We start from the raw sequence: 144,179 nt of genomic DNA on the forward strand, positions 1-144,179 counted from the left end.
GTATTCATTGGCGATAACAATACACTTCCCTTTATTATAGCAAAATATTTGACAAGTACCCTAAAGGAAAAACTTGTGAAGTTGTTGTGATCACAAGACGATCATTGGATGGACTTTAGCCGACATCAAGGGCATTAGTCCCTCCATATGTATGCATCACATAGTACTGAAGGACAATGTGAAACCAACAAGGAAAATGCAAAAGATGTTGAATCCGCCTATGATGGAGCCAGTGAAAGCTGAGATTTTGAAACTATTCGATGCAAAAGTCATTTACCCCATCACAGACAGTAAATGGTGGCGCCTATCCATATGGTGCCCAAAAAGACCGGGATCATGTTGGTAAAGAACAAAAATGATGAACTCATTCCTACTCGCATCTCGAGTGGATGGAGAATGTGTGTTGATTATAGAAAGCTTAATCTCTCTACACGCAAAGATCATTTCCCAATACCATTTATGGACCAAATGCTTGAACGTCTGGTAGGTAAGTCTTTTTATTGCTTTCTTGATGGATATAGTGGATATAATTAGATTGTTATTAATCCTGAAGATCAAGAAAAGACTATATTTACATGTCCATTTAGTACATATGCATATAAGAGAATGCCCTTTGGTCTCTCTAATGCACCTGCAACTTTTCAAAGATGCATGATGAGTATTTTTTCTGACTATGTTGAAAGAATAATTGAGGTTTTCATATATGATTTCATGGTGTATGGTGATTCTTTTGATAAGTGTTTAGAAAATTTATCTTTGGTCTTGAAAAAATACATTGAACCTAGCCTTGTCTTGAACTATGAAAAGTGTTATTTTATGTAAAACAAGGAATAGTTCTTGGGCATGTTGTGTCTTCACGGGGATTAGAGGTTGATAAAGCTAAAATAGATGTTATTTCATCATTGTCTCACCCCTCATGCGTGAGAGAAGTTCGTTCTTTTCTAGGCCATGCAGGTTTCTATTGATGCTTTATTAAAGATTTCTTGAAGTTTACAGCACCCTTGTGCACACTATTAGCCAAAGAAGTGGATTTTGTGTTTGATTAAGCATGTAAGGATGCCCATGATGAGCTTAAGAGGCGTGTCACATCTGCCCCTATCATCCAACCACCAAACTGGGATGAGCCTTTCGAGATAATGTGTGATGCGAGTGACTATGCGGTAGGGATTATACTTGGGTAAAGAATTGATAAGAATTTGCATGTTATAGCCTATGCTTCCCGCATGTTGGACGAAGCACAATGCAATTACTATACAACTGAAGAGGAACTTTTTGCAGTGGTGTTTACTCTAGAAAAATTAAGGTCACATTTACTTGGTACAAAAGTCATTGCTTTTACTAACCATGCAGCTTTGAGGTATCTTTTGAAGAAAAAGAAGTCCAAACCAAGATTGATTAGGTAGATCTTGCTTTTACAAGAATTTGAACTTGAGATCAAAGACAAAAAAGGTGCCGAAAACCAAGTGGCTGATCACTTGAGCCAACTAAGGACCGAGGATATAGAAATCAAAACAATAAAAGATACATTCCCCAAGGAGTAGTTGTATGTATTACATTCCTCTACAAGACCATGGTATGCTGATTTGGTGAACTATTTAGTCACCAAAGAATTCCCTTCAGGTTTGTCTACATCTCAAAAAAACAACTTACGAGCTGATGCTAAATATTATTTTTGGGATACCCCCTATCTATGGAAATTTTGTGTGAATCAAGTAGATAGGAGATGTGTACCACAAGATGAATTTCATTCCATTCTCACGTTTTGTCATTCTCATTCTTGTAGTAGGCATTTTGGAGCAAAAAGAACGGCCCACAAGGTACTTGAAAGTGGTTTTTATTAGCCTTTTATTTTTAAAGATGCATATCATTTTTGCGAATCATGTGTAAAATGTCAAAGAACAAGTAATATCACTCATAAGAATCAAATGCCTTTAATGAATATTCTTGTAAGTGAAATTTTTTATGTTTGGGGTATTGATTTTATGGGTCCATTTCCTTCTTCTTTTAGCAATCTTTATATCCTTCTTGTTGTTGATTATGTGTCCAACTAGATTGAGGTAAAAGTCACACGAACTAATGATGCTATGGTTGTTTTAAATTTTGTCAGAACTCACATATTTGATAGGTTTGGAATCCCTAAAGCTATCATTAGTGATTGTGGCACTCATTTTTGTAATCGTTCAATAGAAGCTTTGTTACGCAAATATCATGTGACTCATCAGACTTCCACAACATACCATCCTCAAACGAATGGCCAAGCTGGAATTTCAAATTGAGAAATCAAATCCATTTTAAAGAAGACAGTACAACCTAACCGACGAGATTGGAGTCTATGACTTGGTGATGTATTTTGGGCTTATCGGACTGCTTACAAATCACCTATAGAAATGTCACCTTATAGGATGATTTACGGGAAAACATGTCATCTACCGGTGGAGCTTGAACACAAAGCTTTTTGGGCCATTAAAAAATGTAACATGGATTATGATGTTGCTGGGATTGCAAGAAAGTTGGAATTGCAAGAGTTGGAAGAGATTCAAAATGATGCTTATGAGAATGCAAGGATTTCATGTTGGAGACAAAGTTCTTCTTTATCATTCACGTTTGAAACTTTTTCCTGGAAAGTTGCGCTTTTGTTGGATTGGACCCTTTGTTGTTTCTAATGTTTTTTCTTATGGTGCACTTGAAATTACAAGTTTAGAAACAAACAAAATACTCAAGGTCAATAAGCATCGCTTGAAACCTTTCCATGAAGGTTGGACGACAGAAATCACCATTTCTATGGAGTTAGTTGAACCTACCTATGAAGCATGAGCATGCGATGTGTCGAGCCAATGACATAGGACAAAAGCACTTACTGGGAGGCAACCCAACACAAAAAGAAAAAAATCAGATTTGCTTTCTTTTTCCTTCATCTTTTATTTTTTTTGCATTCTACTTTATTTTTGTTATTCCCTTATATTCCTTTTCTTTTATTTCAACATTGAGGACAATGTTGTGTTTAAAGTGTGGGGGTATTGAGAGAATTTTGATTTTTTTTTGTTGCGTAAAAAAAAAACATTTATGTTTGATCTTTTTGAACTCCTATCGGTTTATGAGAATTAGAGTATTATGTATGAGAATTAATTGAGATAGATGAAGATATAAATCTAACGAATGACTGTGCAAGCAAGTTTTTATGTTTAATTGGTTTAGGGATTGACTTTGAAAATATGCCATGTTGACTTCATAGTGTTATACCAATGCAAGCTTTTGAGCCTTCAACATTATATTCTTTGATTGTGAATTCTTTCAATGATATGTATCTCTAGAACTTGCTTCATATCTTGTTGAGATTATATTCGCATTACATATATACATCAAAATGATAAAGGCATTAGGAATTTTAATCACTTGAGCCAAAAAGCCAACCTAAAGCATATTATCCTTAGTGAGCCCCTTTGAACTTGTTTATCTATTCTTTGATTTATCCATGTATAAGATTTAACTTTTTATATGTTTTCCTCTTTTCCCCTGGCCAAGGATTAGTAGAGCATATACACTACCAGAAATTTACTTAATACCAACGGAATTGCCTATGGAATAATTCTATTGGTAATTTGAGGTCGCCATTACCGACCAAATTTAATCTGTCGATAATTTCATTGGTAGATATCGACGACCAAATTTCATCGGTATCTACCGATGGAATTACGGATGGAATGTTGAGAATATAAAAAAAGGGTGGTTCGCTGACGTGGAGGTTATTGCGAGTTTTTTTACTGATGGAATCACCGAGGGATTCAAAACGTCAGCTCCATATGGTGACATGACCGATTCACCGATGAAAATTCCGACGGAATCACTAAGGGATTCAAAACGACAGCTCCATACGATGATGTGCCCTGTTTACCGTCAGACGAGCTGACGGAATTACAGATGGAATTGGTCCGTCAGTGAAGCCGTCGGAAAAGGTTAATATATCCCCCTCTCCTCCCCTATTTCTCCTTCTTCTTCCACATCTCAACTCTCCCCAACTACAAACAACTAGCGCCCCCCTCCAAAAAAAAAATCTCCCTCTTCTCAGCACAACAAGTCATATGTCTTGAAGTCTTCTCGTCACATCATCCGTGTTTTTATTACCGATGAATTTTTATCAATTTTTGTAAGTAATTCTATCTTTTTAAATTTTAACATTTAAATGTGAATTTTATTGTTTTTTTAGTATATGTATTTTGTTAGTAGATGTACATGTTTTATTGTTATTTCTGAAACAAACTTGTAGTATATGAATGTATAATTTTATACTTATTATGGTTTGTTTTAGATTTTGTAAGATTGTATTTGTTTGTAAATTGTTGAAACTTTATTGAATTACCGAATTACATGTGTTGTTTTGAAATAATTAACAGCTTGTTTAATAGGTCCATTTTAATTTTTATCATCAATGGTATTATGGAGTTGTAATTTCTGTAAATTGATATATATGTATTAATTTGTATGGACGTTGATAATTGATAATGGATATTTAATATTTATGAGAAGTTGTAATTGGTTTGTTGGATAATCTCGAGGTAAACCAATATTTTTGCAAATTTATTTACCTAACATAGTTAATTAATACATGTTGTCATCATAATTTTATAGAGGTTCAATAGAAGTCATGGATGATCGTTCATGGATGTATCGAGATTCACCCCAAGGATTGTGGAGGATGGATTATTGTAATGGGGTTCAGCATTTTATTAATTTCACAACATCTATTCCCAGAAATTTTATTGGAGGCGGTATTAGGTGTCCTTGCAGGAAGTGTCAAAATAAAAGGTATTTGCATCCAGATGTTGTAACGATGCATCTTCTACACAAAGGGTTTATGGAGAATTACCAGTGTTGGTATGCACACGGAGAAGTATTTGTTAGTAAGAGGAGAATGAGAGAAAGGGTGGTTGGGTCAATTTCTAGTGCTAGCAACGTGCATGAAGTGGCAAATGACAAGACTAATCCTTATAGGAATATTGTTATGGATTCAATGAGAATGAATCAAGGTAATATCAGTTAATGTCCAATTGTATAAGAAGAACCTAATGCAAATCCAGCTAGGTTTTTTGATTTGTTGAAAGATTCTGACGAACCATTATGGGATGACTACACGAACCATAGTAAATTATCAACCATAACACAGGTGTTCACCATAAAGTCAGACCACGGGTTGAGTGAGGCCGGGTATGACAAGATTATTGAATGGGCGAGAAGCATTTTACCTAAAGGGAACAGGCTGAAAGAGAACTTCTATGTTGCGAAGTCCATAATGAAACCCCTCGGTTTAGGATACCAGAAAATTGACATGTGCCTTAACTTCTGCATGTTATACTACCTTGAAAATGCTGAGATAATTGGGTGCATGACATGCGGGCATTCTTGTTACAAACCCAGAACTGGTAGTGGAAAGACTCTAGTGGCATATAAAAAACTTAGATACTTCCCAATCACATCTAGACTGCAGAGGTTATGCATGTCACTAAGGACTGCTGAGCACATGACATGGCACCAATCACATGATGCGGTTGATGGAGTGATGTGCATCCTTCTGATGGTGAAGCCTGGAAACACTTTAATAGTATGCATCCTCACTTTTTAGCTGAATCAAAGAACGTGATTCTTGCGTTGTGTACAGACGGATTCAACCCATTCGGGTCATTTGCTGCTCCTTATTCTTGTTGGCCGATTATACTGACAGTTTGTAACTTGCCACTAGGGATGTGTATGAGGCCGGAGTTCATGTTTTTATCTATGGGCATACCAGGTCCGAGCAGCCTGGTCCGGAATATAGATATTTGTCTTCGATCGTTGATTGATGAGTTGGCGCAGTTGTGGTCCTCCGGAGCTTTGACTTATGATATATCGAGGAAAAAAAATTTTCTTATGAGGGCGGCTTTGATGTGGACTATCAATGATTTTCCAGCTTATGGAATGCTTTCTGGTTGGAGCACGCATGGGAAACTAGCATGTCCATACTGCATGGAAAACAACAAGGCATTCACGCTAACAAACGGAGGTAAAGCTTCTTTTTTTTATTGTCACTGTCGTTTCTTGCCACATAATCACAGGTACAAAAAGAACAGAAAAGATTTCTTTGTTGGCAGAGTTGAAAAGGATGTTGCACCCCCGCGTCTTTCTGGTGAAGAATTGCATGATGTTGTATTAGAGTATGGTGACATTGTGTTTGGTCTCCAATCAGGTAAGCAGAAGTTCCCTAGTTTTGGTTTGACCCATAATTGGATCTTTTGGGAGCTTCCTTATTGGAAGACCAATCTTCTCCGCCATAACCTTGACGTCATGCACATTGAAAAGAACGTGTTTGAGGACATTTTCAACACCGTCATGGATGTGAAGGGGAAGAAAAAGGACAACATTAAGGCTAGATTAGATGTAGCTTTGTTCTATAATCGTAATAATATGGAGTTGGTTCGTTATGAGTCACGGGTCGCAAAACCAAGAGCAAGCTTCGTGTTAGAGAAAAACGCACAACTACTAGTCTACAAATGGCTTAAGAGTCTGTGTTTTCCGGATGGATATGCCTCAAACATATCATGGTTGGTTAATATGGAGTAATGCAGATTGTCTGGAATGAAGAGTCATGACTGCCACGTGTTTATGCAAACACTCACCGAGATCAGTCATTTCTTTAGAGATTTATGCTTTAGTAAGTTGAATGTTGATCAGTTTGAAACGAATATCGTTAAGACACTATGCAAACTTGAGATGATATTCCCTCCATCATTATTTAACTCAATGGAGCATCTGCCCATACATCTACCGTAAAAGGCAAAAGTTGGAGGACCGGACCAATATAGATGGATGTACCCATTCGAACGGTTAGATATTACAGTTGCAATGTAATTCATATATAAAAGTATTTTCTTTGTTATTCTTCATTGAAAATATTTGATTAATTCAATGCAAGTACTTGTTCAATCTCAAGAAAAAGGTTAAGAACAAGGCGCATGCTGAGGCTTCGATATGTGAGGCTATATTATTGAGGAGATCTCAACATTTATCTCGTATTATTTCGAACCTCATCTGAGAACAAGAATCAATCGCGTTCCACGGCATGATGATGGCAGTGAAGTATCTTCCAGTGGGAACTATTTCGAACCTCATCTGAGAATAAGAATCAATCGCGTTCCATGGCATGATGATGGCAATGAAGTATCTTCCAGTGGGAACTTGTCAATATTCTCCAATCTTGGACGACCCACACCTAAAAATGCTGTAAGAGGAAGATATTTTTCAGAAATAGAGTTCAAACAAGCACACAATTATGTTCTATTTCACTATGATGAGCTGAGACCTTTTATTCAGTAAGTGTATATATGTATAATACTAATTAAACTTTGTCAATAATATACTGTTAATTATATATTGTAATATAATACACTCATTACCACTTGCAGGGAACATCGATAATATTTACTATCAATAACTCACAGCTGACTGAATCCCAGATCTTTCAATTACAAGATGAACAATTTGCCATATGGTTTAGAACACATGTAAGCACTATCACAAACTCATTCTCACTTGCAAAATTATTGTATGATGCATGTCATTATGTAGATTAGAAGAGTTCGTCGAACTGCAATATCATATTGAGCAGAATAGAGTGTTTTTATTCAAATGCTATTGGTATGACATGACTGACAGAGAAATCAGAGTTCATCTGCACTATGGTCTGGTCGAAATCAACTCAAAAGCTAGACTCCACAACGTATACGATGTCTTTGTTTTCGCAAAGCAATATCAACAAGTTTATTACACATACACCCCTTCTTTTAGAAAGGATCGATCAATAGTGGATTGGTTGTCCATTTTCAAAACGAAACCCAGGGGTCGTGTCGAGCTTGTTCAGGATGAGAACGAAGACATAAGTGTGCGAGATGAAGTCTTTCAAGTTAGTGAGTTGGTTGAACCATATCGAGTTACTCCTTCGATTGACTTGGAAGAAAATTCAAATTTTCATGTTTTCGATGATAGTCTTGTTGATGTTGATGCAGAGTAGTTGAATGTTGTTCTGAGTTCTAGCGGATAAGCAAATGTCGATGAAGATGATGATATCCATATTGAAGATTGTGATGAAGGTGATGACTATTCAATTGACGACGAAGAAAAAGAAAATTTGGACTAACTATCAGAATGAAGCCCTGTGTAAATTTTTGTTTTCATGTAATATATATTATGGATGATATATTTTGTAATATGAAATATTTATTTTATAAGTTTATGTATTGTTTAAGCACTGTTGTTATTGTTTTATGCGATGGATAGTTTAGCAATCAAAATAATTACTTGAAATGCCACTATCACCGACGTCCATATCGACGGACAAACTTCCATCGATATTTCATAGAGAGTTGAAAAATAATTACTTGAAATGCCACTATCCCCGATGTCCATACCGACGGATTCCAGGACGTCGGTATGTTGTCATAGGGTCACTATTACCGATAACATCACCGACAGACTATGCGAATTCCAAAGAGCAGTGCATTAAATGCATCTCTGACCGCGACATGTTGTGGACGGATTTACCAACATACCGCGAAAAATATTGAGGGTAATTAAAAATGTTGGTGTGAAATTCAAAATTTACCGACGGATTTTCGAAGCTTCACCGACGGAAATAGAAAAAATATTATTAATATTTTTTTTATTTCTGTAGGTGAAGTCGTCGGTAAAACTGCCCTATAAATTCCAGCGACCGCCCCTTTAGTTCATTTTTTCATCTCCTCTGTTCTTAATTTCCCCTCTTCTTCGATTTTTTTCCTCTCATTTCCTTCAAGATTTTTGCAAAGGTTACTAGTTTTATTTTTGAATCTTCATCAAATTAAAAGGTATGTGTTTCCTCTGTTTCATTTTACTTTAAGGAATTTTTTTTATTTTAGCTATTTTTATTTTTGTTATGTTTTTTGTTTTGGTGTATTTTTATAATGTAGATAAAGTTTTGAAATAAACACATTATTAAGGTAAGCATATTTCATTCCTAAAGTCTATAGTTTTTTTTTTAATTTATTGAATATATTTTATTGTTGTATTGGCATAATTATTGAATAATTTGTTGAATTGTAATTGTTAATATTGAATTTACCTTAGAATTAGTAATTGAATATGTTGGAATAATTAGTAATTTTACTACATTATTGCTTGATTTGTGTTTAATTATTTCCATTGACTTTAATTGTTAGTCTATAGTTTTTTTAAAAAAAAATTATTCAATATATTTTATTGTTGTATTGGCATAATAATTGAATAATTTGTTGAATTGTAATTGTTAATGTTGAACTTACCCTAGAATAAGTAATTGAATATGTTGGAATAATTAGTAATTTTACTACATTATTGCATGATTTGTGTTTAATTATTTGCATTAATTTTAATTGTTAGTCTAGAGTTTTTTTTTAATTTATTGAATATTTTTTATTGTTTGTATTTATATAATGATGGAATAATTTGTTGAATTGTAATTGTTAATGTTGAATTTACCTTAGAATAAGTAATTGAATATGTTGGAATAATTAGTAATTTTACTACATTATTGCATGATTTGTGTTTAATTATTTGCATTAATTTTAATTGTTAGTTTAGAGTTTTTTTTTGGATTTATTGAATATTTTTTATTGTTTGTATTTATATAATGATTGAATATGTTGTTAATGTTGAATTTATTTTGTAATTAGTATGAATGTTATACATATAGATGTTAAGTTATATACAATATTAGTATAGATGGAGTCAATTGGTTGTGGCTTTTGTCAATATTTGCAGGTTTGTGGATTTGGGTAGTATCCAGTATAGGAGAGGTGCTATTGAATTTTTTTTAACATTCGAATTTAATTATATAATTATTTGTATACAATTGTGTAGATGCGTAGAATGAAAACCACAGCTCATCGCTCACGTATGGTCGCAACTAGTTCTTCTAGCAGCGAGGATGACGTATCCTTAGGTGCCTCTCAAGAAGAGGCACCTACGCCACCTGCGCCATCAACTGATGCTGCCTCTTCCAGCGCGGGTTCATAGCGCAGAGGTGGCGTGCCTTCGCAGTGGAATCATTTCACCCGCAAGTACGAGGCATAGTAGAAGGACGACCTTTCAATGTAAATTTGTTAAGGTTTTAGTTTATTTTTTTTTAATTATAACATAATTTATGAACAACTAATCAATATTTCATTAATTTAATTTATTTTCAGGTTTACAAACATTGAGGCCGCCCGAGTAATATCATCAACGTTTAAATCGTCAATGGAGATTCCATTATTATAATGGAGTCATGTATCCAGACATCCTAAATGGATACCTCAAATCGAGGCATGGTTTAACAAATTCGAGGTTGGTGTTAATTTCTAATTTCCAGCTTATTTCTAATAATTTATTAATATAATTGTAAATAAGTTATTATTTTTATTTATCTAATCATTTATACTCAGCACAAGTTCTCTTGGGACAGGGTGTATGACAAAGTTGTGAGGAGGGTGTGGGAAAATCCGCGGCAACTAGGTAACATCGAAAACAATACAAGATTTTTTTAGAAAAAAATTATGTTTCAACATCTAATTTCTCGCTAAGGAAGTAGGTTGTGTGATTTTTGGTATGAATCACAAAAAAGGCAAAAAAAAACCATGAGAGATAGGGGTCTCCAAGGTTAGAACAACGTGGCGGTTTGGAGGGATTTCAAATCGATATACATCCCATAAGATATATGGCCATGCTATCTTGAGCACGTGACGTCTGAGCGGTTCACACGATGCTCACAATCTGATGCTAGCAACCGGAATCGACCAATTCATGGCTCAGTGACAACACACACCGGCGGCTCTGTTCTGTTTACTACACATGCAAAATGGATAGTAAGATTAATTTAAATGAAATATATTGTTAAATTAATTTTTTGTTAGTTAATCTTTTTTCATTACAGGCTACGTCTCTTGGACGTGAGCCAAGCCCGATGGAGCTGTTTGTGGAGACGCACATGCGGAGTCAAGACCGCCAAAAGGGGGCGCAACAATTCGTTGACAACCGTGCTCAACACTTCGTGGTATTTTTGTTCAATCATTTTATTTAGTAAGTTATTATTTTTATTGAATTGAATATGATGATTACTTTTTTTTATTTTCAGGAGACCTATAATAGCCGGTTGAGGGAGAGATATGGGGACGATCCTTTGACCCATCCATAATTTGATCTGGATTTGTGGATGGAGGTTGGATCATTTGGTGGACCCGATAAAAATTGGGTGTACGAGCTCTCCAACACTACAACCAAGAACTTGCGGACGGCCCGTAGTGTTTCAACCATTAGGAGCTCCCAATCAGTATCGAGGACCCAATCTAAGGAGTTTGTGGCCTTACAGCAACACACGGCTCAACTCACCAAAAAATACAACCACCTATCAGTGGAGTATGCACAACTCAAAGCGGAGCATGCACAAAAAAAAGCGGATCATGAACAGCTTCGCAAAATGGTCATGAACATGGCATCACAGAATGGTGATATATGTGCGCCTCATCCTTTTTGGTCGTATAACCACCAGCCTCCTCCTCCTCCTCCTCCAGCTCCACCTTTATATTAATTTGTAATAAATATTATTTACCTTTAATAGTTCATTTAATATTTTTTTTAAACACATTCAGTTTGTAATGAATATTATTTAACTTTATTTTTTTTTGTTTTTGATGTTTAAAATTTTATTTGCATAATTGGTCTTTATTACCATTAATTTATATAATTTTATATTATATATTCTAAATAATTTTTTAAAAACGTATTTAAAAATAATCACAAAGGGTTTTACCGACGGAATATAACCGTCGGCATTTGACAGTAGTTGCCACAGTCATCGACGACTTTACAAACGGATATATTGGGTCGATATTTCACACTTGCCGACAACTTTATCGACGAACTTAATCCGTCAGTATTTGACAGTATTGCCACAATGACCGACGAATGTACAGACATATATCTTCGGTCGGTATTTCAAACACTCACCGACAACTTTACTGATGGTATGTATCTATCGATATGTCACACTATCACCGACGAGATAAATCCGTTAGTGTATTTAAACCGGGAAAAAAAATTTTGGCGCACAATTTTCATCTGTAAAACGATCGACAAATGTTTTTTTGTGTTGTCGACCGATATAGTGACGGATGATGGTATTACCGACAAACAGAAAGCCGACAGATGTATTCTATCGGTGAAGAAGTCGGTAAATAAATTACTGACGAACTCTTAATCACATACCGACAGAAATATTCCGTCGATAAAATTGTGAAATCTGGTAGTGATACTTGTGATATCTCATAGAATTATGGTTGGAAATTATGTGAAAAGAAAGAAGAAATGATGCTTAATGAAAAGATGGGAAAAGTTGCCAAAGGTAAAAAGAAAAAAAAAAGAAAAGAAAAGAAAAGAAAAAAGTGTTCCTTTATGTTCGTAAGATTTTATGTTGAAAGAGCTTGAAATCAAAAGAAGTTAAACATTGGTGATTAAAGATGGAAAATTTATGTGCTTTGATGAAATATCTTATTTGAAATATCACTTTTCAGAATGCTTTACTTTCTTTGGTTTGAACCTTTTCTTTTACTCTCTTTTACCTCACCTTAACCTTAGCCCCATTACAGCCAAAAAATAAGACCTTTTGATTCATGCATTGCTTGTAATATGTTAGTAATGGAGATGAGATTGAAGAGCAAACTTATGGTAGAACATATTCATTGATTGAATTTGAGAGATTTAAACACATAAGCCCTAAACATGTGAGTGTTGGAGTGTATGTCAATGAGAGGACCTATCACTTTGGTAGGGCATAGATTTCATTTAAATCCAGAAGATTAATTGAGTTTTGAAGTTTGCATGTAAATAAATTCATGAAAATTTATACTCTTTATCCTTCTTGATTGTATTCTTGCTTATAATGCATATATTCTTGGATATTGATGGGAAATTAGTCATGGTGATTTGATTTAATTTAATTTCAATTTGATGTTACCCATCCTTTCTCAAGGACAAATAAGAGCTAAGTGTAAGGGTATTTGATGTAACCATATTATTGGATAGTTTCACCCACATTTACCTAGTGTTTTGCCTATGTTTTATATATATAATGGCTTGATATTCTTTGTTTTTATGTTTTGGAGGCACTTTCAGATGAAAGATGCAAAAAGGAGTAAATTTGAGGAAATTGACAGATTTGACCTTCAGTAGATGTTTTGTGTAGACCGTGAGTTCTAGAGGTTGAAATAAAGTGATTCCAGTGGCATTAAAAAGCTAACATCTATACATTTCTGTAAATCTAAGGTAAGAAAATAAAATAAGGAAGAGCATGGAAATCACAACCTTCAAAATAAAATCTCGCAATCTGCTAGTATTGACCTTCGGTCATTCCAACTTGAATATCTTGAGCTAGTCCAATTGATGCAAACTCAATTTTTTTGGATCTCGGACTCAAAGACATATTAACGCTCCAAATTTCAGCAAAAAGCATTTTCATATGAGGGAGATATGATTTTTCAAAAATGACAACTGAATTCTGCCAGCAAACAAGTTTCGAGAAGAAACAAGTCCAAATTATGTTCAGAGGCATCTAAACTGACATCCAAGTTTTTATTTCAGCAATTTAGCTCCTCTAAGTCAAAGTGACATGACCAAAAGATTGATGTCTTCTTCCAAGTGCAGGCATATCGAAGAAATAAATAATTCGACAAGACCGGGATCAAACCATAGGGAGGTTAACTATATAAATTATAAATAATAATAATAATAATAATAATAAATTGAAGAGAGTTTTGAGATGTGATATTGATATTGATATAAAGATTAAACAATGATAAAAACAATTGTCAAGGTTTGAGGATCCACTAATGATATTTCAAACAAGTATAGTATAAACTCTTATTACTCAACTGGAAACCACACACAAAGGAGGTTCCAATCGGATTATAAATTGCTAACATGATTACATTAGTTATCTTATTCGAATAATGCCAATACTTGTAAATGTTGTCAGGTATTCATGATTATAACTTATGTTAACAACAAATCAAGTTACTTTCATAGCACAGGTGTCTGTTATACCATACGTTTGGGCTATGAAAGTGCCAAGTATTTGTTGTACCAAGGGTTATAAAATATAAATCTAGATTAACCATTTAACAAGCAAAGTATTAAGAGTGAATAAGATAACAAATACAAAACATGTTAGTATCAAACATTAAAGTTCATGTTGAGTTTACACTATACTTATTCTTACACCATTAGTGTAACCTTTTCACCTTGACATAATAAACTTAGCTAAACATAATGAAGAAGAGAAACATAAATAAACAAGATAAGAACATAAATAAGATATAAGTGAACTAAGTAAAGGAAAGGAAAGGAAATGAAAAGCATAAACAAGAGATTAATATAAACAAAACTTAAACATTACAAAAATATAAAGAGAGAAAGCAAAAGCATGATCTTGATTTGAAAACCAAGATGCCTAAATGCATGGCAAATGCCTCCTTTTATAGGCCAAAATTTGGAACTATTGATTTGATGACTAATTGTTGAGTGGGTGGCCACATCTTGACTTGGTGACAATCCTTATCTTCTTGTCTGAACAAAACGTCATTGCTAATGTAAGAATTTGAATAGACTTTCATGCAACTTCTAGGAAATTGTCTCAGCTTTCCAACAAAAAAAATTCGGTGCATTTGGACTTCTAGAACTCGAAAGATGGGCTGAACACTGAACAGTGTCTGGGCTGCAGGACAAATTTTGACTTCTCTGTTGTTGCTAAGATTTGGACTTCCAAACAACAGAATTGAGTCTTGCACTCCTCATAAATGTTTTAGGCCTATGTCTTAGCTTTCTAGACATATAAACCAAATTGAAATCCAAGATCTATAGCTCTAGATATGACCCAATGACTGAATAGTGTTCCAGTTTGGACTAAACCAACATCTCTTTCCTAAGCTTCACCCTCTCTTTGTCTTCTCAATTTTAGTAGTTGAACTCATCAATCAATCCTTTGATTTATGTGATAGGCCTGCATTTAAGATGAACATTTACCATAAATTAAAGGTATCTTATAGTATCAAACTTGTTATTATAAAACATGCTTTAATTAAGGAGTTATTGATACTTCAATGGCAAAATGATGATATAAAACCTTGATTAAAATGCACTTTTAAGTACTAATCACAAAGCTTGAAGATTTCATGGAAGGCTATTTCTTTTTTTTAGAAAAATAGTTATTAAAGTACTTAAATGTAAATTGTCTACTTAAAGGAGAACTATTTTGTAAAATAGAGACTAGGATTTCATAGGATATAAAAAGAATGAGAGAAGATAAGGGAGGCAACCAGCTAAGAAGAGAAAAACGCCCCCCTTCCTCTAAAAAACCTGAAATCATGCATCCCTCCTTTTTTTTATTAGGTGTTCAACAAGCATGCAAGGCTACACTCTTTTTCTTGGTTGTAAAGACACGAAAATGCATGAAAATAATTGTTTATGTGTTGGAAATGCAAACCGGAATTCGAGACAATGTTGTTAGCTAACTTGTGACCAAAATTTTTTTAACAGACATATTAGTTCATTTATATAATTTTTTTATTTTCACTCTTTGTTGACACTAAACATTTAACTAATATACATCCACTTAGACACTTTATTGTGTAAAATAAAAGAATATACTTATTTGAATAAAAATAAAGTTCAAATACCCAATTTTAAAAATCAGTTCAAACATTAAAAATCTTACTATTCCTTAGATTATCCCCATAGTGTAATAATAAAATCCAAAATGGGCGTCGTATTAGGGTCATTCGAGGGAGGCATTCATATCATTTCCCTTGAATTGAAGCGATTTTTGGTTCATGTCACCATGTGTAAATGTTCCATGCATCATGATCCACACTTTCAAGTTCACTAGAATATTCCCCACGCTTCACAATGGGTTTGATCAATTTTTTTAAAATATAAAAAAATTATTAAAGCATGAAATTTTTTTAATAGTATTATTAAACCTGATCAAGTGGGTTAATTTTCAAATCAGCAACAACATAGTTTTGGTTGTCGCTTTCTGAATCGGCAGTGACAGTTTTTGTTGCTGATTTTTGAATCGGCAACGACTTAGCTTCGTTGACGATTTCTGAGTCAACGGTGGCTATGTGCATTGACAAAGCCATGTGCTTTGTAAAACCCGACAAAAAAATTTAATGTTATACTGGCCTATTTTAAGGAAAATTGGTTGGGGAGGAATCAACCTATCCTAGAAGGGGATTATAGAGGATATAACCATTCGTAGGATACATCAATAAGGGGATAAAGACCAAGGATAATCGGCATCCAAACATCCCCTCTTATTTAAGAGGGGTATAAATACATGAGGGAAGAGAAGGTGACCCTTTCTCTTCCCCAAAACAAACCCTTGATTATTGTGTGAGGAGAGAGTTAGAAGAAAGGAGAGGAGACCATGAAAGGCAAATGAGCTGGAAGGGTGAATGCTGCAACAAAGAGGGAAGAGAAGAAAAACCGAAAGTAGAGAGGAAGAAGAAGAAGAACTATATAAGAAACCTGACTAGGACAACCCAAAATCGTGAGGTAAGGAAAGAACATCACCTTATTACTTACCTCTTGGAATTTCAGAATAGAAAAGAGAAGGAAACCACAAGGGTTTGGCTAGGGTTCTTACACTTATTACTTGAGAGGACTAGATAGAAAGATTAAGGAGAATGAGGGCTGGATGGAAGGACCTATTCCAGAAACATTGACAAAAAAGAAATGGATGAACATGATGAACAAAACTTAGACTAAGAGTCGACCAAGGGAAAAAATTGGACAAGGATGAAATGAAATGACCTTGTTTAACTCATGGAAACATGCATGAGTTGAGGTAAAAATTCATGTTCATGATAATGAATGGATTTAGCATGCATGAGTGAAGAGTTGTGTGAAAATAAAAAGGAAGAATGTGTAGAGTTATGATCTTGTTGAACCATTAGGATGATAACTGAGCTGAAATAGAATCTTTGTTAATGTTAATGCTTTGATTTTATTATGAGGTTAGTGAACTTGTATGAATATGGTTTAAGTGAATGAGAATGTGGTTACGACATGAATGTTGTGATTATCCTTGTGTTAATGACATAAATTATGCATATGTGGTGGATGAAGTTATGCAAAAATATGTTGAAATGATAGTAAATGTGCAGAATTGTGTTGTTGTTAAGCTTTAGGGGCATGTTGAAACTAAAGTGGAAATCACTCCATGTTAATGCCTTGATTTTTTGCGTAGGTAATGGATGAACTTGGTTAATTAGAAATCAAATGGTTAAATGTATGATCATGTCATGTTGTTGGGAATATGTTTATGTTAGACTTGATAAAATGCATGAGCAAGATTGAATAAAATGGGGCAACTATGTTTCGGCCATGAAGAGTAAAAGCATAATTGACTCAAAAGTCGCTGACGATTACTGAACCAGTAGCAACATGGATTGCATTGATGATTTGTGGGTCGGCAGGAACTCAGTTTTTATCAATGATTTCTATATCAATAGTGGGACGTGTGTGCTGATGAATTCTATGTTAGTAGTGAACCAGTTTTCGCTGCTGCATTGTATTGTCAACAGCGAATCAGTTTTCGATGCTGAATTGTGGTGCCAATAGCGAAACAATTTTTGCTACCAACTTGTGGTGCCAGCAATGAAACCTTTTTCATTGCCGGATGGTGGCGTCACTAGCGAGCTAGTAGATTTACGTATTTGAATTGGTCTGGTGACTAAAATGATTGCATAGTGTGATTGTGTAATATATGGAACACTAGAATGTGAACATGTGGATTCTTGAAATATGTATGGTGATGAGTCACGTGATTTCAAAATGCAGATGAGCTGATTTGTGACCATTGATGTGTTAGATGGTGCGACCGGGTAGGGACACCTTACATAAGGAACAAGTAGGTTGTTTCCACCTTTTTCTTATATAATGTTAATGTTCTGAAATGATTTACTTATGGATGATATATTATTGCATTGTGGTGAATGTTAAACTGACTATGAAATGTTGATCCAATTCTTGATGAATTTTGGAACGATGATGAAATGTTGATTGAATTCTTGATGAATGTTGAAACGACGATGAATGTTTGATTGAACTCTTGATGAATGTTGAAACGACTATGAAATGTTGCTTGAGCTGGTGATTAGCTTCACCTAACGGCATCCGAGATGGATGGTCGGGTTGTAACAATGATTAGCTTCAGCTAATGGCATCCTAGATGGATGGCCGGATCGCATTAATGATTAGCTTGGGCTAATTGCATCCTAGACGGATGCCCGGGTACATGATTAGCTTCGGCTAATGGCATCCTAGATGGATGACTGGGTTGTGTTAATAATTAGCTTTAGCTAACGGCATCCTAGATGGGTGATCGGATTGCGTAGATGATTAGCTTTGGCTAATGGTATTCTAGTTGGATGACCGAGTTAATTATGACGATTGACTTTGGCTAGTGGTATCCAAAGGAGATGATAGGTTCGATTTTATGATTAGGTCTTAAGTGTTATGTTGAATATTTTCCATTCAGCACTTTTGTAAGGACGTGTGATGAAAATTATAATGGAACACGGATGTGAATTTGCGAACATGTAAATACGATGTTATGAATATATTTATGTGATATTCTCTTTTATGAGGATGTTGTGTTGTGAAATCATATGAGGATTGAATGAAAGAATGTACTAGATGTGTAAAATTGTTGTTCGACACTTGTGTGTAAACTCACATTGATAACGAGACTAGAACATAAATGAAAATGTATGAGTATTTCAATATGATGTAATGTAAATGTATGAATATGAGAATATAATATTATAGGCATGTATATTGAGTAACCGTTTTATGGGAATGTTGATTTACAAAAACAAACTATATCCGTATGATGCCATGATAAGGAAGGGAACCTAATTACTATTTTATGGAATGCCATTATGAGAAGTATCGATAACTTAATGGAAAAAAAATTCCACCAATTTTGGCTTTGAAAAAATCGAGTCATTATAGTAGATGTCATAGCACAATATTCTGCTTCGGTTGAAGATTGAGAAACAATAGATTGTTTCTTGCTCTTCCAAGAAATAAGAGAATCACCTAGAAAGATACAAAAATCGGTAACAGACTTAAGTTCTGGGGGATCACTGTCATGATCAGCATCAAAGTATGCACGTAGCTGCAAGGAAGAGGTGGATGAGAGTAAAAGACTTTGAAAGACCGTACCATGAAGATGTCCCAAAATACGAAGAATAGTTGCCCAATGAACTATAGTAGGAGAAGCAATAAACTGACTAACAACATAAATAACATATGCAATATATGGATGAGTAATAATGAAATATACCAAGCTCACAACAATAGTATGGTATAAAGTAGGATCTGTCAAAGGTAGACCAACAAAAGAAGAATACCTTACGTTAATCTCAATGTGTAACAACCCCAATTTTTCTATTAGTTTATCCATTAATCTTCCCCCTATAAAGGGTAGATGGAGCAATGTTTTTTTTTTTTACTCGCCGAAATTTCTAATGAAATTTCGGCAGAGTCTCCTCTATACCGGGAGATCCCAAGTTCTCGTCAATGTACCCTGTACACATTTAGAATCACATCTCATCCACAATCACATCCATGCTTAGTACAATCAACTACATAATTCATTCCAGATTATGCTCAGGACCATATTCATTCCCAAACTCCATCTTACATCACACACACAAGTTAATAATTAAAATAGCCAAATTCGAGCACGAAGATTGCATATATATATATATATATATAACACAACACGGTTTAATATTCTAACATAGTCTAGTACATTCTAATATCCCAAGCATAGGTTGATACATTTAATATTTCAGAAACAAAATATTACGAATATAATATTCTATACAGGTTACATGTTTATTGCATGACAAAATTACACCACAAATCCCTAAGTTCTTAACTTATACAAAAAGGGATAAAAAAAACTAAAATCTATTCCTGACATGAATGGGAGGGACCTGCAAAAATATAAATTTTCCATGTAATTAAAAAAATGATTAAAATACAAGCAATTTACAGAAGAAAAATTAAACAGCATATCTATCTACTTAAATCATAAACCTCTTTTGATGGTTATATAAGAATTCTCTTTTTCTTTTTCTTTCTTTTTTTGTTTCTGCTGACTACTTCCCCCCCCCTCCACATCAGAAAGACTATTGCCAACACCATTGACCTCCATTAGTGTCTTTAGTTGCCTGTCCTGGAACAACTAATCAGTTTCATGAAAATGCCAACACGAACGTTAACTGTTTGTGTCATTAACTATTTTTAAAACTAAAATAGTTAATCATTGTTCCATATTACCTTGGGAGGTTCTTAGGTATGCTGATGTTAAAAATTCTTGACATCATTAGCTTTCACCCCGGAAAGCTAATCAAGTCTATAAATTTTGCCGATATCGATGTCACCCGCCAATATCATTAACTATTCTGAAACCGAATAGTTAATCAAGTTTATAAATTTTGCCAATATCGACGTCACCTGCCGATATCATTAACTATTCTGAAACCAAATAGTTAATCAAGTTTATATTTCTCCTTTCACGTACTGGTGATGCCGATGTTATCCAACTTGGTTAACATCATCAGCCTCTCATATCAGAGACAAACAAATCAAATTCAAGAAATAGTCATTACCAAAATTAGTTGTTACCCTAAAAGAACCCATAAATTAAATCTAGTCCTCCGTTTCATTTTATTTTTTTTCATCATTTAACCTTTCTTTTCCTCATCAATAAGCACCAATTTTTTATAGTTCAAAAGTTAGTTAAAATAATTATTAACTAGAGGAGATATAGGTACCAAGTACCTACCCGCTGTAGACGCTCGACTTGCGTTCCCCTGTGGTTGTTGTACTCCTCTTACGGTTCCTCCTAAAACTACAAACACCCATCATTATTCCATATTAGTCCACATATCACACGCAACAACAACAATGGAAATAATATTCATTTCTCTTTTACCAAATCTTTTCTTTCTCACTTACATTCCTCATTATTATCCTTTAACTTTTCATCTCATTAGTAGTCCAAGTGGACATCATAAATTCAATTTTGATTACAGTTTATTCTTTTTGAAGATCAAGACACACTTTATGAAGGGCAAGAAGATAAATTCTACCCTTAATATGGCTAAATTTCGCCATTTTATCAACTTGGCCGAATCTGCCAACAGGGGTGGCAGCTTGACCTCTCCTCAGTTTTTTACTTGTATCTGGAGTTCTAGGACTCCAAATTAGGCGGGGTAGATTCGTTGGAAAGCTAACACTTCTGGCTACAACTTCTATGGGGGACCCTCTTTGAATTCTGTAGTTTTTAGGTCCAAAATCCCCCCAGGAAACAGGGCAGCGAACCTGCCCTATTTTGCTAATGGAGAAAGTATCTTCAATTCATCTTAAATCCCTGCTTCTTCATCAGTCACAGCCATGCCTTCCCTTTATTCATGGCATTTCCATCTCATTTTATGTCCTCTTAAGGTCACTTGTACCAAATTAATTAATTAAGCACATCATAAGTTCTCATTCCCTCTCTGTAGTAACTAGCAGAGAACGTGCCCAAGGGAAAAGAGTTCCCTTCCTCTCTTTTATGCACTCATTTCTTCTTCTTCATTAAGGCACTTAGATTATTCTAATCCATTTAACCTCACTCATTTCTGCATTTTCCCAACATTTTATGTTAAAGAACCCTAATTCCCAATTCAAGAAAAGCATAAACTTCTAATCAAATTGAAGTTGATTTCATAGAAATTGGAATTAGAACTCCTTACTTGGATGGAAATCTAAACTTTACTTCACAAATTTTTAGAAGAATCTTAGCCTTCTTCTCCTTGTATGTAGTCAGCCACTCTTCCTTCTCTTTTCTTCACCAACTCTTCACTTTTCTTCTTGTTAATTCTTCCACCCGATGGTGTTCCTCCACTTAATAATTCCAAGGCTTATTTGGGTTTACTAATTCTAAGTGTTTACTCCTAGTTTTGATGAAGGAAAAATCTGAAATTCTCCTCCCCTCTTTATTCTTATTATTAGTCGGCTATGGATGAGAGAAGGGATGGGTATTTATAGTCCCATCTCTTGTTAATTCCCTTTTGGCCCCATCTTTCACTTTTTTTTATATATTTATTATAACAACATTTTGAATTATTATAAACACCCCCCTCTTTGTATACTTTATTCTCGGGCTTTACACAATAAGAGTATCTATAGTCTTTTTTTTAGTAAGTCTAGTCCACTTAAGAATATCTGCAACATATTTTGATTGAGAAAGAAGGTAACCTCTAGGTGAGTAAGCTACTTCAATACCCAAGAAATGTCGAAGATAACCTAAATCCTTCATTTCAAAGTTTAGCCAATTCTGTCGTTAAAATTGAAATACCATCAATGTCATCACCAGTAATAATCATATCTACGACTTGCATTAGTGCACTTAATAAAAAGGGCAGAATCATAACTACTGGAAACAAATCCAAGAGACAAGATCACAAAAGAAAACTTCTCAAACCAAGTATGAAGTGCTTGCTTGAGACCATATAACACTTTCTTGAGCTTAGAAACATACCCAAAGTCATGTGAAACACCAGGAGGGGAGCCATATAAATGTTTTCTTGAAGATCTCCATTCAAGAAGGCCCTTTTAACATCAAGTTGAGTGATATGCCACTGATAAACTGAAGCTATAATAATAAGAGTACGAATATTAATCATTTTTGCAAATGGGGAAAATGTCTTCTCATAATCCATACCATATTGTTGAGAGTATCATTTTGCAACTAACCTAGCTTTGTATCGCTCAATGGACTCATCAGAATTAGTCTTGATCTTAGACACCCAACGACAACCAACAACACTCTTACTAGAAGGTAGAGGAACCAAATCTCAAGAATCTATCTTATACAAAGTAGAAATTTTCTTATCTATAGTTTGCTATAAAAAAAGGATCAAGAATTGCCTTCTTATAGGAAGAGGGCTTAGAGAGACAATGAACAGAAGCTAATAAAGAAGTAAAGGATGAAGAATAATAAGAATAAGCAAATTCTAGTAGTTTTATGGATGTACAAATGCATACGAATTGATGTAAAGGTGGATCCACAATCTTAGATGAAGCTTGGGGGGTTGTAGATGAGAATGGAGTTTCAGGTGTGCTAGAGACTAAAGTGTCAGTACCTGCATCATGATTAGTACAAATTGGTCGAACATGGGAAAAGGTATCTAAGGTACTAGGAACATGAGATGATAAACTATTAGAATCCTTAGAAAAGGGATCTATATGAATAATACCAAGTCTAGTAAAGCTATGAGTAGTGGATGGAATAGAAAACAAAGGTATATGCTCGAGAAAGACAACATAAGGAGATATATAAAGTTTATTAGTTATTAGATCAAAACAATGATATCCCTTTTTACCTTCACCATAAATCAGAAAGACACAAATAGTAGATCGAGAGAACAACATACTGCATTCAACATGAGGACAAAGAACAAAACAAGTACAACCAAAAACTCTAAAGGAGGAATAATTAGGGATATACCTATATAACTTTTCAAAAGGAGAAAAACTTGAACTATGAGAAGATGAGATTGTATTAATCAAACTTATAGCAGTAAGGACAACTTCTCCCCAAAACTCACTAGGAACAAAAGCAAACAACAAGAGAGAATGAGCGGTTTCGACAATGTGCCTATGTTTTCTTTTAGTAACACCATTTTGCTTAGGAGTATCTCTGTACACGAAGTTTGGTGAATGGTTCCATCTAAGGCAAACAACTCACGGAATTTATTAGAGGTGTATTCCCCACCCAAATCACACCTAAACATTTGATAATAGTAGAATGTTGAGTTTTGACAAGAGCTCAAAATGCTATAACTATGATAGAAAAGGGCACTTCACAACGGATTGTTGGTTTAAAAAGGGTATAGAGAACACTGTAGAGTTATCAAAACCTCAAGGATGTGTTACAAACACCTCAGAAGATGGGGATGTAACGACTCGGATTTCTAAGCCCAACAATAGTAAATTTTTTTTTTTTATATATATATTTAATACACCTGGTGCCGGTAATCAAAGAACTTGAATCCTTACATCATCAAAATACAACCCATACAATCAACAGTTCATTCAAAAGCGAATCTTACACAAACACATAATATTAGTGTTGCATGATTTGAAATTCATATTAAAAATATATATACATGGACATGAGTTTGCATTCTTATACTACTAATAGCCATCACAAAATTTTAAACAAAAAGGGTCTAATAAAAGTTATACATTCAGTACATTGATCCCTACAAAATACATTGTGAGTTCGAATGCATCTACTTAATTCTTTGCAAAAGTAGGTTCCCATGTATCGGGTATCCTAGACATCTTGTTGGTGTGACGTCCCTGCAGCAGTACAAAACATTTAAGAGAAAACAAATACTTAATAATAATAATAATATTGGTAACTAACGGCCTAGCAATTAAATAAGCATTAACATTTATAATTTCTTCATGTATTTGATGTAACAATTAGTAGTACATATAGATACACAAGTTTTCAAATGCCATTCGCCGAAACTAGTCGTTTATTTGTCCCGGCTATCCATCCGGATTCCATAGCAATAGCTGCGTCACTGCCAATCCTAAAATCGGCAGCCGAAACTACATCGCTGCCGATCAAGGAATCGGCAGCGAAACTGGGTCGCTGCCGAATTCTGTTTCGGCAGCGAAGACTGCATCGCTGCCGATCCAAAATCGGCAGCGGAAACTGCGTCGCTGCCGATTTCTGTATCGGCAGCGGAAACTAGGTCGCTGCCGATTTCTGTATCGGCAGCGAATACTGCATCGCTGCCGATCCAGAATCGGCAGCGGAACTGCGTCGCTGCCGATCCACAATCGGCAGCGAAAACTAGGTCGCTGCCGATTTCTGTATCGGCAGCGAATACTGTGTCGCTGCCGATCCAGAATCGGCAGCGGAACTGCGTCGCTGCCGATCCACAATCGGCAGCGAAAACTAGGTCGCTGCCGATTTCTGTATCGGCAGCGAATACTGTCGCTGCCGATCCAGAATCGGCAGCGGAACTGCGTCGCTGCCGATCCACAATCGGCAGCGAAAACTAGGTCGCTGCCGATTTCTGTATCGGCAGCGAATACTGTGTCGCTGCCGATCCAAAATCGGCAGCGGAACTGCGTCGCTGCCGATCCACAATCGGCAGCGAAATCATCCCTTTTTAACCCGGCCATCCATTTGGATGCCATTAGCCGAAGCTAATCACTCTTTTGTCCCGGCCATCCGTTTGGATGCCATTAGCCGAAGCTAATCACTCTTTTGTCCCGGCCATCCGTTTGGATGCCATTAGCCGAAGCTAATCACTCTTTGTCCCGGCCATCCGTTTGGATGCCATTAGCCGAAGCTAATCACTCTTTTATCAACAATTAAGCGTTCGACAATTTAATATCGGTTCTAACAATATGGTAGTACTCAAGTTAAAATGTTCTAAGGATCAACGTATGAAAAAGAAAGGTGCAAGTCACCTACCTGTTCCACCTGTGGGTCGTTCCTGTCTTGATGATGGTCCAATCCCGACTGCACCACCTGAGACATCAATGGTCACAAATCAGCACAGTTGTATTTATTTTATTTTTGAATCACATTCATCATCACACTTATTTCAATAGTTCACATGTTCACATTAAAGTGTTCCCTATTTTACACCATCATATCATGAAATTGTTATTAGCATTTAAGTCATGCGGCAGCGAGAACTGGTTCGCTGCGGGCTGCCAGTTCGGCAGCGAGAACTGCACCGCTGTTGGCGCCACAGTTTCGCTGCACAACGCACAACTCGGCAGCGAATATCACTTCGCTGCAGGAGGTTCAGCTGCGGCAGCGAAACAGAATTTCGCTGCGCAACACACAACTCGGCAGCGAATATTAATTCGCTGCAGCAGGTTCAGTTCAGTTGCGGCAGCGAAACAGAATTTCGCTGCGCAACACACAACTCGGCAGCGAATATTAATTCGCTGCAGCAGGTTCAGTTGCGGCAGCGAAACAGAATTTCGCTGCGCAACACACAACTAGGCAGCGAATATTAATTCGCTGCAGCAGGTTCAGTTGCGGCAGCGAAACAGAATTTCGCTGCGCAACCCATAATCGGGAGCATCAATTTCAGCACAATCATCACAGTAGAACACCTTAATTCCAGCAACAAACATCACAGCAGAACACATTAATTCCAGCAACAACATCACATTAATTCCAGCAACAATCATCACAGCAGAACACATTAATTCCAGCAACAACATCACAGCAGAACACATTAATTCCAGCAACAATCATCACAGCAGAACACATTAATTCCCCCTAGTTAAAGCCGGCCCTCTACCATGATTTGTTAGATGTTCTGAAATTGACTTTATTTCACTTTTGTTTGCTTGTTCTCTTGGTTAATTTCAGCTTCCTTCACAGCTGGCTTAGGTCTTAGATCAATTCTTTTCTTAGGGTTTTTTTCTTCTTCTTTATTTTCGTTTTTTGATCTTACGGGGGAGAGGAAGAGAGTTTCATGACCCATACCTTCTGAATTTAACTAAGTTTGAGGAAGGTTTGACACTATTCAGCTGCTGGTTCTCCTTCTTCTTTTTTTTTTTTTCCGGCTCTCCTTTGCCTCTCCTCTATGCAGCTGCCCACTCCTCTCTCAAGCTCTCATCTCTCCCTCACAAGTTCACAAAGTAATCTCTACTGGTCTGATTTACGTTTCTGTTGTGAAAGGGGAAGGGAAGAACGGCATGCAGCTGCTGGATTTGGAAGGAGATGGGTCATTCTCTCTCCCCTCTTTGTATTTATACTACCCATCCAATGAAATGGGTTGTTTGGGGGTTGGTTTAGGTGTGTCCTTATCCTTGTTTGGTTTATCTAAAACTAGTTTTACCCCTCCCTCCCAGCTCTGCGTCACTGTTCATTGAGAAATCGGCAGCGAAAACTGTGTCGCTGCCGATTTCTGCATCGGCAGCCAAAACTGCGTCGCTGCCGATCCAGAATCGGCAGCGGAACTGCGTCGCTGCCGATTTCTGCATCAGCAGCGAAAACTACATCCATCATCATCCCTCTCTCTCTAAATATATATATATATATATATATATATTCCTTTGGGTGTTTACATTCTCCCCTCCTAAATATGAATTTCGTCCTCGAAATTTAAGAAGTTTTCACACTCCATACCTGGTAGATCAAATAAAGTGGGGTACTTTTTTCTCATCTCAGCCTCCCTCTCCCAAGTTTCCTCTTCTACTTGAGCATTTCGCCATAAGATTCTAACAATGGGGATCTTTTTGCTCCGCAACTCCTTCAATTCTTGATCTAGTATCCGTATGGGCCTCAATTCCAATGTTAAGTCTTCCTTGACCTCTACTGGGACCTGGGGTAGAACTCGGGCGGGGTCTACGTTAGCCTTCCTTAACAAGGAGACATGGAACACATCATGGACCCTGGCTAACTATGGGGGCAATTCCACCTTGTAGGCTACTGGTCCAACTCGTTGTAAGATTTTGAAGGGTCCAATGAATCGGGGAGTTAACTTCCCTTTCAATCCAAATCGTAACAAGTTCTTCCATGGGGCTACCTTCAAGAACACCTGGTCCCCCGTACTGAACTCGAGAGGTCTTCTCCTCACATCGGCATACTTCTTCTGTCTATCCTGTGCGGCTTTGATGCGATCCCTGATAATTCTCACTTTCTCCGTGGTGACTTGAACTAACTCTGCGCCATATAACTTCCGGTCCCCAATTTCTTCCCAACATAAAGGAGTTCTACACCTCCTACCATACAAGGCTTCATATGGGGCCATCCCTATTGTGGCTTGGTGACTATTGTTATAAGTGAACTCCACCAATGCCATGTGTTCCTCCCAGTTTCCTCCAAATGCTAGCACACATGCCCGTAATAGGTCTTCCAAGACTTGAATGACTCTTTCCGATTGGCCATCCGTTTGGGGGTGAAACACAGTGCTCATGTCCAATCTTGTTCCCAAGGCATGTTGTATGCTCGGCCAAAGTCGAGAGGTGAACCTAGGATCTCGATCCGATACAATGGACACCGGAATCCCATGAAGTCGTACCACCTCATTTATGTAGATCTTGGCAAGCTTGTCCACCGAGTCGGTCATCTTTACAGGCAAGAATAGTGCGGATTTCGTCAACCGATCTACAATGACCCATATCGCATCATTTCCTTTTCTCCCCTTGGGAAATCCTGACACGAAATCCATGGTGATCATCTCCCACTTCCATTCTGGAATTTGTAATGGCTGTAATGGTCCCGCAGGCCTTTGGTGTTCAACCTTGACTTGTTGACATATCCCACACTTTGACACATACTCAGCTATTTCCCTTTTCATATTAGGCCACCAATAGAGGTGTTTCAGGTCTCGGTACATTTTAGTGCTGCCAGGATGTATGGAGAATTTGGACTCATGTGCTTCTTGCAGAACCATACGTTTGACTGTTTCGTCATCAGGCACGTACAACCGTTGTCCCATCATCAAGGATCCATCCTCCGCTACTCGGAATTTCATTTCTACCCCGGCCTCCACATTCTTCCTAATCTTGTATCCCACCTTGTCATGGAATTGGGCATGTAGTATCTGTTCTCGATATGTTGGTCGCACCAATAATTGGGCTACTAACCCACCTCTTGCATCAATTCCCAAATCTGCACCCAACTCTTTTAATTCTGCCAATTGCCGCTCCTTTCCTACTGTTAAGCTTCCCAAGGAGGCTTTATTTTTGCGACTGAGGGCATCTGCCACCACATTTGCTTTCCCCGGGTGGTATTCTATGGTGCAATCATAATCCTTAATGAGCTCTATCCACCTTCTTTGTCGCATGTTCAACTCCTTTTGCGACATCAGATACTTCAGGCTCTTATGATCAGTAAAAATTTGGGTTCGAGACCCATACAAATAGTGTCTCCATATCCTCAAGGCAAATACTACAGCTGCCAACTCCAGGTCGTGCACCGGGTAGTTCACCTCATGAGTCTTTAGTTGCCTTGATGCATAGGCGATCACCTTCCCATGTTGCATCAGAACACACCCCAATCCCTTCCCCGAGGCATCACTATATACCACAAAACCCTCAGTCCCTGAGGGGAGAGTTAAGACTGGAGCAGTGGTGAGCCTCCTCTTCAATTCTTGGAAGCTAGCCTCACATTCTTCCAACCACACCCACTTCTTATCCTTCCTAGTTAGCTGGGTCAAAGGGGTTGCAATCAGGGAAAAACCTTCGATAAATCTCCGATAGTATCCTGCAAGTCCCAGGAAACTACGTATTTCAGTGACTGAAGTCGGTCTTTCCCATTTCAAGACTGCTTCAACTTTTTGAGGGTCGACAAAAACACCTTCAGCTGAAATGACATGTCCCAAAAACGTCACCCTTTTCAGCCAAAATTCACATTTACTCAATTTTGCATATAACTGGTGATCTCTCAAGGTTTGTAAGGTTTGTCTCAAGTGTTCTTCGTGTTCCTTGAAAGAATTCGAGTACACCAGTATATCATCAATGAATACCACCACAAACTTATCCAGGTATGGTTGGAAAACCCGATTCATCAAATCCATGAAGAGAGCTGGGGTGTTCGTCAACCCGAATGGTAACACCAAAAATTCATAGTGTCCGTAACGAGTTCTAAATGCGGTCTTTGCTACATCCGCTTCTTTAATCTTCATCTGATAGTACCCTGATCTCAGATCTATCTTCGAGAATGCCCTCGCTCCCTTTAATTGGTCGAACAAATCATCTATCCGAGGTAACAGATACTTGTTTTTCATTGTTATTTTGTTCAACTGTCGATAGTCAATACAAAGCCTATGGGTTCCATCTTTCTTTCTTACAAATAGGACCGGTGCTCCCCAAGGAGAATTAGTGGGTCGTATGAACCCCTTGTCTAATAATTCCTGTAATTGAGTCTTTAACTCGTTCAGTTCTGCTGGAGCCATCCGATACGGTTGTTGGGCTATGGGTGGGACTCCAGGAAAAGTGTCTATAGACACCTCTACCTCTCGCTCCGGGGGTAGTCCTGGTAGTTCTTCTGGAAACACATCTGGGAAATCCTTCACCACAAGAATATCCTTCAATCGTGGACCTTCATCATCAGAGTTTAAGATGTAAGCGAGGTATCCCATACATCCCTTTCTTAACAGTTTTTGGGCTGTTACCACCGATATTAGAGCATTCAGTTTGGGAAATCTCTCTCCTTCAAAAGTCATTTTCTCGCCCTTAGGTGTTTGGAAAGTAACAGTTTTAGCATAACAGTCTATTAGGGCCTTGTATTTACTCAACCAATCCATGCCTAGTATTATGTCAAAATCATGCAGCTCTAAGGGAATCAAGTCTACTTCTGTTTCATACCCGGATAAACTAACCCCCACATCCACATATACAATATTTGTTTCAACCATGTTTCCCATTGGAGTTCCAATTACAAACCCCTTCTCTACTATTTCTACTTCCTTTCTCAATTTAATGATACTTCTCTTAGCAATGAACGAGTGGGAGGCACCCGGATCAAACAATACATGCATATTAAAATCATTCAACAGTAGTGTACCTGCCACCACATCTGATGCAGCCCTGGCCTCCTCCTGTGTCAGGTGGAAGACCCTCCCTGGGGTCCGATCATTTTGTGCCCTCGGCTTCCCTCGACTGGAGTTTGCCCCTGATTGAGAAGATCTCACTGGCCTATTAACGGTGACTGACTGCTGGTGGCTCTGATTGGGCTGTCTATAGCTCTGTACTTGTCCGGTGTTCCTTTTGGGGCAATCCCTCTTGTAATGACCTTTCCCACCACAGTAATGACACCCTTGGCTAAGATACTGGCAGTTCCTCCACCTATGACCCTCTCCTCTGCACACAAAGCATCGCCCAGGGGAAACTGAGCAGTCCCCAGGGTGTTTTTGTCCACATTTTTCACAAAAAGGATAGTCAACTCCCCTGCGGTCACCGGTCCCAGTTGAAGAGTTTGCCCTCAAGTGAGACTGTCCCGCCATCATTCTCCCACTTGACTGTTGGTGAGGCGGTAATATCAAACTCCCCTTCTTTCCGTGCTGCTCAAACACTCCACTTTTTCCTTTCTTCGGGTGCGGTGGTCTGCCGCTGAAATAGTCCCCATCTCTCTTTTTGCTTATACTCTGATACCCCCCTTGGCTTTCTCCAATACATGCCTCCAGAGCTTGTGCAGCCTCAATCAACTCCCTCACCGATTTAAATCGCAAGGCGATCAATCCTTGTCTCAAATCCTGTCGTAAACCATCTCTCAACTTTTCAATCATATGTTCCTCTGTCGGCACATAATGTGGGGCGAACAATGAGAGGTCATGGAATCTCCTTTCGTACTCCAATACTGACATATCACCCTGTCTTAATGCCAAGAACTCTTGTTCTTTCACCTTGCGATGATACTTGGAATAAAACTGATTCTCAAACTCTGTCTTGAAATCACTCCAAGTTAGGGTCTCAGTCGCACGCCTCAGCTGAACTGTTTCCCACCATGTCATGGCCCTATCAGATAGTAACTGGGATGCACAATTTACCCTCAAACCCTCGGGTATGCTTATTTGAATCATTGTCTTTTCTACCTTCCTGATCCATCTTCCAGCTATCTCTGCATCTTGTTCCCCCATATACGGTTCACAGCCCATTTCCCTCATACTCTTGACTAGTCGCACCAGTGGTACCACATTATCCATGGTCATGCTGGTCGTAGGGGCTGCTGGTGGATTCTGCGTGGTAGGGGTTGTTTGTGCTGCTAAATTAGCCATGCCTTCCATCACTGCTTTAACTATTTGTACAAGGAGTCCTGCATCTACATATTGTGGGGGCACACCAGTTGGAACAATAGATGGCTGTGCTTCTGGTCTTTCTCGCTGCTCCATTGCGATTGAGGGTGTTCCCTCTGTCTGGTGAGGCCTCGGGCCTTCTCCTGCCATCGTATCTTCCCCCTGCAAGGTTTCGGGCGGTATTATCGGAGCATGAGATGCCGTATCATCTAGATCTTCGTCTTGCCAACCTTGGGCACCTCGGTTCATGCCCCTCCTTTCTAAGGAGGGCGGCTCAGTTTGTGTCCCTTGTCGGGTGCGTACCATCCTGAAATTCATCGCAACAACACATTTATTAATGATCCTCAGGATCCATACCAAGGGCTCTGATACCAACTGTAACGACTCGGATTTCTAAGCCCAACAATAGTAAATTTTTTTTATATATATATATTTAATACACCTGGTGCCGGTAATCAAAGAACTTGAATCCTTACATCATCAAAATACAACCCATACAATCAACAGTTCATTCAAAAGCGAATCTTACACAAACACATAATATTAGTGTTGCATGATTTGAAATTCATATTAAAAATATATATACATGGACATGAGTTTGCATTCTTATACTACTAATAGCCATCACAAAATTTTAAACAAAAAGGGTCTAATAAAAGTTATACATTCAGTACATTGATCCCTACAAAATACATTGTGAGTTCGAATGCATCTACTTAATTCTTTGCAAAAGTAGGTTCCCATGTATCGGGTATCCTAGACATCTTGTTGGTGTGACGTCCCTGCAGCAGTACAAAACATTTAAGAGAAAACAAATACTTAATAATAATAATAATATTGGTAACTAACGGCCTAGCAATTAAATAAGCATTAACATTTATAATTTCTTCATGTATTTGATGTAACAATTAGTAGTACATATAGATACACAAGTTTTCAAATGCCATTCGCCGAAACTAGTCGTTTATTTGTCCCGGCTATCCATCCGGATTCCATAGCAATAGCTGCGTCACTGCCAATCCTAAAATCGGCAGCCGAAACTACATCGCTGCCGATCAAGGAATCGGCAGCGAAACTGGGTCGCTGCCGAATTCTGTTTCGGCAGCGAAGACTGCATCGCTGCCGATCCAAAATCGGCAGCGGAAACTGCGTCGCTGCTGATTTCTGTATCGGCAGCGGAAACTAGGTCGCTGCCGATTTCTGTATCGGCAGCGAATACTGTGTCGCTGCCGATCCAGAATCGGCAGCGGAACTGCGTCGCTGCCGATCCACAATCGGCAGCGAAAACTAGGTCGCTGCCGATTTCTGTATCGGCAGCGAATATTGTGTCGCTGCCGATCCAGAATCGGCAGCGGAACTGCGTCGCTGCCGATCCACAATCGGCAGCGAAAACTAGGTCGCTGCCGATTTCTGTATCGGCAGCGAATACTGTGTCGCTGCCGATCCAGAATCGGCAGCGGAACTGCGTCGCTGCCGATCCACAATCGGCAGCGAAATCATCCCTTTTTAACCCGGCCATCCATTTGGATGCCATTAGCCGAAGCTAATCACTCTTTTGTCCCGGCCATCCGTTTGGATGCCATTAGCCGAAGCTAATCACTCTTTTGTCCCGGCCATCCGTTTGGATGCCATTAGCCGAAGCTAATCACTCTTTGTCCCGGCCATCCGTTTGGATGCCATTAGCCGAAGCTAATCACTCTTTTATCAACAATTAAGCGTTCGACAATTTAATATCGGTTCTAACAATATAGTAGTACTCAAGTTAAAATGTTCTAAGGATCAACGTATGAAAAAGAAAGGTGCAAGTCACCTACCTGTTCCACCTGTGGGTCGTTCCTGTCTTGATGATGGTCCAATCCCGACTGCACCACCTGAGACATCAATGGTCACAAATCAGCACAGTTGTATTTATTTTATTTTTGAATCACATTCATCATCACACTTATTTCAATAGTTCACATGTTCACATTAAAGTGTTCCCTATTTTACACCATCATATCATGAAATTGTTATTAGCATTTAAGTCATTCCTGCCTAGGAGGCTTATTGTAGGAATCGGCAGCGAGAACCGGTTCGCTGCGGGCTGCCCAATTCGGCAGCGAGAACTGGTTCGCTGCGGGCTGCCAGTTCGGCAGCGAGAACTGCACCGCTGTTGGCGCCACAGTTTCGCTGCACAACGCACAACTCGGCAGCGAATATCACTTCGCTGCAGGAGGTTCAGCTGCGGCAGCGAAACAGAATTTCGCTGCGCAACACACAACTCGGCAGCGAATATTAATTCGCTGCAGCAGGTTCAGTTGCGGCAGCGAAACAGAATTTCGCTGCGCAACACACAACTAGGCAGCGAATATTAATTCGCTGCAGCAGGTTCAGTTGCGGCAGCGAAACAGAATTTCGCTGCGCAACCCATAATCGGGAGCATCAATTTCAGCACAATCATCACAGTAGAACACCTTAATTCCAGCAACAAACATCACAGCAGAACACATTAATTCCAGCAACAACATCACATTAAATTCCAGCAACAATCATCACAGCAGAACACATTAATTCCAGCAACAATCATCACAGCAGAACACATTAATTCCAGCAACAACATCACAGCAGAACACATTAATTCCAGCAACAATCATCACAGCAGAACACATTAATTCCAGCAACAATCATCACAGCAGAACACATTAATTCCCCCTAGTTAAAGCCGGCCCTCTACCATGATTTGTTAGATGTTCTGAAATTGACTTTATTTCACTTTTGTTTGCTTGTTCTCTTGGTTAATTTCAGCTTCCTTCACAGCTGGCTTAGGTCTTAGATCAATTCTTTTCTTAGGGTTTTTTTCTTCTTCTTTATTTTTGTTTTTTGATCTTACGGGGGAGAGGAAGAGAGTTTCATGACCCATACCTTCTGAATTTAACTAAGTTTGAGGAAGGTTTGACACTATTCAGCTGCTGGTTCTCCTTCTTCTTTTTTTTTTTTTCCGGCTCTCCTTTGCCTCTCCTCTATGCAGCTGCCCACTCCTCTCTCAAGGTCTCATCTCTCCCTCACAAGTTCACAAAGTAATCTCTACTGGTCTGATTTACGTTTCTGTTGTGAAAGGGGAAGGGAAGAACGGCATGCAGCTGCTGGATTTGGAAGGAGATGGGTCATTCTCTCTCCCCTCTTTGTATTTATACTACCCATCCAATGAAATGGGTTGTTTGGGGGTTGGTTTAGGTGTGTCCTTATCCTTGTTTGGTTTATCTAAAACTAGTTTTACCCCTCCCTCCCAGCTCTGCGTCACTGTTCATTGAGAAATCGGCAGCGAAAACTGCATCGCTGCCGATTTCTGCATCGGCAGCAAAAACTGTGTCGCTGCCGATTTCTGCATCGGCAGCAAAAACTGTGTCGCTGCCGATCCAGAATCGGCAGCGGAACTGCGTCGCTGCCGATCCAGAATCGGCAGCGAAACTGCGTCGCTGCCGATTTCTGCATCAGCAGCGAAAACTACATCCATCATCATCCCTCTCTCTCTAAATATATATATATATATTTTCCTTTGGGTGTTTACAGGGGAGGTTTTATATTGTGAAGTAGCAATGGTCTCTACAGATAGAAAAGTGCTTACTGAGGTTTGGTTAATGGATTCAAGAGCAACATGGCATATAACTTCTAATCGAGATTGGTTTCATACATATGAACCCATCTTTAAAAGCTCAATGTTCAAGGGTAATGATCATGCTTTAGAGATTGTTGGCATTTGCACCATCAAATTGAAGATGTATGATGGCTTAATTCATACTATTTTAGAAGTGCGACATGTGAAAGGCTTATAGAAGAAAATTTTATCCGTGTGATAATTTGATATTCTTGGCTTTAAGATCTGAATAGACAATGGAATCATGAAAATTATCAAAAGAGCACTGGTTGTTTTAAAGGCAAGAAAGATAGCTGCAAACTTTTTTATGTCAATAAGAGAAACATATCATGAGGTAGAGGAGTCAATCGCATCAGCCAGTCCTTCAGAAGAGAAGACGATGATGTGGCATAAAAAACTAGGCCACATGTCAAAGAAAGGTTTGAAGGTAGAGGCGTCAATCGCATCAGCCAGTCCTTCAGAAGAGAAGACGATGATGTGGCATAAAAAACTAGGCCACATGTCAAAGAAAGGTTTGAAAATTCTCTCTAATAAAAAGTTACTCCATGGGCTTACAAAGGTTACTATACCCTTTTGTGAGCATTATGTTATAAGTAAACAACACAGGTTGAAGTTTGACACATCAACATCTAAGAGCAAATGCATCTTAGACTTGATTCATTCTGTGTTTGGCAAGCATTGATTGTATCCTTGGGAGGAGTAAGATACTTTGTATCATTTATAGACAACTTCTTTAGGAGATCTTGGGTGTATCCAATTAGAAGGAAGGCAGATGTGCTCGTAGTCTTCAAAACCTTCAAAGCGTGGGTAGAACTTGAATCTAAAAAGAAGATCAAGTGTTTGAGGATTGATAATAGAGAAGAATATACATGTGATGAATTTGATAACTTATGTCAACATGAAGGTATCAAAAGGCAGTTCACAATAATATACACTCCATAACAAAATGGAGTGGCAAAGCAAACGAACATAAATCTATTAAAAAGAACAAGAGCAATGTTGAAAGCTATAGGTCTAAGAAAGCCATTATGGGCAGAAGCAGTAAAAATCGCCTGTTATGTGATAAATCGATCTTCATCAACTGCAATTGAGCTGAAGACACTAATGGAGATGTGGACTAGGAAGGTAGCTGATTATTCTCGGTTGCATATAATTGGAAGTCCTGTGTACATGATGTATAATACTCAATAAGTTAGCAAACTAGATTCAAAATCCAGAAAATAGGTATTCTTGGGATATGCTGATGGAGTGAAGGGGTATCGTTTATGGGATCCCACTGCCCATAAGTTAGTCATCATTAGAGATGTTATATTTATAAAAGATAAAATGCAAATGGAAGAAAATAATAGCATTTTAAAGGAGACTACAGTAGTCCAGATGGTAAACACTCAGAATCATACTTCTTCTGAAACTACACTAGAGTATAGAGAACAAGAACAGATAGAGTCTGAAACCCCTAAAGTTCAACGGTCAACTCGTGAAAGAAGACCATCAACTTGACACTCAGAATATGTTACTAGGAGTAACATTGCATATTGTCTTCTAATAGAGGATGGAAAGCCATCAACTTTCTATAAGGCTATGAAAAGCACAAATGTATATATGTGGATGACAGCAATCTCAGAGGAGATTCAAACTCTACCTAAGAATAACACTTGGGATCTTGTTCCGCTACCACAAGGAAGGAAGGCCATTGGTAACAAATGGGTTTACAAGATAAAGCGTGATGGTAATGATCAAGTGGAGCGGTATCAGGCAAGATAAGTGGTGAAAGAATATGCTTAGAAAGAAGGAATAGACTTCAATGAAATATTTTCTTCCATGGTACGACTTACTACAATTAGATTAGTCTTAGCGATATGTGTTATATTTGATCTTCACTTAGAGCAGTTAAATGTGAAAATTTCATTTCTTCATGGAGAACTTGAAGAAGAAATTTATATGCTCCAACCACAAGGTTTTGCTGAAAATGGTAAGGAGAACTTGGTTCGCAGGTTGAACAAATCTCTATATGGTCTCAAACTGGCGTCAAGGTGTTGGTACAAGAGATTTGATTTGTAATATCCCATATCGGCAGGTGAGGGAGTGGTAGTTGACCTTATTAAGAGTGTTGATTGCCAACTTGTCATACATATTTTAGGGCGTCAGGCTCAGAAGTGAGCTCGCGTCACTAGGAACAAAACCATGAGGGCGTAAGGCCCAAAGCGAACAATATATGGCAGGCTGGGTTGGGCTGTTACATTTGGTATCAGATCCGACCTCACTGGTTGTCCAGTTGTGCCGACGGGGTCGTCGGGCTCCTTAAAGGGGGTGGATTGTAATATCACACATCGGCAGGTGAGGGGTGGTAGATGGCCTTACTAAGAGTGCTAGTTGCCAACTTGTCATACACGTTTTGGGGTGTCAGGCTCAGAAGTGAGCTCGTGTCACTAGGAACAAAATCGTGAGGGCGATAAGGCCCAAAGCGGACAATATATGGCAAGTTGGGTCGGGCTGTTACATGATTCCTTCATAATTAGTCTTGGGTACAATAGACTCAGTTCAAACCATTGTATGTATTACAAGAAGTTTGAAAAAGATGATGATATAATCATTCTATTGTTGTACGTGAATGACATGTTGGTAATAGGCCCCAACAAAGATCGAGTCCAAGAATTGAAGGCATAGTTGGCTAGGGAGTTTGATATGAAGGACTTGGGACCAACAAATAAGATTCTAGGGATGCAAATTGACCGAAACAGAAGTAAGAGGAAGATTTGGCTTTCTCAGAAGAATTATTTAAGGAAAGTTTTACGACGCTTCAACATGCAAGATTGTTAGTCAATTTCCACCCCATTTACTATTAACTTCAAATTATCCTCAAGTATGTCTCCTAGTAATGAAGCAGAGATGATGGAGATGTCTTAAGTACCGTATGCATCAGCAGTGGGAAGTTTAATGTTTGCCATGATAGGTACAAGACCAGACATTGCACAAGCAGCATGAGCAGTTAGTTGATAGACCAAATCTTGGTAGAGAGCATTGGAATACTATTAAGAGGATCTTGAGATACATCAAGGGTACCTCAGATACTGCATTATGTTATGGAGGATCAAATCTACTGTCAGAGGTTATGTTGATTCAAATTTTGCTGGTGACCTTGAGAAAAGAAAATCCACTACATGCTAAATGTTCAGCTGCACAAGCTTGTAAAAAAGCAATATGGATGAGGAAACTTATGGAGGAGCTCAAACATAAACAAGAGAAGATTCCTTTGTATTGTGATAGTCAGTGTGTCTTGCATATTGCAAGGAATTTAGTGTTTCATTCAAGAACAAAACACATAGATGTTCAGTATCACTTTGTTTGCAAAGTGATGAAAGATGGAAGTGTGGATTTTATGAAGATTCACACTAAGAAAAACCTAGCAGATGTTTTGACGAAACCAGTCAACACTGATAAGTACATATTGTGCAGATCCTCTTATGGCCTAGCAGAAACGTAAGTATATAAAGATGAAAAGTATACAAAGGAAAGAACAATCATAGATGATCAAGTGTGAAGACTTGATTAAATCATAAAAGTTTTCAAGTGGGAGAATGTAAAGCCAGCTGGACATTAATTGGTGCTGCCTAAGTCAACAATGTTAGGAACCAATTCGGTGCCACTTGCAACACCAATTAATGCCTCGTGTCTTTTGCAAGACAAAGGCATGGATGCTTGCCTATAAATAGATAGTGCATCTGTTGGTTAATTTCGCAAGTGCACGAATCGTAACAAGTAATAAAGTGATGAGCAGAGTATCGTCCCACGAGGATTTGTAAAAATTACTACTAATTACCAAAGTCTTTTAAATTATGATCTATTTGAGGAATCAAATGAGATAGTTTATGAAACAAAAATTAATGATAAAAAAAAACCAAATGATTAAATATTAATGAATTCAATTGTACTGGTTCTAGGATTTATGACTTACCGTAACTATGCCTATGTGAACTTTCTCGATTAAATTAATTACTCCTAATGTTGATAATTAGGTTTTCCTAATGTAAATATTAATCTCTCTCGAGCATCAATAAATTATTTCAACAAACAAATTTCATATACTCTACGAAAGTTCTAAACTTGTCGAAATTTATTAAGTACTGTAAAACCTGTAACAATTACAAAAGTTCCTAGGATATCTCTATCCTATAGATTTCTTAAGGTATTTCAAACAATAGCTAAAACAATTATCACTTCTCAGTTTCAAATTGAATTCTAAATCATGCAGATGTTGGCCAAACACACGCAAGCATTACACATAGAATGAAATACTCAACATCTTAATGTAATAATTCAATCGAAGAAATTGTTCACATATTCATAGTAAGGTTACATAAAAAATCCCAGAATGAAAGTCTATTCCATAGTTAGATTAAATAGAAACAAACTTCATACGATGAACATCACTCAAAAGCAGAGAATTTCAGTGGAAGAGATAGGTGTCCTCCTGGTCTTCAATATTTTTGCCTCTATTCTTTTTTTCCTGTTGGTGTCGCCTCCTCTGTTTTTCTTTCTATGTTGTAGGGTTTCTAAGTGTCTCCACTCTGTTTTTTAGACCCCGTTTCTCTTCTTTTATATTGTGGTTGTTCTACCCCTACAGTCATGAGGAAAGTTTCCTTTTCTGCATTGAATTGCTTCCTACCCAGACATTGCGGGCCAGATTTGAGGTAGGAAACGTGCGAATTCAAAGATCTCTATTTTTGGAGAAATTATAGAGAATCAAATTTTCTTTCTAGAGACACTAATCTTGAAATTTTTGGACCTCTGAGCGTTGAGATAAGGGCCATAAACCGAAACAGTCTTTGCAGTGCAGGAATTTCGGGCTGGTTCAATCCTTGTTTTTCAACTCGTTTTTTGTGCTTCGAAATAACAAAACTGAGTTATATGCCCTTCATATGTTTTGTAGACCTTCATCTCAACTATTTGAAAATGATGACAAACATCTGGAACTAAGTTGTATAGCTTCTTTTGCAGCACATAATGAATCACTGTTCAGTTTCACTACTGGGCTCTACCTGTTCAGTAACCTAATATCTGAAAACACATTAATTTCTCACAAGGTCAATAGTTCAAAAGGAGATTCAACATTCTAATTGTCTTGTGCAACATATCCAAAATATTTAAAAATCAAGGATGAATAGTGGAAAATATACATGCTAAAAATTCTCTTATCAAATACCCCCAAACTTGAATGTTTGCTTGTCCTTAAGCAAAAAGGAAACCATGAAAGCAGAGTGCTAAAAGCTCATGATAAGTTCAACTTTGACATTTAAAAGGCTCCATCGTGCAGCATTCACTTCTTAACTTAGCTCATAGACAATATTAGATAATGGAAAACTAAGCGTTCCTACTCTCTGTGTAGACCGTTGTACAAACTTCCAACTCATCCATGTGTTTCATGTATTTAGCATCCTTGAATCGTGCACAGTCATTCTGCCATTATTAATATTTCTTTTTTTTTTTAACAAGGTAGCCAACTTTAGGAGTAATAACACACTTTTATTTGTCTTTTGACAAGGGTTATTTTTTTAAATTTATCACTTGTCTTTTGACGCGAATACAAACATTTATGATGAATGCACCCGGTTACTTAACAGGTCATAAACTTAAAATGCTTTGCATACTCATATTTTAAGTTGTCGTTTGACATAAAAGTAAACATTTGTGATGAATACTCCTAGTTACTAAGCAACTCAAAACATTGGAGTAGATACACATCATATACTTATTCATTCACTTTCATACTCATTATCACTCCTTGTTTTGATATTTTTCTTAGAGGGTAATAACAAGAAAGAATAGCACACTTATCTCTTATGCATAACTACTCAATTCACATGATTGTGCTGGAAAAGTGTACTTCAATAATTCAACAGAAAATAGTCACGCTTAATCCAACATTATAAGATATTATCCGCTCTAAGCCAAGGAATATCATGGATACATCATGAAGCACCTAAAAATGTCAAAGTTGATCTTAAATGCATATCACTTTTCACCCTCTGTTTTTCTGGTTCTAGTGTGCAATGTCTTTCATAGTCAAAGCATGCAATGTCTCCCCCAAACTTAAATATCACATTATCCTTAATGGAAAAACAAAGAATAGAAAGGCTTACGAATACTTCCTTTTGACTATGTGTGTCGCACGTCGTGCGGCGTCGCGGCGAATATTATAGTTCCCAGTTTAAATCTAAAATGTAAATCTATTTGGCCAAATATGGGGAGACAAGAAATTCTTGTCGTTTATCGTTTGAAAATGGAATGGGAGTCACCACCTAGTATTTTGGTTACTAGGAACCCTAACTGGTCTTAGAGATCGGGTACGGGGACTGGTTGTGTAATGGGAAGATATTAGCACCCCAAATACGTCTTACCTAAGGTAAGCTGCATTGTTTGATTGTCTGATAAAAAGCTAAAGTGTTATCGTATTTCTAGTTGTTGGTCTGTCTATGGTTTAAGAAAAGTCCTCCTCAGTAAGGAGGTCCTTATCTTATCGGGTAAAAACCTAACCGTTCTAATGTCTATATGAAAAATATATTTTTAACATCAGGAATATGTGTTACGTATAAATTCGTAATCCAGATACTAAAAAAGAAGACAAAAAGATTTTTTTAGAATTTTTGAAATATTGGCCTAGTTCTCATGGCTCTAACAAACTTGTTGTTACAGCCAAAGTGCATACTAATACATATATTTTTTTTGAAATTTTTTTCTGGTATGAAAGTATGATGTGATGATTTTTTTTTTAATCTTTGGAGAGACTAGGCCGTATGCATGAAAACAAAACATTTTATATATATATATATTTTATATTTTTGATGTCTTGACGAAAATCGGGTATTTTAATACTGGATTTGTATCTTTACGGTATAAAAATACAAACCAATATTAAGCCATTTTGATGAAAAATATGCAGGAAAATCAACGATATTTTTTAGGATCTTTCAGATTTTTTTGAAAGCAAAACATTTTTTTTTACAATTTTTCGATGTTTTTGACGAAAACCGGGTATTTTAATACTGGATTTGTATCTTTACGGTATAAAAATACAAACCAATATTAAGCCATTTTGATAAAAATATGCAGAAAAATCAACAATATTTTCAAGGATTTTTCAGAATTTTTTTTTATTTTTTTCGATATATATCTATATATAAATAATATATATAACATTATAATAAATAATAAATAATGTTAGGTGGGCTGGGCTGGGCCGGCCCAACTAACTGGGCTGGACTCAGCCCCCAATAAGGGTTGGGCCGATCTCGGCCCAACATGGATTGGGCCAATCTCGGCCTAACAAAATCTTCTATTTTCGTCTGGGCCGGACCTGGCCCAGACAGCAGGGATGTGCCAGAATCAGTCTGGCCCACAAACACATGGCTGGGCCAGAACCAGTCTGGCCCAAAGAAAAAAAAACTACAATTCTGGGCCAGAATCAGCCTGGCCCAGCAACCTAACATCAGGGGGGGAATTATTTTCCCCCTCTCCTCCTGCATGCAGAACGCTATTTGCTCTGCATGCAGGGAAAAAAAAACATGAAAGCGCAGACAATTAGGGAGGGGGGAAGTTACCTGGCATGGAGGAGATGGTGCGTTGCTGGTCTGGCTGCTTCGCTGGCGGTGTTGCGGTGGAGGCCGGTGGCGGTGTTGTGGCTCACGGGCGGCGGCTCCAAACAGTAATGTTATTGCTTCAGGCGGTGGAAAAAAACGCTTATGTTCTTCCCTTCTCCTCCGTTCTCCTCCTCTTCTTTTGCTGCGTTTCCTTTCCCCTTTGGTTTGCTTTGTATCTTTACTGTTTTTTTCTTTCCCTTTTTTCTAAACCTCACAGTCCCTCTCCCGTTTGTGTCTTCCCTGGTTCTTTCCTTTTTGGTCCGTTTTCATCCCTCTCAGTTTGGGTTTACTGGTGGTTCCTTTCGGTTCCGGTTCTCCTTTCCTCTATTCACTTCCCCTTTTCTTTTTCTTTTTTGGTTCGTTCCTTTCTCTCTTTTCCTTTGTTATTTCTCTGCCTCTCTGTCTCCTCCTCCCTCTCCCGAGTGCTGGCGTTGTGGTGGAGTATTTATAAGGCAACAGGAGTGGGGGCTCTTTATTGCTGTGCATGGGGAGTAGGGCAGCGCCGGGTTGGCCGGCCAGTGAGCATGGCTGGCAAGGTGCGGCGCCCCTGACTTCTCATCATCAAGGCTTGGGGTTTCGAGACTTCTGCAGGGCACGCGGCTCGCAGGAATTAATGAAGAAAGAGGAAGAAAACTGTCTACCTTCCCCTGCTGCACGTCCGGGGGAAGGAGAAAGAAGAACAGTGTCGCTCAAAACGACACTATTCTGCCCCTTTTTTTTTAACATGAAACGGTGTTGTTTTATACAAAACGCGCCGTTTCATTTAAATGTGGCGCCAGCAAATGTTTTCCAAATCAGTCTTTAATTTATCCTTTGTTCTTTTAAGTCCTCACAATGTAATTTGGATTTTAAGAATTAATTCAATTGCATCCCTGCCAATTTCAATAGCCGCCCCTATAGTGGGCTGCCTTTTTTATTTTGGTCATTGGTCTCTAATTTATGCAATTTGACCCTCAATTGACCAATAAACTTCTAATTTCTTCAATTTGGCCCCTGATTGGGTTAATTACAGCCCCTTTATTTACGCGCCTTTTCTAATTTGGTCCTTGGTTTCAGATTTCCTCAATTAAGTCCGTAATTGGCCATTAAACTTCAATATGTATGCAATTAAGCCCTTGATTTGACCAAATCAACTCTTAAAAATTATAATTTGACCCTAGAACTTTAATTTCTTCCAATTAAAGCTCAAATTGACTTAAAAATCAATTTTTCTTGCAATCAAACCCTCTATAAATTCAATTAAACCTTCAATAAAATCCAATTAAGTCCATAAACCTCCAATTTTTGACTTTTCTCTTCAAATTAAATTTTCTTTTCCCACAAGGCTCTCATCATTCAAGTATATACTGTAAAAAATTTCAATCCTTGTATTTTGAACCTCCTTAATCATCTTTTCTGATCCTTTTCTAAGCGCTCCAACCTCCTATTATTTTTCTAATTTCTTCTGGCTATATATTTTTATTTTTATTTTTATTTTTGTGTGGGGACCCAAAAATGGGTTACGACAATGTGGGTGTGAGTTTGTTGTTGCTCTTGGTTATTTGCTTGTATGATCAATCCCTGCACAACTCAATGAAACAAATAAGGGGTTTTTTTTTAATGGGTTGCCTCCCAATCAGCGCTTAGTTATAGTCATTAGCTTGACTTTTCCATTTAGCTAAGATGAAGTGAGAGGGATATCATCCCTTTTTCCAATAGACTCTCCATTCCTGTAATGCTTCAGACGCTGCCCATTCACTGTGAATGTTCCCATTTCATCATGAGTGACCTCTACTGCTCCATAAGGAAATACCTTCACAACCGTAAATGGTCCTAACCACCGTGATTTGAGCTTACTAGGAAACAAGCGGAGTCGTGAATTGAAAAGTAATACCTGCTGACCAGGGACAAACTCCTTGCGTACAATGTGTTTGTCATGCCATGCCTTGGTTCTTTCCTTGTATATCTTGGCATTCTCATAGGACTCATTGCGAAATTCATCCATCTCATTAAGTTGTAAGATTCTTTTTTCACCTGCAACCTGCAGATCCATGTTCAGTTGTTTCATTGCCCAGTATGCCTTATGCTCTAATTCAATAGGAAGATGGCATGCTTTTCCAAAAACTAATCGATACGGAGACATTCCCAATGGTGTTTTGAATGCTGTGTGATATGCCCACAATGCATCATCTAGCTTTCGTGCCCAATCTTTTCGAGAATTACTTACCGTTTTCTCTAAGATTTGTTTCACCTCTCTATTTGATACCTCTGTTTGGCCATTTTTCTGAGGTTGATAAGCAAATGCTTGTTTGTGTCTGACTCTATACTTAGATAGCAGTGCTTCAAACTACTTGTTGCAAAAATTAGTTCCTTCATCACTGATGATGGCTCGAGGAGTACCAAATCTGGTAAAGATGTTCTTTCATAGAAAATTAAGTACCACCTTGCCATCATTTGTAGGCGTTGCAATTGCCTCGATCCACTTTGATACATAATCCACTGCTAAGAGAATGTATTTGTTGTTATATGATGAAGGAAAAGGTCTCATGAAATCGATGCCCCAAACATCAAATAATTCAACTTCTAGGATATTCTGCAGTGGCATTTCATTTCGTCGAGATATATTCCCAATATGCTGACATCTATCACAAGCAGTAACAAAAGCATGAGCATCTTTAAACATAGTGGGCCAATAAAAACCTGACTGCAGAACTTTGGCTGCAGTGCGTTGTGTTCCAAAGTGTCCCCTATATTCAAGTGTGTGGCTATGCTTCAATATGTTTGTCATTTCCTCTTCTGGAACACACCTCCTGATGACTTGATCTGCACAATGCCGATAGAGTATCAGCTCCTCCTAGAAGTAGTGTTTGACTTCATAAAAAAAATTCTTCTTTTGCTGGTAAGAAAACTCTGGCGGTATGATTTTACCGGCAAGAAAGTTGACATAATCTGCATACCAAGGAAATAATTTGTTAGTGGAAACTGCTAAGAGTCTTTCATCAGGAAAACATTCATTTATAACCATGAATTTAGGCTCCAGCTGTTGTGCCAATTCCAACCTTGAAAGATGATCTGCCACCACGTTCTCAGTCCCCTTTTTATCTTTAATTTCTACATCAAATTGTTGCAGTAACAGGATCCAACAGATGAGTCTAGGCTTGGCATCTTTCTTAGACACTAGGTGTCTAATTGCAACATGATCAGTATACACCAGCACTTTGTTTGCCATCAGGTAAGGCCGAAACTTATCAAATGCATAGACCACAGCAAACAACTCTTTCTCGGTTGTGGCGTAATTTAGCTGGGCATCGTTGAGTGTTTTGCTGGCATAATATATGGTCTGAAACACATTATTTTTTCACTGCCCCAATACTACTCCAATTGCATAATCACTTGCATCACACATCAGCTCAAATGATTTATCCCAATCCAGTGCAATTACAATAGGAGCTGTCACTAGCCTTTCTTTCAATAGCATAAAGGTTGTCTTGCATTCCTCATCAAACTAGAACTTTACGTCTTTTAGCAGCAAAATGCATAGTGGTTTGGATATTTTAGAGAAGTCTTTGATGAACCTCCTATAAAATCCCACATGACCCAGGAAACTCCTAACCCCTTTGACTGTAGTTGGTGGCAGAAGCTTGTCTATTGCCTCAATTTTAGCTATGTCTACCTTTATTCCTTTTTCTAAAATCTGGTGCCCCAACACTATACCTTCCTTTACCATGAAGTGACATTTTTCCTAGTTCCAAATCAAGTTTGTCTTTCTATAACGCTCCAAAACCAACGCCAACTTTGCAAGGCAATCATCAAAAAGAAGTTCCAAATATAGAAAAGTCATCCATAAAGACCTCAATGATCTGCTCCACCAAATCTGAAAAGATAGCCATCATGCACCTCTGAAAGGTAGTTGGTGCATTACACAACCCAAAAGGCATTCTTCTGAAAGCAAAAGTACCATAAAGGCAGGTGAAAGTGGTCTTCTCTTGGTCCTCAAGTGCAATGGCTATTTGGTTGTATCATGAATAACCATCTAAGAAACAGTAGTATTCATGCCTAACTAACCTGTCCAGCATCTGATCAATGAATGGTAGAGGGAAGTGATCTTTGCGTGTTGCCTTGTTGAGCTTTCGATAATCCATGCAAATCCTCCATCCAGTTACTGGTCTAGTAGGTATCAATTTGTTATCTGCATCCCTTACCACTGTCATTCCTCTGGCACAACTTGGATCGGACTTACCCATGAGCTGTCAGAGATTGGATAAATAACGCCAGCATCTAACCATTTCAGAACTTCTTTTCGGACTACCTCTTTCATAGTCGGGTTAAGCCTTCTCTGATGTTCTATTGTTGGCTTGACTTCATCCTCTAACAAAATTTTATGCATACAAATAGAGGGACTGATGCCTTTGATATCTGCCAATACCCACCCGAGAGCTGCCTTATGTTTTCTTAACACCCTCAACAACTTTTCTTCCCCTGTTTTGGATAGCTTTGTAGAGACTATCACAGGATAGGTGGAAGCTTCTCCAAGATATGCATACCGAAGGTGTTTTGGCAGAGGTTGCAATTCCAGAACTGGTGCTTGTTCATTGGTTGATTTTATTTTTGATGCTGGTTGTCCCAAATCTTCAAAGTATCTTCTACGGTTAGGTTCAAAAGAGTTCATCCATCATGTATATTCTACTATCTCAGCATCCCCTTCCCATACCTTATTTAAAAGACATGCTTCTAATGGGTCAGTTGGAAGCTTGACTTTGTCATTAATTAAGGATTCCACCACTTGAATGCTGAAACAACTCTCCCCCATATCTGGTTGTTTGATGGCTTTGAACACATTAAAAATCACCTCCTCTTCATTCACCCTTAACCGCAGCTCCCCTTTCTTCACATCAATTAACGCACCTCCAATGGCCAAGAATGGCCGACTAAGCAAGATAGGAATCTTATTATCCTCCTCCATATCCAGAATGATGAAGTCTACTGGAAAGATGAACTTGCCCATTTTCACCAGTACATCTTCAATTATTCCCCTTGGATGCTTCAATGACCTGTCAGCTAGCTACAGTGTTACTGTAGTTGGCTTTGCTTTACCTAAACCAAGCTTCTTAAAGATAGATAAAGGCATGAGATTAATACTTGCACCTAAATCACATAAAGCTTTTTCAAATATAGAATTTCCAATGGAACATGGTATAGTAAAACTCCTTGGATCCTTAAGTTTAGGAGGCAGTTTCTTCTGCAAAATGGCACTGCATTCCTCAGTAAGAGCAACAGTCTCATATTCCCCTAGCTTTCTTTTGTTTGAGAGGATGTCCTTCAAAAATTTCACATAGCTTGGCATTTGTCCAAGAGCATCTACAAAAGGAATGTTAATCTGCAATTTTTTAAACACATCAAGAAATTTAGAAAATTGCTTATCAAGTTTATTCTTCTTGAGACGTTGTGGAAATGGAATTCTCTGCATTATTTCTTGCGTTGGTTCTGGCAGAGGATCAAATTTTTTCATATTTTGAAGTGGTTTGGCCACTTGCTCCTCCTCTTCTCTTCCTACACCCTTATTTCCAATGGTTTGCTCCACTTCTTTTCCACTTCTTAAAGTTATGGCCTTGCATTGCTCCTTAGGATTAATTTTAGTTGTGCTTGGTAGATTTCCTTGTTGTCTACCCGTGAGCATGTTGGCTAACTAACCAACTTGAACCTCCAAATTTTGAATTGAAGCTGCTTGGTTCTGCATATTGGTATTTGTTTCAGTCATGAATTTGCTGGTGTTGTTTGCTAATTGTGTTATAGCTTCTTCAAGTTTTGATTTCTCTTTCATGTGCTCACTTGAAGATGGCATGACTGGATTCTTCATGACAGTTTGATTGTTCCATGAGAAATTAGGATGATTTCTCCAACCAAGATTATATGTTGCACTATAGGGGTTGTTCTGCCGACTATAGTTTGACATAAAATGAGCATGCTCTGCTTGAGAGAATGGGTTCCCAACCTGACACTCTTCACTTGTGTGATTTCCATGGCAAAAATCACACGTTGTATGGATGGCATTTGTTGACAGTTGAGTGGTTTTCAGTTGCTGAGTTAGTGAATGGACTTGAGCTGTTAATGTCGTGATTGCATCAATTTCGTGCACCCCAACAGTCTTCTTCTGTATACTTCTTTCATTTGGCCATTGGTAAATGTTCATCGCCATTTCTTCCAATAAGTTGTAAGCATCATCCTGTGACTTACTCATAAAAGCTCCTCCTGAAGCTGCATCAATTAGTGTTCTTGTGGAGGCATTCAATCCATTGTAAAAATTCTGCACCTGCATCCACTTCGATAGTCCATGGTGGGGCCATCGCCTGAGCAAATCCTTGTATCTCTCCCATGCCTCATACAATGGTTCACTCTCAAGTTGGGAGAAGTTAGATATCTCAACGCGTATTTTTGCTATCTTGGCTGGTGGAAAAAATTTAGCAAGGAATTTCTGAGCTAAATCTTCCCAGCTAATAACTGAATCTGCAGGCATGAAGTTTAACCAGTTCTTCGCTCTATCTCGTAGAGAAAATGGAAACAGTCTGAGACGAATGGCATCATCGGTAACGCCATTATACTTAACTGTGTCGCAAATTTCCAAGAAACTTGCAATATGGGCATTAGGATCATCACTTGGCAACCTATAAAACTGAATTGAGGTATGAATCATCTGCAGTATTGCTGGTTTGATCTCAAAATTATTGGCCTCAATCCTTGGTTTCCTGATAACAAAACGGATTCATGTCACCTGTGGGAGAGCAAAATCTCTCAATGCTCATGTGTCTTGCTCAAGATTTTCATTGTCTGCCATGATGCCTGAACTGTTTTGAGTCTCTCGCGTTTTCTTTCTTAATCCCCTTGTAGTTCTCTCGATCTCAGGATTATAAGGTAGCAACGATTTGTTTTGGTTGCTTCTCATACACTAGACAACACACCTAAAGAGTTGAAGACAAAAGGCAATCAAATTAGATCAAATTTAATTTATATTAATATTATTAGTAATTTTATCTAAAATCCCTGGCAACGGCACCAAAAACTTGTTGGTTAATTTCGCAAGTGCACGAATCGTAACAAGTAATAAAGTGATGAGTAGAGTATCGTCCCACGAGGATTTGTAAAAATTACTACTAATTACCAAAGTCTTTTATATTATGATCTATTTGAGGAATCGAATGAGATAGTTTATGAAACAAAAATTAATGATAAAAAAACAAACAACCAAATGATTAAATATTAATGAATTCAATTGTACTAGTTCTAGGATTTGTGACTTACCGTAACTATGCCTACGTGAACTTTCTCGATTAAATTAATTACTTCTAATATTGATAATCAGGTTTTCCTAATGTAAATATTAATCTCTCTCGAGCATCAATAAATTATTTCGACAAACAAATTTCATATACTCTATGAAAGTTCTGAACTTGTTGAAATTTATTAAGTACTGTAAAACCTGTAACAATTAAAAAAGTTCCTAGGATATCTCTATCCTATAGATTTCTTAAGGTATTTCAAACAATAGCTAAAACAATTATCACTTCTCAGTTTCAAATTGAATTCTAAATCATGCAGATGTTGGCCAAACACACGCAAGCATTACACATAGAATGAAATACTCAACATCTTAATGTAATAATTCAATCGAAGAAATTGTTCACATATTCATAGTAAGGTTACATCAAAAATCCCAGAATAAAAGTCTACTCCATAGTTAAATTAAAGAGAAACAAACTTGATACGATGAACATCACTCAAAAGCAGAGAATTTCAGTGGAAGAGATAGGTGTCCTCCCGGTCTTCAATATTTTTGCCTCTATTCTTTTTGTTCCTGTTGGTGTCGCCTCCTTTGTTTTTCTTCGCTATGTTGTAGGGTTTCTAAGTGTATCCACTCTATTTTTCAGACCCCATTTCTCTTCTTTTATAATGTGGTTGTTCTACCCCTGCAGTCATGAGGAAAGTTTCCTTTTCTGCATTGAATTCCTTCCTGCCCAGACATTGCGGGCCAGATTTGAGGTAGGAAAAGTGCGAATTCAAAGATCTCTATTTCTGGAGAAATTGTAGAGAATCAAATTTTCTTTCTAGCAACACTAATCTTGAAATTGTTGGACCTCTGAACGTTGAGATAAGGGCCATAAACCGAAACAGTCTTTGTAGTGCAGGAATTTCGGGCTGGTTCAATCCTCGTTTTTCAACTCGCTTTTTGTGCTTCGAAACAACAAAACTGAGTTATATGCCCCTCATATGTTTTGTAGACCTTCATCTCAGCTATTTGAAAATGGTGACAAACATCTGGAACTAAGTTGTATAGCTTCTTTTGCAGCACATAATGAATCACTGTTCAATTTCACTGCCGGGCTCTGCTTGTTCAGTAACCTAATATGTGAAAACACATTAATTTCCCACGAGGTCAATAGTTCAAAAAGAGATTCAACATTCTAATTGTCTTGTGCAACATATCCAAAATATTTAAAAATCATGCATGAATAATGGAAAATATACATGCTAAAAATTCTCTTATCAGCATCCAAGCCTGAAGATGTACACACAAGAGAGAAAGGAAGGAAAGTGATCCCACAAAGTTGTGATGTATTTGTGAGAGAGTAAAAGATGTGTTTTCTTCTATTAATAAAGAGATTCTCAATTGTTCTCCTATTAGTAAATAGAGGTTGTAATTCTCGTATTACTTAGTAAAATCCTTTTATACTTGCCTGTGGACGTAGCCAAATTTAGGTCAACTATGTAAATTCTTGTGTGACTTATTTCTTATTTTATCATGTTCCTTGCCTTTTGTCTTATCGAGTTTGCATATTAGTATACTAAAAATATTACAAATCACAAGAAGCTCAAACACCAGTAGATCAAAACCCTCCAACAACTCTCACAGTTGCATCCAAATCCTCGACTTCCATGACATTAGGAGTTACAATTCTATTACCAACTTTTACCTCGAAATCAACACTAGAGTGGTTAAACAAGATAAACCCAACATAAATAAAATGAATTTTTGAATCAGATTATAAAATGCTAAAATTAAAAGGACCAAAAGATAAGTCCATGGAGGATATGTGGACAAAAGTACATTTTCGCATGAATTCTAGAAAAGTCATGCTATTTTTTTATATTTGTTTTTTTCTTTTAATTGTGTCTTTATGCTATAAATTTAAACTTTATCTCATCAACTCGGCCTTGGATCAAGTTCGGACCTTTAATTGCCAAAAATATATAAATATAAGAGATCATCAACTCAAAAATATCACATGAAATAAATAAAAATTTGATAACTAAAAAAGTACCATTAAAATTTATGTGCTTTGTGAGGAGAAGCATAATGTCAAGCACCTTAGTAAAGCACCTTTAAAGAATTGGTTTTTATATATACAACCAGTAAAGATTGAAATTTAACAAGGCATGATTAAAATTTTAAAGAATTCATTTTAATAAATGATTAGATAAATAATATTACTCGCTCATTTACAAACAAATTTAAACATATTAGAATACCATTCTTTTTTTTAATTGAAATTTAACAAGGCATGATTAAAATTTTAAAGAATTCATTTTAATAAATGATTAGATAAATAATATTACTCGCTCATTTACAAACAAATTTAAACATATTAGAATACTATTCTTTTTTTTTCTTTTTTTTTAAAGTTTGATAGTTAATTTAAGACTTGATGCGTTTTAACAATACCTTAAATTTAACTCCAATTGTATTACTTTATTATAAATTATATCTCAAATATTTTTATTTTATCATTTTGTCTAAAAATTACACAAATATACCTCATAATCTTTTCATTATCAAATGTAGTTTAAGTTTTGATGCACGAGCACCAGCAGTAGCAGCAACACAAGGTGGAGTGTTTTTTGGTGCGCTTTTTTAAAATTGGAAATTTTTAGATTGGAGTTTTCAGGTATATTTAATTAGGATTTTCAACTTAGGTTTGTTGTTTCAGTTTATGGGACTTTATTTGATTTGCCTTTTCTTTTATGACTTGCAAACCTAGAATCAGAAGTTGTAAAGAGATGATGAAGATAGGTTAGGGTTTTTCTCTCTATTTTATAAGTCTCTCTTTCGGGTTGTATTGTTTAGAAATAAATTGAAAAAATAATTAAAAAATCAGTTCAGTGAATATTTGGTGCTTGAGTATTATTATCATTAAAAAAAAAACAATTTAGCCAAAGAGAAAAGAAAGGAAAAGTTAAGTTTATGAGCTAGCTCCATTTACACTTTTACATGTTGTGCTCAGTTCCTAATTTAATGGGACGAGGAAAGGTGTTGTTGTATTCAGCATTATGACATCTTTATATATTTTATATCTAGACCAACTGGCTTTTTTGGTAGAAATTTGATTATTATGAGTACCAGAAACCTCAATTTTGGTAGATTTTGTTGGTGGAACTCTGAATATTTTTACATTTATAGTTCCTATGCATGCCTTCCCTGTTGCCACTGTTTCCTTCGGTTCATCTCCATTGTAACAGTAGTTTATAAAGTTTTATTAACTTGATCTATTATGCTTTAAGACTCTGACTAAACCAAAAACTCCAGCAACACCATCTCCAAAGCCGAAAAAAGCAACAGTTGAATCATGCCATATAAATTTGTTTCAGAATAAGAGGTCACGACAACATTTAATAGTTTTACCGATGGAAATATTCTGTCGGTGTAAAATTACCACTTCATCGGTAAAATTTTTACCAATTAATTCCCCGACGGAAACTGTATGTCGGCATAGCATTCAACTGTAATTCAACATTTTGTCGCTAATTCTGTTGGTAAAAAAAATTCAAAAACTGATGGATTTACATACAGAAAATGTGAGCCAAAAAAATTTTCCGCCGGAAATATACCAACGGAATTATTCCACCGGTGTTTGTGGCATATGCAGTAAATATTTTGCAACTCTCGGTAAAATACCGACAGACTATGTCTGTTTGGAAATTCGTCGGTGAAAGTGGCACATGCAGTAAATATTTTACAACTCTCAGTAAAATATTGACGGACTACGTCCATCTAGAAATCTGTCGGTAAAAGTGGCATATACAATAAATATTTTTTAACTCTCTGTAAAATACCAACGGACTACTTCCGTCTGGAAATCCGTTGGTTGTTATTTAAAAATTATTTAGAATAAATAATATAAAATTATATAAATTAATAGTAAAAAAAACCAATTATGCAAATAAAATTATATGAAACATTAAAAATATAAAAATAAAGTTAAATAATATTCATCCAAATATTCATTAAAAATTTAATGTGTTTCCAAAAAAAAATTAAACTAGAGCAATGGCAGGGCTGGAGGAGGAGAAGGAGGTTGGTTGTTCCTAAAACCAAACGGCCAAAAAAGGGGCGCACATGTATCACCAATCTGTAATCTAATGTCCATGACCATTTGGCGGAGTTGTCATGATCCGCTGAGAGTCACTCGTATTGTTGTTTCAAGGCCATGAACTCCTTAAACTGCGTGCTAGATAGTGATTGGGAGCTCCCAACGGTTGAGACACTACAGGCTGTCTACAAGTTCTCGGTCGTAGTGTTCGAGAGCCCGTACACCTGATTTTTATTGGGTCCACCAGATGATCCTACCTCCATCCACAAATCCAGATCGAAATCTGAATGGGTTGAAGGATCGTCCCCATATCTCTCCCTCAACCGACTATTATAGGTCTCCTGAAAATTAAAAAAGAAATCGTCATCGTCAATTCAAACAAATAATAACTTACGAAATAAAATGAAATAACGAACATATCACGAAATGTTGAGTGCAGTTGTCCACGAACTGTTGCACCCCCTTTTGGCACTCTTCACTCCGCACGTGCGTCTCAATAAATAGCTCTATTGGGCTCGACTCAAGTCTAAAAGACGTAGCCTATAAGAAAAAAAATGTTGCAAGCTAAATATATTTATAGGTAACAACAAATTAATTAACGATATATTCTGTTTAAATTAATATTACCATCCGTTTAGCATGTGCAACAAACAGAAGAGAGCCACCAGTATGCGTGGTCACCAAACCATTAATTTGCCAGTTCCGGTTGTCAGCACCAAACTATGAGCGTCGTGTGAACTGTTCAGATATCACGTGCTGAATATATTACGACCATATATCCCCTAAGATGTATGGCGGTTTGCAATCCCTCCAAACCGCCATGTCATTCTAGCCTTAGAGACTGTTATCTCTCGTGAAGTTTTTGGCCTTTTTTTGTGATTTATACCAAAAATCACGCAACCTACTTCTATATCGACAAATTAGATTTTAAAACATAATTTTTTAAAAAAATATATCGTATTGCAACAGAATATGTTACCTAGTTGCCGCGTGATTTTCCCACACCCTCTTCACAACATTGTCATGTGCGTTGTCCCACTTGAATTTGTGTTGTGTATAAATAATTTATTTAAAATAAAAATAATAATTTATTTACAATTATAATAATAATATATTAAAAATAAGTTGGAAATTAGAACTTAACACCAACTTGAAATCTTTGAAACCATGCATTGATATAAGGTCTCTATTCAGGATATCTTGAAACATGACTCCATTGAAATAATGGAATCTCCATCGACGATTTAAATGTTGATGTTATTACTCGGGCAGCCTCAATGTTTGTGAACCTGAAAAAAAAATTAATGAAATATTACTATTCATAAATTATGTTATAATTTTAAAAAAACTAAAACCGAAACAAAATTACATTGAAAGGTCATCCTTCTAATGTTCCTGGTATTTGTGAGTGAATTGATTCCGCTGTGAAGGCACATCGCCTCTGCGCTATGAAACTGCGCTCGAAGAGGCAGCATCATGAGTCGGTGTAGGTGCCTCTTCTTGATCGGCACCTAAGGATAAGTTATCCTCGCTGCTAGAAGAACTAAGCTGCAACCATATGCTCACGACGTGTTCTTGATTTCATTATATGCATCAACATAAATTTATACGAATAATTACATAATTTAAATCAATTATTAAAAAAAACATTTCGGCAGCACCTCCCCTATACTGGAGACTACCCAAAGTTTTCAAACCCGCAAATATTGACAACATCCATAAACCAATTCACTCCATTAAGCATTAAGCATATTAAATGAAAATACATACGTTTTAATTTGTTAAAGATTACAAGAAAAAAATGAAAATTTTTGCAATAAAAGAGAGAGAAAATATGAGATGAAACGAAAGAGGAGAGAAATGAACTGAAGGGGCGGTCACTGAGATTTATAGTGCAGTTTTTCCGATGGACTCATCGATGACCTATTTAAATAATATTATTTTTAATTATTTCATTACTGAATTTTCAAACATCCATTAGTAAATTTTGAATTTCGCACTAAAATTTTTAAATGATCCTCTAGAATTTCGTCGGCATATTTACGTGGTTAGAGATGCATTAATACCACCCTTTGGAATTTGCACAGTCCATCAATAATTGTGAACTGCACCGATAAATACCGATGGATTGTATCTGTCTGTAGAGACATCAGTGATTATGGCATATGTAGTAAATATTTTGCAACTCTTTGTAAAATACCGATAAAATATGTCCGTCGGTATCAATGTTGGTGATAGTGGCATATGTAGTAAATATTTTTCAACTCTCTATAAAATATCGACGGATGGTGTCCATCTGGAAATCTGTCGATGATGGTATACTATTCATGACAGATTGTGTTTGTATTGCCTATTTATTCTCCTACAAAAACTTAAATTACAAATTGACCACACAGAACAATAACAACAATTAACAATTATAAAATAAATATTTCGTGTTACAAAATAAAAAATGCTTTACACTTTTATGTAATGATAGTTAGTCAGAATTTTCTTCTTCGTTGTCAATTGAATCGTCATCATCTCCATCGCAATCTTCAATTGGATATCCTCATCATCTTCATCAATATTTGCTTGTCCGCTAGTGCTCAGAACAACATTCAACTCCTCTACATCAACATCAACAAGACTATCATCAAAAACACAAAAAATTGAATTTTCTTCCAAGTCAATCGAAGAAGCAACTCGATATGGTTCAACCAACTCACAAACTTGAAAGATTTCATCTTGCACACTTGTGTCTTCGTTCTCATCCTGAACAACCTCGACATGACCCCTAGGTTTCGTTTTTAAAACAGATAACCAATCAACTCTTGATTGGTCCTTTCTAAAAGAAGGGGTGTATGTGTAATAAACTTGTTTATATTGCTTTGCGAAAACAAAGACATCGTTTATGTTGTGAAGTCTAGCTTTTGAGTTGATTTCGACTAGACCATAGTGATCACTACAAGATTTCACAGTTTTACCGACGAAACAATTATGTTGGTGTGTGATTAGCAGTTCGTCGGTGATTTTTTTACCGACGTCATCACCGACGGATTACGTCCGTCGGCTTTCCTTTCGTCGGTGATTCCCCATTCTGTCGCTATATCGTCGGCAAAACAAAAAAACCATTTGCTGATGGTTTTACAGATGGAATTTGCGAGCAAAAAAAAAGATTCTCGCTTGAAATATATCGACAGCTTTTTAGTCCGTCGGTGATATCGTGATTGACCGACGGCTACTAACCGTCGATAAATCTGTCAGTGAGTGTATGAAATACCGACCGTATATTCCCTTTATAATTCATCGGTAAGTATGGCAGCTACTGTTACATGCCGACGGATTAATTCCGTTGGTAAGTCCGTTGGTGAGTGTTTATAATATCGACCTAATTAATCCGTCAGTAAAACCCTTTGTAATATTTTTTTCCTAAATTTGTTTTTAAAAAATTATTTAGGATATATAATATAAAAATATATAAATTAATTGTAATACAAACCAATTATGCACATAAAATTTATATTAAACGTAAAAAAAAATCAAAGTTAAATAATATTCATTACAAAATGAATATGTTTCAAAAAAAAATATTAAATGAAGTTTTAAAGGTAAATAATGTTTATTGCAAATTAATATAAAGGTGGAGCTGGAGGAGGAGGAGGAGATCCTGAAGGAGGAGGCTAGTGGTTATACGGCCAAAAAGGATTAGGCGCACATGTTCCACTATTTGCCATGTTCATGACCATTTTGCGAAGTTGTTCATAAGCTGCCTTTTGTTGTTCATAAGCCGCTTTTTGTTGTTCATAAGCCGCTTTTTGTTGTGCTTGAGACGCTTTGATTTGCTCAGACTCCGCTCTTTGTTGTGCATGAGACGCTTTGAGTTGTGCGTACTCCGTTGATAGGTGGTCGTATTTGTCGGTGAGCTGAGCCGTGTGTTGCTGCAAGGCCACGAACTCCTTAAATTGGGAGTTCGATATTGATTGGGAGCTCCCAACGGTTGAAACACTACGGGTCGACCACAAGTTGTCAGTCGTAGTGTTGGAGAGCCCATAAACCTGATTTTTATCGGGTCCACCTGACGAGCCAACCTCCATCCACAAATCCGGATCGAATTCCGGATGGGTCAAAATATCGTCCCCGTATCTCTCCCTGAACCGATTATTATAGGTCTCCTGAAAATAAAAATAAAAAAGAAGTAATTATCATATTCAATTCAATAAACATAATAACTTGCAAAATAAAATGGTCGAACAAACATACCATAAAATGTTGAGCACGATTATCAACGAACTGTTGCGCCCCCTTTTGGCGGTCATAACTCCGCACGTGCGTCTCCACAAACAGCTCCATCGAGCTCGGCTCACGTCTAAGAGACGCAGCCTATAATGAAAAAAGATAGATTAACAATAACTTAATTTAACGATATATTTCATTTAAATTAATCTTACCATCCGTTTCGCATGTGCAGCAAATGGAACGGAGCCGCCAGTGTGCGTTGTCACAAAGCCATGAATTGGCCGATTCCGATTGCCAGCACCGGACTGTGAGCGTCGTGTGAACCGCTTAGACATCACGTGCTCAAGATAGTGCGGCCATATATCTTCCGGGATGTATATCGATTTGAAATCCCCCAAACCACAACATCGTTCGAGCCTTGGAAACCCCTATCCCTCGCGGTTTTTTCTGCCCTTTTTTGTGCTTCATACCAAAAATCACGCAACCAAAAATTACATTTCGAAACATAAATTTTAGTCTAAAAAAAATCTTGTATTTTTTCGATCTTACCTAGTTGCCGCGTGATTTTCCCACACCCTCCTCACAACAGTGTTATGCTCACTGTCCCAGCAGAATTTGTTCTGTGTATAAATAAACAAGTTTAAATAAAAATAATAATTAATTTACAATTATATTAATAATTTATTAGAAATAAGCTGAAATTTATAAATTAACACCAACCTGAAATCTGCCAAACCATGCATTGATTTGAGGCATCCATTCAGGATGCTTGGATATCTGACTCCATTGAAACAATGGAATCTCCATCGAAGATTTAAATGCCGATGATATTACTCGGGTGGCCTCAATGTTTGTGAACCAGAAAATAAATGAAATAAATTAAATAGTGATTACTTCATAAATTATGTTGTAATTTTTTTAAAAAATTAAACCTTAACAAACTTACATTGAAAGGTCGTCCTTCCACTGTGCCTCGTACTTGCCGGTAAATTAATTCCGCTGCAAAGGCACGCCGCCTCTGCGTTGTGAAGTACCACTAGAAGAGGCATCATCGATTGACGGCGCAGGTGGTGTAGGTGCCTCTTCTTGAGAGGCACCTAAGGAAATATCGTCATCGCTACTAGACGAACTAGCTGTGACCATACGTGAGCGACCAGCTCTGGTTTTCATTCTACGCATCTCCACAATTTTATACAAATAATTATATAATTAAATTCAAATGTTAAAAAAAAAAATTCGACAGCACTTCCCCTATACCGGATACTACCCAAATCCACAAAACTGCACATATTAACAAAAGCCACAACCAATTGACCCAATCTATACTAATTATTCCAACATATTCAATTACTAATCCTAAGGTAAATTCAACATTAACAGTTACAGTTCAAAAAATTATTCAATAATTATACCAATACAACAAAACAATAAATTAAAAAAAAAACTCTAGAATAACAATCAAAATAAATGCAAAATATTAAACACATATCATGCAATAATAGAGTAAAATTAATAATTATTCAAACATATTCAATTACTAATTCTATGGTAAATTCAACATTAACAATAAATATTCAACAAATTAACTAATAATAATTATGCCAATACAACAATAAAAATATTCAATAAATTCAAAAAAAAAAACTATAGACTTTAGCAATGAATTATGCAAAAAAAAAACTATAGACTTTATCTACATTACAAAAAATACACCAAAACAAAAAACATACCAAAAAAAAAGCAAAAAAAACCCTTAAAGTAAAATGAAATAGAAGACATACATACCTTTTAAACTGATGGAGATTCATGAGAAAAATTGCTAGAGATTGCTGGTGAAACCTTTGAAGAACGGAGAGGAAAAGAATCGGTGAAAAACTGAGGAGAAGAAAAAATGAACTGAAGTGGTAGTTGGGGGGACTTATATGGCAGTTTTACCAATGGATTCACCGATGGATATAAAATTAATTATTATTTTAATTTATTCCATCGGTGAAGTGTCAAAAATCCCTCGGTAAATTTTGAATTTTGAACCAAAATTTTTAATGACCCTCCATATTTTTCGTGGTCCGTCAGTAATTCTGTCGGCGAGCTGACGCGGTCAGAGGTGCATTTAATGCACAACCCTTTGGAATTCGCGCGGTCCGTTGGTAATGTCGTCGGTAAAATTGACCCGCCGACAACTTGTCGACGTACTTATATCCGTCGGTATGGTCGTCGGTGATTGTGGCATTTCAAGTAATTATTTTCGAACTCTCTATGAAATGCCAACGGACTTAATCCATCGATATGCACGTTGGTGATTGTGGCATTTCAAGTAATTATTTTCGAACTCTCTGTGAAACGCCGACGGACTTAGGCCGTTAGTATGGACGTCGGTGATTGTGGCATTTCAAGTAATTATTTTTGAACTCTCTGTGAAATGCCGACAGACATATATCCATTGGTATGGACGTCGGTGATTGTGGCATTTCAAGTAATTATTTTCATGTTACAAAATATATCATCCATGATCTATAATTATTTCAAGTAATTATTTCGTGATTGTGGCATTTCAAGTAATTATTTCAAATAATAAATATTTCATGTTACAAAATATATCATCCATAATCTAAATTACATGAAAGAAAGGGTTTTACACAGGGCTTAAATTTGATTGTTAGTCAGAATTTTCTTCTTCTTCGTCATCAATTGAATTGCCATCACCCTCATCGCAATCTTCAATATGGATATCGTCTTCTTCATCCACATTTGCTTGTCCGCTAGAGCTCAAAACAGCATTCAACTCCTCTGCGTCAACATCAACAAGACTATCATTGAAAACACGAAAATTTGAATTTTCATCCAATTTAATTGAAGGAGCGACTCGATATGGTTCAACCAACTCACTAACTTGAAAGACTTCATCTCGCACACTTGTGTCTTCGTTCTCATCCTGAACAACTCGACACGACCCTAGGGTTTCGTTTTTAAATTTGGACAACCAATCCACTCTTGATCGATCCTTTCTAAATGAAGGGGTGTATGTGAATAAACTTGTTAACATTGCTTTGCGAAAACAAAGACATCATTTATGTTGCGGAGTCTAGCTTTTGAGTTGATTTCGACCAGACCAAAGTGCGGATCAACTCTGATTCCTCTGCCACTCGTGTCATACTAATAGCATTTGAATAAAAACACTCTATTCTATTTGTTATGATATTGCAGTTCGACGATCTCTTCTAATCTACCATAGTAGTCAACTTCTAACTCACTACTAGTGGATCCCTTAACACAAACATTGTTGTTGTATGTCTTTCTTCCTTGCCCGTATTCTTCAGTATGAAAAACATATCCATTGACAAAATAGCCGTTGTAGCACTTACATTTTCTTTCAGGACCCAGGCTTAGTGAAGACAATGACTTAGGCGCACTCCTTCCCATTTGATAAACCTTGTATGTAATGTACATCAATAAACAGTAAATGAACGAGAATCTTGTAATGACATGCATACGTACAGTAATTGAAACATAAATGAGTTTGTGATAATACTTAGATGTGTTCTGAACCATGTGGCAAACTGTTCATCTTGTAATTGAAAGATCTGGGATTCGGTCAGCTGTGAGTTATTGGAGAGCAAATATTGTTGATGTTGCCTACAAGTGATGATGAGTGTATGATATTACAATATATAATTAACAGTATATTACTAACAAAGTCTAATTAATATAAACTTACTGAATAAAAGGTCTTAGCTCATCACAGTTAAATAGAACATAGTTGTGTGCTTGTTTAAACTCTATTTCCGACAAATATCTTCCTCTTACGATATTTTTAGGTGTAGGTCGTCTAGTATTGGAGAATTGACAAGTTCCCACTGGAAGGCACTTCACCGCCATCATCATGTCGTGGAACGCAATTGATTCTCGTTCTCAGATGAGGTTCGAAATAGTACGAGATAAATGTTGAGATCTCCTCAACAATATAGGCCTCACATATCGAAGCCTCAACATACGCCTTGTTCTTAACCTTTTTCTTGAGAATAAATAAGTACCTGCATTGAAATATTAATCAAGTATTTTCAATTAAGAAAAACATATAAAATACTTTTATATATGAATTACATTGCAACTGTAAAATCTAACCGTTTGAATGGGTACATCCATCTATATTGGACCGGTCCTCCAGCTTTTGCCTCGAATGGTAGATGTATTGGGAGATGCTCCATTGAGTCAAAAAATGATGGAGGGAATATCATCTCAAGTTTGCATAGTGTCTCGACGATATTCGTTTGAAGCCTCTCAATGTGATCAACATTCAACTTGCTGGAACATATATCTCTGAAGAAATGACTAATCTCCGTGAGTGCATCCCATATTCCCTTTGGCAACAAATCATGAAAAGCTAATGGGATGAGTGTTTGCATAAACACGTGGCAGTCATGACTCTTCATTCCATACAATCTGCAGTCCTCTATATTAACTAGCCTTGATATGTTCGATGCATGTCCATCCGAAAAACGCAAACTCTTAAGCCATTTGTAGACTAGCAGTTGTGCATTTTTCTCTAACACGAAGCTTGCTTTTGGTTTTGCGACCCGTGATTCATCATAAACCAACTCCATATTTTTACGATTACAGTATAAAGCTATATCCAACCTAGCCTTGATGTTGTCCTTTGTCTTCCCCTTCACATCCATGACGGTGTTGAAAATGTTCTCAAACATGTTCTTTTCGATGTGCATGACGTCAATGTTATGGTGGAGCAGATTGGTCTTCCAATAAGGAAGCTTCCAAAAGATACTTCGCTTTACCCAATTATGGGTCAAACCAAAACCAGGAAACTTTTGCTTACCTGATTGAAAGCCAAACACAATGTCACCGTACTCTGAGACAACATCATACAATTCTTTACCAGAAGACGCGAAGATGCAACATCTTTTTCAACTCTGCCAATAAAGAAATCTTTTATGTTCTTTCTGTACTTGTAATTAAGTGGCAAGAAGCGACGGTGACAGTCAAAAAAAGAGGCTTTACCTCCGTTTGCTAGCGTGAATGCCTTGTTGTTTTCCATGCAGTATGGACATGCGAGTTTCTCATGCGTGCTCCAACCAGAAAGCATTCCATAAGCTGGAAAATCATTGATAGTCCACATCAAAGCCACCCTCATAAGGAAATATTATTTCCTCGATATATCATAAGTCAGAGCTCCGGAGGACCACAACTGCGCCAACTCATTAATCAACAGTCGAAGACAAACATCTATATTCCGCCCCAGGCTGCTTGGACCGGGTATGACAATAAATAAAAACATGAACTCCGACCTTATACACATTCCCAGTGGCAAGTTATAAATTGTGAGTATGACCGGCCAACAAGAATAAGGAGCAGCAAATGACCCAAATGGGTTGAATCTGTCTGTACACAACCCAAGATGCACATTCCTTGATTCAGCTGAAAAGCGAGGATGAACACTGTTAAAGCGTTTCCACACTTCACCGTCAGAAGGATGAACCATCACTCCATCAACCGCATGGTGTGCTTGGTGCCATGTCATGTGCTCAGCAGTCCTTGGTGACATGAATAACCTCTGCAGTCTAGGTGTGATCGGGAAGTATCTAAGTTTTTTATATGTCACTAGAGTCTTTCCCCTGCTAGTTTTAGGTTTGTAATGGGAATGCCCGTATGTCATGCACTCAGTCATGTCAACATTTTCAAGGTAGTATAATATGTAGAAGTTAGGGCATATATCAATTTTCTGGTATCCTAAACCGAGGGGTTTCATCATGGACTTCGCAACATAGAAGTTCTCTTTCAGCCTGTTCTCTTCAGGTAAAATGCTTCTTACCCATTCAATAATCTTGTCATACCCGGCCTTACTCAACCCGTGAGCTGACTTGATGGTGAACATCTGTGCTACGGCCGATAATTTACTGTGGTTCGTGCAGCTATCCCATAATGGTTCGTCAGAATCTTTCAACAAATCAAAAAACCTAGTTGCATCTGCATTAGGTTCTTCTTCTACGATTGGACATTGACTGACATTACCTTGATTCATTCTCATTGCATCCATAACCATATTTCTATAAGGATTAATGTTGTCATTTGTCGCTTCATGCACGTTGCTAGCACTAGAAGTAGACCCAACCACCATTTCTTCCACTCTCCTCTCACTAACAAATACTTCTCCATGTGCATACCAACACTGGTAATTCTCCATAAACCCTTTGTGTAGAAGATGCATCATTACAACATCTGGATGCAGATACTTTTTATTTTGACACTTCCTGCATGGACATCTAATACCGCCTCCAGTAAAATTTCTAGGAATAGATGTTGCGAAATTAATAAAACCCTGAACCCCGTTACAATAATCCATCCTCCGCAATCCTTGGGGTGAATCTCGATACATCCATGAACAATCATCCATGATTTATATCGAACCTCTATAAAATTATGATGACATCAAGTATTAATTAAGTAAGTTAGGTAAATAAACTTGCAAAAATATTACTTTACCTCGAGATTATCCAACAAACCAATCACAACTTCTCATAAATATTAAATATTCATTATCATTTATCAACGTCCATACAAATTAAAATATATAAATTTACAGAAATTACCACTCCGCAATACCATTGATAAAACTTTAAACGGACCCATTAAGCAAGCTATTAATTATTTCAAAACAGAACATGTACTTCGTCCATAAAGTTTTAACAATTTACAAACAAATACAATCTTACAAAATCTAAAACAAACCATAACAGGTGTCATAACCTAATTTTTGACCATTTTATTTTAATTATTATTATTATTTTATTTACTAAAAAGAATAAAAAAATGATGATGAAAAAATAATAATGATTGTCGCACGTCAAAAAAATCCGCGCGGCATCGGCTGGCGATCTTTTCGTTGGTCGTTTTGCTTTGATTGGTTCGTTGGAGTCGCCACCTAGTATTTAATTGAGGGTTACTAGGAAACCCGAATGTACTAGTCTTGTCAAAGATTCACTGGTAAGGAACTGGTTGTGGTTAGAGAAGGTATTAACACTCCTAACGCACCCTACCTGAGGTAAGCTGCTTCATGGACTTGATGTGTTAAAGAAGTTTTAAAAATTTTGTTCTTTCATCGAATTTTAGAAATACGACTTACATGTAAGTTCATAATTCTTTATCCGTGAGAAAATCAAAATATTAAATTCTTCTTCATTCTTTACAATTTCATCATAAAAAAACATCCATAAAAAAAAACAAACACACATACACTTTTACTATACTTTTCTTTTCTTTTCTTTTCCTTATCTTTTTTCATTCCATGTTTACAAAATACAAATTACCAAAACTCAAAATTACACAAATATTACATTAAACAATTTGAAAATTACAAAATAATCCAAAAAAATTCAGGAAAACAATTCTGGGATGCATTTTGGGTTTGTCTGAACAGTAACGGCGCGTGGGTTCACGCGCTGCCGCCGATGAAGACTGAAAACCAGTGGATCGGGAATGTCTTCTTCTTCCCTGTCTTCCTCCGCCGGCGGTGAGGGTCACCGTCACTTGCAACAAGAAGAAAAACGCACAAAAAGCAGTCGGTTTTAGTTTTTTTTAGATCTGTCCAGCTCCTCCGCCTTCTCCCTTCTCTGTCGATGTTTCTTCTACTGATGGCCGATCTGGTGACTGGGAGGGCTTCTTCTTCTCCTCCGCTTCAGTGGCTGGCGGTGACTTTGGCTCACTCAGGTTTTGGCCAAAAAACAGAGGCGGCTGGGGAAGAAGAAAGGATTCGAGTCTGTCGGGCGGAGAAGAAGACAGCAAAATAAACAGGAGCGGCGGCCTCCCTTTGGCTCCCCGGTTCCAGCTATGGCTGTTTGGGAGAGAATCGGCTGAGGGAAGGATGTGGCCTGGAGTCGGTGGCTGAGAGAGGGTCGCTGGTTTCCTTACCTCAGAGAAGGGAAGGACCGTCGCTGTCTGGCTTGGAGAGGGAGCAGAGATGAGGAGGTGCTCTCCGATTTGTTTCTTTCTACAGTTTGGAGGGAGGCGGCTTCTCCTTGGTTTTGGCCAGATGCTCTAATCCGGCTTCTTCCTTCAGTGTGGAAGGAAGGTGAGCGGCTGGGTTGGAGAAGATGAGAGGAAAGGGAGGGGGCTGCCCCCGATTTGGTTTTGAAAGAGAGGGAGCTCCACCTTGTTGTCGGCTGCTAAGGGGAAGAAGAAAATCAAAAACAGGGGGGTCCAAGGCTGGCGGCCGGTCCTGGCGAGGGAGAAGAAAAGGTTTAGTTTTTAAGGGTTTCCCTTTTTTGTGTTGCCTCTCCCCAAATTACAAAATAACCCCCCTTAAAAAATTCAGTGTAGCATGGTATTTATAGGAAAAGTTTTGCTAGGTTTTCAAACTGGTCCCTCAACTTTTCCTCTCCTTCTCTTTTCCTCTTTTTTTGTAAATTTTGATTTTTCTTATTTTTTTGTAATTTGTATTTTCTAATGTGATGTACAAAAAGAATGAAAAAGAAAAGAAAAGAAAAGAAAGAGAGAATAATAACAAAAAAAAGATGTGTGTGTTTGTATTTTTTTTTTTTGTTTGTTATTGAATCAAAAGAAAAAAATGAATTTAATATTTTAATTTATATGCACAAATATCTAAAGGACAGATAAAATCATGTTGTATTTTCCATGAAAATGTAGAACATGTATCTACATATATTTTGGGAACTAATAACTGATTTATCAAAGCCTTAGAATTGGGTTAAATTTTTATTTTTAAAAACAAATCAAGTTCACGAAGCAACTTACCTCAGGTAGGGTGTGTTAGGGGTGCTAATACCTTCCCTAACCACAACCAGTCTCTTACCCGTGAATCTCTGACAAGACCAGTACATCCGGGTTTCCTAGTAACCCTCGATTAAATACTAGGTGGTGACTCCCAACGAATCAAATCAAGCAAACAAGGAAAAATCGCCAAGCCGATGCCGCGCGGATTTTTCTGACGTGCGACAGAATGGCGACTCCACTGGGGAAGGTATTGTTTTCGACATTATTGGACTAAACTTTGTGTATTTGATGTGTTTATGTTTTTGCATTTTGTCTTGTTTTATTTTTGTTTTATTCATGCATTTTGTAGAATTGTCTCATGCATCACATATTTTAATTTTTTAAAGCACACACAAGCTTCAGATTAGGAGGGGGACTAGCAGCTTACCTTATGACTTTTAGTCAAGGTTTAAGTTTGTGTAAACCCCAACTCTTCGTTGAGTGCTTAGACTGGTAACAGTTGGTACATGTGCCATCTCATTACCTACTAGGCCCCTATATTGCCTTCAAGAGGGTAATCACTAGGACAACGAGAGACCCTTTTTAGAGACCAAGTAGTAAACCTACCTTTTGTCTCACTTAAAAAGATTAGAACCTGCCTTTAGGATGTGTGCTCCGTATAGATTGTTTTGCATCAGGGCAAACCCTTCTTGAAGCATCTTGAACTCAAGACTTGTGGGTGACCCAATGGCCGTCACTCAGAAAATTTTCATTGTAGAGTTTGGGCAAGAATCAAGATTCTTGTTTCATCATACAAGAGTTACGACCATATGTCACCCCTCGAAGGGTGAGTTCATCATATAGTTTACATGTTCATACATTTATCATGCATGTACCAGGTTGAAAGATAGGTTCCCCCACACAAGCTGTGCTACAAGCGAATGAAGAAAGATGATAGAAGCAAAGAAAGTTGTCGGAGAGAGGCTCATTGTCAAAAGGAAGTTGAGAGCATCAGAGGTGAAGTAGCTAGAATCAGATCTGCTTGAACAAGTGTAGAGCATCAAAGGGAAAGGGAATGTCTACACAGTCTTCTGTGGGAACACTGCTTGTCCATGTCCCATTGAAGTTACACCTCCTCTTTTTAGTCATGAATAATTGCAGCAATGTCTTTAGTCATCAGCTAATGACAACCTTTGTTCTTGTTCAGTTGCACTGATAATTATTCATCGCCTCCGTATCTGCTAATGGAACCAAATAACTACTAGCTTCTGTGCATGGTGCATTAGCCTTCTTTGAAGTTACCCTAACTGTGAGCTCAATTCCAGTTCAGCAGCACAAGATGTGAAAAAAAAAACCGAAAAAAAACCATGATTAGACACTGAACTTCTACGTTACAGAGCTCTCTCTGTAGAGATTTGTTTGTGGATCTGCCAGTGGGGAATGCAAGAGGGGGTGTAGTAGTTTCATATGCTTTGAAACTTTCTCCCACCAGTGGCGCACCAGCAAAACATTGTAGTAGACAGAAGAGTCAGACCTGGTCTGAAAATATTAGTAGTCATCAAACTTCAATGTGGCAGAGCTCTCTCTACAAAAATCCGTTTATGGCTCTACAAGTTGGGAATGCAAGAGGGGATTTATTAGTTGCATATGCTATAAAAATCTCTCATCAGTTTTAGCACAAAGACACTGTGGTAGGTTGAAGAGCCAGACCTGGTTTGAAAAAACATGAGCAGACATCAAACTTCTATATGGCAGAGCTCTCTCTGTAGAGATTTGTTTCTGGATCTGCCAGTGGGGCATGCAAGAGGGGATGCAGTACTTTCACACGCTACAAAAATTTGTCTCATCAATTTCAGCACCGAAACATTGTAGTAGGCAGAAAAGCCAGACCTGAGCTAGAAAATAGGAGCAGATATAGAACTTCACCGTGGCAGAGCTCTCTTCGCAGAAATCTGTTTGTGGCTCTGCAAGTGGAGAATCCAAGAAGGAATGAAGTAGTTTCATATCACCTACAAGTTTCTCCTACCAGTTTCAGCATTAAAATGCGGAAGTAGAGAAAAGAGACAGACCTCGGTTGAAAAATAGGAAGAAGATTGAAACTTCAACAGAGCAGAGCTCCCTCTACAGGTGTTTGTTTGCTGCACTGTCAGTGAGGGATCGAAGAGGAAACAAAGAAGTTTCAGATTCATCAGTTTCTCCTCCAATAAAAACAATGCATCATTTCACACATTGACAGTGATAGCGCTGTATGATTCTATGCGCTGGCAAGATTACCTAGTTGTTGGAAGGTTTCCAACAATCCACAAACGACCACAACAACATGGGAAGATTGACATGATGTTGTGAAGATTGTCGAAAGAATTGAACGAGCCATGAAGAAGTGAAAGATTGAAGGTTCTGCCATGAATTCCAGAACAATGAAGAGAGATGAATAAGAAGATAACTCTGAAGGCGGAAAACCTTATTCATGTGGTTTAGCCAGGTCTCACTATAGCATCAACTGCTCAAGTACCTTTGTCAGGATTGACTTCCCTTTGCCATTTGAGTTTATTTACCAACATCTGCCAGATTCTAGACTTTTTGCCTGACGCTGTTAAATCCCATGCAACCACTGTTTCCTATGTGATATGATCCAAACAGGAGATTTGAATATCATGGGGGGATTTCAGGCCATTCAGTTGAATAATTTCAAGAATCGAGTCCGCAAGTTGGTGAGCAAAAGACGAGAGGAATCTGTGAAGGAGCTTGTCGTTGTTCATTTTGTCGCCAGAACATCCTCAGAATGACGAGTGATCGGAATTGCTTAGCGAAACACAAATATTGCCAGAAAGGTTGATCCAATAAGGGTGTTAAATTGTCAATCATTTTTGTTATGGAATTTTGCCTTTCTGCATTTTGTTTTGGGATCACATCTCACCCTTCAACGAAACATGTCTTTTCGTTGTCTCTTTCTTGTTATGAAATCATGAGATGCTTCTTTCAAATGGTATTTTGACAAAATATGTTTGATCAAACTCCAACATGCAAAGTTTAATCATGAACATTAAAAGTGTTTTGATTGCAGAAATGACTTGATGCTTGAAAATGACATGAGGTGACCAAACAATTTTGAACTCACACAAGAAATTGAACCACACACCGTGTAGCTAATTTTTAGCAGTATGCATAATGACATGTAGTGGATTCGGTAGTCATGGACTCGCAAATCATGATTCTTACAAGTCCAAATCATTACACTGGATAAGGTCAAAATTTATCGATTCTAACCGACCTTGCTTGAAATGAGAAAAGGCCATTTTTGTTATCCTTTCACATTTCTTGAAATATTATCCCTTGCGGTCCCCATTTGAGCCTGATAGAAAATTTTTTCAAGAAAACCCTGACTAGGATCACACCCCGCACTGGGAGCAAATAAGAGAAGGCTTAGAACAAAAATCCGACGTTTGAGAGAGAGTTAAAAGAAAGAAGACCTAGACTGGGGGCGTGTTAGAAAACTATGAGAAATGATATGTGAAAGCCATGACCTTTGGCGTCCATGATAAAGCCCTGACGTTATCAGATGATTGAGATTGGTTATTCATCAAAGAAAAAGTTGGATTTGCATATAACCTATGTTAAGAGAATTCTGATATTTAAGGTTAATAAGGTTATATGTCATTTCCTCTACAAAGACAACAATAGAAAAAGAGTTGATGAATAGATTGATGTTGATCCTAGGTCTTTGAAACCCTCAAACACCTTTTGAGCCTGAATTTTCCTTTCTTTCATAAGTCATAAACCATAGCCTGCATTACATGCTTTTAAAAGCCCTTTTTGATCAAGTAAGCAATCTGAACCGATAAATGGCGATCTCGAAACTTGAAGAGCCTTTCCATAAGAGTCGTGGCTTCATGGATTAAGCTACTTGTTATTATGCATGCTAATAAAATTGGTGCTAAAAAAAGAAAACAATCTTTCTTGATGAATCCTCAAGTTTTGACTTGAGCCTTTTGTTTCTTGAAATCCAAAGAAGGTCACCTCATCGCAGGCCATCAAAAGATATACCTAAGATCAAAGATTAAAACTGACACAAAGAACCACGAAAAAAGTCATTTTAATCTTACAACGGGTTATTTCTATCTTCAAAATACAAGACAATTAAAGGACTTGATTGAATAGCGTGTGTTGGATCTTTGACCAAAGAAGCTTGAATTTCAAAAAAATACTTTTAAAAACAGACATCTCTCTGACTTCATTTCAACAATTAGACTTGAATAGACATGACCGTTGAAATATGAGATTTGATTCCAGAACAAGAAAGATTGTTAAATAAGAACATCAATTGAATTTACAAAATCCTTGACAAGAATGACATCAACATTTCTCGACACTCTTTGAAAAGTTGACCACCTGGGGGCAATACAGTGGATCCTAAGTAGGAAAACAAACAGTATTCAGATCAGTTGGGGGCAAAGAAAGATGATCAAATGATGAATCAGTGAACGAGCGCACTCAGAGCAGTTAAGGGCAATGATGTTCAAGAATAGTCTGTAAACCCCGACAGCAATTGGGAGTAAAGATGTACCTAAAGGACATTTTCATACCATCATTTGGGTTTACCCCCTGAAAAAATGGTTATGACTCCCGACAGATGTTATCGTACAGTTGCATTTGAATGGATGTCAAAAAGATGCACCCACCAAGACTGACCATGGGACCATTTGTTTTAAAGCTCAAATGTGCACTTCACCGCATGAATATGGGTGATGAACATCATTGATGATGCCAATGCATTTCCTATCATGATTTGATTTGACAAGCTGAGAGGAATCCATGGAGAAGAATATTGAGCTTACAAACGATGAGCCTTTTACTGCAAGGTATTAGATCCATGTCCGGATGACTGGGCAGTTTTCAAGAAGGTTGATGATAACATATACTTGAAAAGTATTGTTTCAATTGGAGGCAAGTTCATGATTGATTAACAATCTTGATGGGTGTTGGCATGATGCATACAACCCATCAGAGGATAATTCTCAGAAGAATCCAGGAGAGAAAATCCTTCATGACAGAATCAAGCAACACACACTTGGGGGCAAAGTCAAGCTTGATAAACAACGAGAGCAATAACCGTCGAAGACAGCCTAAGATAGACACTACATTTACAACTGAGTGATGGCTAGCACATGAATGAGCCAATGCATCGAAAGGACAAAGAAGGCTTTGGAATGCAAACAAAGTCACCCTATGACGATGAAGCATCAAAGAGGGGGGACCTATACTTCACATCAGGTAAGGATGCATGCATGTCATCTAACTCAAAGCATTGCACATACTTGTGATTTGTTACAGAAAGAACCTCAATGAAGTCCAGCAAGATTGTGGACAAAGAAAGAATCATTGAGTTGATGATGACAAAGAATCGGTTTAGATCCTGGAACGAGAAGAGAATGAGATGAACCCTGCCAGTAGAAGAATCTCAAAGAAACGAGGAGATTAACCCCATCATCAAGGAGTCTTCAAGTCAACCTGTAACCAGAAGGTGCCAAGTTTCTCAGCCTTGTCCTGTCAAGACTGCTCCAACCAAGTCTTTTTGCCAGGTAAGTCACATTCTATCTTTGGGTAGGTCACCCGTAACAATAAGATCATTTTTTTGGAAAAAAAAACATCATTTTTTCTGGGTAGGTTACCCATCACAATGAGACCACCATCTTCCATTTGGGTAGGTCACCCATTATAACGCGACCACTTCATATTTTTTCTATCTTCCACCTAGGTAGGTCACCCATAACAATGAGACCACTTCATATTTTTTCTATCTTCCACCTCGGTAGGTCACCCATTATAATGAGACCGCACTTCACATTCTTTCCACCTGGGTAGGTCACCCATAACAATGAGACCACTTCACATTTTTTCTATCTTCCACCTGGGTAGGTCACCCATAACAATGAGACCACTTCATATTTTTTCTATCCTCCACCTGGGTAGGTCACCCATAACAATGAGACCACTTCACATTTTTCTCATCTTCCACTTGGGTAGGTCACCCATAACAATGAGACCACTTCATATTTTTTCTATCCTCCACCTGGGCAGGTCACCCATTACAATGAGACCACTTCATATTTTTTTCTATCTTCCATCTGGGTAGGTCAACCATTATAATGAGACCACACTTCACATTCTTTCCATTTGCGTAGGTCACCCATCATAATGAGACCGCTTTCCATATTCTTTCCACCTGGGTAGGCACATTTTTTATTTGATTTAATGAGGTCGCTAGATGGGATCTCATGTAGCTTTGGTTAAAGGAAATCGCCAGATGGGATTTCAGGTTGACCAAGCTACACACTTTTTTTAGTTCCACTTTAATGAGGTCGCCAGATGGGATCTCATGTAGCTTTGGTTAAAGGGAATCACCGATGGGATTTCAGGTTGACCGAGCTACACACTTTTTTTAGTTCCACTTTAATGAGGTCGCCAGATGGGATCTCATGTAGCTTTAGTTAAAGGGAATCGCCAGATGGGATTTCAGGTTGACCCAGCTACACACATTTTTTAGTTCCACTTTAATGAGGTCGCCAGATGGGATCTCATGTAGCTTTGGTTAAAGGAAATCGCCAGATGGGATTTCAGGTTGACCAAGCTACACACATTTTTTAGTTCCACTTTAATGAGGTCGCCAGATGGGATCTCATGTAGCTTTGGTTAAAGGGAATCGCCAGATGAGATTTCAGGTTGACCCAGCTACACACATTTTTTAGTTCCACTTTAATGAGATCGCCAGATGGGATCTCATGTAGCTTTGGTCAAAGGGGAGCCAAATGGGATTTCAGGTTGACCGAGCTACACACATTTTTTTTTAGTTTTGGTTTAATGAGGTCACCATATGGGATCTCATGTTGGTTCTGGTTAAAGGGGATCGCTGGACGGGATCTCAGGTTAGCCCAACCACACACAGGATTTTGGTTCTGGTTAAAGGGGGATCGCCAGATGGGATCTCAGGTTAGCCCAACCACACAGGATATTGGTTCTGGTTAAAGAGGATCGCCGGACGGGATCTCAGGTTAGCCCAACCACGCAGATTTTGGTTTTGGTTCAAGGAGATCGCCCGATGGGATCTCAGGTTAAGAAAAGGAAAGGAGAAGGAAAAGAGAAAGAAATAGAAAAAGAAAAAAGAAGTAAGGTCATTAGATGAGTGAATATTCAGCAAGCTAGGGAGACAAAAAGACAAGATTTTCTTTACAAAGCTTACTATGCAAAACATTGAGGAGTTTTGCTTCGTAAGCATTGTAAAGAGGGGGCATCTGTTGCTACCCAATTTTTGACCCATGTTTTGATAAATTTTCAGAAAAATTCAAAAATAGCGAAAAACATTGAAAATCCAAAAAAATACATTTTTAATACATTTGCATCGTTGCTATCATTTTTTAGCATCGTCTCAAATGAATAAATTTTTAAAGATATTTGGAACGCGTTCAACTTTTAATGCATCATTTTTAAAATCATTGATTTTCCACATTGAGTCGATGTTGATATTTGCTCGCTTTCAAAAATACAAAAAAATAAGAAAAATCAAAATTTACAAAAAAAAGAGGAAAAGAGAAGGAAAGGAAAAGTTGAGGGACTAGTTTGAAAACCTAGCAAAACTTTTCCTATAAATACCATGTTACACTGAATTTTCAAGGGGGGGTAATTTTGCAATTAAAGAGAATCACAAAGAAACCCTAAACCACCAAAAAAAACCCTAAAAATGATAACCCTTTTCTTCTTCTGAACCCAAGCCGCCGCTCAAGTCCCCGGACCCAAGGAAAACCAAACAGAACTGCGCCATCCTCTCCTCCCTTCTCTCGGCCGATCATCCTTCTTCGCCATTGGAGGCTGCTCCCCATTTCCCTACATACAAGACTCTCCCAGCCAAGCCAAGGAGAAAAGGTCGCGCCCCCTCCCTTTATCAAAAACAAAACCTTCTCCTCACTAAAAAAAAAACGAACTAGAACTTGCCGCTGCTCACTTTCCCTTCATCTGACAACAAGCAGCAACAACCCACACAACCACTTTTCTCCCCCCAACCGCTGACCAAGACAGAACCATTCTCTTCGTCATCTCCTCCGGTCGGCAGCAGACCCAGCTCACTGCCTCCAGCAGCGCCATTCCTCACCGGAGATCCACAGGCCTCACAGACGACAGTAGTGAGTCCAACCGTCGCTACCACCGACAGGGGGAAGACCAGCCAGCAGCGCCGTCCTCGGCAGCGAGCCAGCAGCCCCCACACGGCAGCGCCGAGTAACACTCATTCTCCATCTTCACCAGCCACCGCCCAACAGTTCCTTTCTCCTCCAACAGCAGCCAACACACGGCGGTGCCCACAGATCCGCAGCTGCTCCCCGCGCCCAGGAAACTCCTCCAGGCCGAGACCTTCAAGCACTGGCAGATCTGTCCACCGCCACGCCCACAGCCACCGAGACACAGTCGCCTGATCTACCACCTGAGGAAGAGAGAAAACAGAAGTGAAACAGATTTGAAAAAGGAGAAGACCAAAACAGATCCGAAAAACAAAGAAAAATTAAAATCAACTGCCTGTGTTGTGTTCGGTTGCTTTGCAGGTCACCGCCGGCGTAGGGAGACTGAGAAGAAGAAGCCGATCCGGATCCCCCCTGTTTCTGGAGTTTCTTGCGGTGGCGCGTGGGTTGACGGTGGCGCTTGGAGAGACGCGCCGCCACTGTTCATGCTATCGCAGAACTGGTCCCAGCACTGTTATGGATTTTTGCATGGCTGTTTTGTATTTTAGAATTGTTTAATGTAATTTTTGTTTAATGTAATTTTTGTTTAGTTTTGAGTTTTTTTGTAATTTGTATTTTGTAATCTGATGTACAAAAAGAACGAAAAAGAAAAGAAAAGAAAAGAAAGAGAGAATAATAACAAAAAAAAAGATGTGTGTGTTTGTATTTTTTTTTATGTTTGTTATTGAATCAAAAGAAAAAAATGAATTTAATATTTTAATTTATATGCACAAATATCTAAAGGATAGATAAAATCATGTTGTATTTTCCATGAAAATGTAAAACATGTATCTACATATATTTTGGGAACTAATAACTGATTTATCAAAGCCTTAGAATTGGGTTAAAATTTTATTTTTAAAAACAAATCAAGTTCACGAAGCAGCTTACCTCAGGTAGGGTGCGTTAGGGGTGCTAATACCTTCCCTAACCACAACCAGTCTCTTACCCGTGAATCTCTGACAAGACCAGTACATCCAGGTTTCCTAGTAACCCTCAATTAAATACTAGGTGGCGACTCCCAACGAATCAAATCAAGCAAACAACGAAAAATTGCCAAGCCGATGCCGCGCTGATTTTTTGACGTGCGACAATGATAATGATGGAAAAACAAGTAAAATAAAATAAATGAAGAATGAATTAAAATTTGGGTTAAGGGCAATATGATTGAAGTTTTGGGGTTTAATTAAACTTTGAAATTAATCTAATTAAGTTTGAAATTAATTTAATTAATCCAATTAAGGGTTTAATTGGAGAATTGATAAATTGTTAGACGTAATTAAGCTTGAAATTAATTTAATTCATCCAATCAAGGGTTTAATTGGAGAATTGATAAGTTTTGAGACTTAATTAAGCTTGGAATTAATTTAATTAATCCAATCAGGGGCTTAATTGGAGAATTGATAAGTTTTAGACTTAATTAGACTTTGGATTTAATTAAATTAATGAAATCAGGGACTCAATTGAAAAAATAGCAAAGTTTAGGGTTAATTGGGGACACGATTGCAGCAGATTAAAGTCCAAGGACTAACTTGTAAAAGGCGCCAAAATGCAGGGAAAATTATTGTTTAAACCAGGGGCTTAATTATAAAATTTTCAAAACTTCACGGGTCAAAACGCAAATGGCCACCTCATATCCCAATACAGAGTCGTTTGAAAGAACGCTGTTCATCTTCTTCTTCTTTGACCAAAGACCGTTTCCAGCAGTAAAGGGTAGTAATCATCCGCTCACCTCAGTTATGGACATTTTAATGTTTTCGTCCCTTTACATGCCATCCGTTACCACCGATCGGACTCTATAAAACAGAGGAACAACGAAGAAAATAGGGCGAAAAAATCCAGGAGGCGGAGAGAGGAGAAAGGGACAGAACCGAAAGGGGGGGAAGGAAGAAAAAAACTGGGGAGAGAAAGAGCGAAAAAAGCCAAGAACGAAAAACACCGTGGAGCCCCGAGAAATCAACCCAACAACTAGAGCAAAGAACAGAGTAAAAACCAGAGCAAAAAAACAAATATACAGAGAGAAGGAGAGAACAAGAGGACAGCACACACAGTGACGAGAATTATCCTTAATATTGTCCTCGTCCCTACAAACAAAGGAAAGACCCGTATTCATTCAAAGAACACTCACAGCAGACCGGCATCATCTTCATAAGTTTTAAAAGCTACTGAGAAAGCAAGAAGGAAAGCACAGACAAGTGATCATAAAAGGAAGACAAGGGGAAACAATAGGCGAGAATCCTCATCAGTGCAGCAAACGTCTTCGGTCTCCAGAAGCAGGTATGACTTCATCCCCTTTGTATCTTCATTTCAAAATGTGATTGTTGGTGTCGCAAGCACACTGTGTGAAGGTAATTTAATTACCTTCACCAGTGTTCGCGCACGCATGACCAATTCACGCGTGCTTTTAGTTTTTGCCCAGCCGGGTCACTGGCTTGGCCTAGTGACCGGGCTGGGCTGGCTGGGTCGAGCCCAGCCCATGTGGGCTGAGCTGGGCCCAGCCCAAAAAATAATTAAAAAATAGAAAAAAATAAAAAAACAGAAAAAGTAGAAAAATAAAAAAATGTTATGCATGAATAAAAATAATGTAAATTTATTGGTTTATTCATTGACACCAGAGTCAGGAATAAAAATACCGGTTTAAATTTATATTATTTTTATTCGTTGTATTTTATTTTATTTAGCTAGAAAAATAAAAAAAAATATGTGCGTGCGTAAAAAATAAATTTATTTTTATTTATTTATTCACTGGTGCTAGAGTAAGAAATAAAAAATATTGATCTAACTTTTTTTTCGTAGCTACGAATTTTTACCAACGCCAGAGTTGGAATTATTCTAGCTCGAATATTCACTGGCGCTAGAGTCAGAAATATTATAAACAAATCATCATAGCATAAACTAATAAACATTTAGCAATTTAAGACAAAACCAACAATGCAGTTTGCCTTAGGCAGAACGTTTAAGGGGTGATAATATCTTCCCTTTTACGTAACCAATCCCGAGCCATAGAATCTATGTTGACCAGTTAGGGTTCCTAGTGACCATAATACTAGGTGGCGACTCCTTAAACAAGACATTTTTCCATAAAAGAACAAGATGCCAGAAATCTGTTCTTTTTCCATAATCTAGAATTATTTGTGGGCCGTTGTGATGTCGGGTGCGACAATAGGTATAGAATTATACATTCATATACTATAATTTTGTTTGAGAAATAACAATAAAACATGTACATCTACTAACAAAATATATATACTAAAAAAACAATAAAATTGACATTTAATTAAATGTTAAAATTTTAAAAGATAGAATTACTTACAAAAATTGATAAAATCCATCGGTAAATCAGAACACGGATGCTGTGACCACAAAACTTCAAGAAATATAACTTGTTGTGCTGATATGAGGAGGTTTTTGTTTGGGGGGGAGGGGGGGTGGTTGTTTACAGATGGGGAGAGTTGGGATTAGGAAGAATAAGGAGAAATAGGAGAGGAGAGGGTCGGCAGAGCGGACATTTATTAACTTTTCCTGACGGTTTCACCGACAGACACTCCGTCAGTGAAACCGTCGATGGTTCTGACGGAACAATCGACACGTCACCGTACGGATCTGCCATTTCAAATCCATCGGTGATTCCGTCAGCAATATAAAATAACCCGCCAAAACCTCCACGTCAGCGACCCGCCTTTTTTTTACGACTGAAACTTTTTTTTATAAACCTTGTATATCATGTATAACAATGAATGGTAAACGAGAATTTTATAATGACATACAATAACTTTGCAAGAGATAATGAGTTTGTTATAGTAGTTACATGTGTTTTTAACCACGTCGCAAATTGTTTATCTTGTAATCGAAAGATTTGGGATTAGGTCAACTGTGAGTTATTGGACAGTGAATATTGTTGATGTTGCCTACAAGGTTTTCAAAATTAGTTGAGTTTATGATATTACAATATATAAATAGTACATTTTTAACAAAGTTTAAGTAGTACATATATTTACTGAATAAAAGGTCTCAGCTCATCAAAGTTAAATAGAACATAATTATGTGCTTGTCTAAACTTTATTTCAGGCAAATATCTTCCCGTTACGACATTTTTAGGTATGGGTTGTCCAGGATTGGAAAATATTGAAAAGTTTCCATTGGAAGGCACTTCAACACTATCATCATATTGATTCCCGTTCTCAAATGAGGTTTGAAAAAGTACAAGATAAATGTTGAGATCTCCTTAACAATATAGGTCACACTTATCGAAGCCTCAATATGCGCTTTTTTCTTAAGATGGAACAAGTACCTGCATGAAATTAATCAAATATTTTTAATTAAAAAAAACAATGAAAATACTTTTATATATGAATTACATTGCAACTGTAATATCTAACCGTTCGAATTGATACATCCATCTATACTGGACCGATCCTCCAATTTTTGCCTCAAACAGTAAATGTATGGGTAGATGCTCTATTGAGTCAAAAAATGATGGCGGAAATATCATCTCAAGTTTGCATATTGTCTCAACGATATTTGTTTCAAGCCTTTCAATATGATCAACATTCAACTTGCTGAAAAGAAAGAGCTCTTAGTAGGCAGAGAAATTAGAGAAAGATGCTCTCCTTCCGAGTGAAGCTTTTCTCTTGTGCTTTGTGATTTCCTGCTACTGTTCACTCTCTTCGTTCCTTTGATCTATTGAATCTTGGCCTTCTCCTGGCCATGGCTAACAAAAAGAAGAAAGCTGGGTCCCATCGATCTCGGTTGAAACAACAAAAGAAGCTGGCTGATGCTCAGCTTGTTTATGATTCCACTGTTTTAGCTTTAGCAGGCCCGCCTCTCACTGTTCCTGCTACAGTGCCCCCAAATTCAAATTCAAAACAAAGCCCGCCTGTTGTCTTTGCCACTGACTGTCCTGGTCCTAACCACCACGTTCTTTCCTCCCCCCTTGGTTCTTTACCTCAATATCATAGTGATCCATCTCACAATATCAACCATGTCTTTGTGGAGGATTGGTCTGGCGATGATGATCTAGAAGACGAGGAGGTGGATTTTGACTCTTCTGTGGAGAATTATGAAGGGGGTTTTCAATTCCTCCTCTCTCTAGTGGTTGTGGCTCCTCCCGTCCTTGTTGCTCCCCCTGGTGGTGGCCAATCAACCTCTGTTGCTTCTCCTATGGGTGCCTAGGCAACCCCTCCTCCTCTGCCTCCTGCTGTGCAGATACTATCTTCTTCGCTAGAGAAGACTGTGACGCCATCATCCTCGCCTTCTGGCTATAGTGAGTCTCCACCCTCCACTGTTGCAGGTAACCCTCTTTCTGCTCCTGGTATTAACAAATGGCGAGACCTTTTCCTCTATAACAGATCTACTGTTTCTTATACCAAGCTGCAAAACTTCTCTCTTAATCGTTTATCTAAAACTTGTGCCATCTCTCCTGAGGACATACAACCTGATTTTGAGGTTTGGAAATATTGTGTTGTGGGCTATGTTTCTGGAAAACGCCCTGGTTATGGCGCCCTGACTAGTATTATTTCCACTGTCTGGCAATGTGAGGCAAACCTTACCATCCATGACTCTAGGTGGCTGGTTTACAGATTTAAAACAGAGGAAGCCAAACTTACGGTTCTTAGTGGAGGATTTTACATGGTATATGGTCGTCCTCTCATACTGCGGCCTATGACACAATTCTTTGATTTTTCCAGTGAAGAAATGTCAAGGGTCCCTGCCTGGGTAAAATTTCCCAACCTTCCACTATGCTGCTGGTCACCTATCTGTTTATCAAAGATAGCAAGTGTTATTGGGAAGCCTATTTAGTGCGACCAACCTACATCAACTCTTTCCCAGATGTCATATGCCCGGGTTCTGGTTGAACTTGATCTTCTTGCGGAACTCCAACACTCAGTAGAGATTACTCTCCCTGAAGGTCTTGCTCTGCACCAACAAGTAGTGTATGAAACTTTGCCCAAGTATTGTAAGCTCTGCCATGTTCTTGGGCACACTCATCTCCTCTGCCCCAAAGCTACTGTTGATTCAAAAACTATACCCTGCCCTCAACCACTGGTTCCAGCTGTTCAAGCTGATAAAGGGTCTGTTTTTAGTCGATTGGGTCCTCAGCCACCTTTTCAGTCCTCTCCTCCTCTGCAAAAGTTGCAAGACCAGTCGCACGACCAGGACATATCCACACAGGCTGTAGGGTCAGCAGTTGATCTTGTTCCTTCTAATGACTGGGTTACAGTGGTATCTAGACGCAAATCCAGTAAGCAGGATAATGGAAAGGCAATAGCAGTATTTGAGCCAGTGTCGGTTTGCACAGGACCTGTTCGAACCTCCTCTGGCGCTAATACATTGGTGGCACACCCATGTGCTGAAGAAGCTAGGGATCCTCCCCCTTCTTATCCTAAACCATTAGTTTTGCCCTCCTGTGTTGGTGAAGGCCACAACCCCTCTCCACCGAACTCTTTGACAATTCCTACTGGTGATGTGAACATGGCTGGCAAACCTGTTATGGAGGTATCATCCCCGAGTCGGGTTCGAAACCGAACCAAAAAGCAGCGTGGTTACAATCGAAGGCTTTCCCCTTCCCCTGTAACGACATGAGGAGTTTGTTGCTTGGTGGTTTGAGCTGGTCCTCTACCAGTTTGTTCACTACTGGTTGATGCAGTCAGTTGTATATTCAGGATGTCTTAGCCATTAATTCGCTGAAGGGGCCATTTGTTCTCTGTTTAAGGGTGTTGTGTGGTGTTGCTTTTGCTGAAGGGCCCCTTTTTTGCCCTGTGCTGTGCTGCTCCGCTAATGCATGGCTCATGCATTTTGGTTTCCCATGCTTTATTTTGCTGATAGGGCCCCCTTCCCTTGAACGGTCTATGAGCTCTTCCTGATGGTGGCTGGCTGTCCTGTGCTGTTAGCTCGTGTAATTGTATTGTTATTGCTTTTGTTCCCTTCGGTTATAACCGAAGGTTTGTTTGCTTAGGTTGTTTTTCTCTTGTGCTTGGTGGGAGTCTGTTCCCACAGGATTATTTTGTCTTCCTTTGCCTGGATATCTATGTCCATATGTACTGCTGGTTTCAGCTTGTTCCGCAAGCTTGTCTTGCAACTTTTTGATCTATACAATTCTTGCATTTGATAAAAAAAAAAACATTCAACTTGCTGGAGCATATATCTCTAAAGAAATGACTGATTTCTATGAGTGCATCTCATATCCCTTTTGGCAGCAAATCTCAATAAGCTAATGGAATGAGTGTTTACATAAACACATGGCAATCATGACTCTTCATTCCATACAATCTACATTCCTTCATATTAACCAACCTTGATATCTCTGAGGCATATCCATCGGGAAAACACGGAGTCTTAAGGCATTTGTAGACTAGTAGTTATGCATAAAGCATGCTCTTGGTTTTGCGACCCGTGACCCATCAAAAACTAACTCCATATATTTATGATTACAGAATAAAGCTATATTCAATCTAGCCTTAATGTTGTCCTTTGTCTTCCCCTTCACATCCATGACGGTGTTGAAAATATTGTCAAACACATTCTTTTCTATGTGCATGACGTCAAGGTTATGTTGGAGGAGATTGATCTTCCAATAAGGAAGCTCCTAAAAAATACTTTGCTTTACCCAATTGTGGGTCAAACCAAAACCAGGAATCTTCTACTTACCTAATTGGAAACCAAACATAATGTCATAATACTTTGATACAACATCATGCAATTCTTCACCAGAAAGAAGCGAGGGTGCAACATCCTTTTCAACTTTGCCAACAAAGAACCATAGCAAATACAAAATTATATATTCATACTACCAGTTTGTTTGAGAAATAACAATAAAACATATACATACACTAACAAAATACATATATTAAAAAAAACAACAAAAAATAATAAAATTGACATTTAAATGTTAAAATAAAAAAAAATTTACTTATAAAAAATGATAAAATCCACAATAAATCAGAAGATAGATGTTGTGACCACAAAAGTTATAGAAAGATGACTTTTGTTGAGAAGAGGGGGGTATTTTTAGGGGGTGGTTGTTTGCAGTTTGGGAGAGAGGAGAGTTGGGATGGGAAAGAAGAAGGAGAAATAGGAGAGGAGAGGGTCGTCAGAATGGTGATATATTAACTCTTACCAAGGGAATTGCTGACGGAATACTTTTGTCGATGATTTCCTCATTCGTTGGCGATTCCCTCGGTAATTTTGACGGTGAATTAATCACGTCATTGTATGGAGATTCCAGTCTAAATCCCTCGGTCATTTCGTTAGTAAAATCACCTCCAAAAGCTGCCACATCATCGAATTACTTTTTTTAAAAAAAAATTTATATATTTCGTCTATAATTCAGTCGGTATATACCGACAACATTAGTCTGTCAGTATATACCGACTGAATTACCAATGAAACAGTATACATCGGTAATTATCATTGTAATTTACCAACATAATTATTCTCTCAGTATTTCCGTTTGTTTTAGGTGAATTTCTGATGGTGGATGTGATATAAACAGATGAGAAACCTAATCCAAAATCCCACTGTTTTCACTGGTAGTGGAACTGTTCTAGCATTTTATGACTTTTATTTTTCGTATAGCAATGGACTTTGTGTCTAGGAATATCCAGTGCATGCAATCTTCTTATCGATGTAGTTGGTGGTGGAGGTGGTGTGTCGGTTTTAGTCTTCCCAAAATTTCTGGAAGTAATCTGTCGATGTATTATAGTTTGATTCTATCCTTTTGTTCGCTTTGTGTTGTTATTAATAACCAATGCTGTACAGCTTCCTAGAGGCACGCATCAGTGGTCAAGCTTTCTTACTCCTGAAGAACTGGTGCTTATCCTACAGCGTGCTTCTATCAATGTAAGATGGATGCTTTCCCTTCTGACATTTTGACATGTCTACTCCTGTTACTTCTTAGCAAAAACTTATTGCTTTGGGTTTGGTGCTCCCCAGGTTAAAGAAATGGCTAGATTTGTTCACAGTCCCTTGACTGGGCGATGGTCTCTATCTGATGATATTTCTGTGAACTTCATAGCCTTTTGGTTATGTGGAAAACAAGAGGGAAAGGCAGAGAACTCAAATGGATCCAAGTCCTTGGAAAGTTATGGTGCGACGACAAACACTTGAAAGCTAGCTTGTTAACTTATATTTCCTCCAGCCCTAACAACTAACACTAAGAATAGTCACAACCATTGCATCTGCTTATAAATTCTTTGAAGACAAGTTATCCTTCCAAGTTTCAAAGCTTCTCTGTAGAAATAAACATGCATAATTTTCCTTTATCTGAACCTACTAATACGTGGCCATGACGTAGATGACGTTGAAATCCTGTATGTAGATCGTTAGGGGCCAAGTTCATGTTGAAAAGAAGTATGGAAAACTGAAAAGCATTCTCCACCCTTCAATCCTCCTAGTATAACGGAGAAGACGATAAGGTTAGGTTAGATCTTGAATCAAATCTAACAACTATGTTGAGAACTATATAATATATTTCTATTATTTTTTTCTTATAATTTTGAAGTTGTATTGTTATTTTATGAAGTGTGTGTCTAAGAGTGTGGTATGGTGGTTTTTTTTATGAAACTTGCATAAAAAAATAAGAAAAAGTAGGGAAAACTTGCTTTTAATTTTAATAATGATGTTTTGTGCATTGAAAGGGTTTTTTTATATATATATATACAAATCAAAGCTCAAACAAATTTTCAGAAGTTTTCATAGCAATTTGATCTATGGATTTCACACCAATAACCCTTTGTGCGTCTCTCCGTTACACTAGTAGGATTGAAGGGTGGAGGATGCTTTTCAGTTTTCAATACTTCTTTGCTTTTCAGTTTATTTCTACAGAGAAGCTTTGAAACTTGGAAGGAGAACTTGTCTTCAAAGAATCTATAAGCAGATGCAATGGTTGTGACGCTTAGTGTTAGTTGTTAGGACAGGATGAACTATACGTTAACAAGCTAGCTTTAAGTGTTTGTCATCGTACCATAACTTTCCAATCGATTTGAGTTCATTTTATCCACATAACCCTAAGAAAAAAAAATAGTTATCTATTAGATTCGAATATAGAGGATTAACCAAGGCAACAAAAAAAATTAATGAACAGAATAATTAATCTGTTTGGTTTGACTAAATTAATATGCAAAAATATATTTTCGCGTGAATTCTAGAAAAGCCATGCTATTTTTTTAGAAAAGTTCGTACAACTAATTGCCAAGAATATATAAATATAAGAGATCATCAACTCAAAAAAATCACATGAAATAAATAAAAAAATTGATGACTAAAAAGGAACTATTAAAATAACTGAAAAAAATAAACCGGATTGAACCCAAACCGGAAAAAACCGAAAACAAATCAAGCCAAATTAGAAAAAACCGAGCCAAACTAATCAATTTGAATAGGTTTTTGTTTTAAAATAACTGAACCGAACTAAGCCAATATAGCTTTGGGTCCAGTTGCCTCTGGATCTATCAACGTTGGGTCCTGCCCCACTAGGACCTGCCTAACCCAACATTATTGATCCTGCGTGAGGATTCAATCTTTTGGGTCCTGCATCAGGACCCATTTTTTTTTAGTTGTATCAAGACCCAAAGCACTTGGGTTCAGCGTTAGGATCCAAGCTATTGGTTCCTGTTTAGGACCCAGTTTCCTTGGGCTACATCAAAACCCAGGGCTAATGGATTCTACGTCATGACCCAGTTTTCTTGGGTTGAGTCAGGACCCAAGGCTAATGGGTCCTACATCAGGACCCAAGGTTCTTGGGTCTTTAATTTCTAAATATAATTATTTTTATTATAATTAAAAGTATTAATATAAAAATTATTATTATTTTTGTTATAAATATTATTATTTTTATTATAATTAAAAGTATTAATATTAAAAATAGTATTATTTGTGTTATAAATATAATTATTTTTATTATAATTAATATTATTAATAAAATAATTAATAAATTTGAAAAACAATATTATCAACATTGAAAAACAACCATAGATTTGTGAAGTGTAAAAATAATGATTATTATTACTATTATTAAATTTTAAAAAATTATTATTACTATCAAAGAAAAACCATAATTTTTTTGAGAGATTAAAAAAAATAAAAATTTTGGCAGACAAGTGAAATATTATTATTAATATTATAAATATTATTGTTGGGTTTGGCGTTGCAGTCAGACTCAATGCTCTTGAGTCCAACATTGTAATCAGACCCGATAATTTTATAATGTTTTGATATCTTATATTTTTATAATATTTTAAAAGATGAATCCATGGCGCAGGCACCACACTAGTATATCGTAATTGGTTTCTATTTGAAGTTTAACCATCCATATGATATTCTATAATAAGAATATATCCGAAGTCATCTTTACGCTTCTGCCCTTGACTTGTAGCATATTCTATATTTAATGCCTACTCCAGTTTCAAAAAATGCAGAATATAAACCGCTCCTCCTGAGCCATGGTGGTGCTTCCTTATACTGTTGCTTTCCTACTCCTTTCCTGCTTACAGACTGAAAAAATCGCAAGTAAGTTTGCTTCTCTTTCTATTTTAATTACCTCCTTTCATTTCTAAGGAATTTACCTTAACTGAGCTGTCTTCATTTCAGTCTATGAAAACAAAAAATGTTGTTGTTCTGTTTTGTCGTTTAAAAATTGATGTTTGATCATCTGCTTTAAATTTTGCTGCTTTTTGTGCAGACTCGCAATCATTCATCGGTATAAACTATGGCCAAGTTGCGGACAACCGTCCACCACCACCATCCACCGCAAAGCTTCTTCAATCCACTTCAATCCAAAAGGTCCAATTATATGGATCGGACCCCGCCATAATCAAAGCCTTAGCCAACACCGGAATTGGAATTGTTATCGGCACTGCAAATGGTGACATTCCAGGACTAGCCTCTGATCCCAATTTTGCCAAGAGCTGGATCAACACAAACGTGCTTCCCTTCTATCCAGCTAGCAATATCATCCTCATCACTGTCGGCAACGAGGTCATGACTTCCAATGACCAGAATCTCATGAACAAGCTGTTACCAGCAATGCAAAATGTACAGAATGCTCTAAATGATGCATCGCTCGGGGGTAAAATTAAGGTCTGCACAGTTCATCCGATGCGAGTGCTTAAGCAGTCTGAGCCACCTTCTTCTGGAAGCTTTGATCCAAGTTATGGGGATCTGATGAAGGGCTTGTTGGAGTTTAATAGTGCGAATGGTTCGCCTTTCGCAATCAATTCCTACCCTTACTTTGCCTACAGAAGCGATACAAGGCCTGAGACTCTTGCTTTTTGCCTTTTCCAGCCGAATGCAGGACGAATGCATGGAAACACTAAGATTCAAGTACATGAATATGTTCGATGCCCAGGTGAGAGTAAATCAAATTGCAAGTGCGAAAATTTTGTATCAATAGATGATCTAATAAAAATGCACCTTCAATAACCTATTTAATTTATTAAATCAGACCCGATCACTAGAACCAACACCACAACCACTACCAGCAACCGCAGCCACTAGCACCAGCACCGGCACTAACAACAATGACAGCAGCACGAGCACGGGCACGGGCACGGGCATGGGCACGAGCACAAGCTCGAGCATGAACACCATCAGCATAAATAGCAGCAGCAACAAAGTATATTTAATTAGGATTTTCAATTTAGGTTTGTTGTATGGGTTTATGAGACTTTCTTTGATTTTCCTTTTCTTTTATGACTAGCACACTTAGAATAAGAAGTTGTAAAGAGACGATAAAGATGGGCTAAGGTTTTTCTCTTTATTTTATAAGTTTCTTTGTCGTATCTATTGTTTGGGAGTAAATTGAAAAAATAATTGGAAACTAAGTTCAGGGGATATTTGTTGGTTGAGTATTATTATTAATGTTTTTTTTTTTAAAAATCAATTTAGCTAAAGAGAAAAGAAAGAAAAAGTTAAGTTTATGAGCTAGCTCTATTTACACTTTTATGGTGCACAAGGTTTTTGGATTTGTCATTTAAGAAGGGGCTAAAAGCTTTTGGGTCTGATGTTATAGACATATTCACTTAAACTTGAGTAAATTTATTGTTATTATTAATATTAAAAATATTATTATTTGTATTACAAATATTTTTAAGTTTATTATTATTATTATTATTATTATTATTAAAAATATTATTATTTCTATTATAAATTAATATTATTAATATCATAATTAAGAAATTATAAAAATATATCATTAATTTTGAAAAACAACCATAACTTTGATTTGAATGGTAAAATTATTATTATTATTATTATTAAATTAATAAATTTGAAGAAAAATATTATTATTATCGAAAAAAACAATATATTTTATTTGAGGGGATTAAAAACTATAAAAACTTTGGTAAAATAAGTTTAATATTATTATTAATATCATAAATATTATTAAATTTGAAATAAATTTTATTATTATGAAAAAAAAACATATATGTGATTTGAAGGGTAAAATCAAATATTTTTATTACTATTAACTTAGGTCTGGAAGGGCATGCCAGACCCAAGTTGCTTAGGAGTGATAGGGGGAAGACCCAAGTCCCTTGAATATTGCAGCCCTGTCTGGTCTAAGATAATAAGGTCAAGAGTCAGACCCTAGGCTAATAGGTCCGTGTCAGGACCCAATGCTCTTGGGTCTGACATCCTCAACCAACTCTAATAGGTTCTGAATGTAGCCAAATTCAAGGCTTTTGGGTCCCTCATTTTAGAGGGGTACAAAGCTCTTGGGTCTGGTGTTGCAGCTAGACTCACTTAAACTTGGATACGTTTATTGTTATTATTAATATTAAAATATTTTTTTTTTGTTTATAAATATTTTTATTTTTATGATGATTAATATTATTAATATTAAAATTATTATTATTTGTATTATAATTAATATTGTTAATATTAAAAATATTATTTTTTGTATTATAAATTTTGTTGTTTTTATTATAATTAATATTACTAATATCATAATTAAAAATTTTAAAAATATATCATTAATTTTGAAAAACACAATAGATTTGATTTGAAATGTAAGATTATTATTATTATTATTATTAAATTAATAAATTTGAAGAAAAACATTATTATTATCGAAGAAAAACAATAAGTTTTATTTGAGGGGATTAGAAACTACAAAAACTTAGGTCAGATAAGTTTAATATTATTATTAATATCATAAATATTATCAAATTTGAAATAAATTTTATTATTATGGAAAAAAAACATAGATGTTATTTGAAGGGTAAAATCAATTTTTTTTTAATTATTTTTAACTTGGGTCTGGAAGGACATGTTAGACCCAAGTTGTTTGGGAGTGGCAGGGGGAAGACTCAAGTCCCTTGAGTATTGCAGCCTTACCTAGCCAAAGACAATTGGGTCAAGAGTCAGACTATAGGCTAATGGGTCCGCTTCAGGATTTAATGTTCTTGAGTCTTGCGTCCTCACCTAAATATAATGGTTTCGGATTGCAGCCAAACCCAAGGTTTTTTAGTCTCTCATATAAGAGGGGTCCAAAACTCTTAGGCCTAGTGTTGTAGGCAGACTCGCTTCAACTTGGGTAAGTTTATTATTATTATTAATATTAAAAATATAATTATTTGTATTATAAATATTTTTAATTTAGTTATTATTATTTTTATTATAATTAATATTGTCAATATTAAAAATATTATTATGTGTTATAAATTTTATTGTTTTTATCATAATTAATATTATTAATATCATAATTAAGAAAATTTTGAAAATATATCATTAATTTTGAAAAACAAACATATAATTGATTTCAAGGGTAAAATTATTATTATTATTATTATTTGAGCGGATTGAAAACTATAAAAACTTACATCATATAAGTTTAATATTATTATTAACACCATAAATATTAATAAATTCATTCATATTATTAAATTTGAAATAAATTTTAGTACTATAAAAAATATATATTTGATTTGAAGAGTAAAATCAATTATTTTTATTATTATTAACTTCGGTCTAGAAGGGCATGCCAGACCCAAGTTGCTTGGGAGTGGCTAGGGGCAGACCCAAGTTTAAAGATGACGGGAATCGGCTGCTCAAGTGCATCCCTCACTTCTGGATAAAGAGATGGTTAATCTATTTGCTGATACCCTCAAGGCACCATACTACGAACATGTAATGGGCAACTTAGCTCAGCAATTCACAGACGTTGTTGGCAGCATGTGAATGCATAGAGCAAGGCATCAAGAGTGGTAGAATTTATGCACCCACTAAGAAAAGCGGCTTCAAAGGGAAGGAGGTCAACCATGTTGGAGATGGCTACAGGGGTAGGAAAAACCCATCCCAAAACTACCACACTCCATCCCAAATTACCAACATTAAAAAACCTGAGCCCCAAAACTTTCAAACCAAAAGCCAAATTGGAAATTACCAAAGCATCCAAGAACAACTACCTCCATCACTGTTACCCTTCAATGAGATGTACCAGAAGCTGTTAAGCATTGGGCATACAAGTCTTAAACCTCTAGCACCTTTGCAGCCACCTTACCCCAGCTGGTACAAGCTAGAGCTCACTTGTGAATACTATACTGGTATTGATGGACATAACATTCATACTTGCAACGCCTTCAAGAGAAAGCTTCTGCATTTAATCAAGGCAGGGTGGATAACATTTGAAGACACTCCTAATGTGAACACGAACCCTCTACCTAATCATACTTGAAGTGGCGGATCAGAATTGCACTAGTAATGGAATATCCAGGAAATTTGAAAGCACCAATGGTTAAGGCAGGGTGTGAAAAAGACAACATAAATTTTTGAAGGGCTCAAATTTATACCATAGTTTTTGGTCCCCACCATCAATAAGACCTCTACAAGAGTTGTTGTGGGGAGCATAGTTTTGAAACCCGGACCGGCTCGGCGGGTTGACCCGGGACCCGGCCGACCCGGGCCTGGGACCGGTCCGGGTCTAAGTAAAAACCCATTAGGGAGTTAGCCCAGAAAAACTTGGTCGACCCGGCAGGTCAACCCGAAACCCAGTTGACCCGGGCAAACTCGGCTGAGATCTGACTAGAATTGAAGCGGCTGTGCTGTTCTTTGTTATTCTTCATTTACCTTATAACTTAGCTACAATTCTCTCAACCCTTTACAAGCTGCCATGAATTTCAGAGGTGCAAGTAAGGCCCATCTCCGTCTCTGTTTATTTCTATCTAGTATGATGATGAACTCCAAGTTAAACATGGTATTTTGATGTCTATTGTATTCCTGTACGGTTGTGCCCACATCTAAGCAAATCTTTCTTTTTCTAGTTATGAACTAGTGGCCGTGCAGTGTTTGGATGGCAAAAAAGTGAAGGAAAAGGTGATTTGTTTTCGATCTTTTTGCGTGGGAAATGAAGTGAAGAATTGAGTTTTCGAGTGTCGGTGGGGAAGGGAATAGATGAGGATCAAAATAAGAGCGGTTTCCGTGAGATGAGAAACGTCAAGATATTTCGAGAACTTTGGGGTGCATGTGGAGTGTTTTCATTTGACACGTGGATTATCCAATAGCGTCTAGAGTTCTCGGTTATTTTTTCTTCCTTTTTTTCTTGTTTGGCAATTGGACTGTATTTTTTTAAAAAACTAATTATTTTTAGTTTTAAATTAATGTTTTATATATTTTTAGATTATCTTGATTTTAATATTAAAAATAAATTTTAAAAAATAAAAAATATATTATTTTAATATATTTTTAAATAAAAATCATTTTTAAAAATAAATTTACCATACTTTCAAAATAAACTTTTATGTTGTTTTTATATCTTCAAAATATCTTGAAATTTCTTATTTTTTGTTATGGAAAAATTTATGTATAAATTTCCACCTTTTGTTATGAAAAAAAAATCAAAAAACTACAAACATAAATCAGCATTTTCCATTATTGAAAATAAGAGAACTCTTGTCACTCTGCACTGGTGGGAGAGCTTCAGATATTTTAGTCAAGAGACCAGGAGTGAGGACTGAGGAGTTCTATACACTACCTTGGAACCTTAACAGGTTTTTCCCTTCATTCTAATTTTGGAGCTCTTCCTTGCCATGATGCCATCAATGAAAAGATGAAAAGAAGTGGCCCTTAGAGATATCCTTATCTGTTAAGTTAATTTTTTTTTGAGTTGACCCGGGTCAACCCATATGACCTGTGACCCGATCATTAGACCGGGTCAATCACCGGGTCGGGTTTCAAAACTATGGTGGGGAGGCTAGCCCAATAGGAGATTTACCAAAATAAGAGGATGAAGCCTGACCTATTATTGACTTTTGTTTGATCATGTCTATTTTAACTTGTTTTAGTCTTGTTAGTATTTTTGCTCATAACACCACAAGATTTTCTGTGTCAAATAAGCCCTTCTTATTGAAAAGATCATGTGTTTTCTTAATATTCATAATGTGCCTCCATTTTCGTTGTTGTTTCATGCCTACACAAGCACACTCTTTACTCATGAAACAATTGCACCAAGAATTCTTCATTTTGTTTTCAAAAATATGTATGATCTTGCACGTTCACAAACAAGTTCTGGAAATTCAAGTGAATAATTAGAAAACCTTGAGATGACTCCAAAACTAGGTTTTAACTAAATGAATAGTGAGAAACCATTTTGCATACTCACATGAAAGCAAGGTTTACCGATACTAAATGTACACATTTGAAATGAAAAAAAGTAATTTTTGATAATCCTTTCACGAGGCTAAAATATATCCTTTGCAATCCCCTTTTAAGTCGAGTAATGTTTTTCAGAAATAACATTAGCTAGGATCACATCCCACACTGGGGGGTAAGTGCGAGAGATATTCAAAAATCCTCAATAATTAAAAGTGCCACAAATAACACTAGGGGCATGAAAGAAAATTCTTAATGATTAAAGGTGCCCAAACAAAGCTGGGGGCATGAAGAAAATCCAAACGATCTAAAAGATTTAAGCTTTCTACTAAAATAACTGATATGATGATGCTCAACCAAGTGAAGAAAGAAAAGAAAAAACAAAGAGAAAAGGCCCAAGCCCGACACTAGAGGGCACGATGGATCATTTTGGAAAAAATGCAAAAGACAAAAGGTCAGGAAACAAACACTAGTGATTCTTAGTCTTGAAATCTCTTAAACACCTTCTAAGCTTACAAGTATCATTTTCTTCATAACCAAGAGTCAAAGCCTACATTACGTGCCTAATCAAGCCCTTTTTCTGATCAAAGCCAAGCAATCTGAATCGGTAGGCAATGCTTTCTTATAAGAAACAAGTCATTATTCATACAATCAAAATGAATGCTTTGAAGATCGGTTAACACCAGCAGGGCCTCTGTAATCAGCATCTATGACACCAACATCCACATCAATCGAGTGCTTCCATGCCAATCCCGATCTAGGTGTTAAAACAACAAAACTCAATTTTAGAAACAAAACCAAACCATTTATGAACATAAATTAAAAGGTACGAAGTGAGATTTACCAATACGAGCATAAGTTCCTTTAGGTATAGCAAAGCTCAAATCTATAGGGATAAGGGCTTTTCCTCTAGCTGGAACCTGTCTCTAAGGCACTGTGCAACACTAGAAACAAAAACCCATGAATTTGCTAATAATCATGCATCCTTCGGGAAAAAAAACACTAGAAGAGGGTTTTGCTTAATACTTGGAGAGATCATAGCTAGAGGTAAGCATAGAGCATTTAGAGGGCAAAGTAGTGTTTTCAGAGAGCTTTTTCACTTTCAGGAGAGATGATGGGATTGAAGCGGCTTCGTGGACGCCATTTTGTTGGAGCTTGGGGATTTTATGAGAAGGCTCTTTGATTTCAAGGTTGTTGTTTCGTAATTCTACTTGGGCATTTTGAGGACTTGTGGGTTCAGATGATAACAAAATGGGAGTTAAGAAGATAAAAAATGGGAGAGATTTTAGGGATTAAGTAGAGAGAGACTCGCCCCTGGCAGGGATTTCCAATTGATGGCGCCAGATGCTCCAGTCATGTTTTCGTGGTGTATAAGGTACACTCGAAGTTGTAGACTGTAGAGGGATTACGTGCTCCATTGGGATTTTTTTGACTAGGTCCGCACCTTGAAAACTTCTTATATTGTAAAGGGCCAACGGATCCAAATCATTACCAAAGATATATTGAATGTGGGGGTTTTTTTACTATAAAACTTTATAGATTATCATTGATTGTTACTGTACCCTTAGGGCTAGTAGCAGTTTTATCTTTTTTTAATGGCTCATTAATTATTAGAAAATTAATAAAGGGTATATTTATCTTTTCTAATTTTTTTAAACAGTAAAATGAATTATTTACACCACCATAAAAAAAAATAGAATTGTTTACCAATAGTTTTGTTTGTCTTTTTGTTTCTTAGAATATAGTAAAAAAATATCTTCACCCCTACAAAAAGACAAAAAAAAATAGGCATGCATTTATGGGTATTTTTTTATACACCCCTAAAAATAGACTCAAGAGATTTAATAAATAGAAAGGAACATGTTGGTAAAAGACAAGAGCTCTAATATGGGAAAGACTTTGTGAGGGGACTAAACTGAAAATATATAAACAAATGAGGGACAAAAGCAAAAAAAAAAGAAGAAAAAAACATGTGAACCCTAAGAAGAATAAGAGGGCTGATGCTAGAATACAGAGGAGGGGAAAAGAAAGAGACATTATTCTCTTTAGCACCTTATTCTAAAGAACAATTGGAGAAAATCACATGCAAGCAAACACATGAGAGAAAATAAGAGGTTTGAGTGAAGATTAAAGCATTAAAGGCAAAACAAATTGAGGAAAAGGAAGAGAGGAGGCTAGCGGCAGTAGAGGAGGAGTGGAAAGAGACCAAGAAAATATGAGGGAAGAGGTTTCAGGGAGTAGAAAATGCATCTAGGAGAAGTGTTGTACAAAGGTTTTACCGTGGACGTGTTTTACTGTGGACTATAAGTGATTTCACTATGGATTGCACTATTTTAAATCTTATAGATTGTGATTGATTTACTATGGATTGCACTATTTGGGTTTACTCTAGGCTCCTTTAAAACATGTGGGAGTGAACACAAATACATTGCACTATGGACAACAATGTAGGCATAGACTATTTTCACTGTGGACAACATTGTAGCTCCCTAGGGGCGTTCCTTTGTTGTGTTTTTGGTCAAAAATTACAGCTGGGGGTGTTGCTTTCTCTAACAAAAGCTGTTGGGTCTGGCATGGCAACTGGACCTAATGTTGTTGGGTTTGGCTGCTAAGCCACACCTACAACACTTTCAAAAAAGTGATAATAGAGTTGGGTTCTGCTATCTAACAAGGCCCAATAGTTTTGGGTCTGGCTCAAAACACTACAAAAAGAGGCTGCGTCTGGCTGCCCAGTGACACCACTAAAAAATTGATGTCTTCTCTCAAGTGCAGGAGTGTCAAAATAATAAATAACCCAGCAAGACTGGGATCCAACCACAGGGAGGTTAACTATATAAATTATAAACAACAACAACAACAACAACAACAATAAGAAGAAGAAGTTAAAGAGGACTTTGAGATGTAAGATTAATGTGAGGATTAAACAATGATAAAAACAAATATCAAGGTTAGAGGATCCACTAATGGTATTTCAAACAAGCATAATATAAACTATTTTTATTACTCAACTGGAAACCACGCACAAAGAAGGTTCCAATCGGATTATAAATTGTTAACATAATTACATTAGTTATCTTATTCGAATAATGCTAATACTTGTAGATGTTGTCAGGTATTCATGATTATAACTTATGTTGATAACCAATCAAGCTCCTTTCATACCACAGGTGTAGGTTATACCATACGGTTGGCCTATGAAAGTGTCAAGTATTTGTTGTGCCAGGTATTGATTGGTTATCAATATAAACTCTTTTTATTACTCAACTGGAAACCACACACAAAGAAGGTTCCAATCGGATTATAAATTGTTAACATAATTACATTAGTTATCTTATTCGAATAATGCTAATACTTGTAGATGTTGTCAGGTATTCATGATTATAACTTATGTTGATAACCAATCAAGCTCCTTTCATACCACAGGTGTAGGTTATACCATACGGTTGGCCTATGAAAGTGCCAAGTATTTGTTGTACCAAGGGTTATACAACATAAATCTAGATTAACCATTTAACAAGCAACGTATTAAGAGTGATGTCGCACGTGTGCGGCGGCGCGGCGATCATCCCCCTGAAGGAATAACAAAAATATAATATTGATTTATTCCTGGAAAAATATGTAGAGACAAGGAATTCTTGTCTCCTATTAGTGGAAAATTTGAATGGGAGTCGCCACCTAGTATTCTGGTTACTAGGAACCCTAACTGGTCTCAGAGATCGGGTACGGAGACTGGTTGCGTAAAGGGAAGGTACTAGCACCCCAAATACGCCCTACCTAAGGTAGGCTGCATTGTTTTGTCTGATAAAATCTCAAGTCGTGTTGTGGTTTCTAAGTGTTGGTCTGTCTATGGTTCAAAACAAACCCCCCTTTAGAAGGAGGCTCTTATCTTAATGCGATAAAATCTAACCGTTCTATTATCTGAAAAAATAATTAGATATCCAGAATACGCATTACGTGTAATGTCGTACCCCGGATACTAACAGATAAACAAAATAAATTTTTTTGTTGTTTTTTTGAAATTTTGGCCAATGTTCTCTTAACTTTAATAAACTGGTTATTAAAGCCAAAATGCATGCTAAAATATTGTTTTTGATGTATGAAAAATACAATATGATTTTTTAGCTTTGAGACACTTGGCCGTATGCACAAAAATATTTTTTTGTTTATTTTGAATTTTGTTGTTTTTTTTTTAAGTTTTGATGAAAACCGGGTATTTTTAATACTAGATTTGTATTTTTTATGACATAAAATACAGACTGATACTAAGCAAAAAGGCATAAATAAAAAGTGGAGAAATTAAAAATATTAAAAATTTTAAAAAATTGACATGGGCCAGACCCGGCCCAGATCAGTGGGTTGGGCCTGACCCGTGTACAGTAACCAGCCCTCCCTCATTTGCTGCAGAAGGTGAATTAATTCACGTTCTGCATGCAAATGCAGATGGTGGCTGAGCAAAGGAGAAAGAGACGGGGCAGCTGGAGGTTACCTGGGGGTGGCTTCGAGGCAGTGCTGCTGCTGGCGGCGGAAGCATGGTGGCCGGCGCTTTGCTCTTCTTTTTTTGTCTCTCTCTCTCTCTCTCCTCTGTTTTGTTTCTCTTTTCTGCTTCTTCTTCTCCTTTTCTCTCTTGTCTCTCGGCCCTCTTCCTCTCTTCTGTTTTTTTTCTTTTTTTCTTTTTTTCTCTTTTCCTCTTCTTTTTTTACCTCTTCTCTGCCTCTGTATTTATAGGCAGAGAAGGGCGGTGAAAATGCCCTGCCCCTATCCGGTCAGGGGACAGGGCAGGGTGACGGAGCGACAGGCCACTTGGTTCTTCCACCCATGGTAGGCCGCCGGTTATCCAAGCAAGTGGGTTGTTTTGTTTTCGGCGTCTTTTTGGGTCATCGGGGGAAGGGAAGACAATGAAAACAAGGGAACAAAACCTTCTTCTTCCCCTGTTTTCTGTGTGTCCAGGGGAAGAAGAAAGTCTGCAGTGCCGTGTAAAACGGCACCGTTTCAAGGTTTTTTTTTTTTTTTGGGTGAACAGTTGATGAAACGGCGTCGTTTTGGACAGAACGCGCCGTTTCATTTAAATGAGAATTGGCGCCAAAACGCGTCATTCAAAATCAGGCCTTCAATTTGCGCGTGTTTTTCAATTTAGTCCTTGGTCTCAGATTTCTTCAATTAAGCCCATAATTGGCCATTAAACTTCAATATTTATGCAATTAAGCCCTTGATTTGACCAAATTAACTTCCAAAAATTATATTTGGATCCCAGAACTTGAATTTCTTTCAATTAAAGCCCAAATTAACTACTAAAATCAATTTTTCTTGCAATCAAAACCTCCATAAATTCAATTAAACCTTCAATAAAATTTAATTGAGTCCATAAACACATGATTTTGAGGGTTTTGAAATCCTTTTCTCACTGTTATAATTTTTTGATAATATTTTGATTGATTTTTTTGTATTTTATTACTTTTCATGCGGGGGCCCAAAAATGGGTTATGACAGTTGCCCCCCTCTTTACAGTGCTTACGGAGCAAGGATTGTGCGTAGTAAGTATTGTAAAGATAAACAAAATTGATCTTCTGAAACTGGTCTTCTCCAAATTTGGTTGACCAAAATCGTGGGAATGGTTTGGATAGACTGAGATTCCTTTTGTCAATCCCCTCTAACCAGAACCAAAACCTGTGGTGGTTAGGATAGACTGAGATTCCTTTCGCTAATCTCCTCTAACCAGAACTAAAATCCTATGGTGGTTAGGATAGACTGAGATTCCTTTCGCCAATCCCCTCTAACCAGAACCAAAACCTGTGTGGTTAGGATAGACTGATATTCCTTTCGCCAATCCCCTCTAACCAGAACCAAAACTCCTGTGTGGTTAGGATAGATTGAGATTCCTTTCGCCAATCCCCTCTAACCAGAACCAAAATCCGATGTGGTTAGGATAGACTGAGATTCCTTGCGCCAATCCTCTCTAACCAGAACTAAAATCCTACGGTGGTTAGGATAGACTGAGATTCCTTGCGCCAATCCCCTCTAACCAGAACCAAAACTCCTGTGTGGTTAGGATAGACTAAGATTCCTTTCGCCAATCCCCTCTAACCAGAACCAAAACTCGATGTGATTAGGATAGACTGAGATTCTTTTCGCCAATCCCCTCTAACCAGAACCAAAACCCCTGTGTGGTTAGGATAGACTGAGATTCCTTTCGCCAATCCCCTCTAACCAGAACCAAAATCCGATGTGGTTAGGATAGACTGAGATTCCTTGCGCCAATCCCCTCTAACCAGAACTAAAATCCTACGGTGGTTAGGATAGGCTGAGATTCCTTGCGCCAACCCCCTCTAACCAGAACTAAAATCCTACGGTGGTTAGGATAGACTGAGATTCCTTGCGCCAACCCCCTCTAACCAGAACCAAAACCCCTGTGTGGTTAGGATAGACTGAGATTCCTTTCGCCAATCCCCTCTAACCACAACCAAAACCTGTGTGGTTGGGATAGACTGAGATTCCTTGCGCCAACCCCCTCTAACCAGAACCAAAACCCCTGAGTGGTTAGGATAGACTGAGATTCCTTTCGCCAATCCCCTCTAACCAGAACCAAAATCCGATGTGGTTAGGATAGACTGAGATTCCTTGCGCCAATCACCTCTAACCAGAACTAAAATCCTACGGTAGTTAGGATAGACTGAGATTCATTGCGCCAACCCCCTCTAACCAGAACCAAAATTCGATTTGGTTAGCATAGACAGAGATTCCTTTCGCCAATCCCCTCTAACCAGAACCAAACCTCCTGTGTGGTTAGGATAGACTGAGATTCCTTTCGCCAATCCCCTCTAACCAGAACCAAAATCCTACGGTGGGTAGGATAGACTGAGATTCCTTGCGCCAACCCCCTCTAACCAGAATCAAAACCTGTGTGGTTAGGATAGACTGAGATTCCCTTCGCCAAACCCCTCTAACCAGAACCAAAACCCGATGTGGTTAGGATAGACTGAGATTCTTTTCGCCAATCCCTCTAACCAGAACTAAAACTCATGTGTGATTAGGATAGACTGAGATTCCTTTCGCCAATCCCCTCTAACCAGAACCAAAACGCATGTGTGGTTAGGATAGACTGAGATTCCTTTCGCCAATCCCCTCTAACCAGAACCAAAACCCCTGTGTGGGTAGGATAGACTGAGATTCCTTTCACCAATCCCCTCTAACCAGAACCAAAACCCGATGTGGTTAGGATAGACTGAGATTCTTTTCGCCAATCCCTCTAACCAGAACTAAAACTCCTGTGTGATTAGGATAGACTGAGATTCCTTTCGCCAATCCCCTCTAACCAGAACCAAAACGCATGTGTGATTAGGATAGACTGAGATTCCTTTCACCAATCCCCTCTAACCAGAACCAAAACCCGATGTGGTTAGGATAGACTGAGATTCTTTTCGCCAATCCCCTCTAACCAGAACTAAAACTCCTGTGTGGTTAGGATAGACTGAGATTCCTTTCGTCAATCCCTTCTAACCAGAACCAAAACCTGTGTGGTTAGGATAGACTGAGATTCCTTTCGCCAATCCCCTCTAACCAGAACCAAAACCCCTGTGTGGGTAGGATAGACTGAGATTCCTTTTGCCAATCCCCTCTAACCAGAACCAAAATCCGATGTGGTTAGGATAGACTGAGATTCCTTTCGCCAATCCCCTCTAACCAGAACCAAAACTCCTGTGTGGTTAGGGTAAACTGAGATTCTTTCGCCAATCCCCTCTAACCAGAACCAAAACTCGATGTGGTTAGGATAGACTGAGATTCCTTTCGCCAATCCCCTCTAACCAGAACCAAAACCTGTGTGGTTAGGATAAACTGAGATTCCTTTCGCCAATCCCCTCTAACCAGAACGAAAACTCCTGTGTGGTTAGGATAGACTGAGATTCCTTTCATCAATCCCCTCTAACCAGAACCAAAACCTGTGTGGTTAGGACAGACTGAGATTCCTTTCGCCAATCCCCTCTAACCAGAACCAAAACCCCTGTGTGGGTAGGATAGACTGAGATTCTTTTCGCCAATCCCCTCTAACCAGAACCAAAATCCGATGTGGTTAGGATAGACTGAGATTCCTTTCGCCAATCCCCTATAACCAGAACCAAAACGCCTGTGTGGTTAGGATAGACTGAGATTCCTTTCGCCAATCCCCTCTAACCAGAACCAAAACCCCTGTGTGGGTAGGATAGACTGAGATTCCTTTCGCCAATCCCCTCTAACCAGAACCAAAATCCGATGTGGTTAGGAAAGACTGAGATTCCTTTCGCCAATCCCCTCTAACCAGAACCAAAACTCCTGTGTGGTTAGGATAGACTGAGATTCCTTTCGCCAATCCCCTCTAACTAGAACCAAAACCGGTGTGGTTAGGATAGACTGAGATTCCTTTCGCCAACCCCCTCTAACCAGAACTAAAATCCGATGTGGTTAGGATAGACTGAGATTCCTTTCGCAAATCCCCTCGAACAAGAACTAAAATCCTATGGTGGGTAGAATAGACTGAGATTCTTTGCGCCAACCCCCTCTAACCAGAACCAAAACCTGTGTGGTTAGGATAGACTGAGATTCCTTTCGCCAATCCCCTCTAACCAGAACCAAAACTCGATGTGGTTAGGATAGACTGAGATTCTTTTCGCCAATCCCCTCTAACCAGAACCAAAACCCCTATGTGGTTAGGATAGACTGAGATTCCTTTCGCCAATCCCCTCTAACCAGAACCAAAACGCCTGTGTGGTTAGGATAGACTGAGATTCCTTTCGCCAATCTCCTCTAACCAGAACCAAAATCCGATGTGGTTAGGATAGACTGAGATTCCTTGCGCCAATCCCCTCTAACCAGAACCAAAACCTGTGTGGTTAGGATAGACTGAGATTCCTTTCGCCAATCCCCTCTAACCAGAACCAAAACCCCTGTGTGGGTAGGATAGACTGAGATTCTTTTCGCCAATCCCCTCTAACCAGAACCAAAATCCAATGTGGTTAGGATAGACTGAGATTCCTTTCGCCAATCCTCTCTAACCAGAACCAAAACGCCTGTGTGGTTAGGATAGACTGAGATTCCTTTCGCCAATCCCCTCTAACCAGAACCAAAACCCCTGTGTGGGTAGGATAGACTGAGATTCCTTTCGCCAATCCCCTCTAACCAGAACCAAAATCCGATGTGGTTAGGAAAGACTGAGATTCCTTTCGGCAATCCCCTCTAACCAGAACCAAAACCCCTGTGTGGTTTAGGATAGACTAAGATTCCTTTCGCCAATCCCTTTAACCAGAACCAAAACTCCTGTGTGGTTAGGATAGACTGAGATTCCTTTCGCCAATCCCCTCTAACGAGAACCAAAACCGGTGTGGTTAGGATAGACAGAGATATCTTTCGCCAACCCCCTCTAACCAGAACTAAAATCCTACGGGTGGGTAGGATAGACTGAGATTCATTGCGCCAACCCCCTCTAACCAGAACCAAAACCTGTGTGGTTAGGATAGACTGAAATTCCTTTCGCCAACCCCCTCTAACCAGAGCCAAAACCCGATGTGGTTAGGATAGACTGAGATTCGTTTCGCCAATCCCCTCTAACCAGAACGAAAACTCCTGTGTGGTTAGGATAGACTGAGATTCCTTTCGCCAATCCCCTCTAACCAGAACCAAAACGCATGTGTGGTTAGGATAGACTGAGATTCCTTTCACCAATCCTCTCTAACCAGAATCAAAACCCCTGTGTGGTTAGGATAGACTGAGATTCCTTTAGCCAATCCCCTCTAACCAGAACCAAAATCCTATGTGGTTAGGATATACTGAGATTCCTTGCGCCAATCCCCTCTAACCAGAACTAAAATCCTACGATGGTTAGGATAGACTGAGATTCCTTTCGCCAACCCCCTCTAACCAGAACCAAAATCCGATGTGGTTAGGATAGACTGAGATTCCTTTCGCCAATCCCCTCTAACCAGAACCAAAATCCAATGTGGTTAGGATAGACTGAGATTCCTTTCGGCAATCCCCTCTAACCAGAACCAAAACGCCTGTGTGGTTAGGATAGACTGAGATTCCTTTCGCAAATCCCCTCTAACCAGAACCGAAATCCGCTGTGGTTAGGATAAACTAAGGTTCCTTGCGCCAACCCCCGCTAACCAGAACCAAATCCGCTGTGGTTAGGATAGACTGAGATTCTTTTCGCCAATCCCCTCTAACCAGAACCAAAACCCCTATGTGGTTAGGATAGACTGAGATTCCTTTCGCCAATCCCCTCTAACGAGAACCAAAACGCCTGTGTGGTTAGGATAGACTGAGATTCCTTTCGCCAATCCCCTCTAACCAGAACCAAAACCCCTGTGTGGGTAGGATAGACTGAGATTCCTTTCGCCAATCCCCTCTAACCAGAACCAAAATCCGATGTGGTTAGGATAGACTGAGATTCCTTGCGCCAACCCCAGCTAACCAGAACCAAAATCCGATGTGGTTAGGATAGACTGAGATTCCTTTCGCCAATCCCCTCTAACCAGAACCAAAACCCCTGTGTGGTTAGGATAGACTGAGATTCCTTTCGCCAATCCCCTTTAACCAGAACCAAAATCCGATGTGGTTAGGATAGATTGAGATTCCTTGCGCCAATCCCCTCTAACCAGAACTAAAATCCTACGATGGTTAGGATAGACTGAGATTCCATGCGCCAACCCCCTCTAACCAGAACCAAAATCCGATGTGGTTAGGAAAGACTGAGATTCCTTTCGCCAATCCCCTCTAACCAGAACCAAAACGCCTGTGTGGTTAGGATAGACTGAGATTCCTTTCGCCAATCCCCTCTAACCAGAACCAAAATCCTACGGTGGGTAGGATAGACTGAGATTCCTTGCGCGAACCCCCTCTAACCATAACCAAAACCTGTGTGGTTAGAATAGACTGAGATTCCTTGCGCCAACCCCCTCTAACCAGAACCAAAACTTGTGTGGTTAGGATAGACTCAGATTCCTTTTGCCAATCCCCTCTAACCGTAACCAAAACCCGATGTGGTTAGGATAGACTGAGATTCTTTTCGCCAATCCCTCTAACCAGAACTAAAACTCCTGTGTGGTTAGGATAGACTGATATTCCTTTCGCCAATCCCCTCTAACCAGAACCAAAACCCCTGTGTGGGTAGGATAGACTCAGATTCCTTTCACCAATCCCCTCTAACCAGAACGAAAACCCGATGTGGTTAAGATAGACTGAGATTCTTTTCGCCAATCCCCTCTAACCAGAACTAAAACTCCTGTGTGGTTAGGATAGACTGAGATTCCTTTCGCCAACCCCCTCTAACCAGAACCAAAATCCGATGTGGTTAGGATTGACTGAGATTCATTTCGCAAATCCCCTCTAACCAGAACTAAAATCCTACGGTGGGTAGGATAGACTGAGATTCATTGCACCAACCCCCTCTAACTAGAACCAAAACCTGTGTGGTTAGGATAGACTGAGATTCCTTGCGCCAACACCCGCTAACCAGAACCAAAAGCCGATGTGGTTAGGATAGACTGAGATTCCTTTCGCCAATCCCCTCTAACCAGAACCAAAACTCGATGTGGTTAGGATAGACTGAGATTCTTTTCGCAAATCCCCTCTAACCAGAACCAAAACCCCTATGTGGTTAGGATAGACTGAGATTCCTTTCGCCAATCCCCTCTAAAAAGAACCAAAACGCCTGTGTGGTTAGGATAGACTGAGATTCCTTTCGCCAATCCCTCTAACCAGAACCAAAATCCGATGTGGTTAGGATAGACTGAGATTCTTTTCGCCAATCCCCTCTAACCATAACCAAAACCCCTGTGTGTTTAGGATAGACTGAGATTCCTTTCACCAATCCCCTCTAACCAGAACCAAAACCCCTGTGTGGTTAGGATAGACTGAGATTCCTTTCGCCAATCCCCTCTAACCAGAACTAAAATCCTACGGTGGTTAGGATAGACTGAGATTCCTTGCGCCAACCCCCTGTAACCAGAAACAAAATCCGATGTGGTTAGGATAGACTGAGATTCCTTTCGCCAATCCCCTCTAACCAGAACCAAAACGCCTGTGTGGTTAGGATAGACTGAGATTCCTTTCCCCAATCCCCTCTAACCAGAACGAAAACTCCTGTGTGGTTAGGATAGACTGAGATTCCTTTCGCCAATCCCCTCTAACGAGAACCAAAATCCGATGTGGTTAGGATTGACTGAGATTCCTTTCACCAATCCCCTCTAACCAGAACCAAAACTCCTGTGTGGTTAGGATAGACTGAGATTCCTTTCGCCAATCCCCTCTAACGAGAACAAAAACCTGAGTGGTTAGGATAGACTGAGATTCCTTGCGCCAACCCCCTCTAACCAGAACGAAAACTCCTGTGTGGTTAGGATAGACTGAGATTTCTTTCGCCAACCCCATCTAACCAGAACCAAAACCCGATGTGGTTAGCATAGACTGAGATTCTTTTCGCCAAGCCCCTCTAACCAGAACTAAAACTCCTGTGTGGTTAGGATAGACTGAGATTCCTTTCGCCAACCCCCTCTAACCAGAACCAAAATCCGATGTGGTTAGGATAGACTGAGATTCCTTTCGCAAATCCTCTCTAACCAGAACTAAAATCCTACGGTGGGTAGGATAGATTGAGATTCATTGCGCCAACCCCCTCTAACCAGAACCAAAACCTGTGTGGTTAGGATAGACTGAGATTCCTTTCGCCAACCCCCTCTAACCAGAACCAAAACCCGATGTGGTTAGGATAGACTGAGATTCTTTTCGCCAATCCCCCTAACCAGAACGAAAACTCCTGTGTGGTTAGGATAGACTGAGATTCCTTTCGCCAATCCCCTCTAACCATAACCAAAACCTGTGTGGTTAGGATAGACTGAGATTCCTTTCGCCAATCCCCCCTAACCAGAACCAAAACCCCTGTGTGGGTAGGATAGACTGAGATTCCTTGCGCCAAACCCCGCTAACCAGAACCAAAAGCCGATGTGGTTAGGATAGACTGAGATTCGTTTCGCCATTCCCCTCTAGCCATAACCAAAAACCCTATGTGGTTAGGATAGACTTAGATTCCTTTTGCCAATCCCCTCTAACCAAAACCAAAACCCCTATGTGGTTAGGATAGACTGAGATTCCTTTCGCCAATCCCTTCTAACGAGAACCAAAACCTGTGTGGTTAGGATAGACTGAGATTCCTTTCGCCAATCCCCTCTAACCAGAACCAAAACCCCTGTGTGGGTAGACTGAGATTACTTTCGCCAATCCCCTCTAACCAGAACCAAAATCCAATGTGGTTAGGATAAACTGAGATTCCTTGCGACAAGCCCCTCTAACCAGAACCAAAATCCGATGTGGTTAGGATAGACTGAGATTCCTTGCGCCAACCCCCGCTAACCAGAATCAAAATCCGATGTGGTTAGGATAGACTGAGATTCCTTTCGCCAATCCCCTCTAACCAGAACCAAAATCCGATGTGGTTAGGATAGACTGAGATTCTTTTCGTCAATCCCCTCTAACCAGAACCAAAACTCCTGTGTGTTTACGGTAGACTGAGATTCCTTTCGCCAATCCCCTTTAACCAGAACCAAAACTCGATGTGGTTAGGATACACTGAGATTCCTTTCGCCAACCCCTTCTAACCAGAACCAAAACCTGTGTGGTTAGGATAGACTGAGATTCCTTTCGCCAATCCCCTCTAACCAAAACCAAAACTCTTGTGCGGTTAGGATAGACTGAGATTCCTTTAGCCAATCCCCTCTAACCAGAACCAAAATCCTATGTGGTTAGGATAGACTGAGATTCCTTGCGCCAATCCCCTCTAACCAGAACTAAAATCCTACGATGGTTAGGATAGACTGAGATTCCTTGCGCCAACCCCCTCTAACCAGAACCAAAATCCGATGTGGTTAGGATAGACTGAGATTCCTTTCGGCAATCCCCTCTAACCAGAACCAAAACGCCTGTGTGGTTAGGATAGACTGAGATTCCTTTCGCAAATCCCCTCTAACCAGAACCAAAATCCGCTGTGGTTAGGATAAACTAAGGTTCCTTGCGCCAACCCCCGCTAACCAGAACCAAATCCGCTGTGGTTAGGATAGACTGAGATTCCTTTCGCCAATCCCCTCTAACCAGAACCAAAACTCGATGTGGTTAGGATAGACTGAGATTCGTTTCGCCAATCCCCTCTAACCAGAACCAAAACCCCTATGTGGTTAGGATAGACTGAGATTCCTTTCGCCAATCCCCTCTAACCAGAACCAAAACGCCTGTGTGGTTAGGATAGACTGAGATTCCTTTCGCCAATCCCCTCTAACCAGAACCAAAACCCCTGTGTGGTTAGGATAGACTGAGATTCCTTTCGCCAATCCCCTCTAACCAGAACCAAAATCCGATGTGGTTAGGAAAGACTGAGATTCCTTTCGCCAATCCCCTCTAACCAGAACCAAAACTCCTGTGTGGTTAGGATAGACTGAGATTCCTTTCGCCAATCCCCTCTAACCAGAACCAAAACCCCTGTGTGGGTAGGATAGACTGAGATTCCTTTCGCCAATCCCCTCTAACCAGAACCAAAATCCGATGTGGTTAGGATAGACTGAGATTCCTTGCGCCAACCCCAGCTAACCAGAACCAAAATCCGATGTGGTTAGGATAGACTGAGATTCCTTTCGCCAATCCCCTCTAACCAGAACCAAAACCCCTGTGTGGTTAGGATAGACTGAGATTCCTTTCGCCAATCCCCTGTAACCAGAACCAAAATCCGATGTGGTTAGGATAGATTGAGATTCCTTGCGCCAATCCCCTTGATTGTGCATCAAAAGTATCATTAAGTCTCTTATTTTACATATGTATTTATTATTTTTATTTGGGTTTTTTATAATAATTGATGTGCTTTTTAGTAATGAAGTTTCTTTTAATGTCTCGATAGGTTTTTGGAGCTTAAATGAATTATTTCAGAAAATTCAACGTCGGAATTCGGAACAAAGAATTGAAGAGAAATTTAGTTGAAGATTGAAGCAAATCTTGGTTCAAATAAGTGCTCCAAATTTGCCCCAAAAATCAATTCTAGTCCAATTCTAGAAAAGAATATCATATGATCTATTTCAAGCCCAAACATGCCTTATGTTGTAAGCAAACTTCAACCATCAAACACTCAAGGTTTCAATGTCAATCTTAGCCCAAATAATAGGTACATTTGTATCCTTATTTGATGCTTAAATTCAGCCCCAAATCAGCCCCAAATCACCCTCCAAATCAGCCCAAACACAATCCATGATCCTACATGTTCACACAATAAATAACATTTGATTTATTTGGGTAATTCATTGATCCAAGAGGGCAAGCACATGGATGGAAAGCTGGAGGGGACATTGTGACATTATTTTGGGTCAAAAGAAGAAAGAGACAACTCATAAAGGAGGAAGAAAAACGTGCACCAAAGTGTTCTCCAAGCTGGCCTGGTTTGATTTTCCAGAACACCTTTCGGTGTTTTGTCCATAACTTTTGACTCAGATGTCCAAATGAGCTGTTCTTTAATGATCTGGAAAGCTAACATAATGGCCTATAAATATGTCTCTAATAGCCATCTCCAGAGGAGGCTTCTAAAAGGGTCGAATTGCTGTCCAAAGTTAGAGTCAGATTTGTGTCCGAATTTTTACTGAAATTGTGTTGTGTTCTTCTTTATAGATTTCGGTTCTTTAGCTTGTAAAACTCATTATTTCAGTTTGATTCAAGTCATTTTATGTTTATTAAAGTGTTATTATATATAATCATGGTTGGCTAATCTTCTTCTTGGATCCAAATCAAGGATGATGGTGGTTGAGGTGAGTTCTTTAAGATATGAATGAATCTTAATGTCTATCTTTTCATTTTCTTCATGAATGTTTATTATTGCAAAGAAATTTTAGAAATCATTTAGGTAATGTTATAATCTTGAATTTTTATGCACAAACCTTAGTTTTGGTATAGAGATTGCTTGGTTCAATGTCTTACTTAATATGAAAATACTTGTTCATTCTTAAGCAATAATCAATCTTCGTCTTTTTAAACTTCATTGTAATATCTTCCGATCTAATATCACCATCGTTGATATTAGGTTGAGTTATCTTATATATGTTGAAGGAATCACCAATACATCACCATTAAAATTGATTTGGACCAAGACTTACTTTTTCTTGTCATTTAAAATCTATTTACACTTTTTCATCTTTGAAAACAAATCCATCAATCCTTTTCAACCAAGTTATTGTTAATTTAATTTCTCTTGAGTTTTGTTTTGTTACCTAGCTTAATTTCCAGATCTAGCTCTCTGTGGATATGACCTCGATCTTACCGAGTTAATTGCTACATCGCACACTCGTGCACTTGCGAGTTAAAACAAGCCGAACATAAAAAGCGGTCAAGCACCCCTCTAACCAGAACTAAAATCCTACGATGGTTAGGATAGACTGAGATTCTTTGCGCCAACCCCCTCTAACCAGAACCAAAATCCGATGTGGTTAGGAAAGACTGAGATTCCTTTCGCCAATCCCCTCTAACCAGAACCAAAACGCCTGTGTGGTTAGGATAGATTGAGATTCCTTTCGCCAATCCCCTCTAACCAGAACCAAAATCCTACGGTGGGTAGGATAGACTGAGATTCCTTGCGCGAACACCCTCTAACCATAACCAAAACCTGTGTGGTTAGAATAGACTGAGATTCCTTGCGCCAACCCCCTCTAACCAGAACCAAAACTTGTGTGGTTAGGATAGACTCAGATTCCTTTTGCCAATCCCCTCTAACCATAACCAAAACCCGATGTGGTTAGGATAGACTGAGATTCTTTTCGCCAATCCCTCTAACCAGAACTAAAACTCCTGTGTGGTTAGGATAGACTGATATTCCTTTCGCCAATCCCCTCTAACCAGAACCAAAACCCCTGTGTGGGTAGGATAGACTCAGATTCCTTTCACCAATCCCCTCTAACCAGAACGAAAACCCGATGTGGTTAAGATAGACTGAGATTCTTTTCGCCAATCCCCTCTAACCAGAACTAAAACTCCTGTGTGGTTAGGATAGACTGAGATTCCTTTCGCCAACCCCCTCTAACCAGAACCAAAATCCGATGTGGTTAGGATTGACTGAGATTCCTTTCGCAAATCCCCTCTAACCAGAACTAAAATCCTACGGTGGGTAGGATAGACTGAGATTCATTGCACCAACCCCCTCTAACCAGAACCAAAACCTGTGTGGTTAGGATAGACTGAGATTCCTTGCGCCAACACCCGCTAACCAGAACCAAAAGCCGATGTGGTTAGGATAGACTGAGATTCCTTTCGCCAATCCCCTCTAACCAGAACCAAAACTCGATGTGGTTAGGATAGACTGAGATTCTTTTCGCCAATCCCCTCTAACCAGAACCAAAACCCCTATGTGGTTAGGATAGACTGAGATTCCTTTCGCCAATCCCCTCTAAAAAGAACCAAAACGCCTGTGTGGTTAGGATAGACTGAGATTCCTTTCGCCAATCCCCTCTAACCAGAACCAAAATCCGATGTGGTTAGGATAGACTGAGATTCTTTTCGCCAATCCCCTCTAACCATAACCAAAACCCCTGTGTGTTTAGGATAGACTGAGATTCCTTTCACCAATCCCCTCTAACCAGAACCAAAACCCCTGTGTGGTTAGGATAGACTGAGATTCCTTTCGCCAATCCCCTCTAACCAGAACTAAAATCCTACGGTGGTTAGGATAGACTGAGATTCCTTGCGCCAACCCCCTGTAACCAGAACCAAAATCCGATGTGGTTAGGATAGATTGAGATTCCTTTCGCCAATCCCCTCTAACCAAAACCAAAACGCCTGTGTGGTTAGGATAGACTGAGATTCCTTTCGCCAATCCCCTCTAACCAGAACCAAAATCCGATGTGGTTAGGATAGACTGAGATTCCTTGCGCCAACCCCAGCTAACCAGAACCAAAATCCGATGTGGTTAGGATAGACTGAGATTCCTTTCGCCAATCCCCTCTAACCAGAACCAAAACCCCTGTGTGGTTAGGATAGACTGAGATTCCTTTCGCCAATCCCCTGTAACCAGAACCAAAATCCGATGTGGTTAGGATAGATTGAGATTCCTTGCGCCAATCCCCTCTAACCAGAACTAAAATCCTACGATGGTTAGGATAGACTGAGATTCTTTGCGCCAACCCCCTCTAACCAGAACCAAAATCCGATGTGGTTAGGAAAGACTGAGATTCCTTTCGCCAATCCCCTCTAACCAGAACCAAAACGCCTGTGTGGTTAGGATAGATTGAGATTCCTTTCGCCAATCCCCTCTAACCAGAACCAAAATCCTACGGTGGGTAGGATAGACTGAGATTCCTTGCGCGAACACCCTCTAACCATAACCAAAACCTGTGTGGTTAGAATAGACTGAGATTCCTTGCGCCAACCCCCTCTAACCAGAACCAAAACTTGTGTGGTTAGGATAGACTCAGATTCCTTTTGCCAATCCCCTCTAACCATAACCAAAACCCGATGTGGTTAGGATAGACTGAGATTCTTTTCGCCAATCCCTCTAACCAGAACTAAAACTCCTGTGTGGTTAGGATAGACTGATATTCCTTTCGCCAATCCCCTCTAACCAGAACCAAAACCCCTGTGTGGGTAGGATAGACTCAGATTCCTTTCACCAATCCCCTCTAACCAGAACGAAAACCCGATGTGGTTAAGATAGACTGAGATTCTTTTCGCCAATCCCCTCTAACCAGAACTAAAACTCCTGTGTGGTTAGGATAGACTGAGATTCCTTTCGCCAACCCCCTCTAACCAGAACCAAAATCCGATGTGGTTAGGATTGACTGAGATTCCTTTCGCAAATCCCCTCTAACCAGAACTAAAATCCTACGGTGGGTAGGATAGACTGAGATTCATTGCACCAACCCCCTCTAACCAGAACCAAAACCTGTGTGGTTAGGATAGACTGAGATTCCTTGCGCCAACACCCGCTAACCAGAACCAAAAGCCGATGTGGTTAGGATAGACTGAGATTCCTTTCGCCAATCCCCTCTAACCAGAACCAAAACTCGATGTGGTTAGGATAGACTGAGATTCTTTTCGCCAATCCCCTCTAACCAGAACCAAAACCCCTATGTGGTTAGGATAGACTGAGATTCCTTTCGCCAATCCCCTCTAAAAAGAACCAAAACGCCTGTGTGGTTAGGATAGACTGAGATTCCTTTCGCCAATCCCCTCTAACCAGAACCAAAATCCGATGTGGTTAGGATAGACTGAGATTCTTTTCGCCAATCCCCTCTAACCATAACCAAAACCCCTGTGTGTTTAGGATAGACTGAGATTCCTTTCACCAATCCCCTCTAACCAGAACCAAAACCCCTGTGTGGTTAGGATAGACTGAGATTCCTTTCGCCAATCCCCTCTAACCAGAACTAAAATCCTACGGTGGTTAGGATAGACTGAGATTCCTTGCGCCAACCCCCTGTAACCAGAACCAAAATCCGATGTGGTTAGGATAGATTGAGATTCCTTTCGCCAATCCCCTCTAACCAAAACCAAAACGCCTGTGTGGTTAGGATAGACTGAGATTCCTTTCCCCAATCCCCTCTAACCAGAACGAAAACTCCTGTGTGGTTAGGATAGACTGAGATTCCTTTCGCCAATCCCCTCTAACGAGAACCAAAATCCGATGTGGTTAGGATTGACTGAGATTCCTTTCACCAATCCCCTCTAACCAGAACCAAAACTCCTGTGTGGTTAGGATAGACTGAGATTCCTTTCGCCAATCCCCTCTAACGAGAACAAAAACCTGAGTGGTTAGGATAGACTGAGATTCCTTGCGCCAACCCCCTCTAACCAGAACGAAAACTCCTGTGTGGTTAGGATAGACTGAGATTTCTTTCGCCAACCCCCTCTAACCAGAACCAAAATCCGATGTGGTTAGGATAGACTGACATTCCTTTCGCAAATCCTCTCTAACCAGAACTAAAATCCTACGGTGGGTAGGATAGATTGAGATTCATTGCGCCAACCCCCTCTAACCAGAACCAAAACCTGTGTGGTTAGGATAGACTGAGATTCCTTTCGCCAACCCCCTCTAACCAGAACCAAAACCCGATGTGGTTAGGATAGACTGAGATTCTTTTCGCCAATCCCCCTAACCAGAACGAAAACTCCTGTGTGGTTAGGATAGACTGAGATTCCTTTCGCCAATCCCCCCTAACCAGAACCAAAACCCCTGTGTGGGTAGGATAGACTGAGATTAGTTTCGCCAATCCCCTCTAACCAGAACCAAAATCCGATGTGGTTAGGATAGACTGAGATTCCTTGCGCCAAACCCCGCTAACCAGAACCAAAAGCCGATGTGGTTAGGATAGACTGAGATTCGTTTCGCCATTCCCCTCTAGCCATAACCAAAAACCCTATGTGGTTAGGATAGACTTAGATTCCTTTTGCCAATCCCCTCTAACCAAAACCAAAACCCCTATGTGGTTAGGATAGACTGAGATTCCTTTCGCCAATCCCCTCTAACGAGAACCAAAACCTGTGTGGTTAGGATAGACTGAGATTCCTTTCGCCAATCCCCTCTAACCAGAACCAAAACCCCTGTGTGGGTAGACTGAGATTACTTTCGCCAATCCCCTCTAACCAGAACCAAAATCCAATGTGGTTAGGATAAACTGAGATTCCTTGCGACAAGCCCCTCTAACCAGAACCAAAATCCGATGTGGTTAGGATAGACTGAGATTCCTTGCGCCAACCCCCGCTAACCAGAATCAAAATCCGATGTGGTTAGGATAGACTGAGATTCCTTTCGCCAATCCCCTCTAACCAGAACCAAAATCCGATGTGGTTAGGATAGACTGAGATTCTTTTCGTCAATCCCCTCTAACCAGAACCAAAACTCCTGTGTGGTTACGGTAGACTGAGATTCCTTTCGCCAATATCCTTTAACCAGAACCAAAACTCGATGTGGTTAGGATAGACTGAGATTCCTTTCGCCAACCCCTTCTAACCAGAACCAAAACCTGTGTGGTTAGGATAGACTGAGATTCCTTTCGCCAATCCCCTCTAACCAAAACCAAAACTCTTGTGCGGTTAGGATAGACTGAGATTCCTTTAGCCAATCCCTTCTAACCAGAACCAAAATCCTATGTGGTTAGGATAGACTGAGATTCCTTGCGCCAATCCTCTCTAACCAGAACTAAAATCCTACGATGGTTAGGATAGACTGAGATTCCTTGCGCCAACCCCCTCTAACCAGAACCAAAATCCGATGTGGTTAGGATAGACTGAGATTCCTTTCGCCAATCCCCTCTAACCAGAACCAAAACGCCTGTGTGGTTAGGATAGACTGAGATTCCTTTCGCCAATCCCCTCTAACCAGAACCAAAACCCGTGTGTGGGTAGGATAGACTGACATTCCTTTCGCCAATCCCCTCTAACCAGAACCAAAATCCGATGTGGTTAGGATAGACTGAGATTCTTTTCGTCAATCCCCTCTAACCAGAACCAAAACTCCTGTGTGGTTACGGTAGACTGAGATTCCTTTCGCCAATCCCCTTTAACCAGAACCAAAACTCGATGTGGTTAGGATAGACTGAGATTCCTTTCGCCAACCCCTTCTAACCAGAACCAAAACCTGTGTGGTTAGGATAGACTGAGATTCCTTTCGCCAATCCCCTCTAACCAAAACCAAAACTCTTGTGCGGTTAGGATAGACTGAGATTCCTTTCGCCAATCCCCTCTAACCAGAACCAAAACCTGTGTGGATAGGATAGACTGAGATTCCTTTCGCCAATCCTCTCTAACCAGAACTAAAATCCTACGGTGGTTAGGATAGACTGAGATTCCTTGCGCCAATCCCCTCTAACCAGAACCAAAACTCCTGTGTGGTTAGGATAGACTAAGATTCCTTTCGCCAATCCCCTCTAACCAGAACCAAAACTCGATGTGATTAGGATAGACTGAGATTCTTTTCGCCAATCCCCTCTAACCAGAACCAAAACCCCTGTGTGGTTAGGATAGACTGAGATTCCTTTCGCCAATCCCCTCTAACCAGAACCAAAACCCCTGTGTGGATAGGATAGACTGAGATTCCTTTCGCCAATCCTCTCTAACCAGAACTAAAATCCTACGGTGGTTAGGATAGACTGAGATTCCTTGCGCCAATCCCCTCTAACCAGAACCAAAACGCCTGTGTGGTTAGGATAGACTGAGATTCCTTTCGCCAATCCCCTCTAACCAGAACCAAAACCCGTGTGTGGGTAGGATAGACTAACATTCCTTTCGCCAATCCCCTCTAACCAGAACCAAAATCCAATGTGGTTAGGATAGACTGAGATTCTTTTCGTCAATCCCCTCTAACCAGAACCAAAACTCCTGTGTGGTTACGGTAGACTGAGATTCCTTTCGCCAATCCCCTTTAACCAGAACCAAAACTCGATGTGGTTAGGATAGACTGAGATTCCTTTCGCCAACCCCTTCTAACCAGAACCAAAACCTGTGTGGTTAGGATAGACTGAGATTCCTTTCGCCAATCCCCTCTAACCAAAACCAAAACTCTTGTGCGGTTAGGATAGACTGAGATTCCTTTCGCCAATCCCCTCTAACCAGAACCAAAACCTGTGTGGATAGGATAGACTGAGATTCCTTTCGCCAATCCCCTCTAACCATAACCAAAACCCCTGTGTGGGTAGGATAGACTGAGATTCCTTTCTCCAATCCCCTCTAACCAGAACCAAAATCCGATGTGGTTAGGATAGACTGAGATTCCTTTCGCCAATCCCCTCTAACCAGAACCAAAACGCCTGTGTGGTTAGGATAGACTGAGATTCCTTTCGCCAATCCCCTCTAACCAGAACCAAAACCCGTGTGTGGGTAGGATAGACTGACATTCCTTTCGCCAATCCCCTCTAACCAGAACCAAAATCCGATGTGGTTAGGATAGACTGAGATTCCTTTCGCCAATCTCCTCTAACCAGAACCAAAACTCCTGTGTGGTTAGGATAGACTGAGATTACTTTCGCCAATCCCCTCTAACCAGAACCAAAACCGGTGTGGTTAGGATAGACTGAGATTCCTTTCGCCAACCCCCTCTAACCAGAACCAAAATCCGATGTGGTTAGGATAGACTGAGATTCCTTTCGCAAATCCCCTCTAACAAGAACTAAAATCCTACGGTGGGTAGGATAGACTAAGATTCATTGCGCCAACCCCTTCTTACCAGAACCAAAACCTGTATGGTTAGGATAGACTGAGATTCCTTTCACCAACCCTCTCTAACCAGAGCCAAAACCCGATGTGTTTAGGATAGACTAAGATTCGTTTTGCCAATCCCCTATAACCAGAACTAAAACTACTCTGTGGTTAGGATAGACTGAGATTCCTTTCGCCAATCCCCTCTAACCAGAACCAAAACCACTGTGTGGGTAGGATAGACTGAGATTGCTTTCGCCAATCCCCTCTAACCAGAAGCAAAATCCGATGTGCTTAGGATAGACTGAGATTTCTTGCGCCAACCCCCTCTAACCAGAACCAAAATCCGATGTGGTTAGGATACACTGAAATTCCTTGCTCCAACCCCCGCTAACCAGAACCAAAAGCCGATGTGGTTAGGATAGACTGAGATTCCTTGCGCCAACCCCCGCTAACCAGAACCAAAAGCCGATGTGGTTAGGATAGACTGAGATTCCTTTCGCCAATCCCCTCTAACCAGAACCAAAACTCGATGTGGTTAGGATAGATTGAGATTATTTTTGCCAATCCCCTCTAACCAGAACCAAAACCCCTATGTGGTTAGGATAGACTGAGATTCCTTTCGCCAATCCCTCTAAAAAGAACCAAAACGCCTGTGTGGCTAGGATAGACTGAGATTCCTTTCGCCAATCCCCTCTAACCAGAACCAAAATCCGATGTGGTTAGGATAGACTGAGATTCTTTTCGCCAATCCCCTCTAACCATAACCAAAACCCCTGTGTGGTTAGGATAGACTGAGATTCCTTTCACCAATCCCCTCTAACCAGAACCAAAACCCCTGTGTGGTTAGGATAGACTGAGATTCCTTTCGCCAATCCCCTCTAACCAGAACTAAAATCCTACGGTGGTTAGGATAGACTGAGATTCCTTGCGCCAACCCCCTCTAACCAGAACCAAAATCCGATGTGGTTAGGATAGACTGAGATTCCTTTCGCCAATCCCCTCTAACCAGAACCAAAACGCCTGTGTGGTTAGGATACACTGAGATTCCTTTCCCCAATCCCCTCTAACCAGAACGAAAACTCTTGTGTGGTTAGGATAGACTGAGATTCCTTTCGCCAATCCCCTCTAACCAGAACCAAAACCCCTGTGTGGGTAGGATAGACTGAGATTCCTTTCGCCAATCCCCTCTAACGAGAACCAAAATCCGATGTGGTTAGGATAGACTGAGATTCCTTGCGCCAACCCCCGCTAACCAGAACCAAAAGCCGATGTGGTTAGGATAGACTGAGATTCCTTTCGCCAATCCCCTCTAACCAGAACCAAAACTCGATGTGGTTAGGATAGATTGAGATTATTTTCGCCAATCCCCTCTAACCAGAACCAAAACCCCTATGTGGTTAGGATAGACTGAGATTCCTTTCGCCAATCCCCTCTAAAAAGAACCAAAACGCCTTTGTGGTTAGGATAGACTGAGATTCCTTTTGCCAATCCCCTCTAACCAGAACCAAAATCCGATGTGGTTCGGATAGACTGAGATTCTTTTCGCCAATCCCCTCTAACCATAACCAAAACCCCTGTGTGGTTAGGACAGACTGAGATTCCTTTCACCAATCCCCTCTAACCAGAACCAAAACCCCTGTGTGGTTAGGATAGACTGAGATTCCTTTCGCCAATCCCCTCTAACCATAACCAAAATCCGATGTGGTTAGGATAGACTGAGATTCCTTGCGCCAACCACAGCTAACCAGAACCAAAATCCGATGTGCTTAGGATAGACTGAGATTCCTTTCGCCAATCCCCTCTAACCAGAACCAAAACCCCTATGTGGTTAGGATAGACTGAGATTCCTTTCGCCAATCCCCTCTAAAAAGAACCAAAACGCCTGTGTGGTTAGGATAGACTGAGATTCCTTTCGCCAATCCCCTCTAACCAGAACCAAAATCCGATGTGGTTAGGATAGACTGAGATTCTTTTCGCCAATCCCCTCTAACCATAACCAAAACCCCTGTATGGTTAGGATAGACTGAGATTCCTTTCACCAATCCCCTCTAACCAGAACCAAAACCCCTGTGTGGTTAGGATAGACTGAGATTCCTTTCGCCAATCCCCTCTAACCAGAACTAAAATCCTACGGTGGTTAGGATAGACTGAGATTCCTTGCGCCAACCCCCTCTAACCAGAACCAAAATCCGATGTGGTTACGATAGATTGAGATTCCTTTCGCCAATCCCCTCTAACCAGAACCAAAACGCCTGTGTGGTTAGGATAGACTGAGATTCCTTTCCCCAATCCCCTCTTACCAGAACGAAAACTCCTGTGTGGTTAGGATAGACTGAGATTCCTTTCGCCAATCCCCTCTAACCAGAACCAAAACCCCTGTGTGGGTAGGATAGACTGAGATTCCTTTCGCCAATCCCCTCTAACGAGAACCAAAATCCGATGTGGTTAGGATAGACTGAGATTCCTTGCGCCAACCCCCGCTAACCAGAACCAAAAGCCGATGTGGTTAGGATAGACTGAGATTCCTTTCGCCAATCCCCTCTAACCAGAACCAAAACTCGATGTGGTTAGGATAGATTGAGATTATTTTCGCCAATCCCCTCTAACCAGAACCAAAACCCCTATGTGGTTAGGATAGACTGAGATTCCTTTCGCCAATCCCCTCTAAAAAGAACCAAAAAGCCTGTGTGGTTAGGATAGACTGAGATTCCTTTTGCCAATCCCCTCTAACCAGAACCAAAATCCGATGTGGTTAGGATAGACTGAGATTCTTTTCGCCAATCCCCTCTAACCATAACCAAAACCCCTGTGTGGTTAGCATAGACTGAGATTCCTTTCACCAATCCCCTCTAACCAGAACCAAAACCCCTGTGTGGGTAGGATAGACTGAGATTCCTTTCGCCATTCCCCTCTAACCAGAACCAAAATCCGTTGTGGTTAGGATAGACTGAGATTCCTTGCGCCAAACCCCGCTAACCAGAACCAAAATCCGATGTGGTTAGGATAGACTGAGATTCCTTTCGCCATTCCCCTCTAGCCAGAACCAAAACTCGATGTGGTTAGGATAGACTGAGATTCTTTTCGCAAATCCCCTCTAACCAGAACTAAAATCCTACGGTGGGTAGGATAGTCTGAGATTCATTGCGCCAACCCCCTCTAACCAGAACCAAAACCTGTGTGGTTAGGATAGACTGAGATTCCTTTCGCCAACCCCCTCTAACCAGAACCAAAATCCGATGTGGTTAGGATAGACTGAGATTCCTTTCGCAAATCCCCTCTAACAAGAACTAAAATCCTACGGTGGGTAGGATAGACTAAGATTCATTGCGCCAACCCCTTCTAACCAGAACCAAAACCTGTGTGGTTAGGATAGACTGAGATTCCTTTCACCAACCCTCTCTAACCAGAGCCAAAACCCGATGTGTTTAGGATAGACTAAGATTCGTTTCGCCAATCCCCTATAACCAGAACTAAAACTCCTCTGTGGTTAGGATAGACTGAGATTCCTTTCGCCAATCCCCTCTAACCAGAACCAAAACCACTGTGTGGGTAGGATAGACTGAGATTGCTTTCGCTAATCCCCTCTAACCAGAAGCAAAATCCGATGTGGTTAGGATAGACTGAGATTCCTTGCGCCAACCCCCTCTAACCAGAACCAAAATCCGATGTGGTTAGGATAAACTGAAATTCCTTGCGCCAACCCCCGCTAACCAGAACCAAAAGCCGATGTGGTTAGGATAGACTGAGATTCCTTGCGCCAACCCCCGCTAACCAGAACCAAAAGCCGATGTGGTTAGGATAGACTGAGATTCCTTTCGCCAATCCCCTCTAACCAGAACCAAAACTCGATGCGGTTAGGATAGATTGAGATTATTTTCGCCAATCCCCTCTAACCAGAACCAAAACCCCTATGTGGTTAGGATAGACTGAGATTCCTTTCGCCAATCCCCTCTAAAAAGAACCAAAACGCCTGTGTGGTTAGGATAGACTGAGATTCCTTTCGCCAATCCCCTCTAACCAGAACCAAAATCCGATGTGGTTAGGATAGACTGAGATTCTTTTCGCCAATCCCCTCTAACCATAACCAAAACCCCTGTGTGGTTAGGATAGATTGAGATTCCTTTCACCAATCCCCTCTAACCAGAACCAAAACCCCTGTGTGGTTAGGATAGACTGAGATTCCTTTCGCCAATCCCCTCTAACCAGAACTAAAATCCTACGGTGGTTAGGATAGACTGAGATTCCTTGCGCCAACCCCCTCTAACCAGAACCAAAATCCGATGTGGTTACGATAGATTGAGATTCCTTTCGCCAATCCCCTCTAACCAGAACCAAAACGCCTGTGTGGTTAGGATAGACTGAGATTCCTTTCCCCAATCCCCTCTTACCAGAACGAAAACTCCTGTGTGGTTAGGATAGACTGAGATTCCTTTCGCCAATCCCCTCTAACCAGAACCAAAACCCCTGTGTGGGTAGGATAGACTGAGATTCCTTTCGCCAATCCCCTCTAACGAGAACCAAAATCCGATGTGGTTAGGATAGACTGAGATTCCTTGCGCCAACCCCCGCTAACCAGAACCAAAAGCCGATGTGGTTAGGATAGACTGAGATTCCTTTCGCCAATCCCCTCTAACCAGAACCAAAACTCGATGTGGTTAGGATAGATTGAGATTATTTTCGCCAATCCCCTCTAACCAGAACCAAAACCCCTATGTGGTTAGGATAGACTGAGATTCCTTTCGCCAATCCCCTCTAAAAAGAACCAAAACGCCTGTGTGGTTAGGATAGACTGAGATTCCTTTCGCCAATCCCCTCTAACCAGAACCAAAATCCGATGTGGTTAGGATAGACTGAGATTCTTTTCGCCAATCCCCTCTAACCATAACCAAAACCCCTGTGTGGTTAGGATAGACTGAGATTCCTTTCACCAATCCCCTCTAACCAGAACCAAAACCCCTGTGTGGTTAGGATAGACTGAGATTCCTTTCGCCAAGCCCCTCTAACCAGAACTAAAATCCTACGGTGGTTAGGATAGACTGAGATTCCTTGCGCCAACCCCCTCTAACCAGAACCAAAATCCGATGTGGTTACGATAGATTGAGATTCCTTTCGCCAATCCCCTCTAACCAGAACCAAAACGCCTGTGTGGTTAGGATAGACTGAGATTCCTTTCCCCAATCCCCTCTTACCAGAACGAAAACTCCTGTGTGGTTAGGATAGACTGAGATTCCTTTCGCCAATCCCCTCTAACCAGAACCAAAACCCCTGTGTGGGTAGGATAGACTGAGATTCCTTTCGCCAATCCCCTCTAACGAGAACCAAAATCCGATGTGGTTAGGATAGACTGAGATTCCTTGCGCCAACCCCCGCTAACCAGAACCAAAAGCCGATGTGGTTAGGATAGACTGAGATTCCTTTCGCCAATCCCCTCTAACCAGAACCAAAACTCGATGTGGTTAGGATAGATTGAGATTATTTTCGCCAATCCCCTCTAACCAGAACCAAAACCCCTATGTGGTTAGGATAGACTGAGATTCCTTTCGCCAATCCCCTCTAAAAAGAACCAAAAAGCCTGTGTGGTTAGGATAGACTCAGATTCCTTTTGCCAATCCCCTCTAACCAGAACCAAAATCCGATGTGGTTAGGATAGACTGAGATTCTTTTCGCCAATCCCCTCTAACCATAACCAAAACCCCTGTGTGGTTAGCATAGACTGAGATTCCTTTCACCAATCCCCTCTAACCAGAACCAAAACCCCTGTGTGGGTAGGATAGACTGAGATTCCTTTCGCCATTCCCCTCTAACCAGAACCAAAATCCGTTGTGGTTAGGATAGACTGAGATTCCTTGCGCCAAACCCCGCTAACCAGAACCAAAATCCGATGTGGTTAGGATAGACTGAGATTCCTTTCGTCATTCCCCTCTAGCCAGAACCAAAACTCGATGTGGTTAGGATAGACTGAGATTCTTTTCGCAAATCCCCTCTAACCAGAACTAAAATCCTACGGTGGGTAGGATAGTCTGAGATTCATTGCGCCAACCCCCTCTAACCAGAACCAAAACCTGTGTGGTTAGGATAGACTGAGATTCCTTTCGCCAACCCCCTCTAACCAGAACCAAAATCCGATGTGGTTAGGATAGACTGAGATTCCTTTCGCAAATCCCCTCTAACAAGAACTAAAATCCTACGGTGGGTAGGATAGACTAAGATTCATTGCGCCAACCCCTTCTAACCAGAACCAAAACCTGTGTGGTTAGGATAGACTGAGATTCCTTTCACCAACCCTCTCTAACCAGAGCCAAAACCCGATGTGTTTAGGATAGACTAAGATTCGTTTCGCCAATCCCCTATAACCAGAACTAAAACTCCTCTGTGGTTAGGATAGACTGAGATTCCTTTCGCCAATCCCCTCTAACCAGAACCAAAACCACTGTGTGGGTAGGATAGACTGAGATTGCTTTCGCCAATCCCCTCTAACCAGAAGCAAAATCCGATGTGGTTAGGATAGACTGAGATTCCTTGCGCCAACCCCCTCTAACCAGAACCAAAATCCGATGTGGTTAGGATAAACTGAAATTCCTTGCGCCAACCCCCGCTAACCAGAACCAAAAGCCGATGTGGTTAGGATAGACTAAGATTCCTTGCGCCAACCCCCGCTAACCAGAACCAAAAGCCGATGTGGTTAGGATAGACTGAGATTCCTTTCGCCAATCCCCTCTAACCAGAACCAAAACTCGATGTGGTTAGGATAGATTGAGATTATTTTCGCCAATCCCCTCTAACCAAAACCAAAACCCCTATGTGGTTAGGATAGACTGAGATTCCTTTCACCAATCCCCTCTAAAAAGAACCAAAACGCCTGTGTGGTTAGGATAGACTGAGATTCCTTTCGCCAATCCCCTCTAACCAGAACCAAAATCCGATATGGTTAGGATAGACTGAGATTCTTTTCGCCAATCCCCTCTAACCATAACCAAAACCCCTGTGTGGTTAGGATAGACTAAGATTCCTTTCACCAATCCCCTCTAACCAGAACCAAAACCCCTGTGTGGTTAGGATAGACTGAGATTCCTTTCGCCAATCCCCTCTAACCAGAACTAAAATCCTACGGTGGTTAGGATAGACTGAGATTCCTTGCGCCAACCCCCTCTAACCAGAACCAATATCCGATGTGGTTAGGATAGATTGAGATTCCTTTCGCCAATCCCCTCTAACCAGAACCAAAACGCCTGTGTGGTTAGGATAGACTGAGATTCCTTTCCCCAATCCCCTCTAACCAGAACGAAAACTCCTGTGTGGTTAGGATAGACTGAGATTCCTTTCGCCAATCCCCTCTAACCAGAACCAAAACCCCTGTGTGGGTAGGATAGACTGAGATTCCTTTCGCCAATCCCCTCTAACGAGAACCAAAATCCGATGTGGTTAGGATAGACTGAGATTCCTTTCGCCAATCCCCTCTAACCAGAACCAAAACTCCTGTGTGGTTAGGATAGACTAAGATTCCTTTCGCCAAACCCCTCTAACAAGAACCAAAACCTGTGTGGTTAGGATAGACTGAGATTCCTTGCGCCAACCCCCTCTAACCAGAACGAAAACTCTTGTGTGGTTAGGATAGACTGAGATTCCTTTCGCCAACCCCCTCTAACCAGAACCAAAATCCGATGTGGTTAGGATAGACTGAGATTCCTTTCGCAAATCCCCTCTAACCAGAACTAAAATCCGACGGTGGGTAGGATAGACAGAGATTCATTGCGCCAACCCCCTCTAACCAGAACCAAAACCTGTGTGGTTAGGATAGACTGAGATTACTTTCGCCAACCTCCTCTAACCAGAACCAAAACCCGATGTGGTTAGGATAGACTGAGATTTTTTTCGCCAATCCCCTCTAACCAGAACGAAAACTCCTGTGTGGTTAGGATAGACTAAGATTCCTTTCGCCAATCCCCTCTAACCAGAACCAAAACCTGTGTGGTTAGGATAGACTGAGATTCCTTTCGCCAATCCCCTCTAACCAGAACCAAAACCCCTGTGTGGGTAGGATAGACTGAGATTACTTTCGCCAATCCCCTCTAACCAGAACCAAAATCCGATGTGGTTAGGATAGACTGAGATTCCTTGCGCCAAACCCCGCTAACCAGAACCAAAAGCCGATGTGGTTAGGATAGACTAAGATTCGTTTCGCCATTCCCCTCTAGCCATAACCAAAACCCCTATGTGGTTAGGATAGACTGAGATTCCTTTCGCCAACCCCCTCTAACCAGAACCAAAACCTGATGTGGTTAGGATAGACTGAGATTCTTTTCGCCAATCTCCTCTAACCAGAACCAAAACCTGTGTGGTTAGGATAGACTGAGATTCCTTTCGCCAATCCCCTCTAACCAGAACCAAAACCCCTGTGTGGGTAGGATAGACTGAGATTACTTTCGCCAATCCCCTCTAACCAGAACCCAAACCCCTGTGTGGGTAGGATAGACTGAGATTCCTTTCGCCAATCCCCTCTAACCATAACCAAAACCTGTGTGTTTAGGATAGACTGAGATTCCTTTCGCCAATCCCCTCTAACCAGAACCAAAACCCCTGTGTGGGTAGGATAGACTGAGATTACTTTCGCCTATCCCCTCTAACCAGAACCAAAATCCGATGTGGTTAGGATAGACTGAGATTCCTTGCGCCAAACCCCGCTAACCAGAACCAAAAGCCGATGTGGTTAGGATAGACTGAGATTCGTTTCGCCAATCCCCTCTCACCAAAACCAAAACCCCTATGTGCTTAGGATAGACTGAGATTCCTTTCGCCAATCCCCTCTAACCAGAACCAAAACCTGTGTGGTTAGGATAGACTAAGATTCCTTTCGCCAATCCCCTCTAACCAGAACCAAAATCCGATGTGCTTAGGATAGACTGAGATTCCTTTCGCCAATCCCCTCTAACCAGAACCAAAACCTGTGTGGTTAGGATAGACTAAGATTCCTTTCGCCAATCCCCTCTAACCAGAACCAAAATCCGATGTGCTTAGGATAGATTGAGATTCCTTTCGCCAATCCCCTCTAACCATAACCAAAACCTGTGTGTTTAGGATAGACTGAGATTCCTTTCGCCAATCCCCTCTAACCAGAACCAAAACCCCTGTGTGGGTAGGATAGACTGAGATTACTTTCGCCTATCCCCTCTAACCAGAACCAAAACCCGATGTGGTTAGGATAGACTGAGATTCCTTTCGCCAATCCCTTCTAACGAGAACCAAAATCCGGTGTGGTTAGGATAGACTGAGATTCCTTTCGCCAATCCCCTCTAACCAGAACCAAAACTCCTGTGTGGTTAGGATAGACTGAGATTCCTTTCGCCAATCCCCTCTAAAAAGAACCAAAACACCTGTGTGGTTAGGATAGACTGAGATTCCTTTTGCCAATCCCCTCTAACCAGAACCAAAATCCGATGTGGTTAGGATAGACTGAGATTCGTTTCGCCAATCCCCTCTAACCATAACCAAAACCCCTGTGTGGTTAGCATAGACTGAGATTCCTTTCACCAATCCCCTCTAACCAGAACCAAAACCCCTGTGTGGTTAGGATAGACTGAGATTCCTTTCGCCAATCCCCTCTAACCAGAACCAAAACGCCTGTGTGGTTAGGATAGACTGAGATTCCTTTCGCCAATCCCCTCTAACCAGAACCAAAACCCGTGTGTGGGTAGGATAGACTGACATTCCTTTCGCCAATCCCCTCTAACCAGAACCAAAATCCGATGTGGTTAGGATAGACTGAGATTCCTTTCGCCAATCTCCTCTAACCAGAACCAAAACTCCTGTGTGGTTAGGATAGACTGAGATTTCTTTCGCCAATCCCCTCTAACGAGAACCAAAACCGGTGTGGTTAGGATAGACTGAGATTCCTTTCGCCAACCCCCTCTAACCAGAACCAAAATCCGGTGTGGTTAGGATAGACTGAGATTCCTTTCGCAAATCCCCTCTAACAAGAACAAAAATCCTACGGTGGGTAGGATAGACTAAGATTCATTGCGCCAACCCCTTCTAACCAGAACCAAAACCTGTGTGGTTAGGATAGACTGAGATTCCTTTCACCAACCCTCTCTAACCAGAGCCAAAACCCGATGTGTTTAGGATAGACTAAGATTCGTTTCGCCAATCCCCTATAACCAGAACTAAAACTCCTCTGTGGTTAGGATAGACTGAGATTCCTTTCGCCAATCCCCTCTAACCAGAACCAAAACCACTGTGTCGGTAGGATAGACTGAGATTGCTTTCGCCAATCCCCTCTAACCAGAAGCAAAATCCGATGTGGTTAGGATAGACTGAGATTCCTTGCGCCAACCCCCTCTAACCAGAACCAAAATCCGATGTGGTTAGGATAAACTGAAATTCCTTGCGCCAACCCCCGGTAACCAGAACCAAAAGCCGATGTGGTTAGGATAGACTGAGATTCCTTGCGCCAACCCCCGGTAACCAAAACCAAAAGCCGATGTGGTTAGGATAGACTGAGATTCCTTTCACCAATCCCCTCTAACCAGAACCAAAACTCGATGTGGTTAGGATAGATTGAGATTATTTTCACCAATCCCCTCTAACCAGAACCAAAACCCCTATGTGGTTAGGATAGACTGAGATTCCTTTCGCCAATCCCCTCTAAAAAGAACCAAAACGCCTGTGTGGTTAGGATAGACTGAGATTCCTTTCGCCAATCCCCTCTAACCAGAACCAAAATCCGATGTGGTTAGGATAGACTGAGATTCTTTTCGCCAATCCCCTCTAACCATAACCAAAACCCCTGTGTGGTTAGGATAGACTGAGATTCCCTTCCCCAATCCCCTCTAACCAGAACCAAAACCCCTGTGTGGTTAGGATAGACTGAGATTCCTTTCGCCAATCCCCTCTAACCAGAACTAAAATCCTATGGTGGTTAGGATAGACTGAGATTCCTTGCGCCAACCCCCTCTAACCAGAACCAAAATCCGATGTGGTTAGGATAGATTGAGATTCCTTTCGCCAATCCCCTCTAACCAGAACCAAAACGCCTGTGTGGTTAGGATAGACTGAGATTCCTTTCCCCAATCCCCTCTAACCAGAACCAAAACCCTTGTGTGGGTAGGATAGACTGAGATTCCTTTCGTCAATCCCCTCTAACGAGAACCAAAATCCGATGTGGTTAGGATAGACTGAGATTCCTTTCGCCAATCCCCTCTAACCAGAACCAAAACTCCTGTGTGGTTAGGATAGACTGAGATTCCTTTCGCCAATCCCCTCTAACGAGAACCAACACCTGTGTGGTTAGGATAGACTGAGATTCCTTGCGCCAACCCCCTCTAACCAGAACGAAAACTCCTGTGTGGTTAGGATAGACTGAGATTCCTTTCGCTAACCCCCTCTAACCAGAACCAAAACCCGCTGTGGTTAGGATAGACTGAGATTCTTTTCGCCAATCCCCTCTAACCAGAACTAAAACTCCTGTGTGGTTAGGATAGACTAAAATTCCTTTCGCCAACCCCCTCTAACCAGAACCAAAATCCGATGTGGTTAGGATAGACTGAGATTCCTTTCGCAAATCCCCTCTAACCAGAACTAAAATCCGACGGTGGGTAGGATAGACTGAGATTCATTGCGCCAACCCCCTCTAACCAGAACCAAAACCTGTGTGGTTAGGATAGACTGAGATTCCTTTCGCCAACCCCTTCTAACCAGAACCAAAACCCGATGTGGTTAGGATAAACTGAGATTCTTTTCGCCAATCCCCTCTAACCAGAACCAAAACCCCTATGTGGTTAGGATAGACTGAGATTCCTTTCGCCAATCCCCTCTAACCAGAACCAAAACCTGTGTGGTTAGGATAGACTGAGATTCCTTTCGCCAATCCCCTCTAACCAGAACCAAAACCCCTGTGTGGGTAGGATAGACTGAGATTACTTTCGCCAATCCCCTCTAACCAGAACCAAAATCCGATGTGGTTAGGATAGACTGAGATTCCTTGCGCCAAACCCCGCTAACCAGAACCAAAAGCCGATGTGGTTAGGATAGACTAAGATTCGTTTCGCCATTCCCCTCTAGCCATAACCAAAACCCCTATGTGGTTAGGATAGACTTAGATTCCTTTCGCCAATCCCCTCTAACCAAAACCAAAACCCCTATGTGGTTAGGATAGACTGAGATTCCTTTCGCCAATCCCCTCTAACCAGAACCAAAACCTGTGTGGTTAGGATAGACTAAGATTCCTTTCGCCAATCCCCTCTAACCAGAACCAAAATCCGATGTGGTTAGGATAGACTGAGATTCTTTTCGCCAATCCCCTCTAACCATAACCAAAACCCCTATGTGGTTAGGATAGACTGAGATTCCTTTCACCAATCCCCTCTAACCAGAACCAAAACCCCTGTGTGGGTAGGATAGACTGAGATTACTTTCGCCAATCCCCTCTAACCAGAACCAAAATCCGATGTGGTTAGGATAGACTGAGATTCCTTGCGCCAAACCCCGCTAACCAGAACCAAAAGCCGATGTGGTTAGGATAGACTAAGATTCGTTTCGCCATTCCCCTCTAGCCATAACCAAAACCCCTATGTGGTTAGGATAGACTGAGATTCCTTTCGCCAACCCCCTCTAACCAGAACCAAAACCTGATGTGGTTAGGATAGACTGAGATTCTTTTCGCCAATCTCCTCTAACCAGAACCAAAACCTGTGTGGTTAGGATAGACTGAGATTCCTTTCGCCAATCCCCTCTAACCAGAACCAAAACGCCTGTGTGGTTAGGATAGACTGAGATTCCTTTCCCCAATCCCCTCTAACCAGAACGCAAAACTCCTGTGTGGTTAGGATAGACTGAGATTCCTTGCGCCAACACCCTCTAACCAGAACCAAAATCCGATGTGGTTAGGATAGATTGAGATTCCTTTCGCCAATCCCCTCTAACCAGAACCAAAACGCCTGTGTGGTTAGGATAGACTGAGATTCCTTTCCCCAATCCCCTCTAACCAGAACGAAAACTCCTGTGTGGTTAGGATAGACTGAGATTCCTTTCGCCAATCCCCTCTAACCAGAACCAAAACCCCTGTGTGGGTAGGATAGACTGAGATTCCTTTCGTCAATCCCCTCTAACGAGAACCAAAATCCGATGTGGTTAGGATAGACTCAGATTCCTTTCACCAATCCCCTCTAACCAGAACCAAAACTCCTGTGTGGTTAGGATAGACTGAGATTCCTTTCGCCAATCCCCTCTAACGAGAACCAACACCTGTGTGGTTAGGATAGACTGAGATTCCTTGCGCCAACCCCCTCTAACCAGAACGAAAACTCCTGTGTGGTTAGGATAGACTGAGATTCCTTTTGCTAACCCCCTCTAACCAGAACCAAAACCCGCTGTGGTTAGGATAGACTGAGATTCTTTTCGCCAATCCCCTCTAACCAGAACTAAAACTCCTGTGTGGTTAGGATAGACTGAAATTCCTTTCGCCAACCCCCTCTAACCAGAACCAAAATCCGATGTGGTTAGGATAGACTGAGATTCTTTTCGCCAATCCCCTCTAACCATAACCAAAACCCCTGTGTGGTTAGGATAGACTGAGATTCCCTTCACCAATCCCCTCTAACCAGAACCAAAACCCCTGTGTGGTTAGGATAGACTGAGATTCCTTTCGCCAATCCCCTCTAACCAGAACTAAAATCCTCTGGTGGTTAGGATAGACTGAGATTCCTTTCGCAAATCCCCTCTAACCAGAACTAAAATCCGACGGTGGGTAGGATAGACTGAGATTCATTGCGCCAACCCCCTCTAACCAGAACCAAAACCTGTGTGGTTAGGATAGACTGAGATTCCTTTCGCCAACCCCCTCTAACCAGAACCAAAACCCGATGTGGTTAGGATAGACTGAGATTCCTTGCGCCAAACCCCGCTAACCAGAACCAAAAGCCGATGTGGTTAGGATAGACTAAGATTCGTTTCGCCATTCCCCTCTAGCCATAACCAAAACCCCTATGTGGTTAGGATAGACTTAGATTCCTTTCGCCAATCCCCTCTAACCAAAACCAAAACCCCTATGTGGTTAGGATAGACTGAGATTCCTTTCGCCAATCCCCTCTAACCAGAACCAAAACCTGTGTGGTTAGGATAGACTAAGATTCCTTTCGCCAATCCCCTCTAACCAGAACCAAAATCCGATGTGGTTAGGATAGACTGAGATTCTTTTCGCCAATCCCCTCTAACCATAACCAAAACCCCTATGTGGTTAGGATAGACTGAGATTCCTTTCACCAATCCCCTCTAACCAGAACCAAAACCCCTGTGTGGGTAGGATAGACTGAGATTACTTTCGCCAATCCCCTCTAACCAGAACCAAAATCCGATGTGGTTAGGATAGACTGAGATTCCTTGCGCCAAACCCCGCTAACCAGAACCAAAAGCCGATGTGGTTAGGATAGACTAAGATTCGTTTCGCCATTCCCCTCTAGCCATAACCAAAACCCCTATGTGGTTAGGATAGACTGAGATTCCTTTCGCCAACCCCCTCTAACCAGAACCAAAACCTGATGTGGTTAGGATAGACTGAGATTCTTTTCGCCAATCTCCTCTAACCAGAACCAAAACCTGTGTGGTTAGGATAGACTGAGATTCCTTTCGCCAATCCCCTCTAACCAGAACCAAAACGCCTGTGTGGTTAGGATAGACTGAGATTCCTTTCCCCAATCCCCTCTAACCAGAACGCAAAACTCCTGTGTGGTTAGGATAGACTGAGATTCCTTGCGCCAACACCCTCTAACCAGAACCAAAATCCGATGTGGTTAGGATAGATTGAGATTCCTTTCGCCAATCCCCTCTAACCAGAACCAAAACGCCTGTGTGGTTAGGATAGACTGAGATTCCTTTCCCCAATCCCCTCTAACCAGAACGAAAACTCCTGTGTGGTTAGGATAGACTGAGATTCCTTTCGCCAATCCCCTCTAACCAGAACCAAAACCCCTGTGTGGGTAGGATAGACTGAGATTCCTTTCGTCAATCCCCTCTAACGAGAACCAAAATCCGATGTGGTTAGGATAGACTCAGATTCCTTTCACCAATCCCCTCTAACCAGAACCAAAACTCCTGTGTGGTTAGGATAGACTGAGATTCCTTTCGCCAATCCCCTCTAACGAGAACCAACACCTGTGTGGTTAGGATAGACTGAGATTCCTTGCGCCAACCCCCTCTAACCAGAACGAAAACTCCTGTGTGGTTAGGATAGACTGAGATTCCTTTTGCTAACCCCCTCTAACCAGAACCAAAACCCGCTGTGGTTAGGATAGACTGAGATTCTTTTCGCCAATCCCCTCTAACCAGAACTAAAACTCCTGTGTGGTTAGGATAGACTGAAATTCCTTTCGCCAACCCCCTCTAACCAGAACCAAAATCCGATGTGGTTAGGATAGACTGAGATTCTTTTCGCCAATCCCCTCTAACCATAACCAAAACCCCTGTGTGGTTAGGATAGACTGAGATTCCCTTCACCAATCCCCTCTAACCAGAACCAAAACCCCTGTGTGGTTAGGATAGACTGAGATTCCTTTCGCCAATCCCCTCTAACCAGAACTAAAATCCTCTGGTGGTTAGGATAGACTGAGATTCCTTTCGCAAATCCCCTCTAACCAGAACTAAAATCCGACGGTGGGTAGGATAGACTGAGATTCATTGCGCCAACCCCCTCTAACCAGAACCAAAACCTGTGTGGTTAGGATAGACTGAGATTCCTTTCGCCAACCCCCTCTAACCAGAACCAAAACCCGATGTGGTTAGGATAGACTGAGATTTTTTTCGCCAATCCCCTCTAACCAGAACGAAAACTCCTGTGTGGTTAGGATAGACTAAGATTCCTTTCGCCAATCCCCTCTAACCAGAACCAAAACCTGTGTGGTTAGGATAGACTGAGATTCCTTTCGCCAATCCCCTCTAACCAGAACCAAAACCCCTGTGTGGGTAGGATAGACTGAGATTACTTTCGCCAATCCCCTCTAACCAGAACCAAAATCCGATGTGGTTAGGATAGACTGAGATTCCTTGCGCCAAACCCCGCTAACCAGAACCAAAAGCCGATGTGGTTAGGATAGACTAAGATTCGTTTCGCCATTCCCCTCTAGCCATAATCAAAACCCCTATGTGGTTAGGATAGACTGAGATTCCTTTCGCCAACCCCCTCTAACCAGAACCAAAACCCGATGTGGTTAGGATAGACTGAGATTTTTTTCGCCAATCCCCTCTAACCAGAACGAAAACTCCTGTGTGGTTAGGATAGACTAAGATTCCTTTCGCCAATCCCCTCTAACCAGAACCAAAACCTGTGTGGTTAGGATAGACTGAGATTCCTTTCGCCAATCCCCTCTAACCAGAACCAAAACCCCTGTGTGGGTAGGATAGACTGAGATTACTTTCGCCAATCCCCTCTAACCAGAACCCAAACCCCTGTGTGGGTAGGATAGACTGAGATTCCTTTCGCCAACCCCCTCTAACCATATCCAAAACCTGTGTGTTTAGGATAGACTGAGATTCCTTTCGCCAATCCCCTCTAACCAGAACCAAAACCCCTGTGTGGGTAGGATAGACTGAGACTACTTTCGCCAATCCCCTCTAACCAGAACCAAAATCCGATGTGGTTAGGATAGACTGAGATTCCTTGCGCCAAACCCCGCTAACCAGAACCAAAAGCCGATATGGTTAGGATAGACTGAGATTCGTTTCGCCATTCCCCTCTAGCCATAACCAAAACCCCTATGTGGTTAGGATAGACTTAGATTCCTTTCGCCAATCCCCTCTAACCAAAACCAAAACCCCTATGTGCTTAGGATAGACTGAGATTCCTTTTGCCAATCCCCTCTAACCAGAACCAAAACCTGTGTGGTTAGGATAGACTAAGATTCCTTTCGCCAATCCCCTCTAACCAGAACCAAAATCCGATGTGCTTAGGATAGATTGAGATTCCTTTTGCCAATCCCCTCTAACCAGAACTAAAACGCCTGTGTGGTTAGGATAGACTGAGATTCCTTTCCCCAATCCCCTCTAACCAGAACGAAAACTCCTGTGTGGTTAGGATAGACTGAGATTCCTTTTCGCCAATCCCCTCTAACCAGAACCAAAACCCCTGTGTGGGTAGGATAGACTGAGATTCCTTTCACCAATCCCCTCTAACGAGAACCAAAATCCGGTGTGGTTAGGATAGACTGAGATTCCTTTCGCCAATCCCCTCTAACCAGAACCAAAACTCCTGTGTGGTTAGGATAGACTGAGATTCCTTTCGCCAATCCCCTCTAACGAGAACCAAAACCTGTGTGGTTAGGATAGACTGAGATTCCTTGCGCCAACCCCCTCTAAGCAGAACGAAAACTCCTGTGTGGTTAGGATAGACTGAGATTCCTTTCGCCAACACCCTCTAACCAGAACCAAAACCCGCTGTGGTTAGCATAGACTGAGATTCTTTTCGCCAATCCCCTCTAACCAGAACTAAAACTCCTGTGTGGTTAGGATAGACTGAGATTCCTTTCCCCAATCCCCTCTAACCAGAACGAAAACTCCTGTGTGGTTAGGATAGACTGAGATTCCTTGCGCCAACCCCCTCTAACCAGAACCAAAATCCGATGTGGTTAGGATAGAGTGAGATTCCTTTCGCCAATCCCCTCTAACCATAACCAAAACGCCTGTGTGGTTAGGATAGACTGAGATTCCTTTCCCCAATCCCCTCTAACCAGAACGAAAACTCCTGTGTGGTTAGGATAGACTGAGATTCCTTTCGCCAATCCCCTCTAACCAGAACCAAAACCCCTGTGTGGGTAGGATAGACTGAGATTCCTTTCGTCAATCCCCTCTAACGAGAACCAAAATCCGATGTGGTTAGGATAGACTGAGATTCCTTTCCCCAATCCCCTCTAACCAGAACGAAAACTCCTATGTGGTTAGGATAGACTGAGATTCCTTTCGCCAATCCCCTCTAACCAGAACCAAAACCCCTGTGTGGGTAGGATAGATTGAGATTACTTTCGCCAATCCCCTCTAACCAGAACCAAAATCCGATGTGGTTAGCATAGACTGAGATTCCTTGCGCCAAACCCCGCTAACCAGAACCAAAATCCGATGTGGTTAGGATAGACTGAGATTCATTGCGCCAACCCCCTCTAACCAGAACTAAAACTCCTGTGTGGTTAGGATAGACTGAGATTCTTTTCGCCAATCCCCTCTAACCAGAACTAAAAATCCTATGTGGTTAGGATAGACTAAGATTCCTTTCGCCAATCCCCTCTAACCAGAACCAAAATCCGATGTGCTTAGGATAGATTGAGATTCCTTTCGCCAATCCCCTCTAACCAGAACCAAAACGCCTGTGTGGTTAGGATAGACTGAGATTCCTTTCCCCAATCCCCTCTAACCAGAACGAAAACTCCTGTGTGGTTAGGATAGACTGAGATTCCTTTCGCCAATCCCCTCTAACCAGAACCAAAACCCCTATGTGGGTAGGATAGATTGAGATTACTTTCGCCAATCCCCTCTAACCAGAACCAAAATCCGATGTGGTTAGGATAGACTGAGATTCCTTGCGCCAAACCCCGCTAACCAGAACCAAAAGCCGATGTGGTTAGGATAGACTGAGATTCGTTTCGCCATTCCCCTCTAGCCATTACCAAAACCCCTATGTGGTTAGGATAGACTTAGATTCCTTTCGCCAATCCCCTCTAACCAAAACCAAAACCCCTATGTGGTTAGGATAGACTGAGATTCCTTTCGCCAATCCCCTCTAACCAGAACCAAAACCTGTGTGGTTAGGATAGACTGAGATTCCTTTCGCCAATCCCCTCTAACCAGAACCAAAACCCCTGTGTGGGTAGACTGAGATTACTTTCGCCAATCCCCTCTAACCAGAACCAAAATCCAATGTGGTTAGGATAGACTGAGATTCCTTTCCCCAATCCCCTCTAACCAGAACCAAAACCCCTGTGTGGTTAGGATAGACTGAGATTCCTTGCGCCAACCCCCGCTATCCAGAACCAAAATTCGATGTGGTTAGGATAGACTGAGATTCCTTTCGCCAATCCCCTCTAACCAGAACCAAAACCCGATATGGTTAGGATAGACTGAGATTCTTTTCGCGAATCCCTCTAACCAGAACCAAAACCCCTATGTGGTTAGGATAGACTGAGATTCCTTTCGCCAATCCCCTCTAACCAGAACCAAAACGCCTGTGTGGTTAGGATAGACTGAGATTCCTTTCGCCAATCCCCTCTAACCAGAACCAAAACGCCTGTGTGGTTAGGATAGAATGAGATTCCTTTCGCCAATCCCCTCTAACCAGAACCAAAATCCGATGTGGTTAGGATAGACTGAGATTCCTTGCGCCAATCCCCTCTAACCAGAACCAAAACCTGTGTGGTTAGGATAGACTGAGATTCCTTTCGCCAATCCCCTCTAACCAGAACCCAAACCCCTGTGTGGGTAGGATAGACTGAGATTCCTTTCGCCAACCCCCTCTAACCAGAACCAAAACCTGATGTGGTTAGGATAGACTGAGATTCTTTTCGCCAATCCCCTCTAACCAGAACTAAAACTCTTGTGTGGTTAGGATAGACTGAGATTCCTTTCGTCAATCTCCTCTAACCAGAATCGAAACCTGTGTGGTTAGGATAGACTGAGATTCCTTTCGCCAATCCCCTCTAACCAGAACCAAAACCCCTGTGTGGGTAGACTGAGATTACTTTCGCCAATCCTCTCTAACCAGAACCAAAATCCAATGTGGTTAGGATAGACTGAGATTCCTTGCGCCAAGCCCCTCTAACCAGAACCAAAATCCGATGTGGTTAGGATAGACTGAGATTCCTTGCGCCAACCCCCGCTAACCAGAACCAAAATCCGATGTGGTTAGGATAGACTGAGATTCCTTTCGCCAATCCCCTCTAACCAGAACCAAAACCCGATGTGGTTAGGATAGACTGAGATTCTTTTCGCCAATCCCCTCTAACCAGAACCAAAACCCCTCTGTGGTTAGGATAGACTGAGATTCCTTTCGCCAATCCCCTCTAACCAGAACCAAAACGCCTGTGTGGTTAGGATAGACTGAGATTCCTTTCGCCAATCCCCTCTAACCAGAACCAAAATCCGATGTGGTTAGGATAGACTGAGATTCCTTGCGCCAATCCCCTCTAACCAGAACCAAAACCTGTGTGGTTAGGATAGACTGAGATTCCTTTCGCCAATCCCCTCTAATCAGAACCCAAACCCCTGTGTGGGTAGGATAGACTGAGATTCCTTGCGGCAACCCCCGCTAACCAGAACCAAAATCCGATGTGGTTAGGATAGACTGAGATTCCTTTCGCCAATCCCCTCTAACCAGAGCCAAAACTCGATGTGGTTAGGATAGACTGAGATTCTTTTCGCCAATCCCCTCTAACCAGAACCAAAACCCCTATGTGGTTAGGATAGACTGAGATTCCTTTCGCCAATCCCCTCTAAAAAGAACCAAAACGCCTGTGTGGTTAGGATAGACTGAAATTCCTTTCGCCAATCCCCTCTAACCAGAACCAAAATCCGATGTGGTTAGGATAGACTGAAATTCTTTTCGCCAATCCCCTCTAACCAGAACCAAAACCCCTGTGTGGTTAGGATAGACTGAGATTCCTTTCCCCAATCCCCTCTAACCAGAACCAAAACCCCTGTGTGGTTAGGATAGACTGAGATTCCTTTCGCCACTCCCCTCTAACCAGAACCAAAACTCCTGTGTGGTTAGGATAGACTGAGATTCCTTTCGCCACTCCCCTCTAACCAGAACCAAAACCCCTGTGTGGGTAGGATAGACTGAGATTCCTTTCGTCAATCCCCTCTAACGAGAACCAAAATCCGATGTGGTTAGGATAGAATAAGATTCCTTTCGCCAATCCCCTCTAACCAGAACCAAAACTCCTGTGTGGTTAGGATAGACTGAGATTCCTTTCGTCAATCCCCTCTAACCAGAACCAAAACCGGTGTGGTTAGGATAGACTGAGATTCCTTTCGCCAACCCCCTCTAACCAGAACCAAAATCCGATGTGGTTAGGATAGACTGAGATTCGTTTCGCAAATCCCCTCTAACCAGAATTAAAATCCTACGGTGGGTAGGATAGACTGAGATTCATTGCGCCAACCCTCTCTAACCAGAACCAAAACCTGTGTGGTTAGGATAGACTGAGATTCCTTGCGCCAACCCCCTCTAACCAGAACCAAAATCCGATGTGGTTAGGATAGACTGAGATTCCTTTCGCCAATCCCCTCTAACCAGAACCAAAACGCCTGTGTGGTTAGGATAGACTGAGATTCCTTTCGCCAATCCCCTCTAACCAGAACCAAAATCCGATGTGGTTAGGATAGACTGAGATTCCTTGCGCCAATCCCCTCTAACCAGAACCAAAACCTGTGTGGTTAGGATAGACTGAGATTCCTTTCGCCAATCCCCTCTAATCAGAACCCAAACCCCTGTGTGGGTAGGATAGACTGAGATTCCTTGCGGCAACCCCCGCTAACCAGAACCAAAATCCGATGTGGTTAGGATAGACTGAGATTCCTTTCGCCAATCCCCTCTAACCAGAGCCAAAACTCGATGTGGTTAGGATAGACTGAGATTCTTTTCGCCAATCCCCTCTAACCAGAACCAAAACCCCTATGTGGTTAGGATAGACTGAGATTCCTTTCGCCAATCCCCTCTAAAAAGAACCAAAACGCCTGTGTGGTTAGGATAGACTGAAATTCCTTTCGCCAATCCCCTCTAACCAGAACCAAAATCCGATGTGGTTAGGATAGACTGAAATTCTTTTCGCCAATCCCCTCTAACCAGAACCAAAACCCCTGTGTGGTTAGGATAGACTGAGATTCCTTTCCCCAATCCCCTCTAACCAGAACCAAAACCCCTGTGTGGTTAGGATAGACTGAGATTCCTTTCGCCACTCCCCTCTAACCAGAACCAAAACTCCTGTGTGGTTAGGATAGACTGAGATTCCTTTCGCCACTCCCCTCTAACCAGAACCAAAACCCCTGTGTGGGTAGGATAGACTGAGATTCCTTTCGTCAATCCCCTCTAACGAGAACCAAAATCCGATGTGGTTAGGATAGAATAAGATTCCTTTCGCCAATCCCCTCTAACCAGAACCAAAACTCCTGTGTGGTTAGGATAGACTGAGATTCCTTTCGTCAATCCCCTCTAACCAGAACCAAAACCGGTGTGGTTAGGATAGACTGAGATTCCTTTCGCCAACCCCCTCTAACCAGAACCAAAATCCGATGTGGTTAGGATAGACTGAGATTCGTTTCGCAAATCCCCTCTAACCAGAATTAAAATCCTACGGTGGGTAGGATAGACTGAGATTCATTGCGCCAACCCTCTCTAACCAGAACCAAAACCTGTGTGGTTAGGATAGACTGAGATTCCTTGCGCCAACCCCCTCTAACCAGAACCAAAATCCGATGTGGTTAGGATAGACTGAGATTCCTTTCGCCAATCCCCTCTAACCAGAACCAAAACGCCTGTGTGGTTAGGATAGACTGAGATTCCTTTCGCCAATCCCCTCTAACCAGAACCAAAATCCGATGTGGTTAGGATAGACTGAGATTCCTTGCGCCAATCCCCTCTAACCAGAACCAAAACCTGTGTGGTTAGGATAGACTGAGATTCCTTTCGCCAATCCCCTCTAATCAGAACCCAAACCCCTGTGTGGGTAGGATAGACTGAGATTCCTTGCGGCAACCCCCGCTAACCAGAACCAAAATCCGATGTGGTTAGGATAGACTGAGATTCCTTTCGCCAATCCCCTCTAACCAGAGCCAAAACTCGATGTGGTTAGGATAGACTGAGATTCTTTTCGCCAATCCCCTCTAACCAGAACCAAAACCCCTATGTGGTTAGGATAGACTGAGATTCCTTTCGCCAATCCCCTCTAAAAAGAACCAAAACGCCTGTGTGGTTAGGATAGACTGAAATTCCTTTCGCCAATCCCCTCTAACCAGAACCAAAATCCGATGTGGTTAGGATAGACTGAAATTCTTTTCGCCAATCCCCTCTAACCAGAACCAAAACCCCTGTGTGGTTAGGATAGACTGAGATTCCTTTCCCCAATCCCCTCTAACCAGAACCAAAACCCCTGTGTGGTTAGGATAGACTGAGATTCCTTTCGCCACTCCCCTCTAACCAGAACCAAAACTCCTGTGTGGTTAGGATAGACTGAGATTCCTTTCGCCACTCCCCTCTAACCAGAACCAAAACCCCTGTGTGGGTAGGATAGACTGAGATTCCTTTCGTCAATCCCCTCTAACGAGAACCAAAATCCGATGTGGTTAGGATAGAATAAGATTCCTTTCGCCAATCCCCTCTAACCAGAACCAAAACTCCTGTGTGGTTAGGATAGACTGAGATTCCTTTCGTCAATCCCCTCTAACCAGAACCAAAACCGGTGTGGTTAGGATAGACTGAGATTCCTTTCGCCAACCCCCTCTAACCAGAACCAAAATCCGATGTGGTTAGGATAGACTGAGATTCGTTTCGCAAATCCCCTCTAACCAGAATTAAAATCCTACGGTGGGTAGGATAGACTGAGATTCATTGCGCCAACCCTCTCTAACCAGAACCAAAACCTGTGTGGTTAGGATAGACTGAGATTCCTTGCGCCAACCCCCTCTAACCAGAACCAAAATCCGATGTGGTTAGGATAGACTGAGATTCCTTTCGCCAATCCCCTCTAACCAGAACCAAAACGCCTATGTGGTTAGGATAGACTGAGATTCCTTTCGCCAATCCCCTCTAACCAGAACCAAAACTCCTGTGTGGTTAGGATAGACTGAGATTCCTTTCGCCACTCCCCTCTAACCAGAACCAAAACCCCTGTGTGGGTAGGATAGACTGAGATTCCTTTCGTCAATCCCCTCTAACGAGAACCAAAATCCGATGTGGTTAGGATAGAATAAGATTCCTTTCGCCAATCCCCTCTAACCAGAACCAAAACTCCTGTGTGGTTAGGATAGACTGAGATTCCTTTCGGCAATCCCCTCTAACCAGAACCAAAACCGGTGTGGTTAGGATAGACTGAGATTCCTTGCGCCAAACCCCGCTAACCAGAACCAAAAGCCGATGTGGTTAGGATAGACTGAGATTCGTTTCGCCATTCCCCTCTAGCCATTACCAAAACCCCTATGTGGTTAGGATAGACTTAGATTCCTTTCGCCAATTCCCTCTAACCAAAACCAAAACCCCTATGTGGTTAGGATAGACTGAGATTCCTTTCGCCAATCCCCTCTAACCAGAACCAAAACCTGTGTGGTTAGGATAGACTGAGATTCCTTTCGCCAATCCCCTCTAACCAGAACCAAAACCCCTGTGTGGGTAGACTGAGATTACTTTCGCCAATCCCCTCTAACCAGAACCAAAATCCAATGTGGTTAGGATAGACTGAGATTCCTTTCCCCAATCCCCTCTAACCAGAACCAAAACCCCTGTGTGGTTAGGATAGACTGCGATTCCTTGCGCCAACCCCCGCTATCCAGAACCGAAATTCGATGTGGTTAGGATAGACTGAGATTCCTTTCGCCAATCCCCTCTAACCAGAACCAAAACCCGATATGGTTAGGATAGACTGAGATTCTTTTTGCGAATCCCCTCTAACCAGAACCAAAACCCCTATGTGGTTAGGATAGACTGAGATTCCTTTCGCCAATCCCCTCTAACCAGAACCAAAACGCCTGTGTGGTTAGGATAGACTGAGATTCCTTTCGCCAATCCCCTCTAACCAGAACCAAAACGCCTGTGTGGTTAGGATAGAATGAGATTCCTTTCGCCAATCCCCTCTAACCAGAACCAAAATCCGATGTGGTTAGGATAGACTGAGATTCCTTGCGCCAATCCCCTCTAACCAGAACCAAAACCTGTGTGGTTAGGATAGACTGAGATTCCTTTCGCCAATCCCCTCTAACCAGAACCCAAACCCCTGTGTGGGTAGGATAGACTGAGATTCCTTTCGCCAACCCCCTCTAACCAGAACCAAAACCTGATGTGGTTAGGATAGACTGAGATTCTTTTCGCCAATCCCCTCTAACCAGAACTAAAACTCTTGTGTGGTTAGGATAGACTGAGATTCCTTTCGTCAATCCCCTCTAACCAGAACCAAAACCCCTGTGTGGGTAGACTGAGATTACTTTCGCCAATCCCCTCTAACCAGAACCAAAATCCAATGTGGTTAGGATAGACTGAGATTCCTTGCGCCAAGCCCCTCTAACCAGAACCAAAATCCGATGTGGTTAGGATAGACTGAGATTCCTTGCGCCAACCCCCGCTAACCAGAACCAAAATCCGATGTGGTTAGGATAGACTGAGATTCCTTTCGCCAATCCCCTCTAACCAGAACCAAAACCCGATATGGTTAGGATAGACTGAGATTCTTTTCGCCAATCCCCTCTAACCAGAACCAAAACCCCTCTGTGGTTAGGATAGACTGAGATTCCTTTCGCCAATCCCCTCTAACCAGAACCAAAACGCCTGTGTGGTTAGGATAGACTGAGATTCCTTTCGCCAATCCCCTCTAACCAGAACCAAAATCCGATGTGGTTAGGATAGACTGAGATTCCTTGCGCCAATCCCCTCTAACCAGAACCAAAACCTGTGTGGTTAGGATAGACTGAGATTCCTTTCGCCAATCCCCTCTAATCAGAACCCAAACCCCTGTGTGGGTAGGATAGACTGAGATTCCTTGCGGTAACCCCCGCTAACCAGAACCAAAATCCGATGTGGTTAGGATAGACTGAGATTCCTTTCGCCAATCCCCTCTAACCAGAGCCAAAACTCGATGTGGTTAGGATAGACTGAGATTCTTTTCGCCAATCCCCTCTAACCAGAACCAAAACCCCTATGTGGTTAGGATAGACTGAGATTCCTTTCGCCAATCCCCTCTAAAAAGAACCAAAACGCCTGTGTGGTTAGGATAGACTGAAATTCCTTTCGCCAATCCCCTCTAACCAGAACCAAAATCCGATGTGGTTAGGATAGACTGAAGTTCTTTTCGCCAATCCCCTCTAACCAGAACCAAAACCCCTGTGTGGTTAGGATAGACTGAGATTCCTTTCCCCAATCCCCTCTAACCAGAACCAAAACCCCTGTGTGGTTAGGATAGACTGAGATTCCTTTCGCCACTCCCCTCTAACCAGAACCAAAACTCCTGTGTGGTTAGGATAGACTGAGATTCCTTTCGCCACTCCCCTCTAACCAGAACCAAAACCCCTGTGTGGGTAGGATAGACTGAGATTCCTTTCGTCAATCCCCTCTAACGAGAACCAAAATCCGATGTGGTTAGGATAGAATAAGATTCCTTTCGCCAATCCCCTCTAACCAGAACCAAAACTCCTGTGTGGTTAGGATAGACTGAGATTCCTTTCGTCAATCCCCTCTAACCAGAACCAAAACCGGTATGGTTAGGATAGACTGAGATTCCTTTCGCCAACCCCCTCTAACCAGAACCAAAATCCGATGTGGTTAGGATAGACTGAGATTCGTTTCGCAAATCCCCTCTAACCAGAATTAAAATCCTACGGTGGGTAGGATAGACTGAGATTCATTGCGCCAACCCTCTCTAACCAGAACCAAAACCTGTGTGGTTAGGATAGACTGAGATTCCTTGCGCCAACCCCCTCTAACCAGAACCAAAATCCGATGTGGTTAGGATAGACTGAGATTCCTTTCGCCAATCCCCTCTAACCAGAACCAAAACGCCTATGTGGTTAGGATAGACTGAGATTCCTTTCGCCAATCCCCTCTAACCAGAACCAAAACTCCTGTGTGGTTAGTATAGACTGAGATTCCTTTCGCCACTCCCCTCTAACCAGAACCAAAACCCCTGTGTGGGTAGGATAGACTGAGATTCCTTTCGTCAATCCCCTCTAACGAGAACCAAAATCCGTTGTGGTTAGGATAGAATAAGATTCCTTTCGCCAATCCCCTCTAACCAGAACCAAAACTCCTGTGTGGTTAGGATAGACTAAGATTCCTTTCGTCAATCCCCTCTAACCAGAACCAAAACCGGTGTGGTTAGGATAGACTGAGATTCCTTTCGCCAACCCCCTCTAACCAGAACCAAAATCCGATGTGGTTAGGATAGACTGAGATTCGTTTCGCAAATCCCCTCTAACCAGAATTAAAATCCTACGGTGGGTAGGATAGACTGAGATTCATTGCGCCAACCCTCTCTAACCAGAACCAAAACCTGTGTGGTTAGGGTAGACTGAGATTCCTTTCGCCAACCCCCTCTAACCAGAACCAAAACCTGATGTGGTAATGATAGACTGAGATTCTTTTCGCCAATCCCCTCTAACCAGAATGAAAACTCCTGTGTGGTTAGGATAGAGTGAGATTCCTTTCGCCAATCCCCTCTAACCAGAACCAAAACCTGTGTGGTTAGGATAGACTGAGATTCCTTTCGCCAATCCCCTCTAACCAGAACCAAAACCTGTGTGGTTAGGATAGACTGAGATTCCTTTCGCCAATCCCCTCAAACTAGAACCAAAACCGGTGTGGTTAGGATAGACTGAGATTTCTTTCGCCAACCCCCTCTAACCAGAACCAAAATCCGATGTGGTTAAGATAGACTGAGATTCCTTTCGCAAATCCTCTCTAACCAGAACGAAAATCCTACGGTGGGTAGGATAGACTGAGATTCATTGCGCCA

General features: G+C 40.0%; 1 protein-coding gene, 1 non-coding gene and 1 pseudogene across 2 annotated transcripts; 2 read left to right on the plus strand and 1 right to left on the minus strand.

Moving 5' to 3' along the window:
* The first annotated feature begins 49,504 nt into the window (after positions 1-49,504).
* LOC133684359 (small nucleolar RNA R71) lies at positions 49,505-49,608 on the plus strand. The gene has a single exon (XR_009837868.1). It is a non-coding gene; the product is annotated as a small nucleolar RNA R71 (small nucleolar RNA).
* A 2,434-nt stretch (positions 49,609-52,042) lies between these two features.
* Positions 52,043-94,684, minus strand: LOC133682938 (deoxyuridine 5'-triphosphate nucleotidohydrolase-like; annotated as a pseudogene).
* On the plus strand, positions 80,653-82,872 carry LOC133682193 (uncharacterized). The gene is made up of 2 exons (XM_062105476.1): positions 80,653-81,031; positions 81,429-82,872. Exon 2 carries the CDS (start codon positions 81,571-81,573, stop codon positions 82,321-82,323), a length of 753 nt encoding a protein of 250 aa, XP_061961460.1. The 5' UTR covers positions 80,653-81,031; positions 81,429-81,570; the 3' UTR covers positions 82,324-82,872.
* Positions 94,685-144,179: the final 49,495 nt, after the last annotated feature.

Source organism: Populus nigra, chromosome 2, assembly GCF_951802175.1.
Source record: "Populus nigra chromosome 2, ddPopNigr1.1, whole genome shotgun sequence".
NCBI lineage: Eukaryota > Viridiplantae > Streptophyta > Magnoliopsida > Malpighiales > Salicaceae > Populus > Populus nigra.

Coding starts and splice junctions, on each gene's coding strand:
- LOC133682193 (XM_062105476.1), top strand. CDS start 81,571: ATGTCATATGCCCGGGTTCTGGTTGAACTTGATCTTCTTGCGGAACTC.